A 118153-nucleotide genomic window follows, 5' to 3' on the forward strand; every position below is an offset into this window, starting at 1 on the left:
ACAGGAAGTAGTTCTTCCATGTAAGTTGAATAAACCTCTGTCTCTTTTCCGGTTTGTTTTCGTTCTTAAGCTCTAGTTTCACGTGACCAGTTCCAAGGTCTTATATTTTTCATACTCATGTGTCTAGTTTCATGTCTATAAATTACTTGGATGATGCTTGTGTTTGTGTGAAAATGAACTGCTTGTGTTTTAATTACGGATTCTGACTTTGCATGCATGAGTGCAGGTGGGGATCTTCTTTGCTCGCCTAAGCGAGTGGTTTTCCGCCCAAACGAGATACTCTCACTTAAGCGAGATGCTCTCACTTAAGCGAGAAGCTCTCACCTAAGTGAGAATAGCAAAAACTTGTCCCTGCTCTCTGCCTCGAAGTGTCGCTTGAGCGAAGGTCTTTCGCCTGAGTGAGAGTAATCTCGTCTGAGCGAGATGGGCTAGCTTGAGTGAGAATTGGTGTTGTGCACTGTTTGTGATCTCGCCCATGCGAGAGTTCCTGGCTTGAGTGAGAGCTCTTTAGCTTGAGCGAGATTGATAGCAGAGTTGTTTGTATGCTTGTATGCTTCGATGATTGATTGGTTTACCCTTTTTAAAACATATGAAGTATGATGTCGCGTATGATTAATGCAATGAAATGATATTGTTATATGTTGTGCTTGGCGTGAAACGAAATATGAATTGGCCTGGTAGTTGTACATTGGCATGAAGTTACAATGCTTGAGATGACGTGTAGAATGTTGTTGGTAAAAGAGTTTCATGGAAAACTCTCGGTGATTGTGTGGTTAGTGTATGCCTTGATATAAGAGATATCTAGATAAAGGAATGTATCCTGAACTCTAATAATCGTTTACACTCAAGTAGAGTATAATGAATTATGTGGTAAGAGTGACAAGAGGTCCTAGTCTTGGGAGGTATTTGGGCCTGAGATAGAATCGGATTAACCTTGTGTGTGGTTAAGTGATAACCTCTTGTGTCTAGACTCTACAGAGTTTAGAAATCAACACAGGTGCAGAATTCTATATCAAGCGCATGTTTTGGATGCTTATTGCTTTGTCTATTTATAACCTATTTTAACATTTACTTGCTCATTATCATGTTAAAAATATTTTATTCCAGCTTATCCTCTCTTTGTGGTGTTTGTTTCTATGTTTGAGCCTTTCCTTTGCAATGATCATCCATTTAATGGTGTGAGCACATGTGGAAACCTCTGATGGTCGTTAGGATGATAGAGATGATATCATGTAATTTAGACCTTATATTTGGATGTGGCTCACTGTTGAGCTCCCTTTTGAAGAACCGTTATTATTTATAGTTCATTGCTTCGTCACCAATCTATTGCTAAACTATTGTTCTTTTTAATGTTCGGTTATTTATATTGTTTTGTATCTTAACTTTTTCTACCGATGTATTATAGATAAATATAATAGTTAGTACTTATATATTTATGTTGTAATTTCCAGTAGAATTTCAATTTAAATGGTACGTAATCGAATAAAAATAAAATTACAGTTACCGTAGTATTATCTTCGCATAAAGAAAATTACAACGAGTATTGAATTAAATTAACTTTTAGAAATAGAAACATCTAAACCAAATTTAATTACAGAACATATTTTGAGTTAAAAATTTTCAGAATATACAATAATTTACGTAAAAGTTCATCACTTAAAAAATATAAAACGTATTTAAAATTATTATTCTTAGAAATAAATCTAAAACTTGTATAACGTTTATAATTTCTGAATTGACTTTAATTCACTAAACTGATCTTTAATTTGCATTAAAACTATTTTATTGCATTTTTATCAATTAATGCAGTAACCGTTTGTCATCTTATTTCAAAATTTGATAGTAATTTATTTCAATCCCCTTTTCAATTTAGTCCCTAGAACTAACAATCAGTATGAACAACAGATCTCTGAAACTGATTTATTTTCAAGAAAATTGATAACTTGTGTGACTAAATTACAGTTATATCTTTACCTCTCAAACAATTATTTGAATAGAAGTGTCTTTTAAAATAAAATTCAATTAACTCAAATCATGATTTACAAACTATAACCTAGACTAATTAAGTATGTCTAGAAATCTCTTATATCAGACTTAAAATACTATCAAAATGTTTTTATCTCTAATATCTAATTAGTTTTTAATAAAATTGAAAATTAGATAAACTAATTTAATTGGACATGTTATCAACAAGCATCCTATCATTCAATAGAGATTGGTCTAAATCTAAAGGGCTTCACTGTCATCAATTGAAAAAGAGAAAAACAAAGGAAATAAGGGAACTTAGCATTTTTCTTCACAAACGAATGAGTGTATCTGTAAATAACGTTGTCAAAGAAACCTCCAAGCTGAGATTGAATGAATAGGGGTCCCTTTCCAACCAACTAAAAGACACTTCCCATTCTTTTCTACAGTGCAGAATTTCCCAAAAGCAAACTCTTTATTCACCAAGTGAGCTTGGTAAAGAGATGACTCACTAAACCCTGTTTCCACCATTCGGTACCTTGCAAAGAACCTTCTCCAAACATCTATCTTCACATTTCTAACTTTTCTTTCTCTCCCTTCCATTGCAACAATGTCCCTTATCCCCTCAGATAACACTGCTTCTATTTTCCTTCTGCACTCATTCTCATCTTTTATGCACGTTCCAAGGCAATCAAAAAATGCTGAGTAGAAGAACAACGCTTCAATGAACCGATTCACAAAGAACGGTGAGTTATGGTTTGCTTCAACTTCAAGGACTATCATTATAACCGGTTTCATATTCCATATAACCCTCATCAAATTTTCCATACACTCTGGCCTTGATACCATGCACCTCAGAAAATATGGAGAGTACACAGCCACAGCTTCACCCTCTCCAATTTCAAAATCGTCTTCTCTTATCTCTGCAAAGTCTGTCACAAAAACTGCATTATATGAAAAGGGTAAGTTCAAGGATTCAGCAAAGCTAGCTAACCTTTTTCCAGTCTCTTCTATCATGCTTCTGCATGAATCAAGTGCAAGTGCAGTTATCTTCAAAAGTTGCACTTTGCAATCCTGCCGTTCTGTCAGTGCTTGCATCAAAACTGTATTGTGCACCCCACTTATTGTTTCAAGATCAATAACATGGATTTTTGTCTCGGATGCAACATGTTCCACTATAGTTTGTATTCCGGTGAATTGCATGACTTGATTGAAAGGAATATTTTGATGGCATGTTAGGGCAACGTTGGTGTCAATCTTTTGAATCAACCCCCTTTCTTCATTTTTGTCTGATCCCTTCGTTGTCGTTCTTCCTAGTCCTTTATCAATTCTCTCTCGAAGTGCTTCAGCAAAGTGAAAGATAACTCTTTGAACAGGACTTGCATTATTGGGTGATGAATTTCGTTGGCAGTGGAGAAGTAACCTACTTGCACGTTCAAATTGGTAGCAACCTACCCTCTCAGCTGCAGCAAGGAGAAATTGAACAAGTTCTACGTCTCTATTTTCTTCCTCAGACAAACCACCAAAATCCAATCCATATGGGTGCATAGGGATGCAAAAACTATCATTCCAATGTGCAGAATATTGAACATACCTGACATAAGGTCAAAGCACAAGATCATAACAGAGATAAATTATGTATTATGAATCGAAAACACAATTTATATGTTAAAAAATATCGTCTAACCATAACTAACAATCCAATTCAACTAATATATGTCACAACAATACCTTGCTCCAGCTACTCTCATAATTTCTTCAGTTGATATCTGGTGGTGATCCAAAGAAGGTTTTGTTATATTTTGCTCGCTTATCCTCTTAAATCGGCTTCTGTAGTTTCTCAGCAGCTCTAAGGATGATAATGATGGTGGCACATGATTATTGTATTCAGCTGATTCTAAGTCATGTTTCCCTGGCCATGTAGTTTCATCGAACTGTGGTGTTGGTTTCAGTTGCATATCATGGTCATAGTTAAACTCTTCTAACAACTTATCAACTTGGGGTTCTTGAAGCTGTTTGTGATCTTCATCCTCGAACAGTTTGGTTCCTTTTTCATCCTCAACAGATCCCAGCAATTCCATTCCAGAGAAACCCTCTTTCCCTTGGAACACATCTTCTTGAGTAGAGCCATAACCCACTAGGATTTCTCTTAAATTTAAAGCTGTGGATGAAAATTGGTCAAGTTCCATGTTAACGTAATTAATCAAGAAATTGTGTTTATGCAGATAAACATAGGGGAGAGGGCAGTGGCGGAACTTAAAGAAAATATGTAGGGGTGTCAAATTAGATGTTCTATATAAAAAAATTTTAATTAAAAAAAATAATTTTTTTATTTAAATCATGCGATTCAAACTTTTCAATTTTTAATTTTCTTAATTTGTTGAATTCACATAAATGAGTATTCTAATTTTTATTTCAATTCAAGAATATTCAACTAATTCATTGTATGCAGTTGAAAATATAAAATATCAACATTTTATAATGTTGGATTATACTAATTTAAGAAAATATAATTAGGGTTCATGCCAATTTCATACAAAAAATTCCTAAAATCATAGTTAGGGTTCATACTAATTTGGGGAAACTTAATTTGGGAGAAATATCGTAATGAAAGAATCATAAATCTAACAAACATATATCATATTAGGATACTTATTCATGAGATCGTGTGAGTATGCATATTTGTTATCACTGTTTTCCAATTTCTTTTTCCTAATCTGTCTTTCTTTTATTTCATACTTTTTTATGACTTGTTGTGGATAAACCATATAACTAGATATAAAATCTTAATATCTTTAATCCATTTATTAATTCATCAAATTAATTTTTATTTTACTTTTTAAACAATAAAAATATATAATATATATATATAACTTAATAAAAATAATAAAAATAATATATATATATATATATATATATATATATATATATATATATATATATATATATATATATATATATATATATATATATATATATATATATATATATATATATATATATATATATATATATATATATATATATATATATATATATATATATCATTAAAAGTTTGGGGGAGCCATGGCTCCCCTTTTCCCAACCAAGGTCCGCCGTTGGGAGAGGGTATCCATTACCATGATTGAAGGTGGAAAAGGAATATTTGAACGTATAAATGATCGAAGAACCTTATGATCACAAAATTGATGAAAGTGATAGGAACATGTAACTCCGACGGTGATGTCCTCGATGTTCTCATTGCAGTCGTCAGCCAGCTATTAAAAAAAACCGATATTTTTAGCAAACGAAAACTTTGCCATATAACAACGAAAATTTGTATTTAATTATCAGTAGTTTTCTTTGTAGAAGCAATGGTATGGGTCCGAAGAAGCCACGAAGTAACACGGGGAGTAATATTATATCGGAAACTTTTCATAAGAATTTCAGCCAGATTGATTCGACGGTCCAAGAAAATGAAGAAGGGATTTAAATAAAAATGAGGGATAGGCTTTTTCCAAGACAACAAAGGAATCCAACAACAGTGTAACTCCAAACTCACTTTATCTCCATTTTTATTAGTTTATGTGGACATAAGTATGACGAATATGCTATGAAAATTAATAATTGATTTTGTTTTGGTGAAATGAAATATATAGTTCTTTTAATAATAATTTATTTAGATTATTAACATCTTGCTCGTAAAATATTTAAAAACTGTTATAAAAATATATAAGTAAAATTTGTTGTCCTACAACAAGTATATTTAAATTAAATTTTATTTAAAATTATGAAAATAGCCAAATTCATACTATATTACCATGATATAAAAATTGGCATAAATCTGATGGGCTAATGTTTGGGCCTTTGTTATCTTTTCAAAAACAAACATTGGGCCCCATCAGCGATGGACCAACTCTCCTTCTATCTATATGAACAGAGTTGGTTTTTGATAAAGCATTTTTTATTGTAAATATTTTAAAAAAAAATGCAACTCTATATATCACTAAATCACCCTTTTCAAGTTAAAATAAGACAGCTCTTAGGTGAAATCACTGGAGTGTCATCTTAAGTTAAAGTAATAGGTTTTTGTAGAGAGGATACTCATTAGAAATTGCGTAGCAGGACCATCCAATACTGACTTTAAGTCCCTTATATACCTTTGTCGGGAATTCTTTACAATTTTTTCATCAATAAAAATATGTTCTTAATATATCCCTCATTTCTTAAAATTGGAAAGAGTTAATTATATGAGTATCTCTAATTTTCTCTAATTTGTTAGCTTTCCCTAATATTGATCTTCACTCATTTGTTAATTTTTCTCTTTGATCAGTTAAACATAAATATTATAACTTTTATTATTAATTATAAGAAGTGTACTGTAAATAAAAAATTGAATCCAAGTTTTTTAGAAATACATATAACAAATATTGCAATGTCTATCAACAGAGATCAGAATTACAAATTGCAGCATTAATTGGTTAACTTTACCCTTTTCCAAATCATGCTACAAGACATGAGAACCTTGTTGTAATTTATAAACAAAAAATTCTGAGAACTTTAAAACCCAATCTCTCGATGTTTTTGATAAAGAAAATTACACCTTATCATCAATCTCACAATGTTCCACCTTGGAAATTGTTGCACTTGTTCTACACAAAAAAACTGTGGCCATCCCTATAAGAACCCTTACAATCTTTACCATCCCAATTGTGAGAGTGAGATAGTAGAGCCACCACCCAACAAAGTCACTCACTCTCACATCCATCAATTGCTCTTTCTTCGCCTCCACCATTACCACCAAACTCTCCACATCCTCCCTCAACCTCCACCACCACAACCCACCCAAGCTCGCCGCCACCACCACCCTCTCCACCAATCTAACTTCTCTCTCAACACCAAACACCGTGTCATCCACCACAGGCCTCACCACCATCCTGGCCCAAGCCTGCGTCGTCTGGTGCAACCCCACCAGGAAAATCACTCTGCTTAAAAAGCTTCTCTCAACGCCGAAACTCGACTCATCGGAGTCATACAACCCCGCCTCAATACTCCCCTCAATGCCCAACCCAACGCAAACTTGGAACGTGCAAAGGAGAACCCACGCAGTGTAGAGACGAGGTTGAACGACAGTACTGGATGGTGGTGAAGGGTCGCTCAAAGTGACGATTTTTCCCGTCAAAACGTGGATGAACGAAGCCACGCTAATGATGGACACAAGAACGTAGAGAATGAGAGGGTTGATGTGAAGGGCGAGGGTTAAAACATAAGGAAAGTGCTGCGGTGAATGGTACCAGGTGAGGGTTTGGAGATAGTATTGTGCATCGGAGAATTTGGCTAGTAGCATAAACGAGAGAGGTAAGAGGAGGGTGAGGATGGTGAAGGTGAAGATGTAGAAGATCTCTTTTGCGGTTATGCCATTGAAGAGATCTTTGGTTTTTTTCTGCAAACTATTCATACAAACCATGACGAGTATTTGCAATGCAACAGATTAAACACCAACTAGGGAATCAGTTCAATATTGAGGTGTGTCTCTAATCTCTATATACGTGACTTAGCAACTATAGATGCTGGAAAAGGCATTAAAAGGTGGTTGCCACGTCTGTTGTTCGTTCAGTTGACATTTTATACGACACTGTCTTAGAATCTTGTTGGGAGATATATAAATGTCAAAAACCATGATTGTACGTTGATAGATTAGAAACTTCATAATTCTTCTTTTCTTTTTTTATATATATCTTTTGTGCGTTGGTTTGCCTCCTAATTCGACGGATAAAAGGAATGAGCCATTTGGAAATCTTTGCTTTGTGCTAAGACGGTTGTGAAAATTTGTTCATCAAATACTACTTTGTCTTCGTATTGTTACCAAATTAAGGCCTATAGTTATTTATAATTTTTTTTTTGCAACAAGAGTCTCATTTAATTATATGTATAAAATAAGCGATTTAAAAATATGAAAAGCTTGACCTAACGGATAGGAATGAGCCATTTGGCCCTTCCTTGGTTTCCTCCATTGAATTGTATAAGATTGATCCTTAATTCATTATTTTTTAACTTGGAAGAGATTAATTTAGAAAGGTGAGGGGTTGGTATAAAAAGATGAAGAGTGGTTGTTGGAATGGATTATTTGTCTATATGTTGTTTGGGAGAAGAGATGAAGAGGTTATGGATTGGTTAATCATTCGTTAAAGCCCGACAACGTTAATTGGACACTGTCTTCCAAGTTGTGTTGCTAGGCCCACCTAATCATAAATATTCCACCAAATTCCATTGCCTCTTCGGAAAATGAGAGAAAGAGGAGCAAGGTTCCAATCCAAGTACCAAACTATATACATAGCCCTGTACTAGAATGGAACCCCATTTCTTTATATTGTTGTCACCATTTTAAAATACAAATATATCCTTAATAATAATATGATTGTGAAATACAAATATAAATTGAAAATTCTTTCATAAAGTACATTATCAAACATTAGAACGTGACAGTGAATCAAATCTATACTCGTTAAGGTCCACAACAGTTAAGAAAGTTGGAATGGATATGTAAGATCTTAAGTTCTATCTTCATTGTTACTATAGCAAATAAAAATAATAAAAATTGTAATATGTTGATTTATGTTTATGTATTATTTCACTATATCTATTATAAAAATTAACAAATTTACCTCATATGTGGGTCTTTTTATTAGAAACAAATCAGTATATTTTGTTTTATAAATATTAATACGTTAGTGTATATATAACGTAATATTTTCATTCGTTATTCTCATTTAAAGATCACAATTGGTAGGTGCGATGTGATATAAATTCAATAAATCAATAAAAACATTAATTAAAAACTGTTGCAACTAAATTGAAAATTCCAACAATTAATTTCAGGAGCTTTGATTTTTATTTCAAAAGCCTTTTTTTCTTCTTCTAAAAACTCAAACTATCATTTAAAAACTTGTTTGAAAGCAACGTCTGAGAAAGAGCTTTCAAAGAAAAGTATATTAATAATATTTTTTTACTTTCTCTGACTGTTAAGACTATATTTAATTTTTTATAAATTACTGATTTCCATTATAACTCAGATATGATATAAGTATTTTTTTTTCATTAGTAATTTCTACATTTCTCAAATATTCTTTTAATTTTTTCTTCAAACAATAAATTAAGTGATATTTATTCAATAAATGGTTAAAATTGGAGTTAAAAAACGTTAATATGATACTATTCTATTGGACAGTGAAATCAGTATTTTTATCCATTTTAAGAAAGAAAAAAATGACGAGAAAACTAAAAAGGGTATTTGTTAACCTATATGTGAGTGTTCGAAGTGGTAGTGCATTAGTAACCGAACATGTTTTTAGTATGCGATTGAATGAGAGTTGGGAATCGCATATTTCCCGAGAAATAGGATTTCATTTTTGGTTGGATATAGGAAATGAATTCCACGTGGCAGTGATGAGCACGGGCACCATTGACGAATTTTTGTAGCAAAAAATATCTCTTTATTTGAAGGGTGCTTATTAATACTATATTGCAAAGGTGGGGTTGCTGGGGGCTGCGCTGTTAGTGATATGTGCAACTTCTTCATAACTTTATATTAAATGAGTGAAAAGAAAGAGAGAAAGCAACTTGCAGGCTTTGCCATTATCTCTTACCTTGTCCTTCTTCCTTTCCTACTACTATACTATTTTTTCTCTCTCTAATCAATCATACACTTGCCTCTCAAAACCTCCATTTCTCAAACCAAGCTTGCACCAAAACAACACAGACACATAGCCATGGACACTGATGCTAATGCCTCTTCCCAACCCGACTCAGAAGCATCTTCAGAGCTCAAATCATCAGAGACTCAAACATCAAAGAAAAGGTAGGTTAAGAAAAGTGAAAATGGGTAGAAGATTTTTTTTTTCTAGTTTTGGTAAAGTTGGAAGTTTTATGTTTGAGTTGTGCATGTTGCAGGAAACTGGTTGAGAAAAGAGTTGTGGCAGTGAGGATAGGAGAGAATGTTGGGAAGGTGAAGAATGAAGGGCTACCTTCGGATTTTTGGTCTTGGAGAAAATATGGACAAAAACCTATCAAAGGGTCTCCATATCCAAGGTGTTCCTTCTTTCTACAACAAAATCATTTCTTCTTCCTATGGACCCATACTCCAATATTCACACTCTTTACTTCTCCTTCTTCCTGATTCCACCCGCACCCATATATAATTCTTAGAAAAGGGAAAAAAAAAAGTGAGCAATTTGGGCCTTTTTAGCTCTTGTTAGTTCTTTGCATTTAGTGATATGAATCGATTAATGTTATTAGTTTTGAATTTGTTCAATGCTCGGAAAGAGAAATTTACTCTTGACGAACTCGATCATACCCGTTAAACCGTAATTAAAATGCTAAGTACGTTTATCTGCTAAACTTTTGGTAGATCTATAAGCTTGGTTTGGTACAATTATGCAGGGGCTATTACAAGTGCAGCACATCCAAAGGTTGTTCAGCCAAAAAACAGGTAGAGAGATGCAGAACAGATGCTTCAATGCTCATCGTCACATATACCTCTACACATAACCATCCATGCCCCACCACCACCACCGCCACCTCCACCACCACAAATTCACCCCAACAACCAAAAGAATCTGAATCCGAAACCACCCAAGACCTCTCAGGTATCTCAAAGGAGGAAGATCAAGAACATATAGAAGAAGAACAAAGGGATGATGATAAGCCCAGAGATGAAGGTAGAAATGAAGAAAAGTTTCTTTACCTGCAATCTTCCCAAGACATAATAATAGAACAAGAAGACCCTTTCAAGCTAAACACGGAGAAAAGCCATGAGAGAATAGATCTTCTCTTGGAGGAGGAAGAACCCCTTTGTTACGCACAAGTCAAGAACTTGTCGGCTTCCGAAAGCGAAGAACTTGATTTTTTCGATGAGCTTGAGGAGTTGCCCATGTCTTCATCTTTCTTTAACTTCACGAGGAGCATTTTTTCCGATGAAAGGATTCCCGTTGCCCCTTCTTGATTCAAGTGTTGTTCTTTTTTTTTTTTTTTTCTGTTTAGTGTATCTATGCTTTAACCCATGTTACATATCCATTTTTCAATTCAGAATTTATCCTTTATTCACGTTCACACAACATACTGTTATTGAATTGTTCATCAATTTGGTTAGTGTTTACACAAAGCTCATGTAGTTAAACAATAATGGTTTGGCACACAATCAATGCTACATAATTATTATTCTATTTTTTCTGGATATACATTGTTTGTTCACAATAACAAATTAAAGATCATCAAATATTTATTCATTCAAACCGTCAGTGGATGAGGTAGAGAATTATTTTACTTTATCTGTTGCTCTTGAAATGTAATTTATAGAGTCAAATTGCATGTAATGAAGCAACCACATGAATCAAATTGCTGTAATTTAATTTAATTTAATCTGAATCTGAATTTAGTTTACACGTGGTTATTAAAAAAATATATATGAGAAAATAGTTTTATCTAAAAGGAATGAATTTACGCAAAGGACGAAAATGGACGCACGTGGAGATGGTTGGAAGATGGAGGAATGGGGGTATTATTGTAATTTAGCGGTATGGAAAAGAAGGCACGAGGTTCTCGAGTGGGGCATGATATAGTTAAATTGTTTATTTGTGTATTTTGGTATGATGAATGTTGAGTGGTTGATTTGGTGGAAGAGTTATGAGTGGCACACTATTTTGGCAGTACTAAGATGGATGGAGAAATATGGTTGGAAAAGGTGTATTGTACTGAACTTTAAATCCTCCAAAAGTTGAAACTTCCATTGCACAAAATGCCAAATCTCCATGGCTTTTTATTAACTTCCTTCTTTTAATCTGTTTATGCGTTCACAGCCACGGATTCTGGAATGAAATTCATTAATCATCTATCTTTGTTTAATGGCTGCATTAAAGGTTGTTTTCATTTTAATGTTATAGTAACTCACTTTGATTTCGTTTTTTTATTTCTGTTATAATTTAGTCTGTATAGAGAAAATTTAGACCTAAAAGTCAGAACTATGTAAAAATGTTGTTTGCAATTTTTTTCTTTAAAAATATTCTTAGAATGATGGTATTCGTCAAAAGAAAAATCATAGAAAGGATTAAAATATGATTCATTCATTAGGGGATACATATATTTCTTTGTCACATATTACGAAAGACAGAATAGTTTAATAGGACAACAATGTATGTTTTTTGGTACTTGAAAATAATTGTTTGCTTTTTCAGTTCCTACGGAAGCATGCGCTTCTCGGTAAATAAAAATTAGATATACATAATACTTTTAAAGAAGGGATAGCAGAGGAGATGTAATTTCTGTGTAATAATGTCACACACTCTCGATTGTAACAAAATGAGAGAACCGGTTATCTAATTCTTTATATATGTAAAGAACTGGTATGTATATAAAAATTAATAATTAGTTATTATATAAATATAAATAATACAATAAAGTAGTAATCCATTAAAAATAACAATTCATACATGATATAAATAACACAGTATAATAAAATAAAAATAATTTATATATAATATACATCATATAACATTAACACATTTAAATATATATATATGAGGATTTAAAATTTTAGTATCTATATTTATCTTTAAGTTTTACTCTTTATAAAAAAAATATTTTTCATTGGATAACAAACAAAAAATTGATTAGTATATTTAAAAAAATTGTAGAAAAAGTAATATGTAGTTCCTTAGATTGAGATATGATTTGACCTATTTTTTTAATCAAGTCAGTCATATAATGAAAGAAATAAGAGTTGATTTTTGTAACTTATAATCAAATTCGTGGTACATAAGATATATCCCATTTGATGATAAAAAAGATTGACTAGTAAATTTTAAAAGTTTGTACGAAAAATAATACACAGCACCTCACTTATTTGTTTATTATGTCGCACTTATTTGCCTATTTGGTTATACCTATTTTTTTCTTCAAGTCAACCACCTAGTGCAAACAATACGGATTGATTTGTGTGACTTGTAATAGCCACCGAGTGCAAGCAATAAAAGTTGATTTTTGTGACTTGTAAGGAAATCTGTGGTACATAAGAAGTATATCCATTGAATGACAAAAAAATTGATCTGTAAATTTTACAAAATTGTACGAAAAGTAATACGTAGCTTCCACTTATACCTAGATTATAAAAGGTTGATTTTTGTGACTTGTAATCAAATTTATGGTAATACGCAATTCCCCACTTATTTGTTTATTATGCTCATCTTATTTACCTATCTGGTTTTGACTAATTTTTTTTTGGTTAAAATACTCCGTTGGTCCTCGTTTTTGTCGCAGAATCTCAATTTGATACTCGTATTTTTATTAGTCTCAATTAGGTACTCATTTTTGTAAATTAGTATCAATTAGGTCCTTTCCGTTAGTAGAGAGCTAACATCGTTAAGTAAGTGCCATATGTCAGCTTCTCTTTTTTTGAATTTTTAAATTTTTTTTTTTAATTTTTAATTTTTTTAAAAAAATTTTTATGCCACGTGTCAGTTTGTAATGTGCCACGTGTCAATCTAATATGGTGACACGTGTCAAATTATTGTATGAATCTCAATTTGGTCCTCATATTTGTTAATTTGATTTGATTTCAGTCCCAAATTTATTTTAAAAAATTTTAATTTCATGTGTTCCAAATTTAGAACAAATTTAACTTTTTTATAAATGTAATGATGCTACTTTTATTACAAGTGATATTTCTATTATATATTTTTAATAACATTTAATTTATTTAAATTTATATTTTACATTAAACTTTATTTAAATTTTATTTTAAAATTATAAATATATAGATTAATAAATTTATATTCGAAATATTTGTATAATATTCAATATCAACAATATTTTAGAGTTGACTTAAAAATAATAATTTTATAAATTCAAATGTAAAATTTTAAAATAATTTTATAACAAATTAAAATAAATATATTTAAAATAGAATTAATATTAAATATAATTAATATTATTAAAATATTTAATAAAAATATCAATTTTAATAAAAATAATCATAACATTACATAAAAGTAAAATTTGGTCTAAATTTGGAGTGCCTGAAATTGAAAATTTTTTAAAAAAATTGGGACTCAAATCAAATCAATTTAACAAATATGAGGACCAAATTGAGATGCATACATTAATTTGACACGTGTCATCATATTAGATTAACACGTGGCACACTACAGACATGACACGTGACATAAATGTATTTTTTAAAAAAAATTTAAAATTTAAAAAAAATTCAAAAATAAAATTAAAAAAAAATTCAAAAAAATTCAAAAAAATTCAAAAAAATTCAAAAAAACGAGGAGCTGACACGTGGCACCTATTTAACGGTGTTAGTTCTCTACTAACGGAAATGACATAATTTATACTAATTTACAAAAATGAGGACCTAATTGAGACTAATAAAAATACGAGGACCAAATTGAGATTCTGCGACAAAAACGAGGACCAACTGAGTATTTTAACCTTTTTTTTTTCAAGTCATTCATTCAATGCAAGCAATAAGGGTTGTTTTTGTGACTTCTAAGCAAATTTAGGGTATATAAGAAATATTTCAAATTGAATAACAAACAAGAGATTCATTAATATATTTAAAAAAATTGTACAAAGAGTACTATGTATGCAATTTCCTCCTTAGATTGAGATATGATTTGGCCTATTTTTTTCATCAAGTCAACACCTAGTAAAAAATAAGGGTTGTTTTTTTGTAACTTATAATCAAATTCGTCGTACATAAGAGGTACATCCCATTGGATGATAAAAAAAAGATTGATTAATAACTTTCAAAACTTTGTACGAAAAATAATATGTTGCTCCCCACTTGTTTATTATGCCCAATTTTTTTGTCTATCTAGTTTGGCCTCTTTTTTTTTTTTTCAAGGCAACCACCTAGTGCAAGTTATAAGAGTTGATTTTTGTGACTTGTCATCAAGTTTGTGTACATAAGAAGTTCATCCTTTGGATGATAAAAAGATATTGATTAGCAAAGTTTAAAAAATTGTACAAAGTAATACACAGTTGTTCACTTATTTTTTTATTATGCCAATCTTTTTTAGCTTTCTGGTTTGACCTATTTTTTTAAGTCATTCATTCGATGCAAGTAACGAGGGTTATTTTTGTGACTTTCAAGAAAATTTATGGTACATAAGAAATATTTCTCATTGAATAACAAACAAAAGATTAATTAGTATATTTAAAAAAATTATACAAAGAGTACTATGTATGCAGTTCCCTTCTTAGATTGAAATATATGATTTGGCCTATTTTTTTCATCAAGCCGACCTAGGAAAAAAATAAGGGTTGCTTTTGTAACTTATAATCAAATTCATGGTACATAAGAGACATCCCATTGGATTATAATAAAAAGATTGATTAATAACTTTTACAACTTTGTACGAAAAATAATACGCTGCTCCCCACTTGTTTATTATGCCCAACTTTTTTGTCTATCTGGTTTGCTCTCTTTTTTTCTGCAAGGCAACCACCTGGTGCAAGTTATAAGCATTGATTTTTGTGACTTGTAATTAAATTTGTGGTACATAAGAAGTACATCCTTTGGATGATAAAAAAAATATTGATTAGCAAAGTTTAAAAAATTGTACAAATTAATACGCAGTTACTCACTTATTTTTTTATTATGCCCATCTTATTTACCTATCTGGTTTTTTACCTTTTTTTTAAGTTATTCATTCAATACAAGTAATAAGGGTTGTTTTTCTAACTTTTAAGCAAATTTGTGGTACATTAGAAATATTTCTCATTGAATAACAAACAAAAAATTGATTAGTATATTTAAAAAAATTATACAAAGAGTACTAGTTTCCTGCTTAGATTGAGATATGATTTGACCTATTTTTTTCATTAAGTCATCCACCTAGTCAAAAAATAAGGGTTGTTTTTGTAACTTATATTCAAATTCGTGGTACATAAGAGACATCTCATTGGATTATAAAAAAAAGATTGATTAATAACTTTTAAAATACGAAAAATAATACCTAACTCTCCATTTATTTGTTTATTATGCCCAACTTTTTTGCCTATCTGGTTTGACCTATCTTCTTCTCGCAAGCAATAAGGATTGATTTTTATAACTTATAATCAAATTTGTGGTACATAAGAGGTACATCCTATTGGATGATAAAAAAAAATTGATTAGTAAATTTAAAAAATTTGTACGAAAAATATTATGCAGCTCCTCACTTATTTTTTTATTATGGCCCACTTATTTGCCTATATGGTTTGCCTATCAAGAAAAAAATCAGGAACTGACACGTGGTATGTGTTTAAAAAACGTTAACTATTTAAATACCGTTATAAAAAGAACCAAATTGACCAAAATTTGACAAAAATGATAACTTAATTGAACAGAAAATAAAAATGAGGACCAAATTGAATAAAAATAACGAAAATAGGGACCAAATACATATTTAAGTCTAAATTTAATATCCAAACACACTAACAGGTACATAAATGGTGATCATTGCCTTATATCATCTGTAACAATTAATTACGAAATATTTCTACTTCTTTGTATACATATCTTCTTATCCTTCAAACTGAGATAATTATTTTTAGAGTTAAATATGTTTTTGGTCCTTTAAATTTTAGCGAAAATTAGAATTAGTCCATCTTGAAAACCTTGAACCAAATTAGTCTCTCAATTCTCTAAATATATGAATTTAGTTTTTTTAATCAAATTTTATTAAGTTTATTTGACATTTCAAACACATTTCATTATAATATTTTTATTTATTTATACCGTTTAATACATTTTTGCATTAATGTTAGTTGAAAAACGCATTTAAAATATCAAATAAACTTTAAAAAATTTGGTTTAAAAAACTAAATCTATGCATTTATAAAGATGAGGGATTAAATTAATTTAAGGTTTCCGAAAAAAATTTCACTAAATTTTGAAGGATAAAAAATATATTTAATCCTTATTTTTATTACGGTACGGTCATGTATTAAAGTATATTTGTATTGGGAGAAAAGTAAAAAGAAAATTATTTAAGTTATGATTATTTTGTTATTGTGCTAGTTAACTTTTTATTACCATAAAAAAGTAATAAAAAATTTGTTTGAGGTAATCCAATGGCGTAGAACATATCCAACACCAAGGGATCCACATCCCAGGCCAACAGAATCCAATAACACACGTGCACAGCTACATTCTACATGCAGATAAACATATACCCAGTCACACGTCAGAGATGTTCGTTGAGAAAATATTTCTTTGAATAATTATTTCCATAATTTATTTTTCTGTAGATTAATTGTTTGTTAAAAAATTAATTATATATTTTCACCTTTTAAAATACATGTAACAAAGTTTATTCATACAAATCCCTAATTAGATGACAATCAATTGTTAATATTATCCTCTATCTCATTCACTAGAACCATAGTAAAGTGGACAACTTCTATAAGAGTAAAAAAGATAAAGTACAAAACTTACATTCAATCTCTAATGCACATTTCATAGGTATTATTTTACTAACTAAATTTATTAAAAGAAATCATAAGTAAAATTCATTAGAGTAAGTTCAATATTCCTGAGAATTTAAATATAAGTCAAAATTTCACATTATATATAAATTAAAAAGTTAAAGATATATAAAAGTGAAAATTTATAAATTTATTTTTAAAATTCGATATTAAAAATGTTATCAGAATAAATATGTTTAATTAGTTGGAGGAGAGAAATAAAAATATAAAAAAAAAAGAAACAGGTTAAGGAAAAATAAAAGTAGATCTTTAAATGCTAAGTAAAGTAAACATAGATGAGTGTTTAAAGTTACGTAATATAATTTATTAACATAATTTATTTAATAAAAAATAATAATAAATGAGAGAACAAAGTGATGTTATTTCTTTTTCAGAAGATGAAACTTATCAGATTTCAACATAAAATTTATAAAAATTGATGAATGATTTAATGTATATAAGAAATAAAAAAATATTTTAATAAATTATGTGATAAAATTACATATTTATCGTTATGATTAAAATTAATAAAAAATAAATATAATTAATTAAAATAAAACTTGAATAATTTTTTAATAAACAAAGTCAACATGTATAATTAATAAGTAATTTAGAATAAAATATGTTTGATTAAAAATAATTTTAATTAAATATGAAATTATAAAAAATTTAGTACTATTATAATTAATTAATTTTGTCATTATAATTTTTATTATTATTTTATTTAAATGTTGTATTGTTTTTTCATTAATACTATTTTTAAATTTTTTATATTTCAATATTTTTTTATTATGGTTATTATTTATCATAAATAAAGAGTTATAAATTAAAAAAAAAAACTAAGAATCATTTGGTAATTACATTTTTTATCTCCTTAAATTTCTTAAAAAGAACAAACATATAGTCTCTGTTTACTCTTCACAGACACTAAATATCTGAAAATGACAGGCCCTAAAAGTTTGGAAGTACATAACAGAAGTTGATATATTATTTTTTGTTAATATAAACTTACCATTATCATTATCATATATAGTCATTATTATTCATTATTTTATAACAAAAATACCAGTGAAGAAGGATGGATGAAACATCATCCTACAATTTCATTTTGCATTTCCTCATTCAAATCACTGTCCGTTTATACATTTTTTCGTGCTCTCTTTTTCTGTCATTTGTCCAAACAAAGCCTTTATTACAACTGAGTATCGGTGATGATGGCAAATTATCCTTTAAGCAATAAGACGCAACAAAACATGTACGACTGTCAATTTTCTATTACCTAGATTATTACACGACCAATATTTTAGAAGGTGATTGAGCAAATGAGTAATCCACAATATCATAAGAGCACTCAATCAAGACTTGGAGCGATTTTGCAAAATATTAGTATAGTAGTATAATGGGGGGAAATGAAGGATACATTGAATTTGTTAACTCAACACAGGTGACGATGAAAAGCAGAACTATGGCACAATGGAATTAATATAGTATGATGGATGAAGATGAATGATAGAATTAATATAACATGTCTGCCAAATATAAAGAGGAAAATAGTTTTTAAAATGTAATAAAACCATTGTACCAGTTATCACTTTGTTTTAACAGAGCATTTTTAATTTCTACTTTATTTCTTTTCTATTTGCAGTATGTGCACACATCGAAAATCATATAAGCTCCTTTAATTTTCCCAATGGGAATTGACTGGAAAAATGACTGATCTCATCTCATCTAATCTATACTAGTATTGCTGCTAAACGAGCAAGGGTAATAAACAGGAAAGGTCTGTCCATGCTATACATGTATCCATTACCAATTAACTGGATACCACTGCGCAAAGCCGCTTATAATAGCATTAAAAATAAAGTATAATAAAGCAAATGCACAAACCGCAATATGAGCTCTATCTACCAAACGCTCTCAACTCACAGTTGCTCAGCCAAAAGCCTCTGTGAAAGATAAAAAAACATCGATGGTGCCATGTAAATGGCAGAAGGAAGTGATAGGATAGGGGTCATTGAAAACATCAACAGGTAGTTTCAGCCACCACCTTCTCCTGGACAGCCTTGTAGCATTGGAGACTGCAAAGAGGAAGTTTTGATTTTGAATCCCGATACTTATAAGGATTTGAACAAGATGGACCAGCACACTTCTCGCGAGGTGGAGGATAACTGAAACAATAGTGATAGAATTAGCAGACAAGAAAAGTCTTGATGTATTTACCAAACAAACATCCCTAGTTTCAAAGGCATTTGTTGAAATGGGGAAACAGCTAAAGCCCAATGTACTTGCTAAGATTTCTTTATTGGCAAACAGCACAAATTTTTAATATCAGTTTACCCCCCTATTTTATTTGTCGACCATTCTGAAAGAGTTTCAGTAAGACAGTATGACAAAGGCACATTAAGCAAAGCTCGATAGATGCACGAATGTTTCCCTTTTGAAATAACAGTATTTTAAAATCAATTTTCATTCATTTCATTAGCCAAACATATATAAGCAAATTATCCGGAAGATGGTCTAACATGTCCAATGTATCAAATTCGCATTGCCTAATACCTGACAGGTTTGGAGTTAAATAAGCTAGGGAACCCCATTTCCTCAGGAAAAGTCACAACTGTTCCAGTCGGGCCCATTGTGTATTTGATGGTATTTGACGCATGCATTCTTGCATTTGCTGCCTTTTCCTGCAAAGAATAAATTAATAAAAAATAAAAGAAACAAAAAAATTGAATGTTAGTAGAAAAAAGAAATACCTGTGCCAATTCTTCCTGGCGCTTCTTTATTTTCTCTTCTCGCTTTTTTCTACTAGAGTCTTGACCAAGTATTTTTCTGATAGCCTCAGCCTACAAAATGAATTCAAATGGACGAGCCTTTTAGTGTAAAATCAAACACAGTGAGAGGGAAAAACTGTAATTTGGAGAGAACAAAAACAAACCTCAGATTCCCTGGCAGCCTTCTCAACTTGCATTCTACGCCTCTGTGCAGCTTCAGCTTTCTTCAATTGCTGGTCTACCTCTGAAAGCTTCTCCTTTTGCTCTGTAGTTAAGCAAAATGGTTAATAATTGAGTATAACATTGATTAAAAGATACAGTACATATAAATGCTCACTTCTAGGAGGGGCAGGTGGTAATCCATTGGGAAACTCAATTAAACTAGCACTCGATGCTGAGGCGTCTTTGCTTGATTGAAGGGCTCGTTGACGAGTCGTGAGGGTAATTTCCCTCTTACTGTCCATCAGTACATCAACAGACTCCTTCCTCTGTTTTTTCTTTTTCTTATCCTCAAGCTCACCTTCAGACCCTCCTGACTCCTCTTCATCCTCATAATCGGTGTCCTCATACACTCTATCAGATCTAGACTTTTTCTTACCGTCTTTGACTGACCTTGTAGAGGCAGCATTTTCCATATTAGAGAGCTTTCGATGTTTTTTGCTTAATTCTTCTTCATCTCTATAAACTGCAGAAACTTTTGATGTTTTCAGCTTTTCCAAGTACCGAATCTCATCATCCTCATCATCATCGTCACCAAATTCCCCATCAAGCACACGTCTCTTTGGTACTCGCTTACTCTTTCGAACTGGTTCAGACTTGTCGCCCAGCTTACTAGATGCGTTCTTTGTAGAAATCTTTCCCATCAATGATTCCTCCTTTCCAAGACCAAAACCACCCCTTGAGAAATCCTTCCACGGAACGCCTTGTAGACCACTTCTCTTGTCCGAAGGAGAGTTATTTTCATCTGAATTACTCTGTAATAAAACAGATTGATGAGAGCAATAAAAGCAGATTCTATAATTTAAAAGAAATGAGAAAATATTATATTTATAAGAAATAAAAACGCATCCATTCTTCAATAAGAGCGAGACCTAATAAGCCATTGCTGTCTAACCTCCCACCCCCAGACATGTCAGATAAGATATGCCTCAATAATCTAGCGAAATAACACTTTATAAAGACTTCTCACCATTAATGATTAATTACAAGAAAGGCAAATATCGTCAAACCAAATCCCATACGGGGTATCTCGGAAAAACTAAGCTTTTGGGTGGAAGCATTTAAATGATTCTATATCTAACACTCTCCTTCAAGCAAAATCTCTTTTAGCCTGGCACATTGGCAAGACAAATGCCCACTTTATCTTTCATTGAAATTTAATTCAAAAAGAATCGAAACAAGGATCAAATTCGTAACTAGTTACCAAGCGGCTCAGATCAAATTCTCCTATCTTTTAAGCTTTTAGATGGAAGCATTAAAATGGTTTTATATCCCTATAAAATTACAAGATACAAATGTTCGGGTTTAAGATGACACAGTAACTTCTGATATAAGCTACAGTTACGTCCAAAATATAATTACCTGTTGTTTTTGGCGTGGTCGGGAGGTATCCGATGAGCGAGAGCTCTTCATTGTTGATCCGCTTCCTGAAGCACCATTGGTTGCTGAGTTGGCTTGAATAGTACGTGTCACCCCGCCAACCTTGAGTTTAACCTTTTTAACTCGGCTCTCATTCCCCAATCCATCTTGAGAGCCACTAAACTGTGCCAAATTCACACTCTCAGGATTCCTTGCAGCATACAAATCTGCATTTCTGGATTCTAAATCCAAGCTATCCTTTGCTTTGCTAGAACCTCTCCAATTTGCCGGCGCAAGAACACCTTCACTACAGCGTTTATTATGCAAGCCACTCCGTGCAGGTTCATTATTATAAAATGCTTGGAACCCACCGTCCTTTTTACTCTTTTTATGAGATTTATCGTCTTCAGCTCCAGTAGCCGATGAAGTTTGAGAGACACAATGATTAAGATTGAACTCCTTCCTCTTGGAATTCGCATCGTAGCCAACATTCTCATCACTAGAGATCTTGCCAGCATCCTCTGACGGCGTTGAGGACAAGGGAGACAGTTCATGACCGTCAGAAACAGGCTGCGAATCAGGTCGCGGCCTGCGTGAAGTCTGACTCCTCTTCCTCCTCACAGCATTGCTGAGGCCATCAAATCGGGTACCACCCAAATCTTCCATTAAAACTTTTTTATTACACAATAGCAGAGGTTCCTCCTGTTTCACTTTCTATCACTCCCGAGGGAAAACCCTCACTAACCAAAACCGCTCCCGCTGCAACTGAGTCACAGGAAAACCATCAACATTCGCATTGATCATTCTCAAAAACCAAACCACACTATTTCCAATTTAGCCTAACCTCAACCTTTTTCCCACCACCCACGAAAATAACATACGTCAAAAAGTGAAATAAACTCAAAAATCAAATTTTAATGAAGATTGTTTACTTTGAAACCGTTTCCAAAAGACTAACAAATTAGGGGCAGTGGGAACTCGTGCACAACATTCACAGGTAAAATTGACGGATACGAAGCATACAAATTCTCCTGTTAAGAACAAAAATTGGAAACCTAAGCACGTAATTAAAGAAAAATAAACACAGTAGAGAGAGCGATTAGGTAAAATTGAGAAGAAACAGGGGCGAATTGGGTGAAAACCTCAATGTTGGAGCGAATTATTTGCGACGCAGTAGTTAGCGAAAACCCTTGGGCATAGGAGTGGGACGAGATGGGAAGAAGGTATTGTTGGAGAACGGGGTTTGGTTTGGTTCCGTTCCGCGGTGTTTGGTGTGTGAAGTTGAGGAATTGGGTGTTCGTGGAATGGGAGTATGAGAGTTAGGGTATTTGGCCCGAGCGGCGCGGGTTTGGGGAAGAAGGCGAAAGAAGAAGATGAAGAAAACCGATATGAGTTTTTGTAATTGTTATTGTTATAATAGAAACAAATAGGGAGTCACCTGCTACTGATTCTTCTGAAGGAGCCATATTTGGAATTCGAAGATCCCTACTCTCCAAAAAGCGCATGCCACAAAACAAACCTTCTTCTCAATATTATTCCTATTTCTCTTCCCACAACTCAGTAAGTGTATTTCATATTAGTTAATACTTAATTCTTTTAATCATACGTTTTTCAATCTAAATTTTTTACCTATTTTTTACATTTCAAATTATATTAATAATTCAAAATAACTTACAATATGTGTGTGTATTTATGTGTGACAATTTTAGATGTCCTCGTGGACAAGTTTGTTTAGTTATCCAAGTTAATTTTGTATTATTAGTTAAGATAATTTATAATTGTAAACAATGTCTAGATTTTCTTAGTAAATTCTAAAGTAAATTTGAGAATCCATAATATTAATTATCTGACACAAAGTAGATAAAATAAAAAGGTTTAATAAATAAGTTAAGTAGGTACAATATTAAAACTATATTTTAAGTATAGTTTAGAATATAATTTTAAATTTTAAAGAATTTGCAGATAATTTTTAAATAGAGACACTGTATATGTTTTGTTGACATGACAGCTAAAAGAGTGCACCAATGGCTTTTTCGTCAACTACAAAGAAGAACAAAGAACGAGGATAGATCGACAAAGTTTTTTTTTTTTTTACTGATAAACTACCTATTTAAATAAATAAAAATATCACTTCATTACTTCATTCTAATTAAAAAATAAAAGTTAATCTATTTTAATTTTATTTATGAAAATTTTGTTAAATTTGTCCAAAAATTAATTTCCAAAAACAAATATCCAAAGATAGTTAAAATGTAAAAAATGCTACATTGAAAATGTATTGACCAATACCATGTGATTAAAAAAAATTAACTTATCTAATAAACTTTTCAGTCCTTTATAATTTATTGAAGCATCATGCTAACTAATAATAGTGTTATTAACAACTATTATTAAACGCATACCGTAAAGTTTTATGTTTTAATTGTCTAAATATTAATTTATTAGAATATTTTAGGTAATTATTTAAATATTTTAACAATTTATTCCTATACGGTTTAGGAATGTTTAACTCAGTCTGGATAATTAATTAAAACTAGATAAAAAAACTCTCACATATTTTTAGTGTTTATCAGAGTAAGAAAGATAAGAGTTGGTTCGAAAAGATACTTAAGTTCACTTAAGGGATGAGATGATAAATATTTAATCACTTCTCTTAAGTGAAGTTTTTCTTAGGTGAAAGATGTCAACTCAAAGTTCACCATTTAATGAAGTTTTATTATAAATTAAAGTATAGGTTAATTTATTTTTTTGGTGTGAAAAAAGTTCAAAATGATCAAAATAATGACTAAAAACTTTCTTTTAAGTTCTAATAATCACTAATGTTTGTACATTATTTTTATTTTTTTTATAATAGTCATAAATAGCTAAATCTTCTTATGGTTAAGATTCGATATATATGTAATAGATCTAAACTCTTGCAACTTATAATGTTGTTTATCTAACTTTTATTTAATTACATCGTTATACTTTACGCTTAATGTTTGTATGAGATTAATATTTTTAAATTTAAAAACATTTAATTGTGGTTATTGTTATAAATAAAGTAATTATAGTTAAACATCATTAAATCTTGATATAAATGTTTATTTTGTTAATATATATTTATAAAAATTGAAAGAAAAATAAAGTAATTTCAGTTTAATTACTTGAATAATTAAAAATTAACTATTTAAATACGTTAGTACTATATATAACTTGCATATTTAGATTAAATTCTGCAATTATTTACAGAAGAGATAATTCTCCAGCACAATAATTTGCACTTTACATAAATTTAATAGTTTGTATATAGAGTTTTATCTCTTTATTTTTATTTCGTATCTTTTACACTTTATCTTCATGTCTTCATCATTTTACCATATATTTTATTTTTATTTAATCGCTTTATCGTCATTTTCATCTCTTAGTTTTTTATTTATTTTAATTACAATAAAATCCAAATATATTCCTTTTAAACTTAAATTAATAAGCAAATAAAACTCGTGTTTAAACTTAAAAATATATATTTTAATAGATTTAGTAAAGTGGTGAATAAAAATTTTGAAGTGGTGGGAACAAAAAAGGAAAGAATTAAGAAAGCATGCATAAATTAAAAAGACGTGCCCTCAGTCATTATCATTAAAATAAAACTGCAGAATTGCAGCTGCTGATACAAGCATACCTACTCAGATGGATATTTAACCCTATTAGTCCATCATCGTTTTTCAAAACTTACAAAATTTAAAAACCCTTGAGCCCTATTGCAGTGTGTTTTTCAAGATCACAACAGTGACCACAAAACAACCTTGCAAAGAAACGACAATGAACACAAGTAGTTAATATAAACATGATATCACTGGAAGCACATGCATGCATGCATCCACGCAATACTCAAGCCAAGAGAAAATTGTTACGGCTATTAACCATGGCATCCATGATGGCCAAGCAGTTCCCACCAAGCTGATACACAGTGTGAGAGTCCTCGGCGAAGGGAATGGTAACTCCGGGAGATTCCACAAACGCGTCCTCGCAAGTTGATTGGTCAGAGATAACGGAGCTGAACTTGTAATAAGCATCAACCACGTTCTGTTCGTTCAACAACTCCACGGCCTCGTTCACAGTTTCCATGATGCTCTTGTACTGAGACTTGCAGATGTCGAGGGCGCCGCGTGCCCTTCGGTCGATGTTAGGGTTTCTGAGTTCGTCGGCGATGAGCTTGGCGACCTTCTTGCTTTGGATGAAGGTGGCTTCCATTTCGGTCTCGAGAGCCTTCATGGGGTCGAAGGGGCCTTCCATGAATGGGGCAATGGTTCCAGAGCAGAGTGCAGGGTTCTCAGTGCCTTTGCAGAAGTTCATGACGTGGAGGCTGGGATTCAAGAGGTTGTCGCCTGCGTTCGATGATGCTGTGCCGAGGATGTTGTTGTTGGGGTTTGTGACGAGGAGGCTGGATTTGAAGAGGTTGTCGCCTGGGTTCGATGATGCGGTGCCGAGGATGTTGTTGTTGGGGTTTGCGACGAGGAAGGATTGTGCGGAAGACGGGGAGGAAGATGGGGAGGGAGAAGGTGATTGGACGGAGGCATGGGCGGTGGATAGTAAAAGGGAAGAGAGGGTCACGATGGTGATTAGAAGGTTTTTGTTGAATGCCATTGTCTCTGAGCTTCTCTTATTTATTTCGTTGGAGAAGAATTTTTTTGTGATGAAGAACAGAGACAATGGAAAACCTTGCTATGAAATGAGAGTGGAAGCGTGGGGCTTTATAGTTGAGTGAATGCTGAAAATAGGATGTGTGTGAACAAAATCCTCGGAGTTTCGTTGTGGTTCTCGTTAGATGCTTCATGTTAGCCGCAGTTTGTGTTGCTAACATTTTCGTTACAGTGCGCAATTCAGGGAGGGTTACGTTACGGTAATTAGAAAAAGTCGGAGTTGACTTGGCAACAACAGTGAAAAAGAACTAAAATCAATGTTTGTTTTTATTTTTGGGTAGGGTTATTTATTTTAATATCTAACAAACTTTTAAGCAAATTTTACATCAACTTTTTATTTTCAATTTTTTTTAAATATAAAAGTTAATTGTTTTAATAAGTAAAATACTGTGTAAAAAAGACATTTTTCTTTATTTTTTCAATATTTGTTTTTTTCCAAAATGGATTATATCCCAAGCTTACCCTTTCAATCTCTCATGTCTCCTCCACTCTATTGCAGGCCGAGGAGGGTTTTGAGTTTGCCACTAAGTCTGATATAGCTTGAAATACATGGAGTATTTGTATTTTGTTCTTAGGGTCAAATGTTTTTCACAGCTCTATTTTTTCTATTTACAATTTCATGAATTATTATTTTATTATAATATTTTGTTTAAATTTATTATTATTATTTTCGTATAATATTTAATTTAAAAACATGATTTTTTTCCAAAATAGTACTTTTATAATGAAGATTTTTTAAATAGAACATTATTTTTTCAAATGGACCTATTTCTTTTAGAAATATTTTCTGATTAGTTTTGGTTTTTTTATTTTCTAAAATGGGGAGGAAAAATTAAAAAGTCAAAAAGAGAATTAAAGTTAAAATTACGTAAAAGTAATTTAAGATAATCAATTAAAATATTAGATTTATAATTTAATTACTTTAAGAAAACGAATGAAATAAAAAATAATTTATGATTATTTTATTATAATATGAAATTAAATTTTTCATTATTGATTTTTATGAAAAGTAAAAATATTATAATAAAAAATATCTATGATCAATAATAATAACAATAATAATAATATTGTAAAATTTTTAAATTACTTTTTATTTTCATTCAGTTTTTTAAAATTACAAATCATTGGTATAATAATAATAATAATAACAATAATAATAATAAAATTTTAAAAATGAAAAAATAATAGTATGCCGACATTAATAATTATTCTTTGGAAAACCTAATTAAAATATTTTTTCAAAATATTTTTAAGAGCATGAACTGACACGACCAAATAAAATTGAATAAATCTGATGAATTATACCTTTTGAGTCTTGGTCCACAATCTCCACGAGAGACCATCTTTTAAATCAATTTATACTTTATTTTGAAAGTTACATAATAGGTTTATTTATTGAGAAACAAGTTAACAAAATCACATCTTGTGATTCTAAGATGATCTAAAGATAAAATATATTGATTTTAAGATCAAGATAAAATATTTAAATAACTAATTCTAGAATAATCTAATGATAAAATATCATTACTAATTAAATAAATTACATATTTATTAAATAATATAATCAATTGCCTATGATGATGGTGGAGTTTTCAACATTGATTCTGGTACTTTATTTCGGAGGTGGTGACACGTTTCGTACTAAGGAGAAAAATTTAATATTTATGAACATAGCACTAGTATCATCTATAAGTATGGGAAATGTGAAGAATGTTAACACCTACAAAACAAAAAATACTTGATTCACAATTCAAAATAATATTTAATTATATTTATTTTATTAATATATAATTGTAAAAAATATATTTTTTTCTTTTGTAAAGAAGTGAAAATATTATTTTTCAGTTTTTAAATGTCAATCTTGCAAAAGTCCGGTGATTATACCTTGAAACCTTTAAAAAAATAAATGACAACGATGACTTTTATTTTTTATTTTTATGTGGTTTAAAATAGGTCATTAATTAATATACAACTACTTTTTTAATTAATAATCTACATTAAATTATGTCAAAAATTAAAAAAAAAAATGTTAGGAGTCTAATTATAATTTTCCAAAAGGAAACTGTCATTTGACAACCCAGTATATATAAGCTAAATCAGCATCTGGAAACAGTGCAATAAATCATCTGTAACAAACAGAAGAATACAAGTATTAATGTTTTCAAGTCAAAAGATAAATATAACTGAGCTACTTGGCAAATTTTGTTCTATTTATACAAGCTATTATCTAACTCTTTAAATAGTTAATCTGCTAATTAGAATATTGATTACTACAATCATGTTACCAACAAAATGCTTTAAATCCTGAAAATTTTCATGATTCAACCCAGCTGTAGAATTGGAAGTGCTCCAAATCATGACGTTAAAAACTTTTGATTGAAAGCTTGAAGGGCTGAAAAAAATTGGAAGCCGAACATTTTGGACTTTTCTCAGTATTTATCGTCCTTCACAAAGATCTTCAGAGAAAACCACAGTCCTTGAAATGTTGTCATTTTCAAAGGCACTTATACCAGAGTAAGGACCCGAAGAGAATACAGAAGATGTTCCATCAAATTCAAAAGTGCTAGAGGACTGTCTAAGGTTGGCTCGAGTATTGGATGAGGCCAACAGAGAATCATGGTATTCTGTGACGCGTTGCACCATTTTAAGTGACTGCACCACTTCACCCATTGTGGGTCGCTGGTTTGCTTCGGGAGCAACACAGGCTGCAGCAATAGTGCAAACACGTACAAAATCTTCTTTAGGATACTTTCCCCCGAGGCTTGGATCAACAATCTCTTCCAACCTATCCTTATCTCGAAGGATTGGCCTAGCCTGAAATGAAAAATGAACTTTACTAACCACCAAGCCAATGTAAAAGTTTCAGAGTATAGATTTAACAAATTAAATTTTCAATATTTCCAAGTATATACAGAAGACATGAGAAGAAGATTTTAACTTCAAATAAACAAAGGGATTGACAAAGGTGTGGAACTAACCCAAGTAACAAGGTTCTCTTGCCCAGTTGGTTGTGACATATCCACAGGCTTCCTACCAGTAAGCAGTTCCAGTAAGACAACGCCATAGCTATAGACATCACTTTTAACAAGTAGGTGTCCAGTCATGGCATACTCAGGAGCTACGTACCTACACATAAAATTTTCATTAAACCTTAAATAATTAAATCATACGGAAAAAACTAGTCTGAAAAAAATAATATCAAGGCTAACCCAAATGTCCCCATGACACGAGTAGACAAATAATTTGATCTGCCTTCAGGTGCTTGCTTAGCGAGACCAAAATCTGCAACCTTAGCATGAAAGTTGTTCTCCAGTAATATGTTGGATGCCTTGAAGTCTCTGTGTATTACACAGGGCTGTGAGTCTTCGTGCAGGTATGAAAGTCCCCTTGCAGCATCAAGCGCAATTTTCATTCTGGTGTCCCAATCCAAAGGACAATTAATTCCCAAGGGACCTGATGGGAACAATGAAGGCCAATTTCAGTTCAAGGAAATGAACATGTTTAGAAAAACTAATGCAAATAAAATAAGTCAACAATAGAACAAAGAAAGCATGGAACATTTAATGCTAAAAGTTGAACCCGTGATTTGAAAACTACATTACCATGAAGCCAAGCCTCCAAACTTCCATTGGGAACAAGCTCATAGCAAAGTAGATTTTGTGACGAGTCACGATTACTGAAGTATCCCACTAGTTTTACAAGGTTACGATGATGCAACCGGCTAAGCATCTCAACTTCCACCAAAAACTCTTTGTCACCCTGTTGCCCTCCACTTGTAAGCCTCTTAATTGCAACAGGAGTACCATCGTTCAAGACACCTTTAAAAACTCTACCAAACCCTCCTTCTCCAAGTACACTCGCTGTTTCAAAGTTGTTTGTTGCTTCTTTAAGCTCTTCATAAGCAATAAATCGTGTACTACTTGGGTGAGGAAGAGAACCCACAGTTGAAATTGTACTCTCTATCCTTGGCTTTTCTGCATGTGACAAAACATTAGCAGCAAGGACAAATGGAAACAAATTTTAAACTATATCTACAATTATCACTACCACTATTAATGCCAATCCTATAAAAACTTCAACAGCGTGTCCTTCCTTCATAAATAAAGAATTTGGAGCCTCTCAAACATATTATGTTCTACCTTATTGTTTCAAAAATAACAGCATCCTACTTGAAACCCTAAAGAAAATTCCCAACTACATAAAATAAATAGAAGACCAATAGATGTCCATACTATTTTGCATCAAACAGACTTCAAACTGTGAGATTGGTGTTATCAAAACCAAATTGGTCACTAATTAGGTAAGGTAAAGGATCCGTTAGTTGATAGTTGAACCAGTAGGTCATTTGTCAAACTTATACATATTAAATTTATGAATTTTATACTGCACATATTATACATAAGTTACAGTTATCATTTTAATATGAAATATTGGAAGGGTACTATGATATTTCCAAATTATGCAAAATATGGACGAATAAAATGATTCATGCCTGTAAATGAAATCCAAAATAAGTTATAGAAACAGCTAAAATTGTAGATATTTACCAGTTTCCCCAGGAGGAGCGTTTGCTTTGGGCAGGAATGTACATAAACAGAATATAAGTACAGATATGATACCAATAAAGATTATGCCAATAACAATTCCAAGAATAATAAACAGATTTGAACGCCTTCCTGAAGAACCAGATGATGACATAGCGGTAGGTGAATGATACGAAGGTGTTTTCACAGGTGATGCAGCTAACGTAGGAGCTGAAACAGAGAAAGATATGTTATTATACACAGGGGACACATTTCTCATTCTCTTAGTTCAATAGCAGTATAAAAATGGGTCTGGCATTAAATTAGATAAAGACCGAGGCTTTGATATCAATGTAAACATCAGGTTCAAACTGTGTATATAATTCGATGAATATTGATTGATAAAATGCATAAATAGTGGTTACATACAGCACATCTTTAGTAACATTCATATCATTAACGATCAGTAAAGCAGCAAAAAAAAACTTTCATAAGCATTATCATTGTCTGTTGTTTACTCTAAGAATATAAAATCTATGAAGAATTATGTAGATATACACTCATCAGATGTCAAGAGTAAAGGCTAGACCCTTTCACCATAAGTAAAGCTCTTATTCTATACACATTTCACAATCAACAAAGCAGCCAAAAACTATCATAAGCATAAACATTGTCTGTTGTTCACGATAAAATACACTCTATGAGGAATATCTGAAAGGTTAGCAAATGCCATGAGGTAAAAAAATGACCTCTTTAGCATAAACATAACTTCCTATTCTCTTTATCACTTCCGCAGAAATAGTGAAATGAAAACAGAACACACAGAACACAGATGAATAAAGGCAAAGCTGTAACAATAAGATCTATATGCTTCTTCCATTCCTTATCTATATTAAAGACAAATATAGACAATCCACTAGGTTATCTATACAATAATAATCTCCTGGTTACTTCCAATGACCAAGAACACCAAAGCACCACTCATTATCAATGACATAATTAAATACAAAGGCTCAATTACCTTGTGAAGGCGCTGGTGGTTCAAACCAAGTTATATTGAGAAGTTGGTATCCACCCACTAATCGAGGGTCTAGTTTAACCTTATGCATTGAAAGCGACGAGTTTATTTTAGAAACTTCACTGGCAGAGAAACTGATGCCTTTATGTGGAGTAATATTCATTGATATATTTAATGTTGATACACTGAGAACATAAAAGTTTATCAGTTCAATCTGGGTATTTCGCAATCCAAGCTGGACAGCTAATTCATTAAGAAAATCATTCCAACTAGGATTTTGAGAGACATTCGAAAGAAAAAGGTCTAGCTTTATGGGATATGCACAGTGGCAACTCTTACTGGCTCTTTTCAGCACCATGTCTTGTTTACAACAATCTGGCAGAATAAAAATTAGCAACCATGTCATTATCAGTTTCAAGGTTCCAAAGTTCAATAAAAACATGAAATATTAACGTAATGCTTATATTGAAAATTAATTTGCTATATAAGGGCATGCCAGATACTTTAAGGTAGGCTCGCTTTGCAAAAAATGAAACAAAAACATTTAAAAGAAAGCTATTACAAATTAAAAAAAAAAAAAAAATACACTATCTATCTGTGAGAAGAAAAAGTGACGACATACTGGAAGCATAAGGAGACAATGGTGGCTGAGTTGAAGCAGAAGGGCCTGCAGCTGCAGTAGAATGTACAGGAGCAATATATTTAAAGCCAGGAATTGGATGTTTCATTTCACTCTTCATTTTGAATGGTATGGATAAATGTGAACTTGTAGGGGACTGGCCATTACTTGAGAAAGGACCGTATGAAGGAGGATTGACTGGTGACGGTGCTTCAAGTGGCGCACCTTGAGAAAGCACATGCTTTGACAAATGGAGACTTGCTGGTAGAGGTAGATCGTGAACAACAGTAAAGGCCAAAGGTGATCTAGAATCATATAAAGAAGGGGGCACCATTGTTTTATCATTTTCACCAGCCACAATCATAAATGCCAGGCAAGACAATATAAGCATCCATTTCAGCAGCAAGCCTTGAAACCTTTTTAACATACCTGCATTATTAGTAAAAGGTCAAAATTATCAAGGATACTTAACTAACGCTAAAATGCAAAAAAAAAAATAAATAAAAAATTGGCTTCTGAAAAACAACCTAAACTGAATTATGATTGTTTCTCAAGAGAAATCAGTGACAATAATCAAACCTGCATAATGAATATTTTCATTTAGCATCAGGATTGTGTTTTCGAAGTTTGAACAGGTTTCTGTCCTGCTCATGCAAAATAACCTGACCAGGTTTAGCAATGTGTTCTTTCAAGTGGCCTTTGGGCGACGGAGGATTAAATTTTCAACGAGAACTATACTTTCAATGAATTTATATTTTATTTATATTTTATGATTCAAATACTTTTTCAAAATGAAAGGAACAAAGTGAAATAAAATATAGGCATGTAATCTTTCTGCTCATCCTTTCTACTCGTCTTAATAGAAAATTTATAACTACTTTAATTTAAGACTCAAAAAACTTAGTCTCCATTCCGCGTCATCCAAAAAAATAATCAAAGGATAGTAATGCTTGTGGAGACAACATGCAAGGTCGATCACAGTAACTCATAATGCAACACCAATACTAAGGTTCTAAAGATTTTGGCAGCATTGTCTGCAATTTCCCGCAACATCAAGGATTGCAACCAATAATTGGGCGCAGTTTGAAGCCTTGATCAACATTCTACACCACGTCAACAAATTTCACTAGATCAACTACAGAGCAAGCTCTAGGTACACTGACCACAGATCCAAACAACTTATACACTCTACATGCGGCAATTTACAGTTGAATGCACGGCATCACTTATTGATTGAGCAGCAGTTCTCAAGAGAAAATGACAGCACACGCGAAACTCAAAATTGTAACACCATTAGGTTTCTTAGTTACTTGAACAAAAAAAAACAACTCAAACAATACTCCGATTCCAATACCTCGCGTTTTCCAGTGCATACTACTCGTTCACGGAACAAACTAACAGAAAACATGAATTAAACGAAGGAAGAACGCCGAACAGGCGATTACCGATTGACATGACCGTCACCGCTGATTGCACAAACGGCTCAGATCTAGGAGCAAGGACTGTCGGTAACTGAAAGCGAAGGTGGATCGAAATCCGGAAATTTGATCGGTGGTGTAGCTACGGTTTGAGATAGTGAGCTCCGAGTCAAACTCGTCATAGCGGAGTCAAATCGGAGAAACGTGATTTGGAGCGGAAATGGCGTTTTTCCAGTGAGTCAGTGCAGAAAGTAGATTTTTCTTTTCTGATATATATATATATATAAATGAATTGGGTTGTAATGGTTTTTTATTTTTGTTTTCCGGTGTTTTGGGTTCCGTTGCGAGGGATTTTTAAATGCGGGACCCAAAGGTGTCTGGTTAACGGAAAAGAACAAAGAAACGGTAATGGCCTAAAAAGGGAAGCCACGACTACGAGAGAGACAACGGGTGATGTCGCGCCTTCGCCTTATGTGTTTATTTTGCTTGAGTCGTGTTGCGGTTGGTGAGGTATTTCAGTGGGGGTTTGACTACTCACACACGTTAAACGGAGATTTGTGAGAGGATTATAATTTTTTTTACTTGATTCCATTTTTGTTGCACCAACACACCCTTTCCCTTCGCTTTAAAAGTTAAATAAATTAAAAAAAAAATAAATGAATATAAATTTTAAATAATCACAATATTATTTTAATTTTAAAACATAACTACTGACAGAACACAGTCATAGAACAGTGTCGGTGGTGGATTCCGTTAGGGAGTTTCACCGTTATTATTTGTAGTGTCAAAAGATGTAGTTTCTATAAAAATACTAATAGTTGTAATTCAACTTCATTATGTTTTTATTTGTTTTCTGTGAACTTTTTATGTCTTAGGATGAGAACCTATGGGTCATACCTGGACGTAATAAAGCAAAGGGATTGGGTTAAGAATTGAATTTGTCTATAACTAACCATACAAGAAATAGGCATCTCTGATAGCGGAACAAGAGAGCATATAATGAAATGAATTATGGTACAAAGTAAGATGAATGTCATAAAATTCATGTTTCTTCTCTAATTTTTGGTTTGACCAACCTATGTTAGGCTAACCTAAGTTAGGCGAAAATAAGTTTAGGTGAGTTTTTACTAAGTTTTTACACATGATTTGAAGTGGGTGCTTCTTTCGGCACCTTCATGTTTTTTTTTTTCTTCACCCCATAAAAGTTGAACTCCTCAAACTATTTTTCATTCAAAATATAATAAAAATTTATACACCTCTTTGTTTTTAATATTTTTCAGATTGGATGTATATTTCAAGATTCAGACAAAATCTAATAAAATATCCAATCCAAAATAATATTTCGGAAGACATTTTGGATCCGAAAATACTTTTTAAATTACTTGTTTTGGAAATTTTTTTGTATCCAAGATATAAAACAAAATCATGGAATAAGTGTTTATGAAGATATTTCCAAATTTGAAAATACATTTCTGTTTTGAAAATAATTTTTTTATAGTTTGAAACTATTGTTTTCAAAGGTATTTATAGGTCTAAAACATTCAATTCAAAACAGAAAAAAATTAAATATATTTTTAATTCTTGAATTTTAATTAAAAATTAGAATTGGTCCATGTCTAAAATTTCGATAGATTTTATTTCTTAAATTTTAAAAACGAATGAATATAATTATTTTAATCCAATTACGTTAACATATTTTACGATATCTGAAGATGTATCAAACAATATAAACAACTCCAATTTAGGTAATTTTATTAAAATGACTATATTCATTTATTTTTTAAGTTTAAAACCTAAAATGTATCAAAATTTTGAATAGGGACGAACTCCAATCTTAAATTAAAGTTCAGAAACTAAAATATATTTAATTCTATAAAAAAAAATCAAAATAAGTATTCCAAAATATATTTCTGAATGACTTCCAAAACACCCTTATAAATATAATTTGAAATATAAAATTCTATTCCAAACTGTACAAATAAAATATAAATTTATATTTTGAGTCATACATTCTAAGAGTAAATGAACAAGAATTGAAAATGAAAATCTAAACTAGAAAATGATTTTAAAATTTTAAAGTTTGCAGGGGGTGCGGGTTCAAATTATGAAGGTGTATGAAGAAACTTTCTCCCTTGAGATGACCCTGTTGCACACTTCCCAAAGGAATGGGCTTCCTCGGTTCGGGTACCCGTTCACCCATATCTTTAGATCCGTCGTCATCCCCTTCCTCCTTTAACCAGAAATCGACCACGGTGGTGTCTAAATTCACTGGTTGCAACGTTCCACTCGCGGAAGCGCCAAATTCAATACCTACATCACACCTCACTCACCCCTCTTTTCCCAATCCCAAATTCTTTCTTCCACTTTCCCTCACCAGCTAGGGTTTCCTCTTCCCCACCATGTCGAAGAGGAAGTTCGGATTCGAAGGTTTCGGCATAAACCGCCAATCCACCTACAGCTTCGAGCGATCCCAGGCCCCTCAGCGACTCTACGTCCCTCCCTCCTCCCGTCACGGCCACGACAACTACGAGGACACCGACCTCGACAACATTGACTACGACGACAACAACAACGACGAAGGGAACAAGAACAGCAACGATGGCGACGAAATTGACCCTCTCGACGCCTTCATGGAGGGGATTCACGAGGAGATGCGGGCGGCGCCACCGCCCAAGCCGAAGGAGAAGGCTGAGGACCGGTACCGGGACGACGACGACGATCCCATGGAGAGCTTCCTGAAGGCAAAGAAGGATTTAGGGCTGACTCTCGCGTCCGAGGCGCTGCACGCTGGGTACGATTCCGATGAGGAGGTTTATGCTGCTGCCAAAGCCGTGGACGCTGGTATGATTGAGTATGATTCCGACGATAACCCTATTGTTATTGACAAGAAGAAAATTGAGCCCATTCCTGCTCTCGATCACTCTTCCATTGACTACGAACCCTTCAATAAGGATTTTTATGAGGAGACACCTTCAATATCAGGTACTTCCACTATAACCCAGAAATTATATTAGGGCGTGTTTTGATTCATATTGAAATACTAGCTAGCGTGATTTTAAGTAAATATTCACATGTTTGATTATAAACAGAGGAATTGATCGAGTCCATAATTGATTTAGAATGAAAACAACTTTTGGTAGCCTTTTATGCTGAGTTTACTAATAACTTCCATTTAGAATGAAAATATTGAAACTCGATTCAGATAGATCACTTCGGAGTCAAATTTTGCAAACGCTCACACCAATGCAGCTTAATCATTGCCAGTTGGTTCATTTTTCATTTTGGCCGTGGAATGCCTTTGTTATAAGTTATTTTATTTAACTCCAGGTATGAGTGAGCAGGACGTAAGCGAATACCGGAAGAGTTTGGCTATTCGGGTATCTGGTTTTGATGTTCCTAAGCCAATAAAAGCTTTTGAGGAATGTGGGTTTTCGTCTCAGATTATGAATGCTATAAAAAAACAAGGGTACGAGAAGCCTACATCTATACAATGTCAGGCTTTCCCGGTTGTGCTCTCCGGCAGGGATATTATTGGTATAGCTAAAACTGGTTCAGGTAAAACGGCTTCTTTTGTGCTTCCTATGATTGTGCATATCATGGATCAGCCTGAGCTTCAGAAGGAAGAGGGGCCTATAGGGGTTATATGTGCACCTACCAGAGAATTGGCTCATCAGATATACCTGGAGGCCAAGAAATTTGCAAAAGCGTATGGGGTACGTGTATCTGCTGTCTATGGTGGAATGTCAAAACTTGAACAGTTCAAAGAACTCAAAGCTGGATGTGAGATAGTTGTTGCTACCCCTGGCAGACTGATAGACATGCTGAAAATGAAGGCATTGACGATGATGAGAGCAACTTACCTGGTGCTTGATGAAGCGGATCGGATGTTTGATCTTGGGTTTGAACCTCAAGTAAGGTCCATTGTTGGGCAGATTAGGCCAGACCGCCAAACATTACTCTTTTCTGCAACAATGCCTCGTAAAGTTGAAAAGTTGGCCAGGGAAATCCTTACTGATCCTATCAGAGTAACTGTTGGAGAGGTGGGGATGGCAAATGAAGATATTACTCAAGTTGTTTATGTGATTCCTTCTGATACTGAAAAGTTGCCTTGGCTTCTGGAAAAGCTACCTGAAATGATTGATCAAGGTGATACTTTAGTTTTTGCTTCAAAGAAGGCCACTGTGGATGAAATAGAATCGCAGTTGGCTCAAAGAGGCTTTAAAGTTGCTGCCCTGCATGGTGATAAAGATCAAGCTTCTCGGATGGATATTTTGCAGAAGTTTAAATCCGGTCTCTACCATGTGCTCATTGCAACTGATGTTGCAGCCCGTGGTCTTGACATCAAGTCAATTAAGTCAGTGGTAAACTTCGATATTGCAAAGGATATGGACATGCATGTCCATCGCATTGGAAGAACAGGTCGTGCTGGTGACAAGGATGGGGTTGCATACACTCTTATAACTCAGAAAGAAGCACGATTTGCAGGTGAATTGGTCAATAGCTTAGTTGCTGCTGGTCAGAATGTGTCCGTGGAGTTGATGGATCTTGCGATGAAGGTAACAACACCTTCGATTATATTCTTCTATTCATCAATCTGTATCGAGTCTTTTAACTTGTTTAATGCTTGTAGACTCTCTTATCTTTGATCGTTTCTGGTTCATGCAACTGTGGGTTTTTTAGTATCTTTTTCGTCTTCGCATGATGCTTTTGTAGATTTTGTTGGTTTGCTGTAAATATCAACATAATAATGCTCTTTTCGTGGCAAGAATTTAATTAGTAATAAGTTTTAAGCAGAGTTATATGAGCGAGTTAATGCTAGTTGAGATGGTTTAAGAGGCTGAGTACATCAGATGCCAAGGGACTGCTTGTTTCCTAATTTTGGAAACTCTTCTCTAATTTTAAAAACAAGAAGAAAAAAAATCTGAAAATTGTTTGCAAAAGTCATATCTCATTGCTAATTTTTAAACTAAAAAACTTAGAACCTCCTTGACTTGTTTTGGTTTTATAGTTTCAGTTCTCTATTATTGAAGTTCTTGCATCTTAAGATTTGCTTCCCCCCTTTATATTCTCTAAAAAATTAAACATATGATAAGTTTTCTTGTTTTTTCATGTTTGAAATTAGCTCGTTTTTTGCTATTAGTTTTGAAATAATTTAGTTACTTTTATATATGAAAAGTATTTTGTGAAAAATAAACGGGTAAAGCTTTTTTTTGATGAATTGCATAATAGAATTGAGTTACCTTCATTTTGCTTATGTTGTTGTTGTGAAATTTATGTTTCCAAAAACTTGCCTTTTGATATTTTAAGATGATCTAAAATAAACTCCCCTATATAGGTCTTGAATTTATTTAATGACATTTCTCTTGTAATTCAATAGGATGGGAGATTCAGGTCGAAACGTGATGCAAGAAAAGGAGGTACGAAATGCAACTTACGTTATCATGAGAAATGAAGTAGTAATTTGCTGAGATAAAAAAACTCGTTTTTGCAAGCAATTAAATCTAATCTCTAACGATGTGTACCGTGCAGGTGGGAAAAAAGGCAGAGGTAGAGGTGGTGGGGGAGGTGGCCGTGGTGTGCGTGGAGTGGATTTTGGCTTGGGCATTGGATATAATCCCGAGTCGAACAACGCACCATCTAACCCAGTTCCTACTCGATCTGCCGCAGTAAATTCTCTGCGGACCGGAATGATGTCACAATTTAGGAATAACTTTGTTGCTGCTTCATCAAACTCTCAGAATCAAGGATTCGGTAACAATACAAACATGGCTGCTAATAAGAGACCGGCACTCCCTGGTTTTGTATCTGGTGGATCAATTGGTGGTGACGTGAATACGTATCAGCACACCGCTTCACCCAGTCCTGTTTCCTCAGCGGTAAATTCCAGCACTCAAGGTTCTGGAGTAAATTCTGGTCAGAAGAGCACGAATAGGTTAGTGTTCGGAGATGTATTTGTTGCCATATTTATCTTAATACATAATTTGGTTGCTAATGTTCTAACTTTCTTTGGCTGCAGTTCTAAACCCAAAGAGAGGCGGAGGCCATCAGGTTGGGATAGATAGTCTATCTCATTGAATGACACCACTGTCAATGTATCAATGTTCTTATATTAGGTCAAGTCAAGAATTGATTTTCTTTGTATAATTAATGCTCCAGTTTTCAATCACCTATATTATTTTAGCTTCCAAGTTGTAGAAAGGTTTGAGGTTTGTTTGGTTCTATTTTTTGTTTCTGAAAGCAGTATTGCACAACAAAAAGAGCAATACTTATCACACGAAACCTGATTAATCACATGATAGATCAATCAATAGTATTTTGGGTAAAAAAACGTAGTTAAATTCTTTTTTTCGCGTTTGAATGGATCACACAAAAGGTATAACACAAGGATTTCTAAGGTGGTTATTTATCATGTTATAGATGTTAAGAATACTTTTGTTGGTCATTAATATTCATCAAATAATTTAACTAATATTTTTAGTGAATAATTCTATCTCGATTATGTTTATTTAACCATCAAACTTATTTTGGAAAATTTTAATCTAATAATGCTCTAAATCATCAGAAGGCGAGTTTATAAAAATATAATGTATAGAACGTGGAACATTATTTGAACCCGAACATAACATTTATTCAAAAGCATTATGAGCTATTATGTCATCTTATAATGAAAACATAAAAATTTTATGAACGAATTTTATTTGAACTCTTTTGTCTTTCCCTCGTGTGTGTGTGTGTGTATGAATATTCTTTTACAAAGTTTTTCATTTTTTATTGCAAACATCGACACTCATCCCTTAGGATCCCAATGATTTGTTGTTCGGTAAAATGTTTAGCTCGTAACCTAATAATGAATCGTGTCGATAGGTCGCTTAACACACATGCTATTCAATTTTAGGGCCACATCTTTTTAGCATACAAACTTTCACTCTCAGTGTCATTAGGTCTCTTTAGCACATTTGCTTTCTATTTTAGGATTGTCACACAACTTTAACACGTAGGCTTTCAATTTCAGAGACATTGAAGTTGGTTGCATGATGTTTGTTTAGAGAATCGATTTAAGCGATGTTATTTTCAGAACCAAAAACTTCGATTGACTCATGACTGTTTAGTCTCGCTGATGACTTATTTTCTTGGGTCGCATCAAACGTTCCTTGCACAATTTGTAAGGTTTTTGTGGTTGAGGATCACATGTGGAGAACGATAGGTGGGTTGATTTCAAAAGTAGAGGTTGAGCTTCTGAAGACTATTGAAAAGTCCACTATCCTTTATAGGTTAAGATCATAAAAAGGAAAAAAGGTCTTAAGGGAGTGTTTTATCCGCCACATGGTGCACATAACCAAAACTTATATGATTCTTAAAACATGTAGTTAGAACATTCAAAATCGAGTGAATTTGTTCGTATCAATAGATGTATTTTATAAGTTATAGTTAATCGTTTTCTTATTTTTGAATCTCAACTAACATTGTTAGCTTTTAGAGTTTTGTATTTTTTTTATCAGTTTCAATAATTATAAGTACATATTTTCGTAATTTTTGTCTAAGATTCTTCATAGTTTTATTACATTTTTTTTTAGTAATTAAGAACTCCAACTCAAACAAATTATATTATTTTTTAAAAGATTAGTATTTATTTAATAATCAATATTCGATATTTGAAACAATCCATAACTATTAAAAAAAAAGAATTAAAGCTTTTATTGAAAATTTTCATATCTTATCTTATGCATATTTAGTGAATCTAATATCATTAAACACAATTTCATATAAAGCAAAAATTTCAAATGAATTTATGTTTGGTGGTTAAAACAAATGAAAACTATTATTTATATCTTTCTTTCATTGGCATGTATATTTTCGCATTAGTAGACTATACTTTTGGGTTAAATGTCTTTTTAGTTAAACTTTGATTTTGGTCATGATATTTTAAAAGTAGATTAAATATAGTAAATTTATTTTTTATATCAAGTTTGTGATGATAAAAGACTGTCACTAAATATTAAATTTAACTATAAATATACTAAAATTATAATATAAATCTAGTCTTTTATCAGTTTTGTAATGGTAAAATTTGTTAATAAATAATGACTTCAAGTATAAAGAACAAGAAAATCTCATATTTTTTAAATTTGGAAAACTAAATTCATCAATTTAAGAAGTGTAAGAATCAAAGATAAAATGAGAAAGAAGCATGGTGAGTTCTTACTCTTTTCATTTTCTTTTATTTATCTCTTATTTGTATTTGTTACAACAATGCACATTACCTAATATTCACGCGAGTTGTTTTTCTTTTTCCTATTGCAATTGTTGAGTTACTATGTGCGTAGGTCTATAAAGATAATTTCATTATTCATGAGCCTTTTTTTTTCATTCTTTATTTTATCGAGTGATTTTACCACCTTGTTGGTTATTATTTAAGTGAATAATTGATCTCTTTTCCATTTATTTTTTATTTACACATGTGTTTTTTCACAGTATATTATTATTTTTTCATGACAACCTTTAGATTTGGTTTATGATTCTGAATTTTTTTGTCCATGTTTTTAATTTTTTTTGATGCGAAAATATGACATTATTTAAAAAAAAAACACCATTGTAATTGAAAAAGTAAATTAAACACACAAAAACTTATCATGGTGCCAACTTTCTCAATGTGACCCAACTCTTTTACTTATGTCTCAAATTAAACTCTTTCCACTTTAAGAAAAAAAATTGTTTTTCCCTTCCATTTCTCCTTGCCCCAACAATAACAAAGTTATTTATCTCTCAAAAGTATTTTGTTTCCAATAACACTTCTAACACACAAAGCATAGGTGTTATTCTGTATAGTTTGTAAATCCCTTTTTTCATATTATGGATAAAGTACCAACATATACTAATTTGATTGAAGCAGAATTTGTTTTTATTTTTAAAAATTTCAAATCTCACAAATAAAGAAATATAAAAATTTTGATATAAAGATTAATTATCAATAGTTATCAATACTTTGCTTAATATAAATAGTCACGATTTGTTTTCGTTAATTATGATCCAAAATTGTTTTCAATGATATGATCACCCAAATTATTATATTCTTTATTTTTTTTATCATGAAGGCTTTAGTAATTAAATGGCCATTGCATAATATTCTCTTAAATGCTTAAAAATACATGCAACACATAAAAAAAAAGTATCCGCATCAAATACACAACAACAAAAAATTGAAATTATCGATAGAATTTTACCGACGGATATAGTTTTGTCGGTAAATTTAAATTACCGACGAATTTTATCGACGGATTCTTAAATTTTAATTATCAAAAATTCGCGGTAACACAAATTTTATTTACCGACAGAAATATCCGTCGGTAAAATCCGTCGCTAATTCAAATTTTCTTTACTGATAAATTTACCGACGAATTTTTCTGTCGGTAAAAGAAGCAGAAAATTTCCCGCCCAAATTTGAATTACCGACGGATTTTTCTGTCGGTAAATCTATCGATACTTACATAACTCAAAATTCGTCGGTAAAATTCGTCGATAATTTTTTTTTATCGACAAATTTACCGACGGATTTATCCGTCGGTAAAAGAAGGAGGAATTTTTCCACCCAAATCTCACCTTATAAGAAGACGGGAAGAAGAAGAAAAGAAGAAAAAAAATGAGAAGAAGAAGAAGAAGAAGAAGAAGAAAAGGAGAAGAAGAAGAAAGAGAAAGAGAAAGAGAAGAAGAAGGAGAAGAAGGAGAAGGAGAAGGAGAAAGAGAAGAAGAAGAAGAAGAATAAGAGGAATAAGTGGAAGAAGGAGAAGAAGAAGAGGAAGAAGGAGAAGAAGAAGAAGACGACGGCGGCGGCAGGACGGTAGCGATGATGGCAGCGGCGACGACGGTGGCAGCAACGGCAACAACAATGGCGACCATGAAAAAAAAAACGAAAAAAAAATTTAAAGAGGGAGGAGGAAGAAGATGAACAATGCAACAAATTTACCAACGAATTTTTTAGTAATTACCGACATATTTTTCGGTCGGTAATTACCGATGAATTTTTCGGTCGGTAATTACCGACAAATTTTTTCGTCGGTAATTACCGATAGATTTACCGACGGATTTTTTGTCGATAATTACCGACAAATTTACCGACGGAACATGATTTCCATCGGTAAAATTTTACCGACAAGCATTTTAATGATGAATTTTTGATTGTCGATAATCTGTCGGTAATGTTGATTTAGCGACGAATTTTAACCATTACTGACGAATTTTGACCGTTGGTAATATCGATTTATAGGAGATAGGAAATGATATTGAAGATAGATATTCGCGGGTAACGAGTACGAGTATTTTTATACCCGTATGTTAATAGGACGAGGACGTGTATCATGTATCTGTACTCGTGAATATTCGTACCCGCTATACTTTAATTTATTTTTAAAAAATAGTAAAACATCATAATCTGAGTTATTTTTATCAATTAGTTTTTAAAAAATTTGTAAACTGTTTTTCAACACTATTTAAATGAGTTATTTTGTTTGAAATTTACAAGGGTTATAGTATTTCTATTTGAATTTATAGTTAAATTTGTTTATTAAATATTAAAATTTTCTTTTTTAGATATTTGCGGGTACCTGTAAATATTAAAAAATATGCAGATATCCATAAATATTAAAAAAATATGTGAGTGTCTGCATAACATGTACTTGCACAGATATAACAAATGTAAATACAAATATGAGAGAAATATTTATTCAACAAATAAAGTACGGAGAGTTAATATTGTACAAGAGCGTTGACATCCCTATTCAACCCATTTATATTTAAAGAAATAAAAGCGTATATTTAAAGAAAAAAAAGTTAGAAAGTGATATTTTAAACATTTTACTAATTTTTAATGTATATTTAGTAAATCATTATTTACTAAATAACAGATATGCGTGCATTTGTTTCGAACTTGTTTATTTGCATTTGAAGAAAAAATATTGTTCAAATTACTAGGTATATTAAAAAAATCGCAATATTTATATACATTTTTAATTAGTTACAAAATATTTCAACATATATTATTGAAAAATGTAAAAAAAAACATAATAGATAATTCTTAAATATATTTATTTTCTCAAAATTAACCATCACTCCAAATTGTTTTTTGTGATGGAAAATATTTGTTACTGTGGTCGTTTTGGTTTTTGTTTGTTCCAAAATCCCATAAACCCTCTCAGAGCTGAGAGTGAAGTGGCTGTGGCTCCATTAAATAAATAAACACAAATACTCGTATGATTCTCCAGATCTGTCCCTCTAGCTTAGGTTGAATTCATCGCCGAGCTTCAGATCCGAAATGACGATCGGAGATGCTTTTCTATGCTTACTATTCATCGCAACTTGTTGGATTTCAGCTACTTCTGCTGATTCCATCTATGGCTGCGGTGGTTTTGTCGAGGTAAAGTAATGTGCAGTTCTATCAGCCTCTGCAGTGAAAAACGCATTGGAAGAATTGAAACACCGATTTAGTCATTATTAGTATTACTATTGATGCTTAGAAACTGCGATATTGATTTTCAAGCATTTGGATTGGGAAAATAAGTGCACGGATCTGAAATTTTTGCTGTAATTCACTATGCATTGGAAGAATTGAAACGCCGATTTAGTCTGTTTCTTTGTTTCATATCTATCTCTGGTGAATTCGCTTGTTTATTTTGGTGTGATGTTTACTTCTTTTTTTTCTGCCTTTTTTTTTGTAATATTTGCTCAATGTTTATTTTTGCTTACTAAGTCTGGTTATCGCAGGCGAGCTCATCGTTGGTAAAATCGAGAAAACAAACTGATACCAAGTTGGACTATTCCGATGTCACGGTAAGTGCGTGTAATCTGCCCTACTCTTACCAAACGAATAATTTTCCCTTACAAAATGTTTGAAAAGTGTAAGGAACTCAAACTTTTATTGTGAGCAATTCCTTTCATGCCTCCTTCAATATCCAATTCCTTTCTCTTCTACCACTTTTTTCCAGGTTCTACTATCTTAGCAGCAATTTATGTTTTCCCATTGGTAATATTCACTACAAAATTGTAAAAAAAGTAGTATTACTGATAAGCTATCCTTACAATAGACAACCATAGAAAGAAGAATAAGAACATCGTGATATTTGGGTATATTGATAGCGCTTGCATAAATCTCTTGTAATCTCCAAAGCTATATTTGGCGGTCTCATCTTCTTGAAGTTGAGATATAGCTTGTCATCACCTTGTTATGCAAACTTCTCCCAAAGATGGTTTTTGAGGTGGCCATCTTCTTCAGCAACCCTTTCATAAAGACTGGAATTTGGATACCATTTTCAAAATAATCCTTTTTGCCATGACGACATCATATATTCTATTAAATTTTAGTGAACTACGGAATTTGTTCTAAACCATGCTAAACCCTACAAATGGAGTCCTCTCCTATAGTTTAGCAAGGATTGGAATCATGAAAAAGGTGTTAAGGACGCTATCATTGGTATTTATGCATTAGTGGCTAAAGGAGATGACTACACGCCGGACACAGTTATTAGGAGAAGTCTGTGTAACAAGGAGGGTGTCAAGACTGTATAACAGGTTAAGAAAGAAGAAAACTCAAAACATGAAGGTTCGGACCATATTGGAGATTCAAAGAGTTTGTGAAATCATTATCAATATAGCCAAATATCATAAGATTTGTATTAATCTGAAGTACTTATAGGAGAAAACAATAAGTATATTTTTACTTCAGCTTTTGGAAAGGTTGGATGAGACAGCTTTTATGAAAGTTGAGTGCACAAATTGATTTTAACTCATGGGAAAAATTCAATTTATTTTACTTTTCCATTTTTCTTCTAGTATAAGTGTTTGCATAGATGTTTATTCATACAAGACCTAGGTACTTGTTTGCTAAGCTTTAAGTAAACCAGGGCGTATGCCATAGATTTAACTAGGTAGGCATTTCTGCAGAAGTTTATCTTAAACTGGGCCAAAGTGTTATTCAATTAGCTCTTATTACACAAGGCCTTATGTCATCGGTTTGACCTATGAATCTAACTGGAATAAGCTAAAAAGAGATAGGAGAGCGTATGAGAGTCATATGCCATTTTCATAAACTCCAATAAGCTCCCCATAAATTCTTTCAAATGCCCCCTTTACTCTACCACCGGTCCCATTTGATTTAACTAATTATTTTGCACAATAGCTGTAATGATTTTACTGTCTTCAGTTGCTTGTTAAGTTGTTATAGAAAGACAAGACATTCATAAAAAATTCCTATGGCGTCCTTTTTGCCATATACTACACTATTATTGGGTAAAGATGTGGTGTTGCTCATCCAAGTATTCATTTCAATTTGCACCCAACAAACATTTAATTGATCCATTTGTTGTAGGTTGAGCTTCAAACTGTGGATGGACTGGTAAAGGATAGAACCCAATGCGCTCCAAATGGATATTATTTTATTCCGGTATATGACAAGGTAAAATTTACTAGAATTTGTACACATTTAGGCATGTTAGGGCAACTTCTGTCAACATAAATACGAAATAGCGTATCTATGCCATAGAGGCTTATTCACTATTCAGTTCTTCTCAATGCAATTATTTTCATCACAGGGTTCCTTTGTAATTAAAATTAATGGACCTCCAGGATGGACATGGGATCCAGAAAAGGTTAGTTATTTATAAGTTATAATCTGCATGCATGATCACTCTCTCTCTCTTTCTCAATCTTGATGTAATGAGATTATTTTTATGATTCTGACAGTTATTTGTTTCCCCCCTCTTGTCCTACAGGTTCCTGTGGTGGTTGACAATAATGGTTGCAATGGCAATGAAGATATAAATTTTCGTTTCACAGGGTAGGCTATTATTCTGATTTTTTAACTTCACATGGTTTTTTATTTCGAAGCATATTATTAAAAATGAAAGGAGTGTCAGGGTGAATGTAACCAATTTCTAGTTGAATTAGGCTATCGTTATTGTTGTTGTATGTCCTGTGCATGCCATGCTTGCTTATGCTCTATATTTTGAAATTATCTTCGAAGTTTTTTATATTTTAGGTTCACTATATCTGGTAGAGTTGTGGGAGCTGTAGGGGGAGAAAGCTGTTCAATTAAAAATGGAGGCCCATCAAATGTAAATGTTGAATTATTGTCCCTTTCTGGGGATCTTGTCTCTTCCGTCTCAACTTCATCATCAGGGAGTTACTTGTTTACAAATATCATTCCAGGTAGGGGAGTCTTTTTAGTTGTTTACTTTGGTTGGAAAGTTATTAGCTTTCAATTCTTTTATTATGTAGGGAGCCTTTCACTAATGGAAATTAATATCATTACTACATATATATAAGTAGTTGTCCAAGACTCATCTATATAGGATTAATATTTATGTGGCATGAAGATATGGTTGTGTTAAAAATATAAACGGTTACTGATATGCAGAATTGGTTTCAAATTTCCACACAAAAAGTATGATTTCATTGGAGGTGAGAACAATTGATGGAGAACTAGTCCAGGATGAACCAGATGAGCTGGTGGTGAATGAGATTGTCTAATTAATATTACGTGATCAGAATTATTTTGAATCCAAAAAAATGAATGAAATTTTAGCTGGGTAATTATGTTTAATGTTTACAAATTATCTATTTCGGCACTTTGAAATGAGTGGTGTTGGAAATAGAGCATTTAATGATTGTTACTAACTACCTTAGACATCGTGTTTACGGAAGTTCTTATCTTTTTGTTGCGTTAAAAGACAAAAAGGAGAGGCACAAAGCTGTTGAATTTGTGTTATTATACATCAGAGTTGATTTGTATAGGTTTATTACAAGAAATACTGATAGTGTGATATAAGAGTCTTGAGATATAAGAGTCCTATGTTTTCTTTTCTCTATCCTATTTTGTTCACTTCTACAACTTCCACGAAAGATCTCTTTGGGTATCTTGTTTGTCCTTGAATAAAACGGGTAAACTTGATCCTATAACTTTAAAGGAAATGATTGGATTGTTAGTGTATGTAGGTGATACTATGGTTATCAGTGATGAGATTGGAAGGAATAAGTCTTGAGTCAACATCTAGCAAAGGATTTTAGGACAAAAATACTTGGGAGGCTGAAACATTTTTTGTGAATTGTAGTGTCTCCCTCTAGGAAGGGTATTTTCATGTCTCAACACAAATATATCACAAATTTGATCTATAAGATAAGTGGGGCAATTTGTATTTGTAAATACTCCCGTCAATTCACCTATATGCAAATGATAGTGCAATAATGGACAAGGAGATATATTAGCATTTAGTTGGAAATTAAATTACCTGGTTTGACACAAGGCGAAATGTTACACTTGTTGCAAGTTTGGTTAGCAAATTTATGCATTGTCCGAGAGAAAGCCACTTGCAATACCTTGTATTTGGATTGAGAATTTTAAAATTTAAGCTTGAAATGCCTGAAATTTTAGCTGATCTGATTTAAATTCCTTATATTTTCAAAATGCTTTGTTAGACCATTAACAATTTTAGATGAAAAATGATTTTTTGTTGATCCAAAATTAATCAATAATAAAAAAGTGATTAATATATCCTTGGATGTAGTGATATTTATACCATTTGTTGGGTGCAGTAGGTCACTCCGTATGCACCCTCCTAAGGCCAGCTTGCAGATATCCATTGTAAATTTTTCGTAGGAAGTAGTGATATTTTAATTGTTCGATTGAAAATCATTGTATTTGTCTTTGTTAACATTATTATTATTATACTGCTTGAGCGAATTCTTAAATAAAATCTCATTATCTCTTCTCACAAGTAATGGTACTGCCTGACCAGAGAGTCCAATTGACTTGTCCATCAGTTTTGTTCAGAATCAATTGTTCTTGCTATTGTTTCATTATTTTCTATTCTTCATCTCCAAATTGTTCAAACAAATGGGCAACACTCTTGATGTGATTGCAGGAAAATATACACTACGTGCTTCAAATCCTGATATGGAAGTTGAAGTTAAAGGTTCAACACAGGTTGGATATTGTATTTGCTTTCAGTGTTTTCCTTCTGTTCCAACCCATTTCTTGGGTGTCACATTTTATTCTCATGATACATTTAATGAGCTAGCATAATGTGCTTACTATTTTTCCGATATTGTGTTACAGATTGAATTGGGCTTTGGAAATGGGGTAGTTGATGATGTTTTCTTTGTCCCTGGATATAGTATCAGTGGATTTGTTGTTGCTCAGGTAATGTTTGTTGAAGGGACAAATCATTTTCAATATTACACTTCCCTTTTGTAATTGTTATATAATATAATTTTCTTTGTAAAATTATTGTATAATCTAGTGAAAAGATCTATGTATCTCAATAACATACGATAACAATAGCAACAAAGCCTTCTCCCACTTTGTGACTGTCTGTGACACAGAGCTAAACAAATATTCTTGTTTGCATTGCTTGCTTCATCTGTTCACATTTTTATGAGTGTTGAAGGATGTTTATGTTCTCAATCAGTTTTTACCTCCAAAACAGTTTAACGTGGTTTATAACTTCACAGTTTAATTGAAACCTTTCTCAATCATATATATATGCTTTCCAATTCGGTTCGTCTGTTTCCAGGGAAATCCGATTGTTGGAGTCCATATTTTCTTATATTCAGATGATGTTTCTGAGGTAGAATGTTTGCAAGGCATTGTTACTGGTCCACGACAAGAAAGAGCTCTCTGTCACGCTACATCAGATGCTGATGGAAAGTTCACATTCAATTCAATACCTTGTGGTAATTACACATTTGCGTTCTTATTCTGTCATATACTCCCTCTTGATGTTTCCATAGGGAGTGTTGAATTTCTGGTGCCTATACATTGATGAAAGGAATATTCTTTCCTGGTGTGTTTTTGTCAGCTTGTTTGTAGTTTGTGCATTTTAATTTTTTAAACAAACACCGATGACTTGCAATTATAGGTGTGCAACTGTGTTTTCAAAATACCTGGAACTTCACCCCTAACATACATACGACAATTAGTCTCCTGGTCATTAATCATATTAAATTTCACTCCAAAATATTTCTTGTATTTACTCTACAGTTGCTATTCCTTTTTGGCGAATTATGTTCTTGCTTTGCTCGAAAATTGCTACTACATGCTGCTAGAACCTATTTTTCTTAATTCAGTGCTTGTACTTTTTTATCAACATGCAGGGAGTTATGAACTTGTTCCCTACTATAAGGGTGAAAATACAGTATTTGATGTTTCGCCACCCAGCGTCTCAGTTAATATCAAGCATCAGCACGTAACAGTGCCTCAAAAATTTCAGGTAGACTATATGGATAAAATGTTTAATATGCTAACCCTCACCACTTTCTGTTTCCTGTGGCATTCAGAAAAATACTAGTGCTACCAATGTGGGGTAAATAAGAAGATTGAATTATGTATTACTATTCAGTTCACGACTGCATGCCTTGTGAATTTTTCATTAAATGAAATAAATGTAAATGCTAGATTATGTTCCAGTATTTCCAAAAATCTTTTATAAATAACTGCTTTTTCACTCCTGTTTCCACATAATTGTTGTATTATTGAACATATGCCATTATGTTCATAGGCATGCTAGCTAAGCTCTATTGCATATTCATCTAGCGCATATCCATTTTTTAAAATTTTAAATAAGGTCACCCTTTCAGAGTGTCCTATTATTTATGTGAAGTACAAATGATGACGATGATGATTATACTTTACTTTTTGATATTTTGGCATCAAACTAACCAAGGATAGCTTAGTCACTGTTTGCCAAAACAGTTAACTGTTGGGTGATGATGGCTTTTGTTAGCGGCTGCAAATGCTGGTGGAAGGAAAACTTTTTTCTGCTAGTTGCATATAGTTCTGGTTATCACTTAATTTATTAAAAATTAGAAGCAAATCTTACAACGGAAAATATACGTAAAACAGTTCTAGAAGAAATTGGAAATTAAGATTGGAATTCCATAATATTTAGGTACCAAATATAGATATGAGTGTTTTGAAAAGTTATAATATTTCCCATTTTGTATGTTGAGAAATGTTTGGTTCAGTCATAACAATTGCACTGTAATTTTACCATATCAATCTATTATTGGGGTTATGTGTATGCTATTTTCTCTCAAGTATGTGCTATCAATGTTAATTCTCTCAGGTAACTGGATTTTCTGTTGGAGGCCGTGTGGTTGATGGAAATGGCATGGGAGTGGAGGGTGTCAAAATCATAGTTGATGGCCATGAAAGGTCTATTACTGATAATCAAGGATACTACAAACTTGATCAGGTATTGGAATTAATATGGGTAAATGATGGAGTTAGGTTGTTCATTGGCAAGAGATTCTATTTTGTTTTAGTTTAAGACACATCTATTTTCTTGTTTATTTGTTGAGTTTGTTTTTTCTATCAATCTGAGTAAGTTTTTTCAATCTACCTGGATTGTGGATATCAATTAGAGCCTAGGCCAGCATACTTTTACCTTTTCTTTATCTTATTTTAGACTGTGCTGATAATTTCTTTCAGTTTATTGTAGTTCCATTCCATCTACGTTTACATTTACATTTTTGTTTTACTCTTTCTTTTCTATGTTATATTTATTAGGTTACATCCAAGCACTATACCATAGAAGCCCAAAAAGAGCATTACAAATTCAAGAATTTGGAGAATTATATGGTAAAACATATTATGACAATCTTATTAGAATTTAAGTTTATTATACTGCTCTCTTAGTAGGATGATGAAAATTCGTAGGTGGTGTAAAAATGCTGCTGTGTGTGTCTCTTGTTTCAAAGTTTGTTTTCTTACTCAGGTATTGCCAAATATGGCTTCAATAGAAGACATCAATGCCATTTCATACAATCTCTGTGGTTTGGTTAGGATGGCTAATGGTGGTCTGAAAGCAAAGGTACGCATATTCTGTACTTTTAATTTTTTTTGTAACATTTTCATGTTAAAGTTAATGTTGATCTTTTGGTATCTGTACTACTAGGTAGCTTTGACTCATGGACCTGATAATGTGAAACCACAAAAGAAGCAAACAGATGAAAATGGAAACTTCTGCTTTGAGGTATGTTAGCTTGGTGATAATAAATCAATAAGTTTTTTTCCTTTTCGTAATGTTAACAGTGTCTTAATATAATGTGAATACAAGTAGCTTGCACAGAAAGAGAAGAGGTGGTGTATTTAGATTTTAAATAACAGATTCAACCTTATGCTCTAGTAGTGTTAGCTTATATAAAAAGCAGCATGTTACCATCAAATCTATCTAATTTTATTGTCCTTTTTTATCTGTTGGTGGCAAGCATTGGGAGGACAGTTCTAACCTTTAAACTATTAAATTTGTGACACATTTATGTTTGGTGTTGCTAGTTCTTTTATGAATTGAATTTAGGATCCTAAAATGCATTAACCATACACTAGCAAAAATTGAAACTTGTTGCAGCTTCAAAGCCTATGGTATAATATTTCTCAGGTAGTCTTCTTTAAACAGCTGGAGTGTTATTAAGGAAGGGATTTTCAGTATTTTATATTGAATATTTTTTGTTGAAATGTCAAAAAGGGGCCAATTTTCAGCATCTGCAGTTCATAGGAGAACTTGTGTTTGAAGATGGTTCATAGCTACTGTCCAAATCATGTCTCAAATTATTGTTAAAATAATTTTATTGCTTTTTTCTTTAATGATGTTTATAGAGTATCTGCTGAAATTTGTTTGTTCATTTCTCATTAGTGATATACAGATTGTTTGCTTTATGTCTAGGTTCTTCCCGGGGAATATCGCTTGTCAGCCATTGCTGCAACTCCTGAGAATGCTGCTGGACTCATGTTTACTCCATCTTATATCGATGTTGTGGTCAAAAGTCCCCTGTTGAATATTGAATTTTCACAAGTAATTTTTCACCCATATTAGCTATAGGTTATCTTGTATTTTTCTTCTTTTCCCTTTTTTCCTTCAGTTTTTCCTGCATCATGCATGCTGAATTCTGTCAGGGAATCAAAATTGGAGTTCTATATTGATGTAGTCATGGTAGTCAAAATTGAGATCTTACACAAGATCATGAAAGTAAATGTAGATTGTTAATCAAGAGATTGGTACATTATTTGTAATATCCTGCAAAATTATGAAAAGAATGGGTGGGGGAAGCAAAGGAGCGTTTGTAAGATCCTACAGAATTATTAAAGAGATGAAAGCGAGTGTAATATTGAAACAAAAGGGAAAAGAGGGAGTGTTGAAAGGTACAAGAGGAGTATTGGAAGAGACAGTTGAAACTGAAAAAAATAAAAGATGAAATTAAGGAGGTTACTGCTTCTGTGCCCCTCCTTTAAAACATGTTTTAAAACCCTCCTGATGTGTCTCCATTTATAGGTTGCCATTTGGAATTATTTTACACATCATTCTCTTTATTTAATTATCTTTCATAAGGACCCAAATGTAATTAAAGGAGGGGCACAAAAGTAATCGTCAATTTGTTGTGGTTGCTCAAAGGTAACTTTTGGGAAGCTATTTGGTAAGGAAAAAAGAGGGCCGGTAACAAGGCTCTCAGGGGTGGTAAAAGGGGGTTTTATGAGAGGTAACATAGGTTTTTTGGATGGTAAAAGAGGGTTATATGAGAAGTGCATAGGTTTATTTTGGGGTGGCAAAAGGGGGCAGTTACAGAGGTGCTTTGGGTTTAGTTTGGGCGGTAGATGAAACAAAAAAGAGGGCACAGTAAAGTTGTTACTTTTGGGCCTAAAAGTTTGCAGATTATAATATTTAAGAAACTGAAATTTAAGCCTAACTTATGAGGTGAGGTTTGCAATAAATGTGAGCTTGCAATAAGAAAGAGAGCCTAACTTATAAGAAAGTGAGCCTGCAATAAATGTAAAAAAGTAGAAGCAGACAAAGGGATGCGGCTGTGTAGAACCTGTGTAGAACTTGCTGATTCTGCATAGGCCTCAATTTGATTCACTTACCTAGTCTATCAGAAACTTGCTTAGGCAGTTATTTTACTGTTAGCACCACTCAGAGAGATTCGGAATTTGTATCACTATATATAGCACTACCTAAAACAAACATTGCGGAGAACAATGATGTGCAACAGAGTATCAAATGCTTTGATACCTGAATTTTATGAATATTGTGTCTGATGCATTTTCTCTGTATTTCTGCAAAGAGAGATGTCAATACAAGGAAAAGTTATATCCATGACACTGAACCCTTAGGCTAGGTACATACACCCAAAAAGCACCTTTATGGAAGCTGTACAATACAATAACAGTCATAATTTTAACAAGCAACAAAGAAAGAAATGTCATCTTAGGCCTATATTTATTACATATTTGAAAAACTGTGTCTGATTGTGTGCTGTAAATGTAAAAACAGTAGAAGCAGCCAAAGGGATCCAATCATTAGTAATATCTATTGTTGAATATGGAGATTGTAGAACTTTCTTTTTAATTTTATACCAAGAAAGCGATGAAGCCAGGTAGCTCTTACCTCTTGAGAAGATAATTGTCCTAGTTTTTATCATATTCTGGTCATATTGTTGATATGGAATCTCAACATAATGGAATAAATTTTTTAACTTGGATTTTATTTATTTACAGATTTTCTATACTGTTGAGTTATTGTTTGGTTCCTCTAAATATATTTTTCTTTATTTTCTTTAGGAATCCTTTTGACCTTGTCCCCACAAAGACCAGGATAGAGTGGCACTGATTTTATATTGTTGTATTCTGACTATATTCCTTATAATTGTAGGCTCTGGTCAATATTCATGGTGCTGTATCCTGCAAGGAGAAATGTGGTCCATTTGTATATGTTACCCTGGTGAGACAGGTTGAGAAACATAGTGGAGACAGAAAAACAATTAGCTTGACCACTGAAAGTGGTCAATTTCAGTTTTCAAATGTTATTCCTGGAAAATACAGGCTTGAGGTTGATATTTTTTTTGCTTTCCCATTTCATTTGTGGTCCAATGTCAGTTTTTTTCTGGAAAGTTCTGATTCATGTGTGTTTTGGCCACTGTAATAATATTTGTTTTAGGTCAAACACAGTTCCCCTGAATCAGTCACGTTGGAAGATAATTGGTGCTGGGAACAGAACTTCATAGATGTAAATGTTGGTGCTGAGGACGTAGAAGGAATCCTTTTTGTTCAAAAAGGCTACTGGGTCAATGTTATCTCGACTCACAATGTTGATGGTTACCTGACTCAACCAGATGGGTCAATAGTGAATTTGAAAATTCAGGTACAACAAATATCACATCCAAAGATGCCAGTAAGTTGAGGCTTCATAAAATTTCATTTCTGTTCCTTTTTGTCTTTCTGCAGAAAGGTTCCCAGCATATATGTGTAGAACATCCTGGTGTACACGAATTTAGTTTTGTTGACTCGTGTATCTTCTTTGGGAGTTCATCGGTGAAATTTAATACATCTACTCAATTGGTATGGAGCATTCAGATATCCGTGATTACATTCTTCAGTTTTATCCGTGATTACATTCTTCAGTTTTTCATGTATCATATTTGGTTCTTTTTAGGATTTTCTTCCATAATTTTCTTTTTCTGTAGCCCATTCGCCTTACTGGAGAAAAGTATCTTCTTAAAGGACAGATAAATGTGCAGTCTGGCACACTTGATGCATTGCCTGAGAAAATAGTTGTTGATATTAAACATGACGGAGCTGGTGTTATTGATCAAGCCACAGCCACACTGAAGTCCCATGCGAAAGATCAAACAGATACCGCCATATTTGAGTATTCTGTTTGGGCCAATCTAGGAGAAAAACTTACCTTTGTTCCTTGGGACTCTAGGTACATATATTTAATCTAACTGGTTGTTCAAACAATTTCAATGAAATGTCTATTTTAGTTTTAATCGCTTGTGTAGAAGCAGATTGGATCAAGAAAGAAAATTGATGGCATGAATACATAATAGCAACTATCTCATTACATCTTTGCCTATTTATCCGAAAGGATTGACTGTGTATTGCTTGTAAAATAATTCAGTAAAGAGGATTTATAGCATTTTATGCTAACTAGTAATTCCTTTCAAACTATTCAAAAGCTTTATTTTTTACCATTTTTAATTTATGTAGTCACATCCAATATCTTGAAAAAGAAATGATAAATCTTAAAATTGTATTATTTGTGTCCAGTTTTTCTCAAAGGTAAACACTTAAATTAACTTACCTATTTTTTATGATTTCGTGGTGTTTATTAGTGTATTGTGCATATAATGCACACAATTCTGTGATTCTGGGAGGTTGCGTGTAGTTTTCTTGTTTTTTTTAATACTTCAATTACTCATTTCATTTCTCCTTCCTATCCTTTCCCTCCTCTCTGTAGCTTTTGAAATCAAACTTATTCGAGCACTTCTATCTACCCAATTGATACTATTGACTTGTTCTTTTTCGGTTACAGGAATGATGGGCAGAAGAAACTTTTATTTTATCCTAGGGAACATCAAGTAAGTATCAAAATATTAGTTTTTCTACTGATTTTTTATGTGACTAACTGAGTTTTATTTGCAAAATTCTTTTACGTAGGTATCAGTGACAGATGATAATTGTCAAGCTTATATTCCTACATTTTCTTGTGAAGTCGGTGCATACATTGAAGGATCAGTTTCACCTCCTCTTTCTGGCGTCCATATCAGAGTTTTTGCGGCTGGAGACAGCAGCATTACTACACTTAAAAATGGCGAACTAGTTCTTGAAACAACCACTGGTACTGATGGTTCCTATGTGGCAGGACCTCTGCACAATGATATCGGTTACAATGTCGAGGCTTCAAAGGTAGTCTCTTTTCTCTGAACAAACTAAGTAAAATTAATGCTTTATTTAAAGAATATACTAGAATAGATTCATTTTCTCTTCTTATCTTTGGTGTTTCTGTTGCCATCTTGGTTTCTTACATTGTTTGATTATTGTTTTTGTTTATACTTGCAGCCTGGATATCATTTAAAAAAAGTTGCGCCTCATTCCTTTACTTGTCAGAAGCTTAGTCAAATTTTAGTACACATACATCACAAAGATGATGCTGAAGAGCCCATTCCTTCTGTTCTCTTATCTTTGAGTGGTGACAATGGTTATAGAAACAACTCGGTATCAGGGACTGGAGGGACATTCCAGTTTGATAATTTGTTTCCTGGAATGTTCTATTTGCGTCCTGTTTTGAAGGTAATAATACTGTAACTGGAGTACTGGACATAATTGCTATGATGTTGTATACTACTTGTCATGTCCTTCACATGCAACTTTTTATCAATCAACTCCAGTTCACGTGTTACTGCACTTGCAGTTAACGATATACTTGATTTGATTATGAATCCAAAATATCCCTGACTAAATTATTGCGTTTTGTTTGTGTATTCATATAACAATTCTCTGTGAGTAATTTTCTGCTTGTGAGCTATCTAACAAACTTAAGAATAAGAAGTTGCAGTGTTTGTAAATATCAGGCTTATTTAGAAGTTGATGATTAAAATTATACTGGTCATTTCTGAAAGCTACATCTTTGTCCACTTCCTTATTCTGTGTATACTATTGTCTTATTTTCTAGGAGTATGCTTTCTCACCTCCAGCACAGGCAATAGAGCTTGGAGCAGGGGAGTCCAGAGAAGTTATTTTCCAGGCCACGCGTGTAGCCTACAGGTTTTACTTTTTTATTTTCTCGAATGCTGACTTGTTTCTTTAATTCCATTTGATTGGTAGTTTATTTAAGAGATCTATTTCAAGTATGCATGACTTAAGTGTAATGTAGATTGAATCTTATCTATCAAGCGTGTATGATTTAAGTTTAAGGCTCTAAGCGACATTGCATCCGGCTTCAAATGCAAATCAATGCAAGGTGATGTAAAACATGCAGTTTTCCTTGTATATGAAACGACTTAAAACAAATAAATTATGCTGGTGAGTAGGACAGACAATATAGAACTATTATCAGTGTAATCACATACAACCAAACTGCAGAGCAAATTGTGAATCAACATGTTACTTCTTTTTTATTTTATATTTTATTACCAAGTAATTATATTCAATTGCTGTACATGCCATAGCCTTCTCTTTCTTTTTCTGGCTTGCACTTTTCTGCTTGGGCATACATTACTCTGGAAGATGCTGAAGTAAATAAACTCTTACAGTGCTACTGGTGTTGTCACTTTGTTGTCTGGACAACCCAAAGGAGAAGTTTCAGTTGAAGCCCGGTCAGAGTCAAAAGGCTATTTTGAGGAAACAGTGACAGATTCCAATGGAAATTATCGTCTGAGAGGACTACAGCCTGATACTGTCTATGTTGTCAAAGTGGCTAGAAGGGATGCTGTAGGCAGTTCTAATATAGAACGTGCATCTCCAGATTCAATTGCTGTGAAGGTTAGTTTTCGGTAGCTATGGGGTTTAGATTTGTTGTCATTGTTGTGATCCTGTAGTAAGCTTGTTGGTTGATGTTCTCAGGTTGGAACAGAAGATATCAAGGGTTTGGATTTTATAGTTTTCGAGGAGCCGGAAATGACAATTATAAGTTGCCACGTTGAAGGAAACGGTACAAATGAACTACGTAAACATCTGATGGTAGAAATTAGGTCAGCCAGTGACCTTAACAAGATAGAGTCAGTCTTCCCCCTTCCAATTTCTAACTTCTTCCAAGTGAAGGGCTTATCAAAGGGAAGACACCTTCTACAGCTTCAATCTGGTCTCCCACAAAGCTCGCTTAAGTTTGAATCTGATATCATTGAGGTCGACTTGGAAAAAAATGTTCAAATCCATGTGGGTCCGCTGATATACAGGATCGAAGATCAACTGAAACAGGTTTTTTCTTGTCTCCACTCTTTCTATTTTTGCCTGCCTTTGCTTTTCAAAGCTTGTCGTTAACTATTTTCTGTTTTCTTATGTTGCTTTTGTGTGGTACATATTTTTAATTTTAATTTCTTATACAATGCAGGAGTTGACCCCTGCACCAGTATTCCCTCTTATAGTTGGATTCCTAGTTGTTTCACTGTTTATTAGCATGCCAAGGTAAGATTGATATTGTCCCTTTTCACCTTAACTACAACTAGTTTGGAATTTGTATGGTCATGTATCCTTATTTGATCTCATTCCCCTATCACTATATGAAGATTGAAGGATTTGTATCAAGCCACAGTAGACATACCCACTCCAGGACTCAATGCGGCTTCAAGAAAAGACGTGAAGAAGCCAATGTTGCGAAAGAAGACTTATTAAAGCTCCTGTCCCTGTCCGATCATTGACGCATATGGTAGTATAACTGCTCTTTTAGAGTCTTTTTTAGAGTCTTAGTTAGGTTACTTTATTAGCATTCACGTTCACTGATAGGTTTGGATGCTTTTCTTTATGATCCCGGTGGGGGAAAATGCAAAATAGAGTGTATAATAAATTTTTCCTTTTTTTGTTAGTATAATAGTATTATTTTTGGCTGAAGCAGCTCGAATTTGTTGCTTCTGAATTTTTGTTATTTTATTTTTTCAGCCAATGCATCGAGCTCGAATGTTTCGACCCTTGTTGGAACTGTCTGATTTGTTTATCATATGGTTCTGTTCGGTTATAGGAAAAAGTTTTAGTTTGTCGGTTAAACATAGAATGGTATTACAATCTAGTTCTACCTTTGGTCACGATTGGGGGTGGAAGCATGGATCTATGGAATGAATAAGTGGGATGAGATTTAAAATGACTAAATAAACTTCCATTCTAATTTGTGAGACTGCACGCTGAGTTTTTATTTATTAAATGACGCCACTTTTACTATAAGTTAATTATTTTTGTTGCAAGATTATAAGTTTAAGATGAAAGTCTTAAAAAAAATTTATTGAAATATGTTTATATTATAAGAAGAAAATACTTTTTTATTTTAGGAACATTAATAACCAAATAAAATATTAACGTGGGAGGTTTTATTTATTTGTTTTTTATGAAAGTTAACTGTAAGAAATTTTAGTAAATGTTATGTAAGATAAATCAAAATCTCGTAATAAATGCTGTAACAAGAAATTTCCAACGAGTATTGATTACTTTAGTTCTTGAATAACAATATTTTATTTTAGTAGATGATTTAATAAAAAGAAGCAATTTATTTCTATCTATTAAATTATACAATCTATTATAAATTTTTTAATGAAATATTTTTATTTCTAAATAACTACCTTGCAAATAGAAGAGTATAACTTGTACAGTCCCTTATTCACTTAAGCCGTTTTATTTTCTTAAATAAGATTAAATCAATGCACTTTGTGCACACAGTCTAGCAAGCAGAGAACATGTTTTTTACACTCCATTTTCATTGCTTTGAAGAAGCAAAAATGTAGTCATTTTCTGGTCAAAATTAAAATTTTAGTAAGATTTTATTTTAAAGTTTTTTTAATTATACCAAACTGAATAACTAAAATTGTAATTTTGTTAGACATAAAGTGAAAAATAGGTCTTGCTCCTAACTTACTTTTTCAAAGCTTTTAACTATTTTCTTTCTTCTATTGTTAAGGTCAATGTTGACACCTGTTTTTCATTGCATTTTGTTGGTTTGCAGGTGTCGAAAGTAGGGTTGATATATCATTCCTAGAACCTTCCAGTTATGTGCCTACAATGCTTATTCCAGTATTGTATAAGACGAAGTGGACGATATAGTGCGAACCAAAGTATAAATCAATCATTACGTCTTTAGTTGATTCGTTATTTGTACCACAAATTTAATTCTGTAACCTTTTCACATTAAAACATGAATAAAGTAAAATACAATAAAATAAGAAATATTATGTATATTAAATGTTCTTATTATAATAGTTATAGTACATGAATATCACTTAAGAGATTTTAAACCATTTTATAATTATAATTTTTATTTAATTAGTAAAAGTAATATTAAGTTTGTTTTACATTCTTATTTTGATCCCTAATCAATTGCATACCATTAATTGATTAATTAATTAATTAAAAATTAAGAAATTAAAATAAGCATAAAAAGAATAAAATTGAGAGTTCAAAATAATAGACTTAATGTCATCACATGTTCACGTTCTTGTTATAAAGTAGTGTTCTCAAAAAAACCTCTTGTATAATATTAATGACTAAAAGTATAAAATTATTAACACGCTTGATTAAAAAAAGGAGCATACTTTAAAATGAAAAAAATAAAAATAAAAATTACCAAAGTTTACAACTTATAAAATCAAACAATGAAGTGTCCCTTCAAATCAAACTTTAGTGTTGTGTTTGCTTTGAAGGATTTATTGTTCAGAGTGAGTAGACACAGAAAGATTGTGGTTCCATATGATTATATGACATTAGTCTTACACACTTATAAGACATTTGACACCAAAACCTTATGGGTCTTTATTCTTATATAGTGTTTAACTTTGTCTTTTCTATCCAATGTCCCTTCAAGTGTATGAGTGACCCCTTTTTGGTTATGGTTATGCAGTAGTCACTCCGAACCATCGACTCTGATACCATTGATGAGTTTATATTTATAGTCATGGTTATTGAGAGATTGTGGTCATATATGGTTATATGACATTAGTCTTACACTTATAAGACATTTGACATCAGTTTTACACCAAAACCTTAAGGCAATAGTGTTATGGGTCTTTATTCTTATATAGTGTTTAACTTTGTCTTTTCTATCAAATGTAGGACTTTTTGACTCACACTTGGACTATTTCTAACAAGAGTGACTATCGTGTTCGGTTCCTAGGATTTGTTCCTAGAATTTGAGAACAAATGAAAGAAAAAAATTGCAGAATTACGCTATGTCCCGTCTATGCTCATATGAAATGATTTGATGATAATTCATAATAAAAGATGCATGTAATTTGGACTGATTTTCACTTTTAAAATTACGCTTTTAATAATAATTAATATCCCAAATTTTTAAAATGTTTATAAAAAAAATTTCGATATATAAATATATTGTATTTATAATATTTATTTATTAAAATAATTATTTTTTCAATTTATTCATTTAAATATTTTTTATAAAATAAATTTAACTTATCTGAATATGATTTTAGATTCCTTCATTTAATTAAACTGAGAGTATAAAATAATTTTAAACCGTCATTTAATTACATAATTATCGTTGGTATATAATTATATATGTTAATAAACTAATTATACTCGTTTTTATTTTGCATTTGAATGATAATGTATAACTTCTTTTTGAGTAGTTTTTTCTTTGTATTAGTTTTTTTAATATATTCCCTTTTAATATTTAAAGAAATATTAGTTTAAAATGTTAATCATTGAAATTAAAGCAAACACGTAACTAAATATATATTTCAACAGAAAACTATTTAAATATGTATTAATATCAGTAGTTGTTTATATATAACTTGATAAATATTTACATAGTATATGGTTAGAAATTTTATTTTGATCAATAAAGATATTTTAAGACAATAGAGGAGGTATTGTGGAAAGTCTCAATAAGCAAGATATCATCATTTACATCTTGTACAATTTTGCATGTTGCCAGATATTGTATGAATAAGTTTATATTATAAATATTAAAAAGTATTTTTTAAACAATAGTAAAGCTTCAAATAAGTGTTAATGAAGAGTTTTAAACTATTTCATTAAAAGTTAAAAAACTAAAAGAAAATAAAGTTTAAAATTACATTAGTGATAATTTAATTTTTAATTCTTGAATAAGTGGTGTTGAATTACCATAAACAAATCCTTATTTCTAAAGAAAGAAAAAGATAATAGGAGGGTGAACGTTTTATTTGGTAATTTGCTGAAGCTTATAGTGGAGAAATAAGATTCGTAATCAAGGGCATGAAAGAATGAGTTAAAAATTTATGCAGAGATAAAGCAGAAGCAACTATACATGCATAGTTAAGGGCGTATTTACACGTATTTTTTTGGTGTGGCGGCAGATGCACTATGTCTGGTTCAGAATCTTTGTGCAATGAGAGATACCACGCGTGGCCATCAACAATATTCATAAAGGAAAGTAGAAATTTCGGGCATCTTTAGTGGTAGTAGCCACATCATTAACATCTTATTCCAAACTCATGCTATAAATACACTGAAACTAACCCATATCCAACTACAACCTTTAATCAAACTGCATATTTTCTTTTCTCCCAGCGAACATAAGCACTCTCATATTTTCACCGTTGAACAATTATGGCCATATTTTCACGTAAAGTTATAATGCGTATCATTTTACTCGTTATAATAATCATTGGGACAGTCGACGGGCGAAAAGTTCAAAATTGTGGTGGTTTTGGAAATGGTCGATCAGCAGATGGAGGTTTCGGAAGTGCAGGTACCGGCACGGGAAGCAATATAGGTAGTGGTGGAGGAGCCAAAATTGGTGAAGGAGGCAGCATAGGTGCCGGTGCCGGAGGTGGTGTTGGTGCAAGTGGAGGTGCAAGTGGAAGCAATAATGTTGGCGGTGGAGGCAACATAGGTGGTGGTGTAGGTGGAGGAGGTAGTATAGGTGCACCTGCAGGAGGTGGTGTAGTTGTTGGTGGTGGTGCAAGTGGAGGAGGTAATATAGGTGGTGGTGTTGGAGGAGGTGGAAGTGTTGGTGTAGGTGGAGGAGGTAACATAGGTGGTGATGGGAATGTTGGTGCAGGTGGACGAGGTAGCATAGGTGGTGGTATAGGAGGCGGAGGTGCAGGTGGAAGCAGTAATGTTGGAGGAGGAGGCAACATAGGTGGTGGTTCAGGAAGAGGTGGAAATGTTGGTGTGGGTGGAACAGGTAGCGTAGGTGCAGGAGGTGGGGTAGGTGTTGGTGGTGGTGCAAGTGGAGGAGCCAATGTAGGTGGTGGTATCGGAGGAGGTGGAAGTGTTGGCATAGGTGGTGGTGCAGCTGGAGATGGAAATGTTGGTGGAGGTGGAGGAGGAAGTGTAGGTGCGGGAGGTGGTGGAGTAAGTGGAGGAGGTAATATAGGCAGTGGTGTGGCTGCTGGTGGAAATGTTGGTGCTGGTGGAAGTGGTAGCATAGGTGGTGTTGGTGGAGGTGGAGGCAGTAATGTTGGGGGAGGAGGCAGCATAGGTGGTGGTGCAGGAGGTAGTGTAGGTGTTGGTGGTAGTGCAAGTGGAAGAGGTAATGTAGGTGGTGGTATTGGAGGTGGTGGTGCAACTGGAGGTGGAGGTGGAAGCAGTAACGTTGGGGGAGGAGGTAGCATAGGGGGTGGTGCAAGAGGAGGTGGGAATGTTGGGGTTGGTGGAGGAGGTAATGTAGGTGCGGGAGGTGGTGTAGGTGTTGGTGGTGGAGCAAGTGGAAAAGGTAATGTAGGTGGTGGTGCAGCTGCAGGTGGAAATGTTGGTGCTGGTGGAAGTGGTAGCATAAGTGGTGGTGTTGGTGGAGTTGGAGGTGCAAGTGAAAGCGGTAATGTTGGGGGAGGAGGTAGCATAGGTGGTGGTGCAGGAGGAAGTGGAAATGTTGGTATTGGTGGAGGAGGTAGTGTAGGTGTTGGTGGTGGTGGTGGTATTGGAGGAGGCAATGTAGGTGGTGGTATTGGAGGAGGTGGAAATGTTGGTGGTGGTGGAGGTGTAGGTGGAAGCGATAACGTTGGGGGAGGAGGTAGCATAAGGGGTGGTGTAGGAGGAGGTGGAAATGTTGGTGTTGGTGGAAGAGGTAGTGTAGGTGCGAGAGGTGGTGGAGATGTTGGTGGTGGAGCAAGTGGAGGAGGTAATATAGGTGGTGGTGCAGCTGGAGGTGGAAATGTTGATGCAGGTGGAAGAGGTAGTCTAGGTAATGATGTCGGTGGAAGTGCAGGAGGTAATGCAGGTGGTGGTGTTGAAGGAGGTGGAAGTGTTGGCATAGGTAGAGGGGGTAAGGTAGGTTGTGGTCCAAGTGGAAGAGGTAACATGGGTGGTAGTGGTGATGTTGGTGGAAGTAAGTGGAGGAAGTAAGATAAGTGGTGGTGGGAGAGATAATGCAGACATTGATATACTAGTATTATAAGAAGGTAGCATAAGAAATTATGTTAAATAAGGAGGTAGTATAAGTAATGGTCATTAGAAAAATAATACACTAAGAGTAAGTTATACTAGTATTATAATTCTAGTGATTGAAAGAAGGAATGGATGTGCTATAACTATTCCTATATGTATAATAGTAATGGCAATTACTTTTTACTTTTCACACTTAAAGTTTTAGTATTTATGTACAAGAGAAATAAAATTATGTCATGATATATTAAATGAAATGTTATGTATATTATATCTATTGAATCATAAAAATAATTTCAGCGTGATTTTATATTTAATGAAGTGTCATATTGTTTATATATATATATATATATATATATATATATATATATATATATATATATAAGCAATGTAATAAGGCAAATATGTAAGGGTGGAAAAAAATTTGATTAATGCAATTTTGATTGAACTCATCCATTAAAATTTTATTTTTTAAAATATGTTTTCTTGATAAAATATATATTTCACAATTTTTTAGATCAAATTTCTATTTTATTTATATGATCTTAAAATCCGGATAATCCAAATCTCAAATCTATATTATGTTTATATCCAAACATTATTTGAACTGATTCAATCCCAAAGTCTCAATTAACTAAACCCTAAATCTTCTCCCCTCTTTTTCCTTATAATTGATTCAAGGTAAATCCAAATACTATTACGAATAGATCCGATTCTCCTTTCTTTCCTTCTTCGAGTTTGAAATTTTTATTATTATAATACTATGATTGTAATAATTTTTTTATTATAATTTTCATATATTTCAAAACGATTATAATTATTTCGAAAATATTTTTTCTAATATGCATATTTCAAATATTTTTATAATATGCATATTTCAAATATTATAATTTTTAGTTATAATTAAATTATTTCAAATGCATATTTCAAATATTATCATTATTTTGAAAATATTTTTTCAAATATTTAATTTTAATATTTCGAATGCATATTTTAAATATTATTATAATTTAAATTTTATTATAATATGCATATTTAAAAACAATATTTCTTTATATTTTGAAATATGCATTTGAAAATAAATTATTAAACGATTATAATTATAATGAAATGATTAAAAAAATAAAAAAACATATTTAAAAATTATAATAAAAATATATTTGAAATATGCATAAAGATATATGTTAACTAATTAGTTGTTAACTTGTAAGTTTTGAGATGATAACTTAGTTTAATGGATTAGAAATATTTTAATAAAGAGTGAATGTAATTTGTGTTTTTAAGTAAAAATATATCATTATGAAATAATAATTTTAAATATTTTTAAATAATGAAATTCATCTTAACGATTTTAATACTTTTACTTGTTTTTAAAATTATATATATTTTTCATCTGAACAAGATATTTTATTTAAATGAATTAATTTAATGAATATCAATTAAATTTAAATTTTATTTATTTATTAAAAAAATTATTTTACATTTTTCAATTTAAATTGTTGATACATTGAATTTGCTAATTACTATTTTATTTTGATCAATTTTCAAATATCATAATCTAATGTTACTTCAATTGTGATGTCAAATATTTTTAATTTGAATTGCATGATAAATTAACAAAAAAAAAATAAGATAGATCAAAAATTAATTATCTTCATAATATTTCAATAGAGTTAATAAAAAAATATATTAAAATATAAGAGATAAGATTAAAAAGTAAATAAATAAACTGCAAGTTATAAACTACAAAGTACTTTGAAATAACTTATAGTTTATACACTAGAAATTTTTTAAAGTAAATTATTTTGAATTCCTTTTAAATGTTTTTGTATTTGTCAAATTAAGGCATAAGCTAGTCAGATAAACTAATAATTAACTTATTAACCGTATCTAATCAACTCATAATATGTTTATATTGTGTAGATAATCTATCTATAACAATAAAAGAGATTCCTCTTTTTTGTCTACTGTATCTAATCAACTCATAATATGTTTATATTGTGTAGATAATCTATCTATAATAATAAAGGAGATTCCTCTTTTTTGTCTACATTTCATAATACCCATTTTACCCTTAGTTATACCCGTTTTATCTTTAGTTATTTTAAAAATTAATTATTTTTTAAATAATTTACTTTTAATTATTTTTCTACACATCTTTTTTGTCTTAAATCATTATTTAAATTTTCTATTTATATATATATTTTATAATTTTTTATTTAACAATTATTTTAAAAAATTTCTTAAAAATTAAAAAATGCGAATACATCAGCGCATGTGTATTCGCTAGTAATAATAATAATAATAATAAATACATAAATAATAGTAATTAATTAAAAGCCAACTTAAATTTTGTTAAATTTGGGAAATTATTTCGGTGAATTCTAAACTTATTGCGTGTAATAATATGGAAAGAGTTATGAATAATTAAGAGACCAATATTTCACTCATTTAAATGACAAAAAATCCAAATAATAAATAATTGAAATATTATTCCCTGATTTTGGTGATACATGAAGTCTATACTTGCTGATAAGAAAAGGGTTTATGTTTATATTCCCTAAAGTTATTCTGATTTTAGTATGTTTTTAATTTTAGGGTTAAATATGTTTTTATCTCTTAACTTTCAGTAAATTTTGGAATTAGTCCATTTTGAAACTTTGGACCAATTTAGTCATTCATCTTTCGAAATACTTAGATTTAGTTCTTTTAATCAAATTTTGTTAAGTTTATTTGATGTTTCGTACGCATTTCAGGAATTGTTTATATTGTTTGACACATTTTTGCTTTAATGTTAAGTCAAATATTATTGTGAAACGCGCTTAAAATTTATAATATGGAATTTAACACGTTTTTCATTTTACATAAAAGTTGTATAAGTTAGATGGATATATTATTATTATTATTATTATGAAATATCTTTGGTTTTAAAAGAGTGTTAGGAATATCATGCTGGACAACTTCAGTCCTACAGATTGTTAAGTTAAATGTGTATTGTATAAGACTTTAAAATCGTTAATTTTTATTTTAAGAAAACATGATTTTACCGTACTGATACGTTGATGTAAATATAAATATAATATATATATATATATATATATATATATATATATATATATATATATATATATTAATACAAACTAATGAGGTGAGAAGATAGAGAGAAAATATAAAATAATCAATTATACAAAATGACTTATTGTGATGATTATTGGTCAACAAGAAAAAAAACATTTTAATTATTGAAGAAATCGGTTGTTAAAGGAGTCAAATTGAGGACTAACATATTTAGTCGTTGAATTAGCATTGAACATAAACAGTAACGAAAATTTTAATTGCAAAATAATTAATTATCAATTTAAAAATTAGTAGTTAAAGAGTCACCAAAATTGTAATTGTTAATCGATTTTTAAAAATTTGGTCAGCTTAAAATATTAGAGATTAATCTAATTCAATCATAAATAAGAACTCATTTTAATTTAACAAAATAATTTTAATCGCTAATCAATCATAAATAAGTAAGTTTTTTAATTTAATTAAAATAGAATCGATGGTAAAATCAATAACTAAATCAACAGTTAAATTGTTGACTAAATCAACTTGGTTTTATTCAATTTTCTACATATCTATAAGTACTACATTTTTAGTTATACTAAATAACAAAAAATTCTAATATATAATAATATAGTAAAATATAGCTTAATACATGATATGATCCAACATAAAATAAAAATGAAATTTATTCTAAATATATATATATAAATTTTAAAAATCATCACAAAATGGAGTCTTACTAAGGTTAACGTGGATTACCATATTAGTGTTAAGTGAAAACACCACATATAATTAATTATATTTATATTTAACTTAATTTCACTTGGCAGGACAATAGTTAAAGATGCGTTTAAACTTATGCTTGGATAACGAGTGTAGGATTTTATCAGTGAAAATGGTGCAAGTTTGGCTTGTATGACGTTTTGGTGGAGCGTGAATGATGGTTTATATCATCATATTTCACCAAAATCGTTACAGTGTCGGATAAATATATTTGAAAATTTTGGTTTTGAATATATATAAATATATATATATATATATATTAAATAATTAATTTTTTAATTTTTTCCTATTTTAAATAAATTTTAATTTTTTATATAAAATTGAATATTATTTTTATATTAGTTTTTTATTTTGAAATAATATCAATAAAATAAATTAAATTTATATAACAGTGTAAAATTATATTAAAATTTTAATTATTTTTTAAATTTTTTCAATATTTTTATAATTTATTATATTATTTAATTAATTAAATCTATTATAACTTTTCAATCCAAATAATTTTATTTTTCAGTCATTTCTTTCTCCATTCCTTTGTTTCGCTCATTCCGGTGACAAGCTTAAACATAGGATTGGCTCCTTCGTGAACTCCTATTTATGAGTGGGCTTTCTTTGCCGTAACTCACTTCACTTGGGCCAAAGTTGTAACCTCAAGGTTATTGCTTCTTATACTTCTTCAATTATTAACTGCACTCTTAGAAAAATATTCAAATACCTCCTACCACTGCACATCATTCTCATTGTTGCAGTTACCACTTCTACCATTACGGCCACTGGAGAGAAAAAAAGAAAAATAAAAAGAGGAAGGAGATAACGCTGTAATGGAAAAGAAAAAATTACGAGAAATGAAACTCTTCCTCCTGAAAATTATTTTCAGAATATATTTGAGCGTATTTTGGAAGTCTCTTTTCCAAATATATTTTATTTAGGAGTGTTTTGAAAACTTTTCTTTCTGAATCATATTTAAAAAAAAACTATCTAATTAATATTTATAATTTTTTAAAATAATTTAATTGAGTTAATTCTTTAAAAATAGAAATTCAATTGAAACAAAAATAAAAGAATTAAAACAAAAAGTTAAATAGAGATCGATTTAAAATTTTATAACTAAAATTGGAACCAACCGAACAATTAAATCTTGATTAAACTAAATTTCCATTTAGACCTTTGATAGATGTAAATTTTATTAAGAACAAAAAGGAAGAATCTAGCTAGTTCGGAATATTCTTCCTTGAATAAACTAGATTTATGTGGAACCTCGGTAGGTAGAGAAAGTAAAGAAGAACTTTTGGTGTAACAAACGCGTCAACATTGGGCCCTTAAAAGGAACTTTAAAACTATAATCATAACCGTCATAGAAAAACTGATCCACTTACAACTATAGTGATTGGCCCATCTGTAAATTGCTCATTTCTTTCCTTAATTAACAATACAACACTTTCCACACACACAAAAAGGATCAAAGTTTATCTCTTTCAATATTATCTCTACTTCCAGAACAAATGAAATAGTTTAAGAGTTTATTAGGATTTTTCTTTTGTTAAACACTTACTATCAAACATGACAAATCACAAAATCATAAACTAAAATTAATATCTAACTTAATTCTTAAGACTTATCTCATTATATGTTTCAAAAAATGTTAACTTTTCTTTTTATAAAAAAAAAATTTAAAGAAAAATTCTAGATAACATTATATATAAAGAAGAATTAAATTATATTATTGCATCCTTAATAATTTTGTATAAGTGTTAAACTTTATTAATTAATTTTCTATTTTGATATATTATTTATTATGGTTATTTTCATCCAATATAAAATTGGTATACTAATTTTCATCCAATAATATAAGAGATCTATAAATATAGGATTTATAATATCGATAAAATGCTCAATAATTGATCAACTATATCTATAGCATATTATATATAATGTTATGACATGGATACACTTCATTATATGGTGACTTTTTTTCTTCTCCATATACATGTATGTAGTACTTTTGGCTACCTATAATTTTCTATGTTAACCTATTCAAGACTTTCAACTTAAGCAACCATAATAAATCAATCAATTATTTATTCTTTAGTTGTTGATCACCAATATACCAAAACACTTCGAATTACAGTGTTAGTAATATATTTATTTGCAATAATATTTTAACATTACTACTAATTTTACACATTTATTAATATAAATTAAGTTATTTTATAGTAATAAAATAAATTTAACAAATCTTTTACCTTGATATATATTTTTTAATTTTAATTTTACTTTTAAATTCTTCATCTGTATTTCAAATATTATTTTTTGTATTTAAAATTAGTATTTTTCGCATCTAAATATATACATAAATTTGTAATTATATACTCGTTTAAGATAAGTTTTAATCAATCATTTAAAAATTAATAAATTTTAAATAATTACATAAATAGTTATAATTTATTTATTAATAATTACTTTATACTTTAAAATACTTAATACAACTTTATGTGTGAAGCACATGCATTAAATTTTGTTTAACATCTTATATAAAATGTATAAATCACATTTATTAATAAAAATAATAATAATCATAATGACATTATTGTCTATGAGTTAGAAAGCTTTTTGGTCAGACAATGTTACTAATTATAATTTGGTAACTCTAAATTACTTATACGATACTACTATTCATACACAGAATTACGTTTGAATGTGATCATTCGATCAATTTTTCAGTAATGAATTATTTCTAATTTCCTATAAATGAATATTTATGTGAATAACTTCCTGACACCAACCTATATCTATTTTGTTACCCAAAAATATTTATTCTCAAGAAAGAAGCAACACAACAAAATTTATCTTTTAAACCTCAACAATTTGATTAAAATTTCAATGATTGTCAAATTTTGAAATAAAAATAAATATACATAAATATTTTGAAATAAAAATAAATGTTGATGTTCGGAAAATGATTTTTGTTGGTTTAAGACAAGATAATGCTCACTAATTATCTTCACTTGAAAATGGAAAGGAAAAACTATACTATTTGCTCGTATAATATGACAAAGAAAAGAAATGATTGTTCATATTTTTCAAGTTTCTAGAGTCATTTTCAATTACAGGTATATGATAATTATATTTTGTTTTATTGCATAATTTATCTGTTGTACATGTCTTTTAATATTTGTTTAAATAATTAACTTTATTAAATTAAGTTTCATATTAATTAATAAAACAATTAATTACACAAAAATTCAAATTACAGTAATAATCTTAAATTAATTTTAAATCTACACACTTAAAATTAACACTTTCACGAAATTTAAATTTTAGTCGAATAATTAATTATTTATATATATTTTTTTAACTATTCTCTTTTTCATTTTTTTTAAAACCTCCTTTTTAAAAAAAAGAAAAATCGGCTCACGATTCCATTTCTGATTGAGTAATTTGAGGTTCATATTTTGGACCAAGGACTCGAATTATGACCGAGATAATATGGAAAAAAATTGTATGGATGACCCGAAAAAGGACAGGGGAGAAAAATGAAGAAAACCCATTAATAAAGTAGTTTCCATGTTCACGTCAAATTTATTTTGTAATTGATTTATTTAACTTTTGTTGTTATTGTGTTATTTATGCGATCGATAGTATAATTTATAGTCATATTTTTCATCATAATCTTTCGATCCTTGCATGAATAGTTAAATTTTTCACCTTTTCGATAGTCAACTATTTTGATGGTTGACATGTTTTTTATTTGGCTTAATTATTCGGATCATGCCCATTTTGGTTCAAAAATTTTAAAATGATACTCACTTTGAACTTTGTCTCAATTTAGTACCCAATTTTGATTATTGCATCAATGTAGTACTCTCCGTTAAGTCTTCACAAACGGCGTTAACTACCTTGTCACGTGTCAGCCTCTGGATTTTTTAATTTTTTTTATTTTTATTTTTAATTTTTTTAATTTTTAATTTTTTTTAACTTTTTTTTTAGAATTTGTCACGTGTCAAATCCTTGATGTGACACGTGATATCGCCACGTGTCAAGGTACCTGACAAGTGTCATTATCTTCATTTCAACTTAGTCCCCACATGTATCTATTTGTTTCAATTTAGTACCCATATATATTTATTGGTTTCAATTTAGTACCCAATTTATTTATTTTAATTTTGTCTGAATATTTTTTTACAAAATAGAGAAATATTATGTCTCCTGAAGACCAAATTTATTATTTATATAAATGTTATATTTATATTTGTTATTAAAAATGACTTACAAATATAAATTTCAATAAGCCCTTAATTTTATAACTCATTTTTAGTAACAAATATCAATATAATATTTATATAAATAATAAATTTTGTCTTAAAAGAGATACAATATTTCTCCATTTTTTTAAAAAAAAATATTTGAATAAAATTCAAACAAATAAATTGGGTACTAAATTGAAACAAATAAACATATATGGGTACTAAATTGAAACAAATAGACACATGTGGAGACTAAGTTGAGATGAAGACAATGACACTTGCCAAGTACCTTGACACGTGGCGATACCTTGCCACGTGTCACTGACAATGTCATATGTCACATCAAGGGATTTGACACGTGGCAATTTTTTTTAAATTAAAAAAAATTAAAAAAAATTAAAAAATCCAGAGGCTAACACGTGGCAATGTAGTTAATGCCGTTTGTGAAGACTTAACGGAGAATACTACATTGATGCAATAATCAAAATTGGGTACTAAATTGAGACAAAGTTCAAAGTGGGTACCATTTTGAAATTTTCGAACCAAAATGGGTATGATCCGAGTAATTAACCCTTTTTATTTTTACATTGACAAACTTGTTATTTGTTTTTTCTTTTATTTTGCTCTGGTTCTCTGCCTCAAGTGTTTTGAGTCTTTTCTTTCATTTGGAATATTGATTAAGTGACTCATCCTTTTTCTTCTTATGTTGCTCGTGAGACTCACGGAATCTAACAACTCTTCAATTAAGTTATCAAGTCTTTGGATTTCTTAATCGCGCAACACATTGTCAAAGTCTATGGTTAGCAACCTCAAGATCTTATTCACAACTCGGCTAGCGGACAACATCTCTCCATTTTTATTGGGTTGGTTCACTACGATTTCAACCTGAGTTATGTACAGAGGCCCTTCTTTAGTTTCCTTCATATTCATGTTCTCCAACTCTCCCCGAATGTTTGAAGCCAAACCAACTTCACTCCATCATTCCCCTTATACACCTTATGTAATATATTTCACATCTCTTTTAAAGAAAACCTGACTCATCAAGAACTTGGTATAATTTTTAAAGAAATGCCTTGTCCTTTATGCACAGTACTTTCAATGCATTATTTTAGACATTGGTAAAATCATGAATGCTTTTGAAAAATTATCTCTGATAATTTTTTTTTTTTACAAATTTGACAAAGTTTCTATAAATAAAATTAAAATAAATTATTTTATTATTTTTTAACTAAAATAAAGTAATAAGTAGTACTTTTATTTTTACCTAAATAGATAATTTATCAAAATTTGTAAAAAAGAAAACTTCATTAACCTATCATTTTCCGATACATTTTGGTTCTACAAAGTCATCCTCAACTACTCTCAATTCTTTTGGACACCAAAAAAAGCTTTCATTTCATTTCAAGATTTCAATCGACATAATTGACAACTTATGTCACCAAATCGGTCATCTCATTCAAACTTCTCAAAAAATACTCAAACATTCAAACTCTCTATGTGAATGTCGATTTATAATAGAAAACAAATTTAGTTTGTGAATTAACTGATTCACATATGTTATTAATGTGTAATTCATATAATACTCACAATTAAGATTATTCCAAACCCGACAATGAGAACTATCAGAATGTGTACTTAATAATTTTTTGTTATCTGGTAAGATAGAATTTTTGTAGCGGCGAAGATAAATAGTGCTACGAATGAAAGACGTTATCAGGTTGAGAAAATGAGTCACGGGAAGAAGGAAACAAAAAGAACAAAAAGGAATAGAGATTAGACAAGAACTTTGAACTCACACTCCACCACTCCCCACGACCCCACTTACAGCTATTATTCTCTGCCTCTTCCTGTTATTGCTGAATGCACTCCTTCTTTCGGTGCCACACTTCAAATCAAATGTTGCTTACTGCACTATATACTAACCATCTCAGACACTCTCCATTCAACAACTTCCCACAATTACTCTCATCTTCTTCGTATCTTCTTCAATCTCTCACCTCTGTATCCAAAAGCCTAAAGTCTCTTTCTCTTCTTGCCTCTAATCTCTCAACCATCACTTATTATTTCTCTTTTTCATTCCTTTGATTGTGTCTTCAGTCACCAAATTGGTATATATATGCTACTAGTTAGCTAGCTTTCTTCTCTAATTCTCAAAGTAAGGTTTCTTGTCTTTGTTTTTTTTAGTTTTGAATCATTTTGTCCTCTGTTCTTCTTCTTTCTTGTTGTTCGTTGTTCATTCTCCATGGCTCCTCCGAACGATCCAGTGAATGCCACGTTAGGACTGGAGCCACCGGAAAAAGTTTTCGACTTGTCTGACGGGAAACTCTCCGTGGGAGGTGTGCCGTTACTCTCTCAAGTACCCGAGAACGTCACGTTCAATTCCTTCTCCTCAATCTGTGAACCTCGTGATGCCCCACCTTCCATCCTTCAACGTGTCATTGCCGTGTCACACAAAGGTGGCTTCCTAGGATTCTCCCATGTTTCACCCTCCGACAGATTGTTAAACTCCCTGGGAAGTTTCAGCGGTAGAAACTTCCTTAGCATCTTCAGGTTCAAAACATGGTGGTCTACCCAGTGGGTGGGAAATTCCGGTTCAGACTTACAAATGGAAACCCAGTGGGTCCTCTTAGAGGTCCCCGAAACAGAATCCTATGTCGTAATCATTCCCATTATAGAAAAAAGTTTCAGGTCCGCACTTCACCCTGGCTCTGATGACCATGTCATGATTTGCGCGGAGAGCGGTTCTACTCAAGTGAGAGCATCGAGTTTCGGTGCAATTGCATATGTCCACGTGGCTGAAAACCCTTACAACTTGATGAGAGAGGCCTATAGTGCTCTCAGGGTCCACCTTAACTCGTTTAGGTTGTTGGAGGAGAAAACGGTGCCAAGAATTGTTGATAAATTCGGGTGGTGCACATGGGATGCGTTTTACTTAACAGTGAACCCCGTTGGGGTTTGGCATGGGCTTAAGGATTTCAGTGAGGGTGGCGTGGCTCCGAGGTATGTTATCATCGATGATGGTTGGCAAAGTGTGAATTTTGATGATGAGGACCCCAACGAGGATGCTAAGAATCTTGTTCTTGGTGGGGAACAAATGACCGCGAGGCTTCATAGGTTTGAAGAAGGTGAGAAGTTTAGAAAATACCAAAAGGGGCTTCTTTTGGGTCCTAATGCTCCTTCTTTCAACCCGGAGACGGTAAAGCAGTTGATTTCGAAGGGGATTGAAGCTGAGCATTTGGGGAAGAAACGTGCTGCAGCTATTTCAGCTGGGGGTTCGGATTTGGCCGAGATAGAGTTGATGATTGTGAAGGTGAGAAAGGAAATTGATGATCTCTTTGGAGGGAAGGGAAAGGAGAGCAACGAAAGTGGAGGGTGTTGTTGCAAAGCATCGGAGTGTGGTGGGATGAAGGATTTCACAAGGGATTTGAGGACTGAATTCAAAGGTTTGGATGATGTTTATGTGTGGCATGCGCTCTGTGGCGGATGGGGTGGTGTGAGGCCAGGAACTACACATCTTGATTCGAAAATAATACCATGCAAACTCTCTCCTGGTCTTGATGGGACAATGCAGGATCTTGCAGTGGATAAACTAGTGGAAGGTTCCATAGGGCTTGTTCATCCTCATCAAGCTAACGACTTCTACGATTCCATGCACTCTTATCTTGCTCAAGCCGGTGTTACTGGAGTTAAAATTGACGTCATTCACGTGAGTTTGCTTTTTCTATTTTTAGTCTATTTTAACTTTGACTCTTTTAGCTTATTAAGGAGGGTGGTGTTTAGCATGACTCTTTTATCAATTACTCGTTAACTTTGACTCTACATGCAGAGTCTTGAATACGTATGCGAGGAATATGGAGGCAGAGTGGAGATTGCCAAGGCTTATTACGATGGGGTGGGAAACTCCATTATCAAGAACTTCAATGGAAGCGGAATCATCGCTAGCATGCAACAGTGCAACGATTTCTTCTTCCTTGGAACTAAACAAATTCCCTTTGGAAGAGTTGGTAAGCGTTATTCTATCTACTTTTGATGATTTTTATCGCTCTATTCACAAGATATGCAAGGAAAATGAAATTAAACGAGTTTTAAGAGAAAAAAAATTGACTACAGGGGATGACTTTTGGTTCCAAGATCCCAATGGGGACCCAATGGGAGTGTTCTGGTTACAGGGGGTGCACATGATTCACTGTTCCTACAACAGCTTATGGATGGGACAGATAATTCAACCCGATTGGGACATGTTTCAATCGGATCATGAGTGTGCCAAATTTCACGCTGGTTCAAGGGCTATTTGTGGTGGTCCTGTCTATGTGAGTGATAGAGTTGGCTCTCATGATTTTGATCTCATTAAGAAGCTTGTCTTCCCTGATGGCACCGTGCCCAGATGCATTTATTTTCCCCTTCCAACAAGAGACTGCCTTTTTAGGAACCCTCTCTTTGACCAAAAAACCGTTCTCAAAATTTGGAACTTCAATAAGGTATGCATTTTTTTACATTGCATTTGCATCATTTAGTATTATAAGGTATAATCTAACAACAATTTTGTTCATTTAATAGTATGGAGGAGTTATTGGTGCTTTCAACTGTCAAGGAGCTGGTTGGGACCCAAAGGCGAAGAAATTCAAGGGTTTCCCAGAGTGTTACAAACCAATATCATGCACTGTTCATGTAACTGAGGTTGAGTGGGATCAAAAGAAAGAAGCAGCACGTATGGGTAAGGCAGAGGAGTATGTTGTGTACCTCAATCAGGCTGAGGTACTGCATTTCATGACCCCCATGTCTGAACCACTGCAATTAACTATTCAACCTTCCACATTTGAGCTTTACAACTTTGTCCCAGTTGAAAAGCTTGGTAGTAGCAACATAAAATTTGCACCCATTGGGCTGACAAACATGTTTAACAGTGGAGGGACAATTCAAGAATTGGAGTATACTGAGAAGGGTGTTAAGGTTAAGGTTAAGGGTGGTGGGAGATTCCTTGCTTACTCAAGTGAATCTCCAAAGAAGTTCCAACTGAATGGTTCTGATGCTGCTTTCCAGTGGCTGCCTGATGGCAAACTGGTTCTCGACCTCGCTTGGGTTGAAGAGAATGGCGGGGTTTCTGATTTGGCAATTTTTTTCTAGGTTTAATCTTGTGTTTCTCATGTTCGTAGGCTTCAATGTTGTGTAACATCAATGTTGTGTAACCTAAAGTGATTTCCCTTAAAATGCTGATCGTATTACAAACTGTTCTCCATCATCTCAGTTTACTACTGTATTTAAAGATGTGATTGTAATTTTAGCAGAGAAAATGTTTCATAAATGTGTAAATACACTCGAGTGCATTGATTTTTAAAATATCGTGTGGTTATGATTAACATAATTGAACCTGTCAAACTGTACATAAGTGGTCTGGTTTTGTTTTCCACACTAGCATAGATAAAACTGTGATTTCACATGCGAATGCTTTGATTCAGAATCTTATTTAGCATTAAATGATCCAAGTGATTCCATCTCAGGCATTCCAACTTGGAATGAGAGTGACCGTACAACTACAATATATTTATTATATTTTTACGACCAAGATGAATTGAGACAGAAAACAAGAGTACTAGGAAAAATGGGACAGCTTCATTGATCTGTTGCCAATTGTCATGGTGATTGGACTACGTGTTGCAGTGAGATAGCAGATAGAAGTGCCATGCAAGTTCGAGAGTATTGTGGAAATCTCCTCTAAGTCTGGTTTCTTGTAGTTCACGACGATTTGATATTTGAAGCAAGCAACACCTGTGACTTTATAGTGATGTGGACAATAATAGGTGTGTGGATGAACCGATTTTGAAAAAAGTTTTATATTTGTCGGTGCATTTGTCTCCAATGTTCCCCAGAGGAAGCAACCAGAAGGCCTTATAAGACTTGTTCTTCTAAAGTTGCAATTATGTTATTAAAATACCTATTACTCTGTTTTCCACTCCCCCAACCCCTACCACCAACTATTGAATGGAAAAGAAACCAATTGATTTATTAAAGGTAAGATACTAATCCCAACTAGTTTATTTAATACATTTTTAATTGTAACTTTAAAATAAATATATGTTTGTTTATGTAAAATTGAATATATATATATATATATATATATATATATATATATAATAGTAGATAAAAATATAAATTAATTAATTAAAATATTGGGAACGGTAATTAAAGAAAATTAAATATTACGCATTATGACAAGTTAACTGGAATAACATATGACTAAAATTCAAAAATTGTTAAAATAAAAAATTTTAAGCTAGCTTAATAAAACAATTTATAAATATCAAACTAATTGATAAAGTAGTTGAATAAATTAGTAATAATAAACATATATCAAATAATTGTTTTAAAACAGTTTAATTCATAAAATGACTGTAATTGGATGAAGAAACAACAAAGCCCTTGAGCCTATAGAATAAGGGTTGGGCCTGATGTAAGGCCTGCGCCTGGATTTTCAGGTAACTAAAAACTTCCAGGCAACTAAAAACGGGCTCTTTCTTCCTGCACCCCCATCATTTTCAGTATTTTCATTTTTACCCAACAATTTTTTTAATGAAATTGTGCTGCACTTCCATCCTATACTTCCTCATATCATTCTCGAGGTAGGGGCACACATCTCCCCCAATCTTCTTTTCCAATTCTTCTCTTGCCGAAAGTTTTACCTCTGCCAAGTAAAATAGACAAAAACTAACATATTTGCAGGAACCTATGCTCTGCAGATAATTCTTGGATCTAAATTTAAAACATAATTTAATAATTTTTTATAATTTAGATGTGACATTGAAATAATTTATTGCCAAAATATTATGAATATAATCTTATAAAATAAATATGTTTACCATGTACAAACTAAAATTTACATGTTAAATGGAAAAAATGGAAGCTGGGTAGTACAAGTGCACATGCATGCTTTTCTAAAAAGATGACACTAAGACCATTGGCCTCAACTGATGTCAGAAGAAGATATCAAGTTTGTTGAATTTCTTGTTGTCAAAGCATTTGTCTGACACGCGTACGTTCGTACAGCACAGCCAAATGTTAATTTAAATTTAATAATATAGAAAAATTTATTTTTAAATACCTGTATACCATAAGTTTTAGAATAGTGATATATGTTTCAAGAAACTTGTACTTTTTTTTTATAAAGAAAGTATTAAACAAAAATAAATAATATTAATATCTTAAAAATATAAAATATACTCCATGTTTGCTAATGTACAAAGAAAACAAATAAATGTTATGAAACATTTAATTAAAATTTTCTCACTGTCCCCTACGTGACTGCATCAACCTGTCTATGGTCATAGTTTGAGAAAATTGTAAAATATATTATTCTTTTTATTTCTTTTTCTGTAGGCTGGTAAAACAGTTCGGTCTTACTCGTTTCGTTCTGATTTAGTGTGTCAATTTTTCTTTTTAAACTTTTTTTCAAATTTTGTAGTTTTTAAAATTTATATATATATATGTATATATATAAATATTAAAAATATATTTAATTGGTGAATATTTTTAATAAATAAATTAAAATAATTATTATATTAATATATTAATTAAAATTTAATTTGTAAATATTAATAATTTAAATTACAATACTATTATATATTTATATCTTTAAAAATATAATATAAAATATTAACTTTTTTATTATATTAATTTTACTTTATTTTTATAAACAGATCCATAGATTAGACTGATCCATATTTTGATCATAAACTAATAAATTGGACATATCAAATTAAATAGATTGAGAAATTAAAATCTTCAACATAATGTATCCTTTTAACATAAACTATTAAATTCACATGTAAGATTCAACTCATTTTATCGCTCCAAAATTCCACAACAAGCACAAATAATGGATTATATGGAACAGACAAAGCAACTGTGATCAAATTTAAATGAGAAAATATACCGACACACTTTTACATTTGTTTGAAACATTAACTTTCACTCCTCTTTTATTAAAGGCCATGTCAAATAAATGTATGTGTGTCAACCTGTCATTGCCCAGATTAAATATCTACTTAAATATTTTACAGTGCATCAGCATTTAGTATTTCATTAGGAGCTCAAAGTGCTTTAGCCAACACTGATAACTCAATATTTTAATACTTACCTCGCTGACCACTATTCTATTACTATTATTCAAGAAACTTTTTTATTTTTGTGTTAAAAACATTTAACATAAAATGTAAAGAATAATATTTATCCATGGAATAAAATATTAATTCATTTGTGCGACAACTATTTTAGTTGTGCCTCTCCTTGAGATCTGAATATTATATTATCTATGCCATTTCGTATTATATATAATTTATTTATTATTTAAATCCAGACCTTTTGTAACCAAATAATTGAAAACTCTTTTTTTTTTTTTCTCATGCATAACATTAGTCTTTAAGTTTCTTTTACCGAATTAACATTTGTTTACACAGACACTTTGTATTGGTAATTTTTAAGTCATGTCGGAGACGTTTATTTGGTTGACATATGCTGTAATTGTTTAATATAAAGTTGATCTTAGCCCAATGAATGTATTAGCTTCATAATATTGATACGAGTATTATAAGAGTGCTTGCATTTCACTAAATATTTAAACTATCTTTTAACTTTTAGTAATATTGATAATAATTTTCACATTTTTTTACTAAGTTAAAATCTTTAAAGTCCAATTGACTTCAAATTTATCATTCAATATAACGTGTATATTCGATTTTTTAAGTCTAAAGTACGAGAAGTATATATTATTTAAATTATCATTAATTTAACATGGAATTTTAGGATATATATGATATTATTTTAAAAATATTTTTTTAAATATTAAGTAAGAGTGATTATATTAATTTTTAGAAAAATTGTTCGTGCTCTTATGATATTTGCATATTTAAATTGGTTTGATTTTTTTTATTTTGACATAATAAGGTTATATTTTATTCGTTTAGTCTGAAGAAGTAACTTTTCTTCTACGTGGAATAATAATTTCTTTCATTTGTTTTGTTTTTTTATTGTTTTATTGCTATATAATCGTAGGAAAAGAATGAGATTTAAAAGATTTGTAATTTTTTTTAAAAAAAATTTGATTGTCATTAACAATAATTAATTTATTCTAATGATAATATCTCCACTAGTTACTTCCGATTTTTAAATATACTCATTACAGGAAAAAGTGAAAAAAAAAAGTTATTTTTTTCCAATAAGTAATTAAATGAAACCAAGAGAGACATGGGAATGACAATGTCACATGAATTTGTGTCCATCTCTCCGTGATGAATGTTAGTGTGTTAGAATTGTCTAATCTGTGACTAATATTGGAACATTTCCAACGCCATTTCACATTTCAAGTGGGACTCATATGTACCACACAATTCAATCACAAGTCAAACCAATCAATCACCTGAATCAACTTATTACATGTTCTTTTGTGCCATCAAAATAAGACATAAGAACATTACATATATTTCTACACTTCTAGTCAATAATTACAAAGTTAGTTAAAAACGAAAAACTATTAAAAACAAAAAGTTCAATTAAATGGTGCATGTAATAGAAGGATATAAAACAAATAAATGTAACATATTTATTGAAAAAATATTCCAAATTAAAATTTAATGATATTTAAAAAAATGCTAAGTACATGCTTATAATTTATTAAAATTGAGGGTAATAATTAAGAGATGATAAAAAGTTGTCATTTTTTATATTCGCTAACGCAACTTTGATTAAAATATGTGTACTTCGTGACTTATAAGTTCTACGTTTTTTTTTTTGTCTATTACTATAAGAAATTTTTTAAATATTAATTAATTTTAATAGAAAAAAAAATAGTTTATAGTGATAAAATTAGATATTAATTTATAAATTAAAAATTATTGATAATTAAAATAATAATTTATAAATTGATATCTAAATTAATTATTATGATGATTAATTATTTTTATTATTAAAATTAATTATTACTTAGAGATTTTTTTAGTGATATATGAGCTAACAACCTTTTCTTTTAAAGAAAACCGATGAAATACAGTGCCTTCCTATTATTAGTCAATTAGTATGTGGTCTAAGTTTATTTGTCTTGAAAATTAATTATTTCAATTTGGAAGTTCTTTTTGGACAAAAATTATAATACATTATCCGTTAGTTCTTGTTGGCATAGCGAACTTTAGGGTACGTAGCATTTTTGTTTAAATGATTTTTAATTCTTAAAGTTGGAGGTATTGTTTTTTTTTTATCAAATATTTATCTTTAGTATTTTTTATTTTGTGCAATGTTATTTTTAGTTTTACGGATTAGATAATGTTAATAACATTGATCATATGGTAAAAGTGGTCAACTCAACATTTACGAAATGAATTTGATTCAATAATATGATTTTTTTTCAAAATTTATTGAAGATTTAAATATATATTCTTAGCTATAAGTACATGACTTTACTTTGGTCTTCTGATTAAAAATTTTCATTTTTTAATCTTTGTAATTAGATGACATCAATAATGATAAAAAAAAGTTATAATAGTAATAATAATAATTGTTAAATGATAATAATAATAATAATTTTAGAAATTTTAAAAAAATCATATTAATTAAAAATGAGTAAAATTATTAAGATCACCGGTTTATAGGAAGACGTTTCAAAGTATAAAAATGATACCACTGATAGGTTATAATCATGTGTTATATGGTTATTGAGAGATTGTGATTCTATATATATGACATTAGTATTACACACATAAGGTATTTAACACCACTTTTATCCCAAAACCTTAAAACAATAGTATTATGAGTCTTTATTCTTCTATACTATTTATACTATTAGGGTTGCCTTTCAAATTTCAAAGAAGACAGTTCTCGATTTCCTTATGCTTTGCAATGACGATTAACAAAAGTCAAGGACAAACACTTTCTAGAGTGGGCCTTTATCTTCCACAACCTGTCTCACACATGGACAACTATATGTTGCTATTTCTAGAGTGAAAACCAAAAGAGGATTGAAAATACTTATACTGGATGAAGATGGAAATGTCACCAACACAACTAAAAACGTTGTGTACAAAGAAATTTTTGAAACTCTTTGACAAAGAAGACATAATAGGTATGTAATTTATAATTTTGTTTTAATTTGAAAGTTTGTATAAATATAGATGGACTTATTTATGTTATGTTCTGGAATGCAGGATCTATTGCCTAAAATCCAAGACTTACAAGGAACATCATGCTAAAACAAAGGTTGAATTAAGAAGTAATAAAAGTTGTATACAAAAAGAATTTATGAAGTTGATTAACAAAAAAGACATTATAGGTATATAATTTAGACTTCTTTTATTGTTATTTTTTTTAAAAACATTATATTATCATCATATAGATTATTAAATATCCCAAAACCACTTGTTATTACCAAAAATATTATATTTAACAAAACTCGTGCGTTGTACGGGTAGAAAAAGACTAGTATTTTATCAGATGTGAAACTTTTTAATTCACACATGATCTATTCTGAATACCCATGGTTCATAATGAGGACTATATGGAAGTGTAAAATTTACCACCAAAGTGAATACATATTCTAATAGTATCTTCACATTCCTTTCGAACAGTTAAAAATGGAACTCTAATGTAAAATGCTTATGCAATTTCACATAACGTAAACATTACATTGTTAAGTAATAAAAGGTGTGATATTGTTAAAAGTCTTTTTTTTTTTTGACTTGTGTATTAGAATCTATCTATCGACAAAGAAAACGAACGAATGAAATTTGAACGAGCTTGGTTTTTCCACTAGAAGAAGGTTGGTATAGAGGGTGGATACGATGATCCTGTGGCTAATTCCAAATTGGTTTTGGTAAGATTTTCCAAGCCACGCGGAAGGGAAGAACGATGGTGGCGTGTGATGATTCCATTTCAAATATTTAATAAGAAATAAGATATAATAATGTTGGGATGTTTGTTTTATTCTATCTGACTCCCACCAAGGACTCACCGTTTACAAAATAGACATTTAGTATTGTATTAATGGGTTGAGATATGTGTGTAGTACAAATTTGAACACGTACACACACCAAACAAATGCTTTCTCTCTATGTTCTTGCTGTCATCTCCATGTGCAGCTAGCGTCCTCGTTTCAACTTTATTATTAGCTTTTGAATATTATCATTCAAAGCCCAATGGGGTGACCAAATCATTATTCACAACAAACCCTCAAAAACATCAATTTTTCATTTATGCTAAGTGTCGTGGTTTCTGCTCCCTTAATTTGTGCCAATCTTCTAGAACCTTTTCCCATGATCTGAGACAATGGAACACAGGATTTAAAACCGTTGTTAAAAGAGTGTAAATCAAAATCACACATCGAATAAAATAAATAAAATTAAATATTATACAAATTTAAAAAATTCATAATTTTATTACTTTAAAATTTTAAATTAAAAATATTGTTAATTGTGTTATATATATATATATAAAATCACAAACTCTCAATAACTCTAATATGAAATATATATATATATATATATATATATATATATATATATATATATATATATATAAACCCAACAAAAACATCATTATATTTAAGAACAATCTTAATAATAATATACTTTGTAATCACTTTTCTTTAATTCAGGCATTAAATGGTTAGGCGGGGTAAGAAATATCGTAGAAAATATTTAAAATAAATAACCATTCAATAATATGGTTAAGGAATACGTACAATAGTGAGGTTACTAAAAAAACATGAATATGAAATGTGTACGCTACTTTTACATATTGTGGAAGATTAACTAATGCCAAACACAGTGATTTACACTATGATTAGCTATAACTAGACCAGACATTGCATATTTGACAAATTCAAAATCAAGTTCAATAACGTTTATAGATGACCAAGTCAATGTTTTTCTTTTTCAAGTTTTGCTTTTTCTCAAAAAAGTGAACATAATATGTGTTTAATAAACTAAATCATAGAACAATAATGGTGATGTAGGTGTGGTTATTGACAACACAAACTTGGTTGTCCATTCTGATTTGTTTTGGTTAATTAATTAATATTAATATATACACGAGTTATTATGAACTAGTGATAGGAGCGGATTTGCTTCATGATTGATTAGGTGTCCAATTTTATCCAAACAACAATAAATAGAAGCATTATTATGTAGAACAAAGAAATTGTATTTTAAACCCTCCATGCTATAGTGTTTTAATATACGGGTAAAATTAAATTTATTTGAGTAATTTTCTTAAGTATAGTTTATTTATGAAAAAAAAAATAGAGAGGACGGGCGATAAACTAAAGTAAATCTGATTTTTCAAATATTGGTTTCGTATTTACTTAAACACTTTTTCTTCTTTTTTTAAAATTTTTTTACATGATACACGTAGCAAGAGATGACAAACGTTTCTTTAAAATAAAATAGAAAAGTATTTGAAATAAATAAATAAATAAAATTGACCATACGATCAGAGGCAGAAATAACGGATAAGGAGCGTGGACTGGACGCAGGTCAATTCTTGGGGCGCGGGACCCATGTAAAGTTGGATTTGTACACATATGACGACGACGTTTCGTATCAAGACAAAACAAACACACCTTTTCCATTTTTTAAGGGAGAAAGCTTTGCCTAGCATGAAACTGTTCTATATTAACTCAAAATTAATTATTAATTTTAAAAGTAAAAAAAGTTTTTATTGAATTAAACCGTTTTATTACATAATTACATAATTGCAACGATTGAATCTATAATAAGCTTCAATAAAGAAACAATACCAAAAATCGATTAAGAGGCATGAGCTCTTCCGATAAAAGTGAAAATATGATTAAGAATCTTTAAACTACTGCGCTTTTAATTTGAGACAATTTTATGAATCGTATTTCACAATTAATTATTAATTTACAATAACAAAATGGAGACAAAAAAGGTCAAGGTCAATGACTGCAATAGTTTAGATTAAAAATTATATATTTTTGTAGAGAGACTAACGTGGCTTATTGTTCTTTTAGGAGATTCGTGGTTTTATTTTTAAATGTCGTGTGAAGTAAAATTCGAAAGATATCTCACTGGTAAATGGAAAACAGATCCCCCAAAATAGGGTTGAAAAAAAAAATTCAAGACTCATGATCTTAATTTAAAAAAAAAAAAAAAGTCTTCTTTTCTGGCTTTCAGCGTTTTTAATGGCCATGCATGTCTTAAGAAATAGAGCAAGCTGAAAGTTCCAACCATTCAAAAAGTTATGATCGTGTGCAGGTAAAGTTTGAAAAACTCACACCATATTCAACAAAAGAAAAAAAAAAACTCTTATATTGAATTGAGCTTATTCCTATATTACTTTTATTAGATTTTCGGTCTCATAAATTCAAGTTGAATTAAGTTAAATTAACTAGTCACAAGTTTTTAAAATAATTGCTGATTGTAGTTTTAAAAATCATTATTAGATCTTTCAAAAAATGTATGTAATTATATAAGTAATTAATTACTTAGATTGGGTCGGATTCAACAACCCATCACATTATTATTGTTATAATATGATTAGAAAGTTCAGATTAGATTGAATGCAAGCAAAACTTTATCTAATTTATTTGAGTTGGATTAAGTTGAATTGGATTATTACTGTTTGATTCATAAATAAAAAAGAACATAAATATTAATTTTGTTATTTTTTTCCTTCAAGTACATCTATTGAATTGTATTACGGTGAGATTGTTTTCATATAAACTTGCAAATTAAATTGTATTATGACTATATATTACTTGTTACAAAAGGTGGAAAATTAAATTGATTCTTTTATGTCAGAAAAAATAAATTTAATTAAATAAAGGTTATGGAATGTAAAAGAGGCCGCCTTACTTGAAGAAATGAGAAGTTAATGCAACAGCATATCAAAATTCAATGCTTTTGGCTTCACTGATAAGCTTTCACATATGCTTTCTTACTTTGTTATTATAATTATATTTTAATATCTTATTGATAAATTTTGCTAAATAAGGACAGTAATCTGCGTGAGGTTATTCTTTTAATTTAATTATCTGTATTTTTTTTTTACTGAAAAGACTTTGGAATTTTCCTTTGACAAAAATGTTATTTTTCAGAATTTATGAAAAAATCTATTATATATTTTCTAAGCTGGTAGCTGTTAAAAAAATATTTTATAGTTTTAAATTTATTATGCTAAATTATTTTTAATATTTCTTTTAACTTCTACTTAATATAAAGATTATAAGAATCGAAAATATGTTTCCAAGACTCAACCTTTGAAGTTTTTTTTTTTTGTTTTAATTTCATTGTATAAATTCTTAAGAATGGAATTATAATTATTTTTTTCGGTATTCAAGTGATACATCTTCCTTTATATCATAGTATTTTAGATATAGTTGAGAAATGATTATGGTTTTAGTCAAAAGCGCATTAGAGTCTTTAAATTAGAGTATTCAATATCTTAGTATTATTTTTTTATGAGCATTATTTGTTTGGTTTAAAGTTTCTACTTATAACTCATGGTTACAATTAATTTTCAAAATTGAAAGTTTGTATTATTTAATTTGTTCTTTTTGTTTTACTACTATATTTATTTAACTACTTTTAAAATTAGTGTATTAAACGATGTTATGGTAACATTTACTAATAAATAAGAATTTGCATAATTATACAGAAAATAGAGAGAAATGACTCAAAAATTCATAATTACTTTTTTATAGTGGTGAAAAGTCTATTCATCATATTTATAATATATTAATTGATACACAATTACCTAATTTTAAGTATAATCGAGTATTGAATCATTTTAACCATCAAAGTTATTAAGAATGTCCACCTTGGATATTGTTAGGCAATAATGGAGATTACCGATTTAAAATAGATCAACTATAAGAGAGCAGTAAGCTCTATATTGACCATTGAGAATATTAGATTATACTAAGATTATATTAGTATCTTGTATTTCAAACTGTAGGATACGTGGAATTTTCCTCTTAATTTTCTTTTTTGACGGAGAGGAAAAGAAAAGAACATGAATAAATGTACGTGTTGTGCTCACTATCATAATCTTTATGTAACTTCTGTCAATTATTTATTTAATTTTAATGTCTATAATTTGACCCTTCATAAATTAAAATATTATTGATATCCTTGCAGTCAATATATATATATATATATATATATATATATATATATATATAATATATATATATATATATATATATATATATATATATATATATATATATATATAACTCAAATTGCTATCGAATAAAAATTGAGGACTCACAAAAATAAATATATTTATATAACTCATGCATTAAATAATAATATGATGATACTATAGTAAAATATTATCTGAAAATAAACTCAAATTCTGCATTACTACTATATGTTTCCTTCAATGATATTGACAAAAAAATTGGTTAATTAATTTTTTTAAACTTTTGTTTGTTAAGAGAACATGACAATGAGCAAATACAAAGTAAAAACTAAAGAATCCAAAATTTAAATGATAATGACATGGTTGATAACTGTGATACTAATGATTGTTTGATAAACCATTATTTCAGAACTTGCAATAAATAATAAAAGAAACATTTTTATCACAATCAAATTAACAACACATATACGAGATGAAAACATTAGTATAAATAAAAAATACTTTTGCAAACGAGAGAAACTAAAACATGCTACATTAGGATCATGATACATTCACACGTAATAAATTTTTATATAAACTTTATATTCACTATTTTATTTTTATTTTTTTATAAATACAATAGGTTTTCAAATAGTTGATGGAGTGTAAAAGATCATTTTTCATCAAGATATTACAACTATAATATTTAGACAAGCAAAAGTATAATTAAGTACAAAAGTGGAAAATAAACAATAATAAATCATATAAAATCAATAAACAACACTAATACACAATCATTCTTTCTTGAAATAAAAGTTAAATTTAGTTCAAAGAGTAAGTATTATTATTTTTTTTTCGAAAAAAAAGAAGAAAATACTATTCAAAATTGTGCTAATACTTAGTTATAATATTCGACCAAACCGTACTAACACAAAAAAGTCCTATAACGTCATCCATATAACGTCTGTCCAGAAAAAGTTCCACGTTAAAAATGACCGGTGGCATTTTTGTAAATTATTTGACTTTTTTAACGTCTGCCCATTCCAACACAGATGTAATTTAACGTCTGACCCACAGTACCCCGACGTTATGTAAAAATTAACGTTTGAGCTCTCTGCCCCCGACTTAATTTAACGTCTGACCCACTCTGCCCCGACTTAATTTAACGTCTGACCCCCTCTGCACCGACGTTAAGTAACGTCTGACCACGCAACCCCGATGTCAATTTTTTGGTTTTCTCTACGCGAAACGCATAAACCCTAATTGTTTCATCGCGCCACCAATTTTTCGCGAAGCTTCTCCGTCGACAACCACCATTTTGAGCTCCTTCAGATAATTTTTGAACGTTTTTCACCACCAAACTTGTTGGGATTTGATTATGGATTGATTTTAGGCGCTTTGAACCGAATATTTTTCGTTTTCATCCTCATTTGCAGTGTTTCGCGATCCTTCCCGTCGGTGACCATTATTCCGACCTCCTCTAGGTGAGTTTCGAACATTTTTCACCACCAAACTAGTTGGTATTTGATTGTGGATTGATTTTAGGCGTTTTCAACCGAATATTATGTGTTTTCATCCCTATTTGCATCGTTTTGAGATTATTTTGCTTGTTATCTCTTTTTCATTGTATGTATGTAATTGATTGTATTTTTTTTATTTGCAATTATAATTTTTATCTTAGACTATTTTTTTTTTTAGTTTTTTTGGCCTATTTCTTTTTTTAATTGAATTTTTATAATAATATTTGTAAAATTACGAAATAAAAATATATTTATTTTTATTTGTAAAATTGGACTAATTGTATTTGATTTTTTAATATTATTGTTGCATTAATTTTTATTTTATGTATGTAGATTTATTATAGATTCATTGTGGACCAAGGTCGATCTTCCGTATATGGATTCATTGAACCTCAAACCATTCAACCTTCGGGAAACTCACATGACCACATCAAACTTTATTTGCAAACATGGATGGTTGAGTCAAATAGAGAGATCTACTTTGCGCCATACATTGATGCTTATGTTTTTTTTCTAGTAATATTTTATGAAGTATTATTAATTATTTCTGCTAAGTACTTGTGATTGACGGTAGGTATCATTGACAATTATGTGTCATCATTCCAAGACAATGCACAGTTGTATGGTTTTATTTATGCCATAGGAAGATTCCATCTGCTTTGAAAAACATGTTACAAGAGTAAGTATTAATTTTTTTCAATCATAACCTATGTATCTACTTAGTTATAAAAACTAACATATGTTTTATGTTTCCAAAATTTCATTAGAATTGTGAGTAAGCCTAGAGGCCAACAACTTAAAGTATTATATTCAAAGGTTAGAACTCATTTCGTTTAAAGATATTAATTTTTGTATGTCAACTTATGACTTTGATATGTGTTTATTTTATTTGTAATGTTTAGTGTAACAAGCAAGAAGATTAATGGGAATTGTGTATATTAGTTTAGAATATATGTTGAAACTTAAGTGTTATTAGATATAACTGTAACTCTATAATTGTGCTGAAATTATTATGAAACTGTTCTGGGAATTTGCTGATTTTCAGGTGTGGGAATGTTGTAAAAACTACCAAATTAAAAAAAAAAACAGAGCAGATTGACGTCTGGTGGTGCTCTGACAGACGTTATTTAACGTCTGAGCTTACTGTGGCTGACGTTATTTAACGTCTGTCAGAGCCCAACAGAAGTCAAATTGCTCTGTTTTTTTGTTCCATTTAGCGCGAAAATTGACGTCTACTGCTTTTGGCCCTGACGTTAAGTGACGTCTGTTTTGTTTTCCGACATTATTTTAACGTCACCCCGTACGACGTCGGTGTTTAGACAGACATCAAAAGTCGAAAACATCGGACGTTAAAAGACTTTTTTATGTTAGTATAAGTATAATGGTCTTATTTAACTTTTTTATGTTAGTATAAGTATAATGGTCTTATTATACAAAGAATATTATGAAAGTAAAAGGAAATTCCATTCTTGTATGACTGATATAGTTAAAACTATTGTTGAATTTACCTCCTTGACATCATTAGTTGCATAATTAATAACACAGCCATAGAGTAATAGTATCTTGGTAATGACAATTTAGGGTGCTAATTATATTTTAAGCTTAAATTTTTTTTTGATAATAACAGGTGCCAGATTGGATCACTTGTGGACTTGTAGACAAGCAACAATATGTTTGATTGGATGAATTAGTTCCAAAACCCAAACAAAGTTGGCAAGATGTCACTGTTTTTAGGTTTGTCAAACTTGCCACACGATGTGCATAATTAATGGCCAGGGCTATCTCATTTAAGTTAAATGAATAAAACTACGACAGTAAGTCTTGTTTAACACATTTAATTACGATTATAGTATGCAGGCTTCTTAATTTCAAACTAAAAAAAAAATATTTATTACTCGCATTTTAAAAGATAAATTTTAAAATCTGAATTCAAATTACAAGGAGATCTTCTTAGTTTAATTACTTTAACGAGATTAGTCGACCCAAATTAATATAAGGATTAAATTTTTTTTTCTCCGATTTTAGTGAAAATTATAATTAATAAGTTATTTTTCGAAATTTTTATTCAATTTAGTCTCCTAACTTTAGAATTGTGTAAATTTAGTTCTTTCAATCAAATTTTGTTAAGTTTATTTAATGTTTCAAATGTATTTTATGGTAACATTTGAGTTATTTACACATGTATGACACATTTTAGTTTTAATGTTAACTAACGAGCTATCATGAAACGCATTTAAAACGTTAAATAAATTTAATAAATTTTGATTAAAAAAATTAAAATCACATCATTTTAAAATTAGAAGACTAAATGGAGTTAAAGTTTAAAAAAAAACTAATTTCAGTTTTTCTTGAAAATTGAGAGACCAAAATATTCAACCCTTAATATAACGTAGGAAGTTAATTACATAGGTAGAAATACAAGTGTAACTTACTAGTGTCTTAATTTTCTTTTTACAAGAACAATATATTACAATTAAATATTTTAAACATACAACTGTTATCGTAAAATACAAAACTAGATATTAAAAAAATTAAAATTGTAAAAAAATATACAAAATAGAATTTTCTTTATTAACTTGTTATAAATAGCTAAAAACTTAAAAGTGGAACTTCTTTACAAAAATTACGGAGTCCTTAGAAGAAATAACATGATTTTTCAAGTCATAAGAACAAAAGCATCTATTCTTCAAAATATAAGACAAAAGCACATACAAATATAAATGACATTTTTTTTTGTCTTAAACTTTTAGTATAAAGTAATAATAATATTGAGTATAGCCATTTTACTGTTTCAATGTTTTTTACCATGTCGTACTTTTTCAGAAAAAATTGACTGGTTGATATTATTTACCCATAAACATTAATGGCGTTAGATGAAAGGAGACACTCGGCATTTCCTTTCTTATAGGCAAGATTTGTCCAACTTTTTTAAATGAAAAATAATATAAGTAGTTAGTTTTTCGGAAAAGAAAAAATAAAAAACTGGAATTATATACTATGTATAATATATCGGTATTTGTTCTTCCAATCAAATAAAAACAGTAATTAATACGATTTAAAAGAAGTTAGGCAACCAAATCCTATTTACTACAGTTGAGGAAATTTCTTGTAAAGCACCTGCTATTACAATAAATAAAAATGATATCATAAATATATATATATATATATATATATATATATATTTATGGTGGGCTAAAATAGGCAATAAATTTTGATGCAGATCATGAACCCACCTTTAATAGCACAATTGTTTTTCCTTTTTTTTTTCTTTTCTTTTTCTGGTGTCACTGTCATTTTCAATATTTTTAAAAAGATCTTTATAGGTGTGAACGTGCATGACCAGAGGGGGACCCATAAGGTTAATGAATTCGAAACAGGGGACCATATGGTGAGGCTATTTTTCCGGCCTTTTACACACACCAGGTACCACTCTCGTTCCTATGTGAGGTTACTTCCTTATTTTATCAACCAATTTTATTTTTTCAAAAAACTATATATTTATAACATCATGGCAATTCTATTATTTTCTTAAATAAATTTTTAAATTACTAAATTATACATCAAATAAATGATATGAAGCTTCCTTCCACCGACTGCCCCAAAAAAGTGTTCCACGAAAAAGAGAAGTTAGATAGCCTAAAAAAAAGTGCAGAGTACGAGCCTAACCAAGACAATAAATAAAGAGAGAAAATATTCCTCGGTTTACGAGTTTTTTTCATTTTTGTATATACGTATTTTTTGCTACGAAAATAAATGCGTATTACCCGTGTATTTATACATGTATCGTAATAAATTAGTAACGAAATTATTGAAGGGTACTAGCCAGTAGCAAATAGCAAAGTACCAGATCAAGTCTTGCACGGAACTACGTGTGTCAGCATGCATCACGTGGCTCGCTAAAAACCACACGTGCATGAATGTGTCATTCCTTTGGCATGAAATTGCGGAAAAGGTAGCACAGAACAGAACATTAACCTTGTATGTTGTTTTCTTTGCAGTGTTAAAGGTTTTAATTCCATGGTGATTTCAGTGGTGTGATGTGTGTAGGTGGCATTGACGAAGAAACGTACGTATCTAGGAATGTAATCTGACAGAGAAGTGATTAAAAAAAGGAAACTCTTCACCGACTCCAGATTGTGCTAGATTTGGTGTGTAATTCACGGTTTAAAACTAACTATTTTAGACGCTAATTATTTTGATGTTGGTACGATTGATGGAAAATAATTTAATTGTTGTGTTTAATTTCTGTAAATTAATAGGAGCTAGAAAATGAGAGTGGAGAATACAGGAAAAAAAACAGTAGGAGGCACAGTTTTTGGTGTGAATTTAACATGTGAATTGAAAGAAGAAATATGAAAAATGTGTTGACGCAAATGCATCCATGAGCAATGAATCTAAGACAAGGATGAAGCAACTTTTCAATAATAAAAACATTGGCTGCTCAATAGAATCTCTATTTCGACAATTTTTGTCCAGCTGTAACTTAACTGTCATTTTTGTAAAGCCCCTTTTAGTACAACCCCATTTTCATATTACCCATATTAAATATATAATTTGATGTTTTATTTTATACTTTTTAATTAATTTTTTTTATTGTGGAGTTAAATATTAATATTTCTTAATGGAGAATCATGTCCAAATTTTTAAAAAATTTCATTACATATCGATTTTAAATTTAAGACTTAGCGCCTTAAATGAAATCATTAAAAATAAATTTATTTTTATTAAAAAATTAACTCTTACAATACTATGTAAAAAAATCATTCACAATATGAATAATGAATGATAAAGTTAGAATTAAACAAAATTTTATAAAATTCCTATATTACATAAAAAGCAAATTTGTGATAAAAATAAAATAAGATAATGATATCTATGAAACTTAAAAGTAAAACCTGGATTGAAAAATACCTTAATATTATAAATAATTATTGTGGCTTGTGTAGAACTGCAATTGATTAAATTGATTATGTAGTGTAAATCAGTGTGCGTTTCACTTTTATTAAAAATATAAAGTTTAAATATCATCTATTTAGCTCAGACATTTTTTTAAGGTCTGACCTAATTTGTATGAAAGTCCAACTTTTTTTTAAGGTCTAATTATCAATGTGTTATGAAGTATTAAGATATCTAAAAATACATGTGAGTTTAGTTTATTACTCAGTTAATTATTTTTTATTAATAATTAAAATTTTATACTCTTATGTAATATTGTATGAATAGGGATGTCAACGGGACGGGGTAGGGTACGGGTAGTAGCTCCCTCGTACCCTACCCGCTTGATAAATATTCGTCCCGTATCAGTACCCATATCCGTTATGCGGGTACCTGCCTATTTTTTTCATATTTGCGAGTATCCACGGGTACCCGCGGGTATTTACAAAAATATTTTAAAAAATAAATATTTAACCCTAATTATTGTTTGGATCAACAAGTCTCCTTTCTCCGATTGATTATTGAAAAACAAACAAATAAAAAATCACTGACAATTTATATTGTAATTTATTTTTGAATAAAATATTAAATAAATTACTAACTTCATCAATGTCCATCTCTTGCAACATTGTCTAAAGTTTCATGTTGTCCAATTTTAATTTAGAAGAGCCTGAAAACACAAGAAGTTCATTAAAAATTTCTAACAATCACTTAATTAAAATATCTAAGTACAAGTATTAATTTCATTTCCTTCCATGTTGGTTCATAACCAGTATTAGAGACACATCAATGCCTCTACAGTATCTAGAAGTAATCTACTCCGTTGTGGGATAAGAATCCGATCACCATTATTGAATGAAGACTCATAATGTTTTTTACTAATATATATATATATATATATATATATATATATATATATATATGGGTATTTTTCTGAATTAAAGTTTAGCGAATATGGATATCCATGAATACGGATACTATGATACCCGTACTCGCCCCGTTAACATGCGGGTATAAAAAATACTCGTACCCGCGGGTACCGGATATCCATTTTTATATCCATTTCCTATCCGTTGCGGGTTTAATCCATGAATACCCACAGATACAAATTTTTTTGACATTCCTATAAATATACATTGTATCAGAATACATTAATTATTTAAAAGCTATAATTTACTAAGATTTATAAACAGAGTATAAAATCGTATTTTATTTGTTTTATACATTTGACTTTTTTGCCTCAGTCAAAATGCTTTCCTTTTTCACGTAGGTAGGCCAACGAGTATCAATAATCAAGAAAGACAAATAAATTTGTAAGTTTTATATATTTTAAAAGAAATATAACTTAAAAAATGCTTTTAATCCTTTGAATTTGATTTTTTTTTTTACTTTTATAATTTAGAAGTTGTTTTTTCTGTACCAAAATTTCAGATATTACTCTTCTTTTCCCTTGTCATTATGTACATTACACCGGAATGACAACGCTATATCATAAAGATATTTCAGCAACTAAAATAATTAAGTGGAAAATAATTTTTTAACCTTTTTTATTAAAACACGGTTTTAAGTAGGATAGTAAAAATATCTATGCCTCATAGTATAAAAAGATAAAATCTCTAATGGATAATTAATATTCACAAATATTTATTATCTGTAAATAATAAGTAACCAATATTTTAATATCTTTTATAGACAGATCGAATATGAGTATTATATTATCTGTATATGGTATAGATTATCTATAAAAAATTTAATTTATAATTTATTAAACTAAATTTAATTAAAATTGAAATTAAAAATATAATTTATTAGATTAAATTTAATTAAAATTATATTTTAATATATATTTATTTTATTTAAATATTTGTGGATATCCACGATTATCCGTGAGTTTTAAAATACTCGCATCGCATGTGTTGACGAGTAAACCAACATGTTACAAATAATTTTTTTTGTTACAAGTCAAATTAGAAGTAACATTATCTATGTCCTACTATCATGTTATCATCCTTAGTTTTAAGTTCATGGAAGTTAAATTTTATTTCTGTTTCTGAATTTAAAATTGATTTATAGTTCCTCAAATTTAAAATTGATTTTTTAATTTCAGAAACTGAAAATATTTTTTATTCGTTCTGATCTAAATGTAATCTTTTAGTCCCCTCTTAAATTTAATCATTATTTCCCTTTAATTTACTAAAACTACTGAGGATTTTAATTGATATTGATTCATTATTTCTAATTTAAAAATTTCAATTTAATTGATTCATTAAAACTAATAAAATTGTAAAAAATAAAGAAAAGTTAATTACAATTTGACTTACACACACGGTAAGACCCTAGAAAATGGCATTTTAAAAGTGATAGTGGTTTAAAAATAGTGAGACTCGATTATTTTAATATTAAAAGGTTTTAGTATAAATAGAATTGTTATAAACGAGTTTCATTATTTTAAAACACACCATCTCTCTAGAAACTACTTTTCTAGAGTTCTCTGACTTCTCTTTAGAGGTTTTGTCTCTCTGGTCATCTGATTGAAGAACCGAGACCGTAGGATTGATCCTCTCGGCAAGCTCTTCAAATTGGACCAATCAGTTTCTCCGTTCGCGTAAGTTGAGTTTCCGCTCTCTTTTTAGTCTTTTTTTGTTTTCTGTTGCATGCAAGCCCTCTTCCGCTTGCATGCGACGTTTTAATCATCAGTATGAGTCTCTGTTGATCAGTGATCATAACGGTATGTCCTGATCGTTCTTGTGATGTTTCTATGTGTAGATAGAGCATCCTGTGGAGTTAGAGGTGTTGACGTTTTTAAGGCGTTGATGTTTATAAAGCTGTCTAAACATGATAACAGGTAAGGGAAGCTAACCACTCTTCTTAATTTGAATAGAAAATTCGTAGATGAGCTTGAATTACGTGTTTGATAGATGAATTAGTGTTTGAATTGCATGATTTGGTGAATAATTGCTTTGTGCTTGAGGCAAACTGATCCACTGCATGTGGGAACAGGTTCGTGACCTGGTATTTTTGCCTAGGCGAGTGACGCTCGCCTGAGCGAAAACACTAGGAGACGCACTTCTGTTCCTGCGCGAAGTCTCGCCTAGGCGAGTTGGGGTCGCTTGAGCGAGAGACGATCTCGCCTAGGCGAACCAGCCTAGCCTGAGCGAGAGTTCGCCCAGGTTTTCTCTTTTTGCCACTGTTAGTGTCTCGCCTAGGCGAGACTGGCTCGCCTGAGCGAGATGACCTATCGCCTAGGCTAGACTTTTTAGCCTGAGCGAGAGCTACTGTAGTAGTAGTGCTCTAATTCTGTTTTCTTTGGTGGAAATGTATGTTTTTATGTATCCTTGTGCAACTTAGGCCCTGTATGGTTGGAATGCTACCATTGATGTATCGTATGATTAAATTGGATGGATACAAATTATGAGAAGATGAGGTTGAAATGGAATTTCAAGGGAAATCCAAGTGGAATTGTAGTGTGTGTAAGGATGTAAGGAATCTATAATGGTTGGTATCCTGAAACTCCAATAATCATTCAAGCTCATATAGAGCAGAATGGATTATGTCGTGAGGAGTAGCAGGAGGTCCTCGTCGTTGAACTTGATCCAGTCTAGACGTGGAGGGGACTTACCCTGGGAACGGTCGGGTGAATACTCCATGTGTCCAAACTCTGCAGAGTTTGGGAACCGTCACAGGTGCAAGCCACCAAGAGATCCGATGTCGCTTACATAATCCGGATATTGAGTCTAGAGTTATGTATATGTGTTGTGGTGGTCTATATGATTCTGGTGATAATGAGAAAGATTGCATGGTCTCTGTTTATAAATGAACTGCATGATTCCTTAATCAGATTAGCTTACCCTTGCTTTTTGTGTTCCTGTCTTGTGTTGTATGTTTCCTTTTGCGATGATCACCTATTTCGGTGGGAGCAGATGTGGTTGCAGTGTCAAAGGCACTTCTGGAGGATGAAGAGCCATCGTGTTAGTGTTGAAGAGGAGGTTTCCAGTGGGAGTTTTAGCAGTGGTCAGTAGTACAAAGTTTATTAGTTTAGTTTAAGTGTATAAGTGATATATTTTTATAGTCATACCTTTTGTAAGACTGTATTAATATATTGTGTACACTGGATTATCTGTTTTGGAACTATGATGAAACTTCCTATTTTTATTAGTTTTAAGCTGCTAAAATTGGGATATTACACACACACATATATATATATATATATATATATATATATATATATATATATATATATATATATATATATATATATATATATATATATATTTCTGACAACAACAAAAAACTATAAGAAAACCATTCTTTCTTACTTCTGGCTTGATTGGGTTAAATTGATTAAAAACAATCTTGATGTGTTCACTAAATTAGTATCTGTTAAGAAAGGCAAAGTAATTAGTTTGTGTTTTATTATATCATTCCCTACACTTATAGCATGTAATTCTAGAAATAAGAATTTACCTCACTTTCAACATTCGAACATACTTTAAGAGATTGATTGATTCCTTATTTATCTAAGTGGCAAATCTTTTCCAAACCGAAAAAACCTCCAAACAATTCTACCCTACCTCGGATATGGTCGGTTTACCAAGAAAACTCCTTTCTCTTCAAAATTAACTCTCTCTTTCATTGTCAATTATATTCATCTAATTGCTTCTTAAATTAAACATAAACAAATGTACTATTCTCAATTTTTTTTATTTTCAAGTTTAAGAAAATGTGAAGTCCCAGTTACAGTAATAGAAACATTTTTGCAGACACATTAAAAAGCAGAAGACTTTCAATATATTCTCTTGCTTCTAGATCGGTAATAGGGTATAATCTCATTTACTTGTGAACCCTCGCTTTGGTATAAATTCTCGGTTTAACCAGAAACGAATCACTCAATTTGTATCTGATTGTCGTATTCCTTCTATGCATGTCGTTCCAAGAGTTGGTTTAACTTTTTTTTTTTCTCATTATTTTTAATATTTTTACTTGTAAATATGCATTTTATCTATTAATCTGTTTTCTCTCTTCATTTTTAAATCTGAAATTTTAGGTTGAGATCACCAATTTAGATATTGCTTTTTTATGATAATTTTCAAGATTTTCTTTAAGATATATATAATTGAAATACGTTAAAAAAAATATAAAGATGTATACGTTTTTTAATCACGTTTTTACAAAAAATTAACTATGATAACACACGTGCACCCTTCTTTTTCCCTTCATTAACTTTGTACAGTCATTTTTCCTTTAAAGATCGTAAAGCTCAAAAAGAAAAAAAGAATACTAAAGAAATAGGACTTAGGAGGATGTAGCTAGTTCACTTTATATATACACACTAGACCAAAACTATGTGGTGTTTAATTTGCATAACACCGTCGCAGACGTGTGCGTATGTAGATTCTTTAATTATATACTTCGTATTATCCAATTTAATTAACTTTATCTCTACACTATGTCTTAATCTCACCGTATAATCCAAATATAAAATAACGTGTCTTTATATACATGTAAATTAAAGGTAGTTTTATAGTTTTAAAAGACAAAGCAAGAATACTTTCTCTATCATTTGCAAAAAAAAAAAAAAATTATTATCTTAGGCACAAAAATACTCCTTTTTTGGCAAGGGGGGGAGGGGAGAGGGAGTAACAAAAGTGTCAAGCATTTTCGAAAATCAATTTGTGGTTGCTAGTATGAACTTTTTATACTGTTATTGAATTAAAATTAAAATTTATCTTAAGTGCTTAAGTAATAAAATTCCACATTAATTAATATAAACATTTACATGAACTAGTTAGATTGTAATAAACTCAGTAGTTAATTACAGCCTTAATCTTTCACATTATAATATGCGAATGAAAATGTTAGTCCAGAAGAGCAAAATGAATAAGAAAAAGAAAAGAAGTGTTTTTTTTTGAGTATTTTGCACCGAAATTTTGTAGTTACGTCCTTTCCCCCGTAAAGAGGATTAGAATCCATAACGTGTTTGGTTCCGTAAGAGAAGGAGGTAGCGTAACCCCGTTCACACACAGAAACAGAAAACACGCCCACAATGAATCAATGATGCGCTACGTATGAAAACGTCGACCATGCATTGAATGCCACCGGCTGCCACGTTGTCCGTACCACCCACTAACCTACAATTGCCGGTGACCTCTTTGGTGTCACTGTTTTTGGCTTTAACTATGGAACTTATGTATGTATATGTATTCATATTCATTCATTACTACTTGCTTCTTTCACTTCCAACTCATTTCCACAATCACCTTTCACTTTCTTCCAACCCACAAAGCTCCGCTATCAATCTTTCTTTCTTTCTTTCTTTCTCTCTTCTTTCATCCACCTAACCAGATCGATCATATATTTATCGTATCTATCTCACTGCTCTTGTAGCTTTTTGAATGAAGGATTATTTCAGATTGGGCATTTGAGAGATAAGTATATATATATATATATATATGGATAATAATACGGTGATGATGACGATGGGTGTGAAGAAGAAGGAGGATTATGCCATAGGGTCATCGTCCTTCCACTTTAATTATCCATTGCTTGATTTCTCTGATGACAAGAGCTCTTTAGGGTTTATGGAGTTGTTGGGTGTGCAAGAATACAGTCCTCTGCTTGATTTGCCTTTAGGGTCCAACGTGGAACTGCTTCCAACCTCTGATGTTAAGGAACTACCTCAGACTAAGAAAGATTGGTCCGAGGTAACCAACCAGCAACCTGCGACTCCGAACTCTTCATCCATTTCCTCCGCGTCCAGTGAGGCTCTCAACGATGAACAAAAGAATAGAACTGTAGACCAAACACATGATGAGCACAAAAAGACAAAGGAACAGTACGTTTCTTTCTCTAATGTTCTAATTCTCTCTCGCCTTTTTAAAATTCTTTTGTTTACTTCATTTTGTGTAGTTATTTGGTTATTTAAGCCTAGGATTCGCATTTTGAAAAAAAAAAAAAAAAAAAACATCTTTGGTGTTTGAATGATCGGAGGAACAAAAACCTTGGGGGAGGTTGAGTGTGAATTACGCATTTGATAATCTAATTAGGGGTAGGGGATGATGAATAAGATGGGGGCTGGGTATTTGTTTTTTATAATATTTTTGTGATGAGGAATAGTTGTACGTTGATTTATTTAATGTTTGGAAGATTCTAATAAGATTTGATGGTTTTCTGGGATGGTTTTAGGTTGAAGGCTAAGAAGACAAATCAGAAGAGACAGAGGGAACCGAGATTCGCGTTCATGACGAAAAGCGAGGTGGATCATCTGGAAGATGGGTACAGATGGAGAAAGTACGGTCAAAAAGCTGTGAAAAACAGCCCTTTTCCCAGGTAACAACACTTTATCTCATTCTGCAATACACCTTTTGCTTCCTTCACTTCTTCACTTTCGGTTCCATTTTGTTTCGTTTAAACCACCCAAAAATAAATTAAACGCTCTCAACATTTGAACAGGAGCTACTATCGTTGCACCAGTGTTTCGTGTAATGTGAAGAAACGCGTGGAGCGATCTTTCAGCGACCCAAGCATTGTGGTGACAACCTACGAAGGCCAACACACTCATCCAAGCCCGGTTATGGGTCGCTCCAATAATTTTTGTTCGCTAATGTCTGGATCTGAGAACTACATGTCCCAATATTATCAGCAGCAGCACCAACAACCACTCCATGTCGATGCATTGTCTTCTCTGGGTTTCCTCTCTCCAAAGAATGTCACTTTTCCTCAAGAGACAGCGTTGTTGAGTGACTATGGGCGTCTTCAAGATGTTGTTCCTTCACTTATGTTCAAACAAGACTAGATGACAATTCCATTGCTGTTACTATGTGATTTCTTATTATTACTTTTTGTAGGAGAGTATAGATGAGAACTCCATTGCTGCACTGGAACATATATATATATATATATATATATATATATATATATATATATATATATATATATATATATATATATATATATTTAAGTTTTAGTTTTCCTTGATGGCTGGGATCAATCATGCTTGTGTAACCCACTTTATCTTTATGCACGTATATAATATACAGATAGGACCTTGGCATGAATATCGGCGTAGCATAGATAGATTTTGATCCGGTGCAGGCACTGCTTTCTCGTTGACGTGTCTTGGGATCTAGTTTCCTGTTTCGATCCGATATCTGATATTTAATGGATAGAAAATAAATAAAAGGACAAATAAGAGTATCCGTTGGTGGATTGGACTGTGAGTGAAAATGATAACAAAACAAAATAAAAATAAGGCAAATAGGGTTCTATCCTCTTTTTAATCGTGAGATTCTGACCCGTCGTTTGTCTTGTGTTTTTGTTTCTTTTTGTTGAGGGAATGTGCGTTTACCACTGGCACGACATTACAGATTATTAGGTTTAGGCTTTCAAAAGGGAATAATCGGGGTGCAAGTTTGCTTGCTTTGTCAGGTCCCTGTAGTCCAGCGAAAAGGAAATTGTAGGGAAATTTTCTTGTAATTTTTAAGATACATTGGTGAAAGATCGAACCCAATATGGTAACGGGGTAATAAATAGGAAGAGTAGTTCAACCATTGACAATCCGATCAAACTTTGCCATGTATTCCATTGATGGAATTGATTCATTGAAGATGTGAAAGAGGGTGAAATTAAAAGCACGAGAAGTGAAGAAAAGAAAAGTGGAACAAGGATTACATTTAAAGCGTGATCTGGCTTGGACGATGGAATAGATCTTCATAATGACTAGTTTTAGCTTAATCTGTGAAAGCACCATAATAGCTGGTGTCGTATTCTTTCATAAGTTTGGTTATATAGAGCAGGTGAGGATGTGGTCTAAGAGAATAATTGTAAGTTAATATAGGCATAGACCAACGCGCACTAAGAGGATGCATATGATACGCCACCATCAAAGAGCCACTGGGGCCCCGCTATTCCTTCCCATTATACGCTCCCTCTCCATTAAGTGGCAAATACATTGCATCGAATTAGAACTCTTCAATTCAGAAAGAACAGGGAATAATTACCAACCCATATTGAATTGCTCAGCCACTTATTGTCTTTTAATTTACCTATCTTCTATTACTTTACTCCCAGACAAATAAATGACTGCAAAACGATCCTGCCGGCTTGCGAACCATTATCAAACTTTGATAAAAATACAATTTCAAAAGTTATCCATTTGACTTAAATGTCATTATTTCTGGGTACTCCACAGGAACCTCTACAGTCAACAGAATCCAGGACAACGATGAAAGGTAACACGGAGTGAATGAGACGGGCATTTGGGTACACCATTTAGCACATGGCACCACTGCAGCAGAAAAGGCCATCATATTCATCTTCAATTCCAATATCAACAATAATTATTAGTACGCGTTGAAAACTTACACGTAAACTATATGTGGGTACCGTTCTGAACTTTGCAGACCATACAGTGGCAGTGGAGCCACATTTCTTATCAAGCTCCCTGATAGGCTTTAATCGATCTCCCGTTCCTCTCACTCAACCAATACAGGGACATAAAACGCCATCCCACAAACACAAGACTGAAGGGTATCATTAACATTTCAGACTATGTCTCGTTCTGGTAGTAAGTTTTAGAGTCATGAGATATTCCAGCTCCCATGAGTTAAAAGCTCAACCTACCTTGCCTCTCAAAAAAATCAAAGACATTTTTATAATCTAGATATATCCGAGAATTACTTACCATGATTGTATCCCTTTAAGACGCACTGTATACTGAGCTGTTAGGAAACTAGCAAATTTCCAATTTACAGACTAGCAATAGCCATTGAAATAAATAAATGAGGCAATAAGAATACGTACAACCTCGTGATAAACCGTTAGGCTTGGTTTCTAGGAATTTGAAGGTCAATATAGTAATTGTGAACAACATGTGCTTTCAGTAGCCTAAAAACAATAACATCACATCTATGCAACAACAGGACTTGTATTTGACTGTCTGTGGTCATGATTTGTTTCCTGCAAAACTACAGAATGTTAGATTACTTTTCAAACAATTAGGGCTTGAAATATAACCATGTTTATTGGTCAGGTAGTTATTTTATTTATTTTGCTGAACTTTTTATGGGAGAAATACATCTGAGAATGCACCTGGTGTTTTTCAGCAACTTGTTGGGAGGAACATGACGACAATTGTGAAAGACTGCAGCAATTATCCTCCAGCTCCGGCTGCTTCTGAGATTCTTTCTCGTACAAGGCATACTCTTCAGGCTTCTCCCACTGCTCCAAGAGTAATAACCATCACACACCAAAGTGACAGAAATCCAAAAAACAGATTGTATGAACAAAAGATCAAACAGTTGAAACATTACTCTGCTTTCACAAGTGACACAGTTGTAGTAGTACTTAACACCATCGGGGCAGTAGTGTTCACTCCAGTCACACTCTGGAAATTCTTCATCTTGGGGACTTGAAGGCATATCAGGTGGGGTATTGCCAGCAGCTGTACTAGGGTTGCTTCCAGTCTGACTAGCCAGCTGGGAGAACAATAAAGTGAGAAAACTATTGTAGTCTTCCAATAAAGGTGCTTCAACAGTAATTTGTCACATTAAATAATCCATTTAAACATTTCCAATGTATTTAATGGTCAGAGGTGCATAAAAAAAAGAATGGCCTCTTCAGTATTTTGCCATTACTTATACCAAATAAACTGAACTCTTCTAATACCATTCCTCTATTAGATAAATAGCCATTATGCTTTTTGTTGGAGATCCCAAATCTATCCTAACAAGGTTTGTTGGACCAATCATGCCACTCACTAAGTCCCCAACATTAAGGGGATCGGAGATCTAAAATATACCAAAGATATTAGTCAAATTATAGTATATAGGTGAGTGCAATCCGCACTTTATTAATTGATTATGTGAGATTGAGTTATAATTAAATCTAATTTCCAAGACTTATCTTCCCAGGTAAGGTTGGTAACATGAATTGCTCGATGTAATGGGTTTCAATTACAGACCAAACTTTTCAGAGATACTATTGACCATGAGATCCCTCTGAACAATTTTCTCTTACATCCTTAGTTTCTCTCTACACCTTTTTACAAGACTAAAATCATCCTCAATTATAACAATGCATATAGTTTAACTGAAAGACACAAAAATCTAAATGCTTCAAAAAGGAAGACAGAGGCATCCAAGAAATTCATGAATTTGCCATTGAATTTGTAACAGCAAAGATGCATTTGTTTTTGGGAGAACTAAAAATATAATTTGAAGATTAAAGGCAGTTATGGTTAAGTAGAAACATAAACCCATGAGTACAATAGATAATAATATCAATTCAACAACACCAATTCACCTCTTCAATAACAGAAATTCACTTAAATCACGACCAAAATTTTCATAAAAGAGAGACTTATAATGATCAATGCATATTATTACCTGTTAGTAACTAACCTGTGAACTAAGGTGCTGCTCTATATTTTGAACTGATGAATCTGCCGGATATGGCTGTCTCTGCACCTCAGTAATAAATGGCTGAGACTGAGAAGGCAATTTTGGAGCTTGAATTGACCCGAAAGGCATCGAACCCAACTGTGAATGCAATTGTTGTGGGGGAAATGAATGTTGTACCACAGGAGCACCAGGTTCCCAGTTTTGCATATGAGTAGTAACTTGTGGGTGTGGAATTGAGGAATGATGTGGGGCAATAGGCAACATACTTCCTCCACAGTTGGGATCACCAAAATTTGGTAGTGGCCTGTGAAAAGACAATAATTTGCAATTTATTTAGCAAGTCATGTGTTTCGTAATTAATATAGAAGAAGGGCAAATGAAGCGAAACAAACCATACTGCTGGTTCTTGAGAACAGGGTCCAAAATTTGCATTCACAGATAAATAGTTGGACCTGAAGAAGTATACATAGGAATAGAACATAAATACAAGTCTAAAATTATCTCCTGGTTGAACAACAAAGGGAAACCAATACATAGTTGAATGATCTGAGTTCGGTTGAACAACAATAGACTTCAAATTCCTTTTTATAACAGGACTTTCTTTCATAAATATGACTAATATATTAAAAGCATGACAGTTTAACACCACTTAGAGCGTGTTGATTAAAATTTTAAGCACCACCCAAAAATCTTGCATCAAACATACCCTGATTCAAGTATAGCATGTCTGGCAAGGTTTTGACATAAGAACAGTGTGTTAGAATCCAATTGGGAGGTATGTGGTTTGCAGTTTGAATCCCACGTTCTATGTATTATGGGATTCTAGGTAGAAGTAACCAAAAAAACCAACGAGATCAAATTTAAACTAGTTAAGAATCGATTAAGCCATCAAACACGTTTCAACTAGAGCAGTTTAGGAGAAACAAGCCAGTTCAGATTGATATTGACTTGTTCTAAGATGTGGACTTACAGTCCACCTTGTCCACTTTACCAATCTAACCTAGCCTGGCTCACACTAGAAAACATGCACCCTTAAACAGTTAGGACAACGTATGAATTTAACATTTTATTTTCATTTACTAAGTAAAGAGTCATTGCCACTTAGCCAAGAAAATTAAATTTGCTGAACTGAAAAGTCCCATTCCCTCTACAAAAAAATAATAAATAAAAATCAAAGATTGTAGCATGTAAATGTAGTTGCTAACTTGTGATGTATTATTAATTTATTAATAATAAAAGATGTAATAAACATATTTATATAAGAGATAGATGGATGAAAAAGTAAAACCTTGACTCTCCTGTCCTAGGTTTCTTGGGATCCGCAAAACGAACAATTAATGGATGATCACAACCCTAGGTGATTAAAAAATAAGACTTTAGTTAACAATTGAAAGTGGACAGAGTAAGATGTATGAATTAAATAAATAAATAAATTAGCTTTACTCTCATCGTGAAGGTTCTATTCAGTCCTTTGATTGCAGCTAATGCCATTTCTCTGTTAGAAAATTTGACAAAAGCATATCCTAGGAAATTGAGAAATGCATCCACACGACAAGTTAGGTGAAAATGATAACCATGATAATAAGTAGATGACAAAAAGTAAATACAAGACTAGGTGCTAAAAGCAATCATAGCTAAAAATCCAAATAGTCCATCGGGGATTGACCACGGTCCTCTCTCTTTATGTATAGTATCCAAACATTGAGTAAATTTATGATAGAATAGGTCTGGAAATATGTAAAAAAAAATTATGGCAACATATAGTCTCTTCTCAGTATCAAGGAGATACAAAACAAAGATCAATAAAGATACAATGATTTTCTCCGCATCCCCAGTCTTCAAATAGTTGAGACGCCTGGACTCTACCCCTTTACCCTGTGCAAATTCTATTCCAGAACCCAAGGCTTGCTCTTTTCTTTCCCTCTTATTATTTACATTTTAATTATTTTCTCTCTAACTAATTTTCTCTTACGAAGCAATTAACTTGGGATCTCCTAACATTTAAGATTTTCATTGTAAGCTTCTTGAAGAAAATTTTGGTTCAATGAGGTCTGACAAAGATATGAAGAGTTCAATTTCACCCACTGTCTCTCACTCCTAGTTTTTAATATAGGTTAGTCTGCAACTTCTTTTGTTGGGAAAGAAATAAAAGACAATCCAATACATGTCATTCCTGAAAATATATTGTATGAAATACACTCCATGACAAGAGCAAAGACTAACCACGACTGGTTGCAATGAAGATATCTTCTACATGTCCATAAGGGGAAAATATCTGCACACAATAAGTATACAAAACTCAGAAACATAACATTAATATAATAACCTGCAGATTATAAAGGATATTCCAAATACTATACCATAGAAAAATGCAGCTACCATAATAAATAAATAGAAGTTATCATATCAACCCATTTAAACTGAATTAGGCTGCAAACAGTTACATAATAAACGTGTTGGTAACTAACAGTTTTTGCTAGCCATTTGCCACATACCAGCCTCATGTGAAGTGTCCACATGATAACCAATATTTGTTTTTGTATCTATATCTAGATCTGTTCAAATTTAATAGGAGCCAACCTAGGGAGTGGATCTAGGTACATTTCTACAGGCAAACTACAATTAGCTTATCCTTCAGCTAAATACAAATCCATGGATACAATCATTGGCATGAAAAAATGTAAAAGGTCGTTTTCAGGAGATGCTAAAATATATGTGGGTGAAAAGAATGTGAATGGTGAAACATACTTCTTCAATTTCCTTTTTTGAAGCCTCTTTGTTGAAGCAACTAACAAAAACTTTATCTGCCACCACTGAAAAACAGAGACAAAACAAGAATACAAAAGCAAGTAGTCAGTTGGGCACTAAACAATAAAATATTAGATTAGACAATCATATATTATAGTAGCCAACGACTATCCTAGGAAAAAAAAAGCTGAGAAGCTTGCCTTCTAAAGGATCTTTCTTTTCCATGTTACGGCAAAACCCACGAACCCCTAGAAAAAGAAAATAAAAAGGTTCACATAAACTAAACACAAGAGTTTAATTCTTTAAACTCATTACTTGCTGGAGAAAGTAAACCATGTTCCATGCCATGTTCTCATCAACCAAACTTAAAATATGAAGATAATAGAATGAACTTAGAAATATCAAATTTAAAACTAAAAATTACATACTAATAAGAAGGGCTTATCCCAACCATTCAAATAAACTTCTGCATACTATTTAAACCTCGTCTTTAAAGCTGCTAACACCATAAATATAAAACAATGACAACATAGTTGATTCTCTCAAAAGCTTACCTTCTAAAGGATCTTTCTTTTCCATGTTACGGGAAAACCCTCGAGCCCCTAGAAAAAGAAAAGAAAAAGGTTCGCATAAACTAAACAGAAAAGAGTGTAATTCTTTAAACTGCTCATTACTTGCTGGAGAAAGTAAACCATGTTCCATGCCATGTTCTCATCAACCAAACTTAAAATATCAACATAATAGAATGAACTCTTAGAAATATTAAATTTAAACCTAAAAATTACATACTCATAAGAAGGGCTTGTCTCAACCATCCAAATAAACTTCCGCATACTATTTAAACCTCGTCTTTAAAGCTGCTAAACCATAAATATAAAAATGACAACATAGTTGATTCTCTCAAAAAATAACCCTATGATTGGAAGAAGTAGAGTACACTGCTCCTGACTTCCTTGAATTTTGTCATTATTTCTCAAAACTTCCCACTATTTTGAAAAGCTGCAGAAACTTCCCTAGACATAGTATATAACTCAAATTTCACACAAAAGTTTTTCTATATTTTCCCAGAAATTATCCCTAAACATGTCAGGAGAAATTGTGGAAAAATATAGAAGTTCAGAGGAGGTGAGAGCATCGCATAGTATATGAATTGTTGAATCGATACGAAATTGCATAAATTTATTTATGTATCATAGGATACAAAGTCATTTAAGATTCATTTTGTGATACAAATCGATAGATAGTCAAAACACATCAAATTGTAAGATTTGAGTCTTGAATAATAACTACAAAGATTTCTTAAACGGTGGGGTCCATAGAATTTAGTAACTTCTACTCCCTGTTTCTCCTCTATTCAAACAAGTTAAAGCTACACAATCTCTCTCGTTTCTCATCCTTGTCCTATATTATCCAATCCGAAATATAGTGTGCAAGTTCGAGAATAAGAATACCACGCATTCTAGTATTCAAAATTTGTCCTTTCAAACTTACTCTTTCAAAGGAAGAGGCAGGCAAAGAAAAGAAAACAATACTCAATTCCGCATCAATCAGCATGTATAGGCAGGCAGCAGTAAATAAAGCAGCTTAATATCACGTTTTGTTGGTCAGTAAGGAAAAGCTATAATGCCAAGTGCAAAAAGTCAGTGAAAAAAATTTAGCTGCTTTAATTTTAATAACTTTATCTTGATTTTAATAATCTTTTCAAGACCTAGAGTTGACAACTATACCGTGACGTACATACAGAATCCATAATAAACTGTCCTAATAACTAATTTTCAAAAATTTAATTAGGGATTTAGCTTATGCAAACACCTATATTCATAATCGGCTAAGGAACCTGACATAGGCATAGTAGTACGGATCTTAATAAACAGGTTCAAAAGAACAAGAATTTTAAAAAAAATTACCAAGACGTTCAAGTTCTCGATCAGCAAATTTGACAACAACAGGATATGATTCCTAGGAAATGTAAATATGTCAAATAATAAAAACAAGTTTAGATTAATGAAATGAATAGCAAAGAAGAGGTTTAACTAAACCATAGGTTGTTCTTCTTACCCCAACAAATGTATATTGATTGTTTAAAGCCTTGATAGCCCTGTCAGCTTCATCAAATGTTGCATATTTCACAAAACAACTTCCTGCATAAGTTTAACAAATTTGACCTAGCGTTAATACTTGTAGATATAATATCGAACATATTATATACACAAATGCAAGAATCAAATTAAATTCCCTGCTCCTCACAGTCATTGGAAGGCCAAAACGCACAAAATGTGGATGATACAAATAATAGTTACTATATATACCTTGCCGTACACCTGTTCTCTTGTCTTTTAAAAGAACAACCTCAACAATAGTTCCATGTTCTTCAAATACAGGACGGATCTGAAATGGAATCACAAAAATGAGAAGATATAGAAGAGTAAGAGCTATTATAAAGACGAAAAGAAAAAGAAGAAAGAATATTAAACAAATATAACATCACACATTCTGCTAAAAATATGCATGACAAAAATTCCAGAAGACAACATCACAGTGGACCATTCTTCACCTATAGGGCAGGCCCTTAAAATACAGGTAGGGACAATATCTCTTAGCAACTGACATCCTAATTACCCACCAAGAGTGTCGCTGTTGCTTTGGAACAGGGATTACAGTAACAATTTGAGCAAATTCGGAGTAGAAAATAGATTTCCAATAATAAAAATGGAACGTGGGTGGGATTGATTACAGTGTGTATGAAATGACATTTGTTATAATTTCAAATTACAAGTATGCTTAGAGCATGAAATGGGTAATAACTGTAACAAACTGAAGATAAATAAGGTGATGAAATAAAATCAATTTATTCCAGGATTCACCATTCCCACAAAATAGAGACAGGGATAAAATAAAATGATCATTTCCATTACTATATAGTGTGAATTAACTACTAACGTACGATATCCTCTATTATATCAACAGATTCAAACACAACACCAGTGTGAAAATGTTGGCGGTTCACATTTCACGGGAAATAGACTTACCTCAGCCTCCGTGGCAGTTCTCGGAACAGGAGCAACATAAACTTTCACATTATTCGCACTGTCCACTTGATCTGCGAGAACGAAATCGCATAACTGAGGAAGCTAAAGCGTGATAAAACAACACGGAAACGCTATTGCGCGTGCAAATAAAGGAGTTGTGAGAAAAATTGTAGTACCTGGAGAAGTTCCTTGGTTGGAGTGGTGCCAGGGGCGTTTGCGGGGAGGGCGAGGAACGGAATGGTTAAGAGCGTATCCCGAATCGAGGGGTTGGAAGTGGTTGAATCCGTTGCCATTGTCGTGAGAATGAGGGTTTGAAGGGTCTCCGTTGAAATTGAGCCTCTGCTCCATCTGCTCCTTTGGAATCTCCATCTCCGCACGCACCGCTGACGTGTGCCCTAGAGACGGGTTAACTCCAGAGTGAAGAAGTAGTAGCAGGGCCTTTTCCTTTGCTTTCTCTTCTTCTGCTCAACGTGATGATGTGCTTTGCTCTGCGTTCCAAGCAATTCTCAGATAATCAGTCACCAGGGTTTAGCCTTTTTTGTAATAGAGATAAATTACTTTTTTTGTGCAGGATGAACCCGAATTTGTTTTTATTTTAAACTTTTTAACTCTTTTGTATTTATTAGAAACTAAATATGTTTTGTTATGTTTAAGAAAATAATTATCGTAGAAATTTCAAGGAGCAAATCTAAATTAACCTCGAGTTTCAAAATTTAAAAAAGAAAATCATAAAATCATATCGATAGTAATAATTATAATTATTAATAATAATAATCTGTCCCTTCTTTCCTCGTATTTTATCTGCAGTTAAGATATCACACAGCATAATCTAATTGACCTTCAACCCTGAAATAAGTAACTTTATTTATCGTAAATCAGACAATTATTAAAATATATATATTATGTTTTTTAAATAGGTACATAAATAAAAAATAAAAATATTAATTTATTTTTTAGAAATAATAAGACAAAATAGATAAAAACAAGAAAAAAATTATTTTTTTATATATTTTACATTAACTTATTCTAAATATATATAAATTTTGAATAAATTATTGTCAGTATTTCACATTTTTAAATATATATATATATATATATATATATATATTAAAAAAAGGTAATATAAAATTTGTATTATTTTTATTTATTTTCTCTTATTATTTCTAAAACTAAACATTTTTCTACTCTTAATTTATATATCAATTTTAAAAACATAAAAAATAATTTATTAAAATCTAATATATAATTAAGAAATTTAATTAGAAAAAGAATATATATGAAGGTCACAACTAAACAAACGATTATAAAAAATATATAGTATATAACATTTTATTCAATATTCATAAAAACAAGAAAATATGAAAAAGTTCATAGGATAAAAGAAATTATTTACTAAACAAATATTTCATTATTAATAATTTAAGTAAAAAAGAGTTAGTTTTCAATTTTCAATAAAGAAATAGAACATGTGAAAAATCAAAATAAAAAAATACATTTGTATTTAACTTCCTTTTTATTTTCTCATAAACAAAAAATATAAAATATATAAGAATAGAAGATAAATACAAAATTTGAAAACTCAAAAGATAATGAAAAAAATATTAAAATATTTTAATAAATTTGTTTAATTTTATATTTTATTATTTATTAACGTTGAATAATATAATTTTAAAATATTTTAAAATTTTTGGGGCATGCTCTAAAGAGATCCACTATTAATTATATATACATAACTTTATTTATATATATATATATATATATATATATATATATATATTGAAAAAGATAATTACTATGTGTTTTTAAATATATTAAAATACATAGTGTATGTCAAAGTACAAATATAAATATAATGAAATTGTTGAATTATTAATTTATTATCCAACTTTTCAAAGTATTTGTTTAATTTTGTGACCTTGTTAAAATTTTACAAATTTTTATACATTAAATTTTTTATCATATGAACTTATAAAAAAAAACGAGTTGGCGCGTATGCTACACTTACGAGGGACGGACTAGATTTTTCAACCCGCGTTGAAAATGCTGGACATACCAAATACGTGTCAGACCTAAACAAGCCGGACCGATCTGCATTACCACTCCTAAATAATGCTATATTGTTCACCAAGAGAAACATAAAAAGAAACTGTTGTATTTGCGAGGTTTTTTATATTTTTTTCAACTTTTATTTGTATTTAAGACTTATGACAAATGATGAGAAAATAAATTCTAACTAACTTTTAAACAAGATAGAAAGTGTGACATAAATAAAAATTAATTTATAGAAATATTAACTTCCAAATTATCATGAAATATATCTATCAAAAAATGTAAGTGAACATTATCCTTCAAATTATAAATTGATTCGTATATTGCTCATAACCAGTCAAATATATTATATTGTTTTATCAGAATTAAACTTAATTTAAAAAAAAAACAATTAGTTCCATCTTCGGACCATGAACAAACTTATTTTCCCATAATTGGATCCAATAGAACGATAAAATATAACTACATAAGCACACTCTATCAGAGCCGAAACAAAATAACTAAACGTAATATTAAAATAATGACAAAATAACTATAGCAAAATCTAACCTTGTTGGGCATAACTTCACCTTAAAAGACAAAAAAAAGAAAAAACTTGACAACACTAAAGGTCCATTGGTTACTTCAATATTTTTTGTAGTGGGATATTTAATTTCATCAAACCTAACGTAAATATTGTTAACCAAAAATATTTGTTATCATGAAACAAAGTACACACATAATATAAATCATACAAATTGACAAGTTCAAATGATGTGTGAAACATTATCTTCCCGATGAAGGACTTTTCGAGCTTTATATTAAGAATATTGTCCTTTGGATATGTGAAATAGTTCCTTCCAATTAACAAATAATCTTGTTGGGCTATAGCAAAATTATAACTACACAAGCACACATAACCAGAGTCGAAACAAAATAATTAAATGTAATATGAAAATAATAACAAAATAACTATAAAAAAATCTAACCTTGTTAGGCATAACTCCACCTTAAAAGACAAAATATAAAAAAAAATTGACAACACAAAGGTCCACTTGTCACTCCAATAATTTTTGTCTTGGGATATTCAATTTCATCAAACCTAACGTAAATATTGTTAACCAACAATATTTGTTATCATGAAACAAAGTACACACATAATATAAATCATACAAATTGGGAAGTTCAGATGATGCGCGAAAGATTATCTTCCCGATGAAGGACTCTTCGAGCTTTATATTAAGAACATTGTCCTTTGAGTACATGAAATAATTCCTTCCCATTAACAAGTAATTTTGTTGGATTGATAAAAATAATACGTATCGAAAAATCTCACATCGTCAATGATAAATTAGAGATTGGAGGTTAGGGACTATGTAATAGACTCAAAGTCCATGGTCAGTGGCAGAGCCACGAAAGAGCGGGCGGGGGCCACGACCCCCCAAACTTTTTTAACTTTTTTTTTAAGTTTTATGTATTTAAATTTGTTTAAATTATATATATTTTAAAAAATTTTAAATTAAGTGTATCATTTTAAATTAGATAGTAATCCACTAAAAATTAATACAAATCAAATTAGGTATTTTTTATTTCTTTTATAAAATATAATATTTAATATTAATAAATAGTGCAATATAAAATTAAATATAATAAAGAAAAAAATTGTTAAGATAATTTTTATTTTCCTTCACATTACTTTTTGTGTTTTTTCACGTGTTGTACTCATCTCTTACTCTTAACTGATTTCTTTTGTTACTGAGAAAACAAAAAGAAGTTAAACATAAACTCATTATTTTTGTCCTCGTCTTTTTCATATATTTTCTTATTCTTAAAGGAAAAAAAATCACTTAGTAGTGCAATACTTGTTTAATATTTAGTCCTATTTTTTATTTTATTATGCTTTTGTATATATATATATATATATATATATATATATATATATATATATATATATATATATATATATATATATATATATATATATTTTAATATAGAAGAGCAAATAATGTATTATGTGATTTTTTATAGAGGGTTTTTAATTGTAACTTGATTATCATAATTTTTTTAGTAATTTATGTCTCTCAATTTTTGATTAGATTATAATAAATTATTTTGTAGTCTTAAACTTGTTTTATAAATAGGTATATTGATAAAAAAATAAAAAAATTAATTTAATTTTTAAAATTGATAAAAAATAAGTGAAGATGAGAACAAGACAATAAGCTTGTTCATCGCATAAGCATAACAATGATCAAATAAAAGCTTGTGATAACTTTTGAATTGATATGTACATATTAGTAAAATGGAAAATGAATATTTTGTAGATATTATGGTTATTTACATTGAACAAAAAATAGCTAAAAAATGTAGTTATAATTCAATTATTTGATAAGT

At 31.2% G+C, this 118153-nt stretch overlaps 12 protein-coding genes across 19 annotated transcripts; 6 read left to right on the top strand and 6 right to left on the bottom strand.

Annotated features, from left to right (window-relative positions):
• Positions 1-2183: 2183 nt before the first annotated feature.
• Positions 2184-4206, bottom strand: LOC114179788 (scarecrow-like protein 23). The gene is made up of 2 exons (XM_028066247.2): positions 3697-4206; positions 2184-3559 (listed from the first exon to the last, which is right to left on the bottom strand). The coding sequence occupies exons 1-2, from the start codon at positions 4152-4154 to the stop codon at positions 2332-2334; spliced, it is 1686 nt and encodes a 561-aa protein (XP_027922048.1). The 5' UTR covers positions 4155-4206; the 3' UTR covers positions 2184-2331.
• Positions 4207-6380: 2174 nt separating this feature from the next.
• Positions 6381-7445, bottom strand: LOC114163190 (uncharacterized). The gene has a single exon (XM_028047347.2). It carries the CDS (start codon positions 7409-7411, stop codon positions 6542-6544), a length of 870 nt encoding a protein of 289 aa, XP_027903148.1. The 5' UTR covers positions 7412-7445; the 3' UTR covers positions 6381-6541.
• A 2059-nt stretch (positions 7446-9504) lies between these two features.
• LOC114174449 (uncharacterized) lies at positions 9505-11057 on the top strand. Of its 2 annotated transcripts, XM_028059292.2 has the most exons (3): positions 9517-9802; positions 9895-10032; positions 10384-11057. In XM_028059292.2, exons 1-3 carry the CDS (start codon positions 9714-9716, stop codon positions 10943-10945), a joined length of 789 nt encoding a protein of 262 aa, XP_027915093.1. In that variant the 5' UTR covers positions 9517-9713; the 3' UTR covers positions 10946-11057. The 2 variants fall into 2 exon arrangements, with proteins under 2 accessions (XP_027915100.1, XP_027915093.1); XM_028059299.2 differs by lacking the exon at positions 9895-10032 and having other exon boundaries at positions 9505-9802.
• An 8058-nt stretch (positions 11058-19115) lies between these two features.
• Positions 19116-23367, bottom strand: LOC114187032 (HIT zinc finger and PAPA-1-like domain-containing protein). Of its 4 annotated transcripts, XM_028075144.2 has the most exons (8): positions 22943-23232; positions 22733-22831; positions 21804-22565; positions 20560-21196; positions 20387-20487; positions 20205-20294; positions 20008-20135; positions 19116-19619 (listed from the first exon to the last, which is right to left on the bottom strand). In XM_028075144.2, the coding sequence occupies exons 3-8, from the start codon at positions 22464-22466 to the stop codon at positions 19475-19477; spliced, it is 1764 nt and encodes a 587-aa protein (XP_027930945.2). In that variant the 5' UTR covers positions 22467-22565; positions 22733-22831; positions 22943-23232; the 3' UTR covers positions 19116-19474. The 4 variants fall into 4 exon arrangements, with proteins under 4 accessions (XP_027930945.2, XP_027930939.2, XP_027930965.2 ...); XM_028075138.2 differs by lacking the exons at positions 22733-22831; positions 22943-23232 and adding an exon at positions 23239-23367; XM_028075164.2 differs by lacking the exon at positions 22733-22831 and having other exon boundaries at positions 21804-22559.
• A 2018-nt stretch (positions 23368-25385) lies between these two features.
• LOC114163609 (uncharacterized) lies at positions 25386-26503 on the bottom strand. The gene has a single exon (XM_028047916.2). It carries the CDS (start codon positions 26424-26426, stop codon positions 25671-25673), a length of 756 nt encoding a protein of 251 aa, XP_027903717.1. The 5' UTR covers positions 26427-26503; the 3' UTR covers positions 25386-25670.
• Positions 26504-28565: 2062 nt separating this feature from the next.
• LOC114191351 (Protein kinase superfamily protein) lies at positions 28566-34507 on the bottom strand. 3 transcript variants are annotated; one of them, XM_028080530.2, is made up of 9 exons: positions 34088-34502; positions 32811-33071; positions 32646-32696; positions 32027-32398; positions 31030-31236; positions 30085-30456; positions 29692-29935; positions 29461-29608; positions 28566-29296 (listed from the first exon to the last, which is right to left on the bottom strand). In XM_028080530.2, the coding sequence occupies exons 1-9, from the start codon at positions 34095-34097 to the stop codon at positions 28919-28921; spliced, it is 2043 nt and encodes a 680-aa protein (XP_027936331.1). In that variant the 5' UTR covers positions 34098-34502; the 3' UTR covers positions 28566-28918. The 3 variants fall into 3 exon arrangements, with proteins under 3 accessions (XP_027936331.1, XP_027936324.1, XP_027936335.1); XM_028080523.2 differs by having other exon boundaries at positions 32646-33071; positions 34088-34507; XM_028080534.2 differs by having other exon boundaries at positions 32363-32398; positions 32646-33071; positions 34088-34506.
• A 1782-nt stretch (positions 34508-36289) lies between these two features.
• On the top strand, positions 36290-40258 carry LOC114184407 (P-loop containing nucleoside triphosphate hydrolases superfamily protein). Its single transcript, XM_028071719.2, has 5 exons — positions 36290-37042; positions 37388-38616; positions 39438-39477; positions 39590-39992; positions 40077-40258. The coding sequence occupies exons 1-5, from the start codon at positions 36460-36462 to the stop codon at positions 40120-40122; spliced, it is 2301 nt and encodes a 766-aa protein (XP_027927520.1). The 5' UTR covers positions 36290-36459; the 3' UTR covers positions 40123-40258.
• A 4959-nt stretch (positions 40259-45217) lies between these two features.
• On the top strand, positions 45218-60509 carry LOC114182321 (Carbohydrate-binding-like fold). Its single transcript, XM_085674376.1, has 27 exons — positions 45218-45467; positions 45815-45880; positions 47415-47501; positions 47638-47694; positions 47818-47882; positions 48084-48253; positions 49966-50027; positions 50160-50243; positions 50617-50776; positions 51197-51312; positions 52168-52296; positions 52611-52682; positions 52819-52914; positions 52999-53076; positions 53767-53895; positions 55747-55923; positions 56032-56235; positions 56319-56432; positions 56558-56799; positions 57409-57454; positions 57534-57782; positions 57936-58166; positions 58549-58640; positions 59129-59357; positions 59439-59792; positions 59926-59999; positions 60101-60509. Exons 1-27 carry the CDS (start codon positions 45366-45368, stop codon positions 60204-60206), a joined length of 3591 nt encoding a protein of 1196 aa, XP_085530502.1. The 5' UTR covers positions 45218-45365; the 3' UTR covers positions 60207-60509.
• Positions 60510-63907: 3398 nt separating this feature from the next.
• LOC114181624 (uncharacterized) lies at positions 63908-66157 on the top strand. Of its 2 annotated transcripts, XM_028068131.2 has the most exons (2): positions 63908-64734; positions 64801-66157. In XM_028068131.2, exons 1-2 carry the CDS (start codon positions 64122-64124, stop codon positions 65859-65861), a joined length of 1674 nt encoding a protein of 557 aa, XP_027923932.2. In that variant the 5' UTR covers positions 63908-64121; the 3' UTR covers positions 65862-66157. The 2 variants fall into 2 exon arrangements, with proteins under 2 accessions (XP_027923932.2, XP_085530509.1); XM_085674383.1 differs by having other exon boundaries at positions 63910-66157.
• A 9609-nt stretch (positions 66158-75766) lies between these two features.
• STS (stachyose synthase) lies at positions 75767-79291 on the top strand. Its single transcript, XM_028070774.2, has 4 exons — positions 75767-77687; positions 77808-77985; positions 78092-78459; positions 78539-79291. The coding sequence occupies exons 1-4, from the start codon at positions 76224-76226 to the stop codon at positions 79103-79105; spliced, it is 2577 nt and encodes an 858-aa protein (XP_027926575.1). The 5' UTR covers positions 75767-76223; the 3' UTR covers positions 79106-79291.
• A 23481-nt stretch (positions 79292-102772) lies between these two features.
• LOC114183609 (WRKY transcription factor 23-like) lies at positions 102773-104612 on the top strand. The gene is made up of 3 exons (XM_028070692.2): positions 102773-103390; positions 103741-103884; positions 104008-104612. Exons 1-3 carry the CDS (start codon positions 103008-103010, stop codon positions 104348-104350), a joined length of 870 nt encoding a protein of 289 aa, XP_027926493.1. The 5' UTR covers positions 102773-103007; the 3' UTR covers positions 104351-104612.
• A 1688-nt stretch (positions 104613-106300) lies between these two features.
• LOC114183583 (flowering time control protein-related / FCA gamma-like protein) lies at positions 106301-114268 on the bottom strand. The gene is made up of 16 exons (XM_028070659.2): positions 113908-114268; positions 113732-113802; positions 113012-113090; positions 112761-112843; positions 112610-112661; positions 111257-111304; positions 110903-110950; positions 110703-110767; positions 110178-110229; positions 109398-109477; positions 109243-109307; positions 108347-108406; positions 107955-108258; positions 106866-107030; positions 106645-106773; positions 106301-106512 (listed from the first exon to the last, which is right to left on the bottom strand). The coding sequence occupies exons 1-16, from the start codon at positions 114098-114100 to the stop codon at positions 106462-106464; spliced, it is 1545 nt and encodes a 514-aa protein (XP_027926460.2). The 5' UTR covers positions 114101-114268; the 3' UTR covers positions 106301-106461.
• Positions 114269-118153: the final 3885 nt, after the last annotated feature.

The sequence above is a fragment of the Vigna unguiculata genome, chromosome 1 (assembly GCF_037176805.1).
Source record: "Vigna unguiculata cultivar grain cowpea cultivar isolate G323 ecotype 2 chromosome 1, ASM3717680v1, whole genome shotgun sequence".
Classification (NCBI taxonomy): Eukaryota; Viridiplantae; Streptophyta; class Magnoliopsida; order Fabales; family Fabaceae; genus Vigna; species Vigna unguiculata.

Bases quoted from the DNA above. Each gene is read 5' to 3' on its own strand.
- LOC114191351 (XM_028080523.2), bottom strand. The intron at 29,936-30,084 runs GTAATGTAGTTT...TGTTCCCATCAG, and splicing joins TTTGGAGGCTTGGCTTCATG to GTCCCTTGGGAATTAATTGT. The intron at 29,609-29,691 runs GTTAGCCTTGAT...TTTTATGTGTAG, and splicing joins CGTGTCATGGGGACATTTGG to GTACGTAGCTCCTGAGTATG.
- LOC114182321 (XM_085674376.1), top strand. From the start codon at position 45,366: ATGACGATCGGAGATGCTTTTCTATGCTTACTATTCATCGCAACTTGT. The intron at 47,502-47,637 runs GTAAAATTTACT...TTTTCATCACAG, and splicing joins TTATTCCGGTATATGACAAG to GGTTCCTTTGTAATTAAAAT. The intron at 52,915-52,998 runs GTACGCATATTC...CTGTACTACTAG, and splicing joins ATGGTGGTCTGAAAGCAAAG to GTAGCTTTGACTCATGGACC.
- LOC114184407 (XM_028071719.2), top strand. From the start codon at position 36,460: ATGTCGAAGAGGAAGTTCGGATTCGAAGGTTTCGGCATAAACCGCCAA. The intron at 38,617-39,437 runs GTAACAACACCT...GTAATTCAATAG, and splicing joins TGATGGATCTTGCGATGAAG to GATGGGAGATTCAGGTCGAA. The intron at 39,993-40,076 runs GTTAGTGTTCGG...CTTTGGCTGCAG, and splicing joins GGTCAGAAGAGCACGAATAG to TTCTAAACCCAAAGAGAGGC.
- STS (XM_028070774.2), top strand. From the start codon at position 76,224: ATGGCTCCTCCGAACGATCCAGTGAATGCCACGTTAGGACTGGAGCCA. The intron at 77,688-77,807 runs GTGAGTTTGCTT...CTCTACATGCAG, and splicing joins TTAAAATTGACGTCATTCAC to AGTCTTGAATACGTATGCGA. The intron at 78,460-78,538 runs GTATGCATTTTT...TTCATTTAATAG, and splicing joins AAATTTGGAACTTCAATAAG to TATGGAGGAGTTATTGGTGC.
- LOC114181624 (XM_085674383.1), top strand. From the start codon at position 64,122: ATGGCCATATTTTCACGTAAAGTTATAATGCGTATCATTTTACTCGTT.
- LOC114174449 (XM_028059292.2), top strand. From the start codon at position 9,714: ATGGACACTGATGCTAATGCCTCTTCCCAACCCGACTCAGAAGCATCT. The intron at 9,803-9,894 runs GTAGGTTAAGAA...TGCATGTTGCAG, and splicing joins ACTCAAACATCAAAGAAAAG to GAAACTGGTTGAGAAAAGAG. The intron at 10,033-10,383 runs GTGTTCCTTCTT...ACAATTATGCAG, and splicing joins AAAGGGTCTCCATATCCAAG to GGGCTATTACAAGTGCAGCA.
- LOC114183609 (XM_028070692.2), top strand. From the start codon at position 103,008: ATGGATAATAATACGGTGATGATGACGATGGGTGTGAAGAAGAAGGAG. The intron at 103,391-103,740 runs GTACGTTTCTTT...GGATGGTTTTAG, and splicing joins CACAAAAAGACAAAGGAACA to GTTGAAGGCTAAGAAGACAA. The intron at 103,885-104,007 runs GTAACAACACTT...ACATTTGAACAG, and splicing joins AAAAACAGCCCTTTTCCCAG to GAGCTACTATCGTTGCACCA.
- LOC114163190 (XM_028047347.2), bottom strand. From the start codon at position 7,411: ATGGTTTGTATGAATAGTTTGCAGAAAAAAACCAAAGATCTCTTCAAT.
- LOC114187032 (XM_028075138.2), bottom strand. From the start codon at position 22,466: ATGGAAGATTTGGGTGGTACCCGATTTGATGGCCTCAGCAATGCTGTG. The intron at 20,488-20,559 runs GTGAGCATTTAT...GCTTAACTACAG, and splicing joins ACCACCTGCCCCTCCTAGAA to AGCAAAAGGAGAAGCTTTCA. The intron at 20,136-20,204 runs GTATTTCTTTTT...TATTCTTTGCAG, and splicing joins GCCAGGAAGAATTGGCACAG to GAAAAGGCAGCAAATGCAAG.
- LOC114183583 (XM_028070659.2), bottom strand. From the start codon at position 114,100: ATGGAGATTCCAAAGGAGCAGATGGAGCAGAGGCTCAATTTCAACGGA. The intron at 112,844-113,011 runs GTATATATAGTA...AAACTTATGCAG, and splicing joins GAGAACAGGTGTACGGCAAG to GAAGTTGTTTTGTGAAATAT. The intron at 108,259-108,346 runs GTTTGTTTCGCT...GTCTTTTCACAG, and splicing joins TCTCAAGAACCAGCAGTATG to GCCACTACCAAATTTTGGTG.
- LOC114179788 (XM_028066247.2), bottom strand. From the start codon at position 4,154: ATGGAACTTGACCAATTTTCATCCACAGCTTTAAATTTAAGAGAAATC. The intron at 3,560-3,696 runs GTATTGTTGTGA...ACCTTATGTCAG, and splicing joins ATGAGAGTAGCTGGAGCAAG to GTATGTTCAATATTCTGCAC.
- LOC114163609 (XM_028047916.2), bottom strand. From the start codon at position 26,426: ATGGCATTCAACAAAAACCTTCTAATCACCATCGTGACCCTCTCTTCC.